General features: G+C 51.5%; 4 protein-coding genes and 2 long non-coding RNA genes across 14 annotated transcripts in view; 5 read left to right on the top strand and 1 right to left on the bottom strand.

Moving 5' to 3' along the window:
* LOC105614928 (polycystin family receptor for egg jelly-like) overlaps window positions 1–6,487 on the top strand; it is an 8,246-nt gene extending 1,759 nt beyond the window's left edge. The window contains exon 1 of the mRNA XM_042247413.1: window positions 1–6,487. This exon is cut by the window's left edge and continues 1,759 nt beyond it. Within this exon, the coding sequence (XP_042103347.1) occupies window positions 1–5,531 (5,531 nt within the window). The 3' untranslated portion in view covers window positions 5,532–6,487.
* Window positions 6,488–14,872: 8,385 nt separating this feature from the next.
* On the top strand, window positions 14,873–22,847 carry LOC106991011 (polycystin family receptor for egg jelly-like). The gene has a single exon (XM_042247411.1). The coding sequence runs from the start codon at window positions 14,873–14,875 to the stop codon at window positions 21,908–21,910; it is 7,038 nt and encodes a 2,345-aa protein (XP_042103345.1). The 3' UTR covers window positions 21,911–22,847.
* A 7,731-nt stretch (window positions 22,848–30,578) lies between these two features.
* CDPF1 (cysteine rich DPF motif domain containing 1) lies at window positions 30,579–39,125 on the top strand. 7 transcript variants are annotated; one of them, XM_004007051.5, is made up of 4 exons: window positions 30,579–30,630; window positions 35,497–35,609; window positions 36,482–36,593; window positions 38,559–39,125. In XM_004007051.5, exons 2-4 carry the CDS (start codon window positions 35,497–35,499, stop codon window positions 38,703–38,705), a joined length of 372 nt encoding a protein of 123 aa, XP_004007100.1. In that variant the 5' UTR covers window positions 30,579–30,630; the 3' UTR covers window positions 38,706–39,125. The 7 variants fall into 7 exon arrangements, with proteins under 7 accessions (XP_004007100.1, XP_042103817.1, XP_012031174.1 ...); XM_042247883.2 differs by having other exon boundaries at window positions 30,624–30,889; window positions 36,445–36,593; XM_012175784.5 differs by having other exon boundaries at window positions 30,624–31,093.
* A 170-nt stretch (window positions 39,126–39,295) lies between these two features.
* On the bottom strand, window positions 39,296–110,108 carry PPARA (peroxisome proliferator activated receptor alpha). Of its 3 annotated transcripts, none has more exons than XM_027968213.2 (8): window positions 109,976–110,108; window positions 108,838–108,984; window positions 67,798–68,047; window positions 60,510–60,670; window positions 58,717–58,855; window positions 57,374–57,576; window positions 50,583–51,030; window positions 39,296–46,477 (listed from the first exon to the last, which is right to left on the bottom strand). In XM_027968213.2, exons 3-8 carry the CDS (start codon window positions 68,009–68,011, stop codon window positions 46,230–46,232), a joined length of 1,413 nt encoding a protein of 470 aa, XP_027824014.2. In that variant the 5' UTR covers window positions 68,012–68,047; window positions 108,838–108,984; window positions 109,976–110,108; the 3' UTR covers window positions 39,296–46,229. The 3 variants fall into 3 exon arrangements, with proteins under 3 accessions (XP_027824014.2, XP_042103814.1, XP_042103815.1); XM_042247880.1 differs by having other exon boundaries at window positions 39,296–46,352; XM_042247881.2 differs by having other exon boundaries at window positions 39,296–46,352; window positions 109,480–109,999.
* LOC114114095 (uncharacterized) lies at window positions 58,769–83,754 on the top strand. The gene is made up of 3 exons (XR_003588953.3): window positions 58,769–58,872; window positions 67,183–77,098; window positions 79,371–83,754. It is a non-coding gene; the product is annotated as an uncharacterized LOC114114095 (long non-coding RNA).
* LOC121819246 (uncharacterized) lies at window positions 109,175–122,567 on the top strand. The gene is made up of 2 exons (XR_006059507.2): window positions 109,175–109,701; window positions 121,339–122,567. It is a non-coding gene; the product is annotated as an uncharacterized LOC121819246 (long non-coding RNA).
* The last annotated feature ends 13,255 nt before the right edge of the window (window positions 122,568–135,822 follow it).

Genomic DNA, 135,822 nt, shown 5'->3' with positions numbered 1-135,822 from the left:
GCGTGCTTCAAGGAGAGCCGGTAGCAAGCATCTCATGTATTGAAAATTGTGACCAGGTTCTGGTTTTATCAGAGAGATTCTCGTTGTCTCTGGATTGCACAGGTTGTACAGCAGGCCGAGATGTCTATCGGTGGTCCATTCTGACGTCTTCAGGTCAGGAGGTGCCATTTGACTGGACGGGGCAAACTTCAACAGGACGGCATGGTGCTTATGTGTCTATAAAAGCTTTTGCTTTCTGGAGTTTCAAGGAAGATAAGTTTTGGATTTCTCTAAATGCAGCAACTTGGAGTGGAGTCACATTGGTCTTAAGGTATCCTTTCATTATTCACCATGTCCCTATAACCATAGACTGCAAAATTGTTCCAGAAAAAGGAATTTCCTTCATTACTCAGTTTGTTGTCATTTGTACTCATTTCAAGCATAAGAACATTGTTCTTACATATAAAATAATAGTTCCTGATGTACATGGTTTTGGTGAAATCAGTTCTTTGAAAGAGAATAACTTTGGATCCATCCTGTATTTGGGGAAGAATTCCACATTGCCCCCTTCCTTTCTCCCTGTTGGTGTGTTGGACAGTCATTATGCCTTGAAAATAATTGCTCAGGCATATAATACCTCTCTGGGAGCTTTTTCCCAGGTGAACTTGTATGCCACTGTGCGGCCTCCCACTGACGTAAAGTCATCAACAACTGTGCTGGAGGAGTTATCCAACTTCACCACGGGACCAAATTCCTCCCTGTCCACTTTGCTTCAACAGCAGGATTTTCTAAATGCAAGTTATTTAATATACGTAGTAGCTTCTGTCATGAATAGCATGAAAACTGACACAAGTCTTCAAGCTGACAAAATTAAACTCCGAGAACACCTTTTCAATCAGACACTCATTCTTCCTATAAACACTTTGGTGAATATTAGCCAAGTGGTTATGGCTGTTACTAAATTAACAGAAAAAACCTCTGAGATCAGCGCATTCTCTCAGAAACTGGCCATAGTGAGGGCTTGGCAAGCAAGCCAAGCCCTCCAAGATAGTCATCAGAGAGATAAGAGCATTTCTTCTGAGCAAATAGAAAGTGTGTGCACTGGAATATTAACAACCTTGTCTAACATCCTGAAACTGCTGGTTCATTATGAAGTGTTCGAGGAGCCTTTCCACGTGGTTGAATCTCTAGCAGACACGGTACTGGCTGTGAAGGTGCCAGAGAATGAGACCACTGCCTTGAGGACCTCCAACTTTAAAATGCATGTCAAGAAAACCGAAAAGTGGAATGTTACCAAGTTCTTCAGCACCCAGAAGCACTGTCAGAATTGTTTTTATCCCACCCTAAATGTGAACAGCGTTGCTAGTCTGCCTGCCAACGCTCCCATCTCCACGATGTTCTGTGAATTTGCGGATGACCCTTTCCCTTGGCTAAATCATGGGGAAAACATTTTGACCCAGGTGGTTGGATTCCGAATGACAGGAGTCGAGGTCACGGGTGACGTGATTGAGATGCCACCTGATGCAGTGGAAGTGTACCTCATCAGGAAAAACCTGAGCTTTGGAACTTTCAATCTCACGGTGGGACCCAGCTCAGAGCCTTATGCAGCGGATGAGTCATTGGCAAAGACGACAGGGGCGTTCAGCTTTGTTGTGGACAGTGCAGAAGGGAGGGACGTGTTGATCCACATCCTGACAGACGTGTCCGTCTTGTTCACGGTGTCTGTGTATGCGGGCCGTGAGATCACACCCAAGTCTTTTATGACCAGCTACCTGGTGCCCCATAAAATCCCTCCAATTGCCAATGAGAGTGACCTGTTTGACCCGGAGTGTCCGGTGAAGGAGGCCCGAGTGGTCTGCCTCCCGGCGGCCCTGGTGCAGGTCATAGCTCAGCGAACCAGTTCCTCTGAGTGCACCATCGCTGTGGTTCTACAGGCACCTCGTTTCGTCATAAACCCCAATAACAAGTTGGTGAGAATTTCTGTTTTCAGCACTGAATGTTTGGACATGCTTGGGATCCAGAGCGACTGGAGAGAAGACACCTGCGTTGTGGGAGAGAAGACCACTTGGCAAAGAGTGCACTGTATGTGCAAGAACCCACGGCGGGCCAAACGGCAGCTGGATATAATCAAACAGGCCAACCTCCGCCTGCGTACCCACTATTTGACCGCCAACGTGATCGTGGTCCCTAACCCTGTGGATTTACGAGTGGAGGCCGTCAAGAACGTCACCCAAAACCCTGTGACTCTCTTCACGGTACTTCTCATTATGTTGTTGTACTTGATCCTTGCGTTCTGGGCCTTGCACAGAGATGAAACGGACCAGTATCTTAGGGAGCATGTGATAGTTCTCCTTGACAACGACCCGGATGATAATGTGTGTTACCTAGTCACTGTTTTTACAGGAAGCCGCTGTGGTTCTGGCACCAGGGCCAATGTCTTTATCCAGCTGCATGGAACCGAAGGTAGCAGCGATGTGCACTGTTTAAGCCATCCACAATTTACAACTCTCTACCGAGGAAGCATCTGCACTTTCCTCCTAGCGACGCAAAAGGACTTGGGCGACATCCATTCCCTCCGTGTGTGGCACAACAATGAGGGCAGGTCCCCTGAATGGTATTTAAGTAGAATCAAAGTGGAGAATCTGTTCACCAGACACATCTGGCTCTTCATGTGCCGAGAATGGCTTTCTATTGACACATCTCTGGATCGAACCTTTCACGTTACCCCCCCAGATAAGCCTCTCAAGAAAATGGACTTTTTCCTCATAGATTTTAGTTACAAGCTGGGGAGAAGCCACTTGTGGTTCTCCGTTTTTTCTGGTGTCATTTCTACACCGTTCAACAGGCTCCAGAGGCTGTCCTGTTGCTTAGCCATGTTGCTGTCCACGCTTCTGTGTAATATTATGTTCTTCAATCTAGAGAAGGAGAATGAAGGAGAGACACAAGAGCGGAGGTTCACCGAGTTGATTTTGATCGGATTGAAAAGTGCCTTTATTACCCTCCCTGTGCAGCTAGTGATCATATCTTTGTTCATCTATTCCCAGAGGAGACCTCGGGTGACTCTAAGTGAGGTCACTCCTCGGAAACATCCTTTGCAACGGCCAGCAAGTGAGCACTGGGAAGAACGATTGGGAAACTGGCATGCCTATGAAACTGCCAAGGCAAGCTCCCAGGAGCCTGTGTCTAAGAGACATCGTGCAAAGCCCAAGGCTTCTGTCAACGTCACCTCTAAAAGACAGCCCCCGGCCAAGCAAGCAGAAAGCAAGGTCTCTCTCATCAAAAGCAAGGTCTCCCGTACCCAAAGCAAGGTCTCCCGTACCCAAAGCAAAGTCTCCAGAACTCAAAGCAAGGTCTCCAGAGCTCAAAGCAAGGTTTCCGGAAAACAACACCAGGTCTCCCACACTCAGGAAAAAAATATAAACACTAATAACCCAAATATTGAAGATGATACAAATGTTTCTGAGGAGAAGCAGCCTTCCCAGACCAGGATTGTCCTGCCTCGATGGTGTGTTTGCATAGCCTGGGTATTGGTTTTTCTCATCTGCAGTATATCCTCCTTCTTCATCATATTTTATGGACTCAGTTACAGCTACGAAAAGTCAATAGCATGGCTGTTTGCATCATTTTGTGCATTCTTTCTGTCAGTCTTTCTAGTGCAAATGTCTAAAATTATATTTATCTCAGCCTATAGAACAAGTAAGGCCAAATACGGTAAAAACCTTCCGTGGATCGGCAACTACCGCTTCACTGAGATCAAGCTGCATAACACCTGGAAGGATCCAGAAAAAATGCAAAGGACCCATGCAAATGTCATGGAGCTCCGAAACTCGAGAATGTACCAGCCTCTCACTCAAGACGAAATCACGATATTCAAAAGAAAGAAGAGGGTCAAGCGAAGAGCTTTCCTGTTCCTTATTTACATCCTCACTCACTTCATCTTTCTGGCTCTCTTGCTGAGCCTAGTCGCCGTCCTGCGCCCCACTGACAGCTTTTACTATAATCAGTTTATTCGGGACCAGTTCTCTGTGGATCTGGCAGGCGTGGCCAGGCTGGAAGACATCTATCAGTGGCTGAACAGGGTGCTGTTGCCTCTGCTCCACAATGACCCGAATCCCACATTTTTCCCTGACAGCTCCTCTAAAATCCTTGGCCTGCCTCTGATGAGGCAGCTGAGGGCACAACCTGGAGAGATAACATGTCTGCCGGCCAAGAAATTTGTGGCGGGCAGCCTCAAAGGAGAGATTCGCTGTCACCCCGAATATGGCATTGACCCAGAAGACACAAAAAACTACTCTGGGTCATGGAATAGAGTTAGTAAGCGGGACACTGACCAGACGGCCGGAGGGTTTACTTACAGGCCTCCAGAGAAGAGGTGGGCGTACTCTTCCTATGGGCTGCTGCACACCTATGGCTCAGGAGGATACGCCTTCTATTTTTTTCCAGCAGAGCAGCAGTTTAATTCCACACTGAGGCTCAGCAAGCTCCAGAAAGGCCACTGGCTGGATGAGAAGACCTGGTCTGTGATAGTGGAACTGACCACCTTCAATGCAGACATCAGTCTCCTCTGCAGCGTCTCGGTCATCTTCGAGGTCTCTCAGTTAGGTGTTGTGAACACGAGCCTGCATGCGCACTCCTTCTTGCTCGCTCATTTCAACAGAAAATACTCAGCCGACTCAGCAGAAAACTACCTGTACTTGGCCATCTTCATTTTCTTCCTTGCCTACACTGTTGACGAGGTTTATGTAATCACACAAGAAAGGACTGCCTACGTGCAAAGTGTATATAATTTGCTCAACTTTGCTCTAAAATGCATCTTTACCTTGTGGATCGTGCTCTTTTTCAGGAAGCACTTCTTGGCCATCAGTGTAGTTCGGGCTTACCTGTCAAATCCCGAGGATTTCATTCCCTTTCACGCAGTGGCTCAAGTGGATTACACCATGAGGGTGATTCTGGGTTTCCTGGTGTTTCTGACGATCCTGAAGACGCTCCAGTATTCCAGGGTCTTTTACGATGTGCGTCTGGCTCAGAGGGCCATCCAGATTGCCCTTCCTGGCATCTGCCACATGGCATTGGTGGTGTCCGTGTATTTCTTTGTCTTCATGGCATTCGGGTACTTGGTGTTCGGGCAGCATGAGTGGAACTACAGTGACATGATCCACGCCACCCAGACCATATTTTCCTACTGTGTCTCAGCTTTTGAGAACACGGAATTTTTCAATAACCGGGTTCTCGGGGTCCTCTTCCTCTCATGTTTCTTGCTGGTGATGATATGCATATTGATCAACTTATTTCGTGCTGTGATTCTGTCTGCCTACGAGGAAATGAAGCAGCCCGTGTATGAGGAGCCCTCAGAAGAGGCGGAAGCCATGACTTATCTGTGTCACCGGCTGAGATCTGCTTTTTGCTGCCTGTGCTTCAAACCCAGGGCAGAAGACGAACCCAGGTTCTTCATCAACATGGTGTACGGGCAGCCGGAGAAGAAGAGCCGCCGCTACCTGGGGCTGAAGACCAGAAACATCAATGGGAAGAAAATGGTTTACCTCGTCGTGTGATCCATGGCAGTGTCGAGGCCCACAGGCAGGTTTCTCCAAAGGCCCGGTTTCTGGGGTCGAGGGGCGTTTCGCGGCTCAGTGTGTTTCCCACCCGTATTGTTCACAGTGCACCCCACGTCTGGACGCGTCTGCAGTGGGGGCCTCCAGGCTTGGGACTTGAAAGGAGGGTCAAGGGCAGTGTGGCCTCTGCGGAGAGAGGAGGGCGACCATCTGTGAGTCCCGGTTCATTTCCCTTTTTCTTCGAAGTTGCTGTCTTTGGGACCAACTGCAGTTTAGAGGGTTAGAGACCTATATTTGGGGGACGGAGCTGAAAGGGCCCCCAACCTCATCTCAGCTTGTCAGAAGCAGCAGGTGAATGCTCCTGCTGTCCCAGTCCCTCTCCCCCCGAGGCTGGGAGGCCAGGGCTAGTGGTTGAGGGCAGAGCCCAGGTCCCTCGGCCCTGCTGGCCCTTCCCTTTGCTGATGGGGCTGCAGAGCCTCCCCGCCTCCTTACTCCCACCACACACACTCCAGCTGGGCAGGGCTGGAGGGGCCTCGTGAGGGGTCCCAGGAGTGGCCCTTGTGCCTGGAAATGGAGGGATGTGGACCAGGGCGCAGCAAATTGAAGCTTCCCATCTGCTCTTAAGGCCACTGCAAGTTATGGATGTATCATATAGTAACGTTTCTGACCATGAGACATGACTTTTGTTAAACAAAGGGATGTGTGTAACACACACACACACACACACACACACGCTGTGGTGTTTACACTGGAAAGCAGTAATATTCCATGTACTGTTTTGGCATATATACTTGTAAGATTGGGGCTTTTGGTTATTGTTGGCCTGGTGGATTATTTAGAATACATTGTTTAAGAAAATAGGCTAACAGCTCTTGTATTTCCACCCCAAAGCATGTTTCTTTACGTAGATGCCACTTTAAGCTTGATCAGAATTAAACGTGCGATTTCTTCCCTGAGGCCTGCAGTGATTTCTGTGACGGGGGTGGGTACAGAAATGGTGCCTGCTCTGCAAATCCAGTGCCAGCAAAGGGGGACCACCTGCAGGTGGTGATGGTACCTACCAGGTGTTTGTCACTCGCTTGACACAGTGACGGTTCCCAGCTGCACTGGAACTGTCGTCACACCGCGCACCTTTGCAGGGACAGGCACGTGCGCGTGTAGGAGCCTTCCATCCCTTTGTCCCTGGGACGGTGGTGATCTTGATTGCCGGCTTAGATAACGAAGAGGCTTTGTACCTTGCCCCAAACCACGCAAACTGTTATGGTCAGAAGCTCAGTTCTGGCTTTTCTAATCCCTGGTGGGAATTGGCGGGTGTGGCGAGGTTCTGGCCCACTGGTTCTTAGTGGAGTGCATGCTCCAGGAGTACTGTTCTTGTTGTTCAGTCGGTCAGTTGCGTCTGATGCTTTGCGCGCCCATGGACGACAGCACACCAGGCTTCCCTGTCCTTTACCATCTCCCAGAGCTTGTTCAAACTCATGTCATTGACTTGGTGATGCCATCTAACCATCTCATCCTCTGTCATCTCCTTCTCCTGTCCTCAGTCTTTCCCAGCATCGGGGTCTTGCTAATGAGTCACCTCTTCCCATCACATGGTCAAACTACTGAGCTTCAGCTTCAGTGACAGTCCTTCCAATGAATATTCAGGACTGATCTTCATTAGGATAGACTGGTTGGATCTCCTTGCAGTCCAAAGGACTCTCAACAGTCTTCTCCAGCACCACAGTCCAAAAGCATCAATTTTTGGCACTCAACCTTCTTTATGGTCCAACTCTCACATCCATACATGATGACTGGAAAAACCATAGCTTTGACTAGATGGACCTTTATCACCAAAGTCTCTGCTTTTCAATATGCTATCTAGGTTTTTCATAGCTTTTCTTCCAAGGAGCAAGCATCTTTTACTTTCATGGCTGCAGTCACCATCTGCAGTGATTTTGGAGCCCAAGAAAATAAAGTCTGTCACTGCTTCCATTGTTTCCCTGTCTACTGCCATGAAATGATGGTCCAAAATGATGCTCCACCTCATGTTCCTGGGTAGCACCTCTCATTATCTCCCAACATCAATCCCTAATTTCCTATGACTATAGCCTTGCCCAGTAACTGTCTGTAGGGGACTGCTGCTGGGGTCCGCGTGTGGGTGCCTGAAGGAGAACAAGTGTGAAGGGAGGGAAGGGGTCCCCCCACATCACCCCTTCCTGCTCCTGTGGTTGTGACCCTTCACCTTTAGGTCACCCTCTGACTTCCTGAACCATCCTGCCATCCACAAGTGCCCACACAGATGGCACCCAGCAGGAGGGCCCAATGCCAAGGTGTCCAGGGGACCTTCCTGCAGCTGGCCCCCTGGGAGGTGACACCTGGTCCCCCAGCACAGAGCCAAGAGTACCATGAAGTCCCCTGTGTCCCCCCCTCAAAGCCCTGACTCGGGACTGCATCACAGACCCTGTCACCTCCTGTCAAGTCCCGCCTCTATTTGTGAGCCCAGAGGTCTGCAGAGACCCATGTGCCCTGTGGCCCCAGGAGGGCACCGCTGCCCCCTGGGGACGGGGAGGGTGCTGGGAGCCCTCCAGGGCAACGTCTGGGGGAAGAGCCCTGCTGGGAGCTGGGCAGCAGGTCTGTCCAGGCAGCACGGATGGTGCTCAGGCAGCCTGGGGAAGCCTGGCACTGCCGTCTGTGTGCTGGGCGGCCTTGGCCTCCCAGAGCCCGGCTGCCCTCCTCTGAGTGATGAAGGGCTCAATGCCTCAGGGCATGCATCCAGCAGATGGACTGGGCACATCCAAGTGAGGGCCACCCTGAGCCAGGCCCAGGAGCAGCCTTCACTCCCAGTACATGGTGGTCCCTCCCTGGGCCTCAGTCTTTACTCCTGGGAGGGGATGCGCTGGAGGAGGGCCCTCTGAGTCAGAGAAGCTGAGGCCCTGGGGCCTGCAAGCCAGGCTGTCCAGGGTGAGTCCAGGGTAGCGGCCAGCCAATGAGCCCCAGCACAGAGGGAGGGGCCAGGCCTGCGGGAAGCACTTGGCAGCCCACCCAGCTCTGTGCCCTTGGCTGCGGCTCCCTCTGGTGGACGTGGTACACAAGAGAAGGCCTGGCCAGCAGGCCCCAATGCCAGGTCAGGGAGCCAGCCTGCTGAAATAAAACTTCTATTGTATATAAGAAGCTAAACTTCTTAGGACGATCTGTGGTCTCTGAGCGGCCAGGACACGCCCCATATTTCTTGGGGCCTGGCTGCCCCGGAGAGTCCACCTGTCCCTTCCGTGTGCCCAGGGCCCGCACTCATCTCTTGGGGACCTCGCCCCCTCTGGTCCCCAGGAAGGTCGGATGGCGCTGCCAGCCGCGCTCCAGGCAACCCCGGGGATGCGGGTCGGCGGGCGCTCTGCCCAGAATGGCCTCCGGGTACCTGACAGTCGCGCAGCGGTGTGGGGGCCGCCACGGTGCACGCGTGTGCACATCCGTGGTGGGGGCCTCTGTGCTTCGCCTCCACCTTCCGCGTGGGGGCGGGGTGTCGAGCCTCGGGGGCGGGGCGGTCCCCCCCACTACTTGCTTCCGACACACCCGCCGCGCCAGGAGGGTTACCCTATAGGCCCGGGAAACCCAGGGCCACCCCAGGCTGGCGGCTTTGATGTGAGCCCCCACCTACCCGATCAGACAGGAGCCAGGGGCAGCAGGGGCGGAGAGCGGGCTTGCGGGTTTGGTGGGACGAGTGAGTCCCTCTCCATGGGGACCCTCTGAGAGGTGACTGCAGAGTCCCCTGGGAGGCAGAGGAGCCCTGGGGCAGCGGTCCCTTTGGACAAGTGGGATCAGGGGCCGTACTGTAAGGGCCCCAAGCCTGGGTGCCTCTGTCCTGGGTGTGGCCTGGACAGTTGCACAGGGCCTCACACTTAGAAGGACCCCGTGCTCGCTTTAAAGCTCTGCTGTGGTCATCTCGACACTCGTGACCATCTTTGAACAAGGTGCCTACATTTTGGTTTTGCACGGGGCCCTGAAAATCATGCAGTCGGTCCTCTGACAGCCCACGCATCAGCACGTGCATCTTCTCTGAATTCCCCACAGCTCACCACCTCCACGGCCACTAACCCCAAACTGAGTCAGGACCAGCTCACTCACGTACCCAGTGTTCTTGCAGCAGGCAGGCCTGTGCCTTTGGTTTCCCTGCACCCCGCCTAAGAGGCCCCCATCCTTTCAATCCTGTCCACCTACAATCTATCTCCCTCACAGCAGGACGATGCTTCCAACCTGGAAATCAGATCAGGCCCTTCCCTGCTCAAAACCCTCAAACACTCCCCAACCCACTTGAGATAAACTCCAAATACACGGCCACGGTCTCGGAGGCCCCGCTTGCTCTGGTCACTGGCCTCTCTCCAATGACAGCTTCTGCCACTTCCTCTCCTCTCTGCTTCCTCAAGCCCCACTGCTAACCTCCTCTCTCCTTCCTGCCTCCCTGCATCTGTGCTTACAGCTCCCTGTCCTAGTCATGTCCTTCCCTAGCTCGTTGTGAGGCCTGCTCCCTCATTTCATGCTGAACTGCTGGCTCAGAGGGCACCTCCTCGAAGAGGCCTTCCTTGATTCCCCATCTCATCCTCATTTTTATCTCTTTAACTGCCTTAGTTTTCATCTTATCAGTTATCACACTCAAAATCCCACATAGTGTATCATGCTTGGGTTAATTTTGATTGTCACTCACTCCTATTATAATGGAAGCTCCATGGGAACTAGGCTTAGTGATGAAGCCTAGAAAAGTGCCTCGTATATAGTAGGTGCTCGAGAACGCTGTGTGAAATGACTAATGTTAAATTAATTAATTGGGAATGAAAAGCAAAAAATCAGAGATCAGAAGGCATAATCAGAGATAATAAGAAACAAATAATTAGATGACAGATCTAAACCAAACATATCAGTCATTATATGAAGTGCTGAGAGTAATCACTTTAACTGTAAACGGTCTTTGGTTGCTTTTTCAGTTGCTAGGTCCAGTTTATTATTTGCCAAGACATGGAGTGCACCTTGCCAGGCTCCTCTGTCGTCCACCATCTCCCAGAGTTTGCTCAAATTCATATTCATTGAGTTGGTGAAACTATCTTACCATCTCATCCTCTGCCTGCCCTTCTCCTTTTGCCTTCAATCTTTCCCAGCATCAGGGCTTCTTCCAATGAGTTGGCTCTTCTCATCAGGTTCCAAGTAGTGGAGCTTCAGGATCAGTCCTTCGAAAGAACATTGAGTTGATGGTGTAAATAACTCAATTAAAAGCCAGGGATTGACTGAGTGGATAAAAGAGTAACATTCTATGATATGTTGCCTGTAAAAGACCACTATAAATGGGAAGACATAAGTTGAAAGTAAATGAATGAAAAGGCAGGTTTTAGGTTGTTTTAGAAAAAGCAGAGGAACCAGAGATCAAATTGCCAACATCCGCTGGATCATGGAAAAAGCAAGAGAGTTCCAGAAAAACATCTATTTCTGCTTTATTGACTATGCCAAAGCCTTTGACTGTGTGGATCACAATAAACTGTGGAAAATTCTGAAAGAGATGGGAACACCAGACCACCTGACCTGCCTCTTGAAAAACCTGTATGCAGGTCAGGAAGCAACAGTTAGAACTGGACATGGAACAACAGACTGGTTCCAAATAGGAAACAGAGTACGTCAAGGCTGTATATTGTCACCCTGCTTATTTAACTTATATGCAGAGTACATAATGAGAAACTCTGGGCTGGAAGAAGCACAAGCTGGAATCAAGATTGCCAGGAGAAATATCAATAAATTCAGATATGCAGATGACACCACCCTTATGGCAGAAAGTGAAGAAGAACCAAAGAGCCTCTTGATGAAGGTGAAAGAAGAGAGTGAAAAAGTTGGCTTAAAGCTCAACATTCAGAAAACGAAGATCATGGCATCTCATGGCAAGTAGATGGGGAAACAGTAGAAACAATCGCTGACTTTTTGGAGGCTCCAAAATCACTGCATATTCAAAAGCAGAGACATTACTTTGCCAACAAAGATCAGTCTAGTCAAGGCTATGGTTTTTCCAATAGTCATGTATGGATGTGAGAGTTGGACTATAGAGAAAGCTGAGCGCTGACTAATTGGTGCTTTTGAACTATGATGTTGGAGAAGACTCTTGAGAATCCCCTGGACTGCAAGGAGATCAAACTAGTCCATCCTAAAGGAGGTCAGTCCTGGGTGTACATTGGAAGGACTGATGTTAAAGCTGAAACTCCAATACTTTGGCCACCTGAGGCAAAGAGCTGACTCATTGGCAAAGACCCTGATGCTGGGAGGGATTGGCGGCAGGAGAAGGGGACCACAGAGGATGAGACAGTTGGATGGCATCACCGACTCAATGGACATGGGTTTGAGTAGACTCCGGCAGATGCTGATGGACAGGGAGGCCTGGTGTGCAGGTGTTCATGGGGTCGCAAAGAGTCACACAGTACTGAGAGACTGAACTGAACTGAACTGAACTGAACTGAGCTGAAATGAATGGGAAAAAAAATGCCACTGCTGGGAGCCAGCGTGAGGAATCCCACCCGTGACAAGGTCATGTGGCAGAGGTCTGATGGGCAAGGCGAGTCAAGCCTCAGGTTTTCCCCCTGGTATTTCCAGAGCATGTACCCCCAAAATAAGAATCTGCCTGCCTTGTACTTTTCCACTCTTCTGACACACTCTGGAAAAAGTTAACTCAGGGCTTTAGTCTTCTGCATTTGAAAGGGTGTTTCAATCCAAAAACCCCTCTGATGACTTTCTAGCCTGCCTGCAGGACTCTTACAACTGTGCATGTGATTGTTTGTGGCCTCCCGCGGGAGGCATAGGAAGCTTAAAACTAGGAATGTAGGGGCTTCCGAGGAGTCAAAATCATTAGAATAGGACTGATTAAAGGTTTCATTTGTTGAGCTAATACTTGCTGCCAAATTTTCATATCTTTTATTTGTAGATATAGTTGGTATATAGAAAAACAGATAGTAGACCTGGTATTAGCAACATTAGATCTTTAAGTACTTTCTTTGTTATAACCCATTGCACCTTTAGGAATGTAACTTTATTTAGTATTTGAGGGTGATGCAGAGTAAAGAAAAATCACTTCTAGGGAAACGGAGTTTTCTGGTGGATAGACCATTATCCAGGAAGAGAGCCATAAAAATGTTAACAGGCCTCTTGGCCAGAAGATAACGTAAACCACCTGAGACCTTTTGTATACGGGAAGATATGCGAAAAGAAAGCCTGGTCTCAATGAGGGTCAGGACTGCTGCCCCTGCATAACTCTGCATATTCCATTATTTCTTTATGTACAACTTGGGGTATATAAGCTGATTTTGAAATTAAGTCTTGAGTCTTGCACCGATGCTGGGCTCCCCATGTCGTTCTTTTCTACCCCTTTTCGGCTGAATTCCCATCTGGAGCGGGGAGGCTCACCACGTCTACTTACTTCCCCTGGCTTCTAAGACCCACGCGAAAGTGAGCCTAAGGCGGGGCACCCTTCGATATTCAAGTGGGCGCCGGTGGCCTAACGTAGATGGTGCAAACCTCGTCTCGAGTTTCATTGGTTTTCCCCGTAAACCAAGTTATTCAGCATCTTTTTCTCCACCTAAATTTCCTACTATACTATTTCATCCTAATCTAATCTTGTATTTCTAAACAACAAAGTTTTCCTCACCTATCCGTCTCCCCTTCGAATCACCCTGGATCCACTGGGGCTGGACCCCGGCATGCCACATAGACAATAAGCTTGAGAAGGCCAGTGTTGCAATCTTATTATCCTTCATTCCATTGCCTTTACCTATGTATCAGTTCAGTTCAGTTGCTCAGTCGCTCTGTCGTGTCCGACTCTTTGCGACCCTGTGAATCGCAGCACACCAGGCCTCCCTGACCATCACCAACTCCTGGAGTTCACTCAGACTCACATCCATTGAGTCAGTGATGCCATCCAGCCATCTCATCCTCTGTCGTCCCCTTCTCCTCCTGCCCCCAATCCCTCCCAGCATTAGAGTCTTTTCCAATGAGTCAACTCTTTGCATGAGGTGGCCAGAGGACTGGAGTTTCAGCTTTAGCATCACTCCTTCCAAAGAAATCCCAGGGCTGATCTCCTTCAGAATGGACTGGTTGGATCTCCTTGCAGTCCAAGGGACCCTCAAGAGTCTTCTTCAACACCACAGTTCAAAAGCATCAATTCTTCAGTGCTCAGCCTTCTTCACAGTCCAACTCTCACATCCATACATGACTACTGGAAAAACCATAGCCTTCACTAGACCGACCATAGTTGGCAAAGTAATGTCTCTGCTTTTGAACATGCTATCTAGGTTGGTCAAAACTTTTCTTCCAAGGAGTAAGCCTCTTTTAATTTCATGGCTGCAGTCACCATCTGCAGTGATTTTGGAGCCCCCCAAAATAAAGTCTGACACTGTTTCCACCGTTTCCCCATCCATTTCCCATGAAGTGATGGGACCGGATGCCATGATCTTCGTTTTCTGAATGTTGAGCTTTAAGCCAACTTTTTCACTCTCCTCTTTCATTTTCATTGAGAGGATTTTAGTTCCTCTTCACTTTCTGCCATAAAGGTGGTGTCATCTGCATATCTGAGGTTATTGTATATTGTGATCTAATTGACATATAATATGGCTGTTTTTTTTTAACCAGGCAAAAGAGAATTCAAATCAAAGGTTGTCACAAAAGATAAACACATTTCATAATGACAATAACGGCAATTCAACAGACAGACAAACCACAATTGTGTGTCTACCTAATAAATAGACCTCCAAAATATAGGAAAAATAAGTTAACAGAATTAGAGAATGAAATAGACAATTCCACGGTTACAGGAGGAGAGATTATCATCTTTTCTCAGCAATTGCTAGAACTAGAAAAAACTGCAGAAAAGATATAGATCTAAGGAGCACCACCCTCTTGACTTGACTCCCAGAGGACAGAGCCCCAACAACAGCAGAATACACATTCTTTTCACGTGACATGGAACGCACAATGGACTCAAGACAGACCACACGGTAGACTTACACAAGCTCAACTCGTTCAGAAAGGTAAAGGATCGCACGGAACATTCTGTGACCACAACAAACGGAATTACAAATCAATAACTGCGAGGATTTTTACAGAAACTCTAAGACTCTGTAAGTGAAAGTGTAACTTGAATTCAGAAGTCAGACCCAAACAGGGGCGATGAAACGACTGATTTCCTGGGCCGCAGGAACCCCACTGACCACGCAGACCCCAGGCCACAGTGGCCCCCGAACCACGCCCGCCGTGACCCCGGCCCGCGCCCCGGCCGCCCCGCGCCCTGCACGCCGTGTCCGTTGGCCCTCCGCCCTGCGCCTCCGACGCAGCTCGCACCGGGCGCGGCCATGGGGCCCGGGCCGGCTCTCCTGCTCCTGGGCCTGGGCCTGGGCCTGGGCTGTGGGCCCGGCCGCTGGCCTCCGCCCCCGGCTCCCGCGCAGGCGCCCGGCTCGCCGGCCCGAGGCCTCCCCGTCCCGACGCCCGCCTCGGCCGGGCCTGCCCCGTCCGACACCCGGGCCCTCGTCCAGGCGCGGCGCCCGGAGGCCGCGCTCCGCTCGGTCACGGCCCCCCGGGCCCCCGGGGAGCGGGGCGCAGGCTTTGGCGGCCTTGGAGCCGGCCGCGCCCGCGTCAGCCTCCGGGCCCGCGCGGCCCCGGGCGGCGGCATCTTCCTGAGCGGCCGCCGCGGCCTCTGCCTGCCGGCCGGGCGGCCCCCGAGCCTCGCGCCGCGCTGCCTCCGCGCGCACGTCCAGGTGCGCGCCCGCCGCGCCGCCGCTAACGCCGCGCCCGCGCCCGCGCCCGCGCCGGTGGACCTGCAGCTGTCCGCGCCCGGCGGCCGGCTCTCCCTGCGCTGGCTGTCCCGCCTGCCGCGCTCGCTCGGGCCTCTGGAGTGGACCTTCCGCCTCGGGCTGCTCGGGCCCGCGGCCGCCCAGAGCCGCGCGTTGCCCCGACGGGCTCTGCCCCGCGGCCGGCGCTCCTACCCGGGATTCGTGGCGCGAACCGAGTGTCCCACGGACGGGCCCACCCCGGTCTTCTTAGAAGCTGTCGGCCCGAACAGCTCAGAACCCACTGAGTCCTCCGTGTCCTGTCAGGTAGCCAAAAACGAGACTTGTAAATTGGACCGCGTGCGGATAAATAGGAACGACGATAAACCGGTGCGACTGACCAGGGACATGGGAGACACCTTCAATGTAACAATCATCCTCTTCTGTCCAGTCCCAGAGTACTATCTGCGGAGGTGGTATATCTATCCTGTGCCTTATGTAGGGGCCGTGCCTGACTGGACTAAACCTATCCGAAAGCCACCGGTCACAGCACGTAGAGGTACAACAGTGTTGACTATACTCCCATATTCTTTCACTTGGGGGGTGTATCTGTTTAATTTCTCGGTGGTTGTCACAACGCGGGAACCTGGGATTCCAAGGCAGACGGACTCAGACAGAATCTATGTCGTCATTTTTAGACGTCCCCTGAATGCTGTTATTTCAGGGCCTTCCAACATCACAATCAATTTCACAGATGGGGTGACTCTCAATGGAAATAAGTCTTCTGATCCAGAGGAAACAGACCCTCTAGAGAAAGAGAGGCTTAAGTTTCTCTGGTACTGTACCACGAACCCAAAAGACTATGATGGACAGAAAATAACAGTGATAAGCAAGGAAGTGTGTCTCCCGGAGCAGGTTGACCTCAAGTGGACATGGGCCTCTGGTCCTATTCTCACCCTTTCTCCAGAAACACTTCAAGGTGGCCGTGTATATTTTTTCAGACTGGTGATCCAGAAGACCGGCAGGTCAGCATTTGCTGATGCAACGCTGCGCGTGCTTCAAGGAGAGCCGGTAGCAAGCATCTCATGTATTGAAAATTGTGACCAGGTTCTGGTTTTATCAGAGAGATTCTCGTTGTCTCTGGATTGCACAGGTTGTACAGCAGGCCGAGATGTCTATCGGTGGTCCATTCTGACGTCTTCAGGTCAGGAGGTGCCATTTGACTGGACGGGGCAAACTTCAACAGGACGGCATGGTGCTTATGTGTCTATAAAAGCTTTTGCTTTCTGGAGTTTCAAGGAAGATAAGTTTTGGATTTCTCTAAATGCAGCAACTTGGAGTGGAGTCACATTGGTCTTAAGGTATCCTTTCATTATTCGCCATGTCCTTATAACCACAGACTGCAAAATTGTTCCAGAAAAAGGAATTTCCTTCATTACTCAGTTTGTTGTTATTTGTACTCATTTCAAGCATAAGAACATTGTTCTTACATATAAAATAATAGTTCCTGATGTACATGGTTTTGGTGAAATCAGTTCTTTGAAAGAGAATAACTTTGGATCCATCATGTATTTGGGGAAGAATTCCACATCGCCCCCTTCCTTTCTCCCTGTTGGTGTGTTGGACAGTCATTATGCCTTGAAAATAATTGCCCAGGCATATAATACCTCTCTGGGAGCTTTTTCCCAGGTGAACTTGTATGCCACTGTGCGGCCTCCCACTGACGTAAAGTCATCAACAACTGTGCTGGAGGAGTTATCCAACTTCACCACGGGACCAAATTCCTCCCTGTCCACTTTGCTTCAACAGCAGGATTTTCTAAATGCAAGTTATTTAATATACGTAGTAGCTTCTGTCATGAACAGCATGAAAACTGACACAAGTCTTCAAGCTGACAAAATTAAACTCCGAGAACACCTTTTCAATCAGACACTCATTCTTCCTATAAACACTTTGGTGAATATTAGCCAGGTGGTCATGACTATTACTAAATTAACAGAAAAAACCTCTGAGATCAGCGCATTCTCTCAGAAACTGGCCACAGTGAGGACTTGGCAAGCAAGCCAAGCCCTCCAAGATAGTCATCAGAGAGATAAGAGCATTTCTTCTGAGCAAATAGAAAGTGTGTGCACTGGAATATTAACAACCTTGTCTAACATCCTGAAACTGCTGGTTCATTATGAAGTGTTCGAGGAGCCTTTCCACGTGGTTGAATCTCTAGCAGACACGGTACTGGCTGTGAAGGTGCCAGAGAATGAGACCACTGCCTTGAGGACCTCCAACTTTAAAATGCATGTCAAGAAAACCGAAAAGTGGAATGTTACCAAGTTCTTCAGCACCCAGAAGCACTGTCAGAATTGTTTTTATCCCACCCTAAATGTGAACAGCTTTGCTAGTCTGCCTGCCAACGCTCCCATCTCCACGATGTTCTGTGAATTTGCGGATGACCCTTTCCCTTGGCTAAATTATGGGGAAAACATTTTGACCCAGGTGGTTGGATTCCGAATGACAGGAGTCGAGGTCACGGGTGACGTGATTGAGATGCCACCTGATGCAGTGGAAGTGTACCTCATCAGGAAAAACCTGAGCTTTGGAACTTTCAATCTCACGGTGGGACCCAGCTCAGAGCCTTATGCAGTGGATGAGTCATTGGCAAAGACGACAGGGGCGTTCAGCTTTGTTGTGGACAGTGCAGCAGGGAGGGCCGTGTTGATCCACATCCTGACAGACGTGTCCGTCTTGTTCACGGTGTCTGTGTATGCGGGCCGTGAGATCACACCCAACTCTTTTATGACCAGCTACCTGGTGTCCCATAAAATCCCTCCAATTGCCAACGAGAGTGACCTGTTTGACCCGGAGTGTCCAGTGAAGGAGGCCCGAGTGGTCTGCCTCCCGGCGGCCCTGGTGCAGGTCATAGCTCAGCGAACCAGTTCCTCTGAGTGCACCGTCACTGTGGTTCTACAGGCACCTCGTTTCGTCCTAAACCCCAATAACAAGTTGGTGAGAATTTCTGTTTTCAGCATCATGTGCTTGAATATGTTTGGGATCCAGAGCGACTGGAGAGAAGACACCTGCGTTGTGGGAGAGAAGACCACTTGGCAAAGAGTGCACTGTATGTGCAAGAACCCACGGCGGGCCAAACGGCAGCTGGATATAATCAAACAGGCCAACCTCCGCCTGCGTACCCACTATTTGACGGCCAAGGTGATCGTGGTCCCTAACCCTGTGGATTTACAACTGGAGGTCATCAAGAACGTCACCCAAAACCCTGTGACTCTCTTCACGGTACTTCTCATTATGTTGTTGTACTTGATCCTTGCGTTCTGGGCCTTGCACAGAGATGAAACGGACCAGTATCTTAGGGAGCATGTGATAGTTCTCCTTGATAACGATCCTTATGATAATGTGTGTTATCTAGTCACTGTTTTTACAGGAAGCCGTTGTGGTTCTGGCACCAGGGCCAATGTCTTTATCCAGCTGCATGGAACCGAAGGTAGCAGCGATGTGCACTGTTTAAGCCATCCACAATTTACAACTCTCTACCGAGGAAGCATCTGCACTTTCCTCCTAGCGACGCAAAAGGACTTGGGCGACATCCATTCCCTCCGCGTGTGGCACAACAATGAGGGCAGGTCCCCTGAATGGTATTTAAGTAGAATCAAAGTGGAGAATCTGTTCACCAGACACATCTGGCTCTTCATGTGCCGAGAATGGCTTTCTATCGAATCCTCTTTGGACCGAACCTTTCATGTTACCCCCCCAGATAAGCCTCTCAAGAAAATGGACTTTTTCCTCATAGATTTAAATTATAATCTAGGGAAAAACCACTTGTGGTTCTCCGTTTTTTCTGGTGTCATTTCTACACCGTTCAACAGGCTCCAGAGGCTGTCCTGTTGCTTAGCCATGTTGCTGTCCACGCTTCTGTGTAATATTATGTTCTTTAGTCTAGAGAAGGAGATCGAAGCAGAGCCACAAGAGCAGAGGTACATCAGGTCGATGGTGATCGGATTGCAAAGTGCCTTTATTACGCTCCCTGTACAACTAGTGATCACATATTTGTTCATCTATTCCCAGAGGAGACCTCTTGTATCTCTAGATGAGGTCACTCCTCGGAAGCATCCTTTGAAGCCAGCTGCAAATGAACACTGGGAAGAACGGCTGGGAAAGTGGCACGTTTACGAAATTGACAAGGCACGCTCCCAGCAGCCTGAGAAGTCTAATATACATCCTGCAAAACACAAGTCTTCTGTCAAGGTCACCTCTAAAGGACAGCCCCCGCCCAAGCAAGCAGAAAGCAAGGTCTCTGGCTCCCCAAGGAAGATATCAGGCACCAAAAGCAAGGTCTCCAGTCCCCAAAGAGATGTCTCCAGCTCACAAAGAAAGGTCTCCAGCACCCCAAGAAAGGTTGCCGACACCCCAAGAAAAGCCCCCAGCACCCAGAGAAAAATCTCTAAAGGCCAGGAAAATAATAAAAACACCAACAACCCAAATGTTGAAGACAATCAAAGCATTTCTTCCGAGGATCTGCCTCCCCAGCCAGGTTCGCGAGCCCTCAAAGAGAAGCCCAGGATGGTCCTGCCTCCGTGCTGCGTTAGTGTGGCCTGGCTCTTGGTTTTCCTTACGTGTGCAGTATCCTCCTTCTTCATCATATTTTATGGACTGACTTACGGCCTCGAAAAGTCAACAGCATGGCTGTTTGCATCGTTCTGTGCATTCTCTCTGTCAGTCTTCCTGGTGCAGCCATCGAAAGTCATACTTATGTCAAGCTACAGAACAAGTACATCCAAGTATTCAAAGAACCTTTCATGGATCAGCAACTATCACTTCACTGAGATCAAGTTGCAAAACCTCTGGAAGGACCCAGAAGAAATGGACAGACGCCACCAGTTTGTCATGGAGCTCCGAAACTCAAGGATGTACCAGCCTCTCACCCAAGATGAAATCATGATATTCAAAAGAAAGAAGAGGGTCAAGCGAAGAGCTTTCCTGTTCCTTATTTACATCCTCACTCACTTCATCTTTCTGGCTCTCTTGCTGAGCCTAGTCGCCGTCCTGCGCCCCACTGACAGCTTTTACTATAATCAGTTTATTCGGGACCAGTTCTCTGTGGATCTGGCAGGCGTGGCCAGGCTGGAAGACATCTATCAGTGGCTGAACAGGGTGCTGTTGCCTCTGCTCCACAATGACCCGAATCCCACATTTTTCCCTGACAGCTCCTCTAAAATCCTTGGCCTGCCTCTGATGAGGCAGGTGAGGGCACAACCTGGAGAGATAACATGTCTGCCGGCCAAGAAATTTGTGGCGGGCAGCCTCAAAGGAGAGATTCGCTGTCACCCCGAATATGGCATTGACCCAGAAGACACAAAAAACTACTCTGGGTCATGGAATAGAGTTAGTAAGCGGGACACTGACCAGACGGCCGGAGGGTTTACTTACAGGCCTCCAGAGAAGAGGTGGGCATACTCTTCCTATGGGCTGCTGCACACCTATGGCTCAGGAGGATACGCCTTCTATTTTTTTCCAGCAGAGCAGCAGTTTAATTCCACACTGAGGCTCAGCGAGCTCCAGAAAGGCCACTGGCTAGATGAGAAGACCTGGTCTGTGATAGTGGAACTGACCACCTTCAATCCAGACATCAGTCTCCTCTGCAGCGTCTCGGTCATCTTCGAGGTCTCTCAGTTAGGTGTTGTGAACACAAGCCTGCATGCGCACTCCTTCTCACTCACTCATTTCAACAGAAAATACTCAGAAGAAATCTACTTGTATGTGGCCATCTACCTTTTCTTTCTTGCCTATATTGTCGACGAAGTCAACATCATCACAGATCAATGGACTGCCTATGTGAAAAGTGTATTTAATTGGCTCAGCTTTACTCTTAAATTCTTCCTTATCTTGTGGATCATGCTCTTTTTCAGGAAGCACTTCTTGGCCATCGGTGTAGTTCAGACTTACCTGTCAAATCCGGAGGATTTCATTCCCTTTCATGCAGTGGCTCAAGTGGATTACACCATGAGGGTGATTCTGGGTTTCCTGGTGTTTCTGACGATCCTGAAGACGCTCCGGTATTCCAGGGTCTTTTACGATGTGCGTCTGGCTCAGAGGGCCATCCAGATTGCCCTTCCTGGCATCTGCCACATGGCATTGGTGGTGTCCATGTATTTCTTTGTCTTCATGGCATTCGGGTACTTGGTGTTCGGGCAGCATGAGTGGAACTACAGTGACATGATCCACGCCACCCAGACCATATTTTCCTACTGTGTCTCAGCTTTTGAGAACACGGAATTTTTCAATAACCGGGTTCTCGGGGTCCTCTTCCTCTCATGTTTCTTGCTGGTGATGATATGCATATTGATCAACTTATTTCGTGCTGTGATTCTGTCTGCCTACGAGGAAATGAAGCAGCCTGTGTATGAGGAGCCCTCAGAAGAGGCGGAAGCCATGACTTATCTGTGTCACCGGCTGAGATCTGCTTTTTGCTGCCTGTGCTTCAAACCCAGGGCGGAAGACGAGCCCAGGTTCTTCATCAACATGGTGTACGGGCAGCCGGAGAAGAAGAGCCGCCGCTACCTGGGGCTGAAGACCAGAAACATCAATGGGAAGAAAATGGTTTACCTCGTCGTGTGATCCATGGCAGTGTCGAGGCCCACAGGCAGGTTTCTCCAAAGGCCCGGTTTCTGGGGTCGAGGGGCGTTTCGCGGCTCAGTGTGTTTCCCACCCGTATTGTTCACAGTGCACCCCACGTCTGGACGCGTCTGCAGTGGGGGCCTCCAGGCTTGGGACTTGAAAGGAGGGTCAAGGGCAGTGTGGCCTCTGCGGAGAGAGGAGGGCGACCATCTGTGAGTCCCAGTTCATTTCCCTTTTTCTTCAAAGTTGCTGTCTTTGGCACCGACTGCAGTTTAGAGGGTTAGAGACCTATATTTGGGGGACGGAGCTGAAAGGACCCCCAACCTCATCTCAGCTTGTCAGAAGCAGCAGGTGAATGCTCCTGCTGTCCCGGTCCCTCTCCCCCCGAGGCTGGGAGGCCAGGGCTAGTGGTTGAGGGCAGAGCCCAGGTCCCTCGGCCCTGCTGGCCCTTCCCTTTGCTGATGGGGCTGCAGAGCCTCCCCGCCTCCTTACTCCCACCACACACACTCCAGCTGGGCAGGGCTGGAGGGGCCTCGTGAGGGGTCCCAGGAGTGGCCCTTGTGCCTGGAAATGGAGGCATGTGGACCAGGGTGCAGCAATCTGAAGCTTCCCATCTGCTCTTAAGGCCACTGCAAGTTATAGATGTACAATTTAGTAACATGTTTCTGTCTATGAAACATGTCTTTTCTGAAACAACAAGTTACGTGTTTATGCTGAGTGGTTCACACTGAAAGGTTGTAAATATTCCATGTAACGTATGTTACCATATATACTTCTAGGATGTGGGCTTTTGGTTATTGTTGGCCTGGTGGATTGTTTATAACACATTAGTTAAGGAATGATATAGCAGCTCCTGTATTTTCACCCTAAAGCATGTTCCTTTACGTAGATGCCACTTTAAGCTTGATGTGAATTAAATGTATGATTTTTTTCTTGAGGCCTGTGGTGATTTCTGTGATAGGGGTGGGTACACAGATGGCGCCTGCCCTCCACAACCAGTGCCAGCACAGGGGAACAACCCACAGGTGGTGGCTGCTTTTTCCCAGGTGTTTGTCACTCATCACCCCTGGAGAACGGAATGGCTACCCACTCCAGTATTCGGGCCTGGGGAATTCCATGGACAGGAGCCTGGCAGGCTACAGACCACAGGGTCACACAGAGTTGCATACAACTGACAAACACTTTCAATTTCACTTGGCACCCTGGAGGTGCTGATCTGCACTGCGTGCCCGTGGCACCTCATACCTTGGCAGGTCTGGGTGCATGCACAGCTATAGGCCTTCCATCCCTTCCTCCCCATTGTGGGGGCACTCTTTTTCATCAGGTAAGTAAATGAAGAAGCTTTGTGACTTGCCCAAGGCTACCCAAGAGTGAAGAGTCAGAAGCACAGTTCTGGGTTTTCTATCTGCCCTGGTGGGAAGTCCCAGGTGTGCCCAGGTTCTGATCCGCTGTTCCAAGTGAACTTCATGTTCATGGTTAGCACCTCCCATTAGCGCACGACTTATTAACTGGTTGAGAGAGTAGAAAAGTGGGGCTAACGCTTTAGACTGGGTTCCGGTCAGGTGCACTCGCCCATGGGACACAGAATTGCAGACTGCAAGCCCTGACAATGTGCGGGAACTGTGGGCCAGGCCCCCTTAGAGGCTGGGAAGACCCACGGCAGATCAGGCAGTCTCAGGTGCTCTTTGGGAGAGGGTGGGGAGTGCCCAGACATTCTTCCCAAATTAGGCATCAGCTCAAGTCTCCAGCCCTTCTGATGGTGTGGGAGGTCCAGGGTCACACTATTTGGGCTCCCTTCCCTGGAAATAAGCCCCCAGGTCGGCACTGCATCTCATGATTCAGAGGTGTGACAGAGTCAGAAAGGGACCACCCAAGTGGGCAGTCCAGGAACAAGGCTGGGGATGGGAAGCCATCTGAGACAGGACCAGGGACAGCAGCTGAATGCCCCCGGGAGACATGACTCTCCACTTGTGGCTTCAGTGAGAAGTCTAGCAGATTCGCAGGGCTGTTCCCATGTGTACTGGGAACAAAGGGAGTGCCAGGGGCCTTCCAGTGTCAGAGAGCAATGACATGTATTCTTACAGTTTAGAAATCTCAGAGATGCCTATTATAACATTGTCAGCGTGGGAATTAATAAAGGGAAACCTCACTAAAATGGAGTCGGGAGGCCAGATGCGGGGTCTCATGCATACCCCACTCCGGTCAACACAGATCTCAACTGGAAAAGAGGTAGTGGCAGGAAGTGATGCAGGAGGAAGAAAGATTTTCTCCTTGCCTGGCAACTACGTAGCCAATGAGAGGCTGTCACAGCTTAGCCAGTGAAAAGCTATCATAACAGCCCCTCTCAGCTACCCCTTCTCTATTAAAGACTTCTCTTTTCTTTGTTCTACCAGACTTACTTGTCCCAAACTGCAATTCATTGCTGCTCCTGAATGAATCCATTTTTTTCTGGTAAAAATAACGGGCTGTTTTATTGTTTTAGGTTAACATCAGGAAAACAAAGTAATGAGAAAACTATAAATTCAGGTTTCTTTAGAAGGTCATTTTTCTGGAACATTGCATCAATTTCTAAAGGAGTCTTTTAAGATGCCTTTATTCTTACCACGTTTCCAGGCACAGGGCAGGCATTTTTTAGAACAAGTTGGAAACAGTTATTCATGCCTCCAGAGTGTGCATTGCCCAGGAAAACAAGATAGATGTTCTTGGATTTGTTTTTCACTCAGAGGAGTGGAACAAGCTTTGTATGCAGAGAGGTGGCACCGTCTGAAGCTACATGTCCTTCATCTACCTCAAAGTGTTGTGTTAATTAAGAAGACTTGTATTTGTAAAGCCTGCTTCTGTGTGTATATTATACTCCAGTTCAGTTCAGTCGCTCAGTTGTGTCCAACTCTTTGCGACCCCATGAACCGCAGCACACCAGACCTCCCTGTCCAACACCAACTCCCGGAGTTTACCCAAACCCATATCCATTGAGTCAGCGATGCCATCCAACCATCTTATCCTCTGTCATCCCCTTCTCCTGCCCTCAATCTTTCCCAGCATCTGGGTCTTTTCAAATGAGTCAGCTCTTCGCACCAGGTGGCCAAAGTTTTGGAGTTTCAGCTTCAGCATCAGTCCTTCCAATGAATATTCAGGACTGATTTCCTTTAGGATGGACTGGATGGATCTCCTTGCAGTCCAAGGGACTCTCAAGAGTCTTCTCCAACACCACAGTTCAAAAGCATCAATTCTTCTGTGCTCAGCTTTCTTTAGAGTCCAACTCTCACATCCATACATGACCACTGGAAAAACCATAACCTTGACTAGATGGACCTTTGTTGACAAAGTTATGTCTCTGCTTTTCAATATGCTGTCTAGGTTGGTCATAACTTTCCTTCCAAGGAGTAAGCGTCTTTTAATTTCATGGCTGCAATCACCATCTGCAGCGATTTTGGAGCCCAGAAAAATAAAGTCAGCCACTGTTTCCACTGTTTCCCCAACTATTTGCCATGAAATGATGGGACCAGACACCATGATCTTAGTTTTCTGAATGTTGAGCTTCAAGCCAACTTTTTCACTCTCTTCTTTCACCTTCATCAAGAGGCTCTTTAGTTCTTCTTCAATTTCTGCCATAACGGTGGTGTCATCTGCACATCTGAGGTTATTGATTCCAGCCTGTGCTTCCTCCAGCCCAGCGTTTCTCATCATGTACTCTGCTGAACTCCCCAGGTCGGTAGGTGCCCAATATGCTACTGGAGGTCAGTGGAGAAATAACTCCAGAAAGAATGAAGGGATGCAGCCAAAGCAAGAACAACACCCAGCTGTGGATGGGACTGTCGATAGAAGCAAGGTCCGATGCTGTAAAGAGCAATGTTGCATAGCAACCTGAAATGTTAGGTCCATGAATCAAGGCAAACAAGCGACGACAAGAGTGAACATCGACATTCTAGGAATCAGCGAACCAAGATGGACCGGAATGGGTGAATTTAACTCAGAGATGACCATTATATCTACTATTGTGGGCAGGAATCCCTTAGAAGAAATGGAATAACCAGCATGGTCAACAAGAGTCTGAAATGCAGTACTCGGATGCAGTCTCAAAAACGACAGAATGATCTCTGTTCATTTCCGAGGCAAACCATTCAATATCACGGTAATCCAAGTCTATGCCCTGACCAGTAACGCTGAAGAAGCTGAAGTTGAACAGTTCTGTGAAGACCTACAAGACCTTATAGAACTAACACCCCCCAAAAGATGTCTTTTTGATACTCTTAAATATTTACTTAAAAACTATACAACAGTTAAAGGCATTTTGTCTCTTGGCCATAAATTCAGTTCTCTAAATGCATCCTCCCTCCACCACCCTACAGAGGGCCAGCCTTTCCTTTGAGCCAGAAGAAACCTCTAGTGTCTTGCATTGTGGAAGACTTCACCTGGGTGCTGGATACACTGTTGTATTTACTTTGTGAGATTTCACCTTGCTGCACACTTAGGAAGTACGTATTTTTCTGTATGTATGTTATACTCTTAAGAGTTTACTTAAAAAACTAAAGCCTGCTTCTGACATTTCGTTCAGCACTAAAAGCAAAATTGCTTATCTTTGGAGCTTAATTTTACTGGAAGAAATGGAGAAAGGAATGAGCAAGGCTGTACTTAAGTGAGATGAAGTGCATAAAGAATGAATCCTCCAGAACACCCCCTTTTGTTGCTACTAGCAGTGCTTTGCTTTAGATTCTAATCTGCAATTTCTTATTTTTCAATTTTCAAATCTTTCTCAGTCTTCACTTAACTAAAAATGTATAATATCAATAGTATTTACAATGTTCTGCCTTTTCCCGGAATGTCATAGAATTGGAATCATACACTATGTAACCTTTACATATTGGATTCTTTCACTTAGTTATATGCCCTTACATGTCCTCCATGTCTTATCATGGCTTGATAGCTCATTTCTTTTTAGTGCTGAATAAAATTCCTTTGTCCATAGTTTATTTATCCATCGACCTACTGAAGGACATGTTGGTTGCTTCCAAGTTTAGGCAATTATGAATATGAATAAAGCTATAATAAACATCTGTGTGCAGGTTTTTATATGGACCTAAGTTCAATTCCTTTGTTGAATACCAAGGAGCACAACTGATGGATGATATGGTAAGAGTATGTTTATTTTTGTAAGAAACTGCAGAACTGACTTCCAAAGTGGCAGCACCATTCTGCGTCCCTGCCAGCCATGAATGAGTTCCTGCTCTCTACATCCACAGCAGCATATGGTGTTGTCAGTGTTCCAGATTTTGGCGATTCTAATAGCTGTGCAGTGGTATCTTATTACTGTTTTCATTTGCATTTCCCTGATGATATAGGATGTGGGACATCTTTTCATATGCTTACTTGCCATTGTGTATCTTCTTTGGTGAGGCATCTAGTTAAAGTCTTTGGCCCATCCTTCACTGGGTTGTTTTTACTGTTGAGCTTTAATAAGAGTTCTTTGTATATTTTGGATAATAGTCCTTTATCATTTATGTCTTTTGCAAATACTTTCTCTTATTCTATGGCTTGCCTTTTTAGTTTTTTAATTGGAGGCTAATTGCTTTACAATGTCATATTGGTTTCTGCCATACAACATAAGTATACATAAGTCCCCTCCCTACTGAACCTGCCTCCCACCCTCCAACCCCCCCACCCCTCTAGGTTGTCAGAGCACACTGGGTTGAGCTCCCTGTCCTATATAGCAGCTTCCCACTCACTGTTTTATATATGGTAGCGTATATCTTTCAGTGGTGCTCTCTCAGTTCCTCCCGCCCCTCCTTCCCCCACTGGGTCCTCAAGTCTATTCTCTGTGTCTGCATCTCTCCTCCAGCCTTGCAAATAGGTTCATCAGTACCGTTTTTCTAGATTCCATGTATATACATTAATATACAATATTTTTCTTTTTCTGACTTACTTCACTCTGTGTAACAGGCTCTAAGTTCACCCACCTCACTAGAACTGAGTCAAATTCATTCCTTTTTATACCTGAGTAATATTCCATTGTATACATGTACCACTTCTTTACCCACTCCTCTGTTGATGGACATCTAGGTTGCTTCAATGTCCTAGCTGTTGTAAATGGTGCTTCAGTGAATGTTAGGGCATGTGTGTCCTTTTGAAATATGGTTTTCTCAGGGTGCATACATGGCTTGTCTTTTCATTCTCTTGATTTAATGCCTATTTCACATGCAGTTTCTTTTGGGAAACGATTTTTTTTTTAAAGCTTTATTAGATATTTTAAATCCTTTTGGATTTTTTGTAAACTTTTTCATTTATCAGTAACTGTTGTTGTTCAGTCTGACATTTTGCAACCCCACGGACTGCAGCACACCAGGCCTCCCTGTCCTTCACTATCTTCTGGAGATTGCTCAAACTCATGACCATTGAGTCAATGATGCCACCCAATCATCTAATTCTCTGTTGCCCTCTTCTCCTCCCGCCTTCAATTTTTCCCAGCATCAGGGTCTTTTCCAGTGAGTTAGTTCTTCACATCAGGTGGCCAAAGTATTGGCGCTCTAGCTTCAGCATCAGTCCTTCCAATGAATATTCAGGGTTGATTTCCTTTAGGATTGAATGGTTTGATGTCCTTGCTGTCCAAGGGACTCTCAATAGTCTTCTCCAGCACCACAGTTTGAACGCATCAATTCTTTGGTGCTCAGCCTCCAGCTATCACATCCATACATGATTGTGGAAAAACCATAGCTTTGACTATACGGACCTTTGTTAGCAAACTGATGTCTCTGCTGTTTAATACACTAAGTTTGTCATAGCTTTTCTTCCAAGGAGCAAGCATCTTTTAATTTCATGGCTGTAGTCACCATCTGCAGTGATTTTGGAGCCCGAGAAAATAAAGTGTGTCACTGTTTCCATTGTTTTGCCATGAAGTGATGGGACCAGATGCCATGATCTTAGTTTCTTGAATGTTGAGTTTTAAGCCAGGTTTTTACTCTCCTTTCACTTTCCTCAAGAGGCTTTTTAGTTCCTCTTCACTTTCTGCCGTAAGGGTGGTGTCATCTGCATAGCTGAGGTTATTGATATTTCTCCCGGCAATCTTGATTCCGCCCTGTGCTTCATCCAGCCTGGCATTTCGCATGATGTACTCTGTATATAAGTTAAATAAGCAGGGTGACAATATACAGCCTTGACGTACTCGTTTCCTAATTTGGAACCAGTCCATTGTCCTATGTGATGCTTCTTCATGGGCATACAGTTTTCTCAGGAGGCAAATAAGGTAGTCTGGTATTCCCATCTCTTGAAGAATTTCCCACAGTTTGTTGTGGTTCACAGTCAAAGGTTTTAACGTAGTTAATGAAGCAGAAGTAGATGTTTCTCTGGAATTCCCTTGCTTTTTCTACGATCCAATGGATGTTGGCAATTTGATCTCTGGTTCTTCTGCCTTTTCTAAATCCAGGTTGAACATCTGGAAATTCTCTGTTCATGTACTGTTGTACTTCAAGCCTAGCTTGAAGGATTTTAAGCATTACTTGCTAGCATGTGAAATGAGTACAATCAATAACTGTGGACAGCTCAAATCAAAATTAACATTATTTTCTGCCTAAGACCACATGACTTGCTCTTTGAATATTATTGCACTTAACTTTCAGTGCAGCTAGGAACTTGTCCACACTAATGGCTTTGACAGCATTCATGGGATAAGCTGTCATATATCTGAGAGTGGATTTAGGTCAAATTGGAAATGCTTCAAGATGGTCTATCTATGGCCAGACTCAGAAATAAAAACCAACAGTATATAATCGTTGAATTGACCCCAAAAATGCCATTGCTGTAAGCACACGTCGAGGTCATGTTCTAGTAGTATAACAAAAGTGATTGCTAATTCCTGAGACTCAGGACAGGAGCATTCTTTGGGTTAATTCAAAGATTATATAGCATTGGTTTTCATTTTTGAATCTGCCCAGATGATGAAGGGCACTGCAGGCCACTTAGGTCACTTCAAGGCTTTGGAGGAGCACAGTGGCAAGTCCCAGGCGCACACAGCTTTTAAGGACAGCAGGAAGGGACAGGACCGATTTTGAACCCCTTTTATCTGTTGTCTCAGAGGACACACTAACCACTGCGGGCAGGGCTCGCCCAGAACCCGGGCTTCCGTCCTAGTGAGGAGACAGGTAACGGGAGAACTAAGATCAGCGTATTTCTCTCGGAAGCACAGGGTGAGCGAAACTGCCTGGGGCTACAAACCTCAGGGGATGGGCGGTCTGTGGGGCTGCACACTGGCAGCACTGAGGCTCGAGAAGGAAGCTGAGAGACTCCGCGCAGCCAGGACGTCAAAGGTGAACGAGTCAAAGCGCGCCAAGGGCTGCCCAGCCCCTGTCAGACAGCAGATCTTGGGTGAAGCGAAAATGAAAGGCATTCAGTCGTGTCTCTTTGCGACCCCAAGGACTGTAGCCCCGCCAGGCTCCTCTGTCCATGGGGATTCTCTAGGCAAGAATACCGGAGTGGGTTGCCATGGCCTCCTCCAGGGCAATCTTCCCAACCCAGGGATCGAACCCGGGTCTCCCACATCTCCGGCGGAGTCGTCACCTTCTGAGTCACAGCGGAAGCCAAGCTGAAGGCGAAGAGGAAGTCCGCCACGGAGCCCCGCCCCGCCGCGCAGCCCCGCCCCCGCCGCGCAGGCGCCCAGGGCGGACGGCGGCCGAGGGTCAGGGCCGCGCACGCGCCCAGGCCTGGGCCTCGCCGCCGCGGAGGCAGCGGAGGTGAGTGGCGCGGCCTGGCGGCCTGGCGGGCCCTGAGGGAACGCGTGCGGCCGCGCGCCGGTCGCCTCCCGGCGTCTCCCGTGCCCTGGCCGGGCCTGGGTTCCTCCGCGGAGAACTCGGGGGTTCTGAAGGCAGAGGCAGGCGCCGTGGGGCCAGGCCGCGGAACTTGCGCCCGGCTCGTTCGCGCGCTGCGCGGCGCTGCGGGCCCGGGAGCCGTCCGAGGGCCGGTCGGCTGACTGGGCAGAACCGAGGGGGAAAAGTCAGTGGACTTGACGGCAGGGCGGCAGAAAGAGAGGGACCCCAGAGGTCCCGAGACCCGCGGGGACACCACCCGAGCTCACCGTACTTGCGGTTGAGATGTCCGTGGGAGGCGAGAGAGAAGGGGGCTGAGGAAGAAATCCATGAAGTGACAGTGGTTAAGGATTTTCCTAAACTACAGGTCAAACGGCTTAATGCAGGATAAGTAGGTTGAAAAGGGGGGAGGGGCGGGGAAGTAGATATATATTCAAACCGCTGGAAGCCGAAGGTGAAGAGAGAAACTTCAGGGCAGCCGGAGGGAAGGCCCCTAGCTGGAGACGCGAGGGAGGCCCTCCAGGCGGCAGGAAGGCCAGGAACGAGGCCGGGAGGTGGGCGAGCGCAGGGGACGCGTGAGGGAAGCCGAAACCAGCGCAGCCTGCTGTATGGACGGTGGACGGCGGAGTCTTTGGGAAAAGATAATTCCTGAGTTAAAGAGGCCTCACGTGCCCAGGAAGGTTTGAAACAGCACTCGGAGCCTTGAATTTTGTAAAATCCTGTTGAATTCTCTCATGCTTATAATTTATGCGTCTCCTGAAGTGATGGTGCCCTGTTTCTTCCTGTATTGTTACTCTCCTGAGTTGCGCTCACTGGTTTTCGAATGCTGAACCAGGTTTGCATTCCTGGATGGAATCCAGTCTGCCCTGATGCTCTCAGCTTCTTATGTATTATTGGATTCAGTTTGCTAATATTTTGCTGAAGAATTTGGTTGTGAAGGATATTGCTCTGTTTTGTTATTCGGTGGCTTCAGTTCAGTTCAGTCGCTCAGTCGTGTCCTACTCGACCCCATGAATTGCAGCACGCCAGGCCTCCCTGTCCATTACCAACTCCCGGAGTCACTTAGTTGTGTCCAATTCTTTGTGACCCCATGGATTGCAGCACGCCGGGCTTCCCTGACCTTCACTATCTCTGGGAGCTTGCGCAAACTCATGTATTTTTGAGTTGGTGGTGCCATCCAACCATTTCATCTTCTGTCACCCCCTTCTCCTCCTGCCCTCAATCTTTCCCAGCATCAGGGTCTTTTCCAGGGAGTTGGCTCTTCACATCATGTGGCTAAAGTATTGGATCTTCAGCTTCAGCATCAGTCCTTCCAATGGACATTCAAGGTTGATTTCCTTTTGGATGGACTGGTTTCATCCTGCAGTCCACGGGATTCTCAAGAGCCTTCTCCAGCACCACAGTTTGAACACATCAATTCTTCGGCGCTTAGCCTTCTTTATGGTCCATCTCTCACATCCCTACATGACTACTGGAAAGACCATAGCTTTGACTATACGGACCTTTGTCAGCAAAGTGACGTCTCTGCTTTTTAATACACTGTCTAGGTTTGTCATAGCTTTGTAGTTTCCCTATAATCAGTTCAGTTCAGTCTCTGAGTTGTGTCTGACTCTTTGTAACCCTGTGGACTGCCACACACCAGGCTTCCCAGTCCATCAGCAACTCCTGGAACTTGCTCAAGCTCATGTCCATTGAGTCGGTGATGCCGTCCAACCATCTCATCTTCAGTTGTCCCCTTCTCCTGTCTTCAGTCTTTCCCAGCATCAGGGTCTTTTCAAAGGAGTCAGTTCTCATCAGGTGGCCAAAATATTGGAGTTTCAGCCTCAGCATCACTCCTTCCAATGAATATTCAGGACTGATTTCCTTTAGGATGGACTGGTTGGATCCCCTTTCAGTCCCAGGGACTCTCAAGAGTCTTCTCCAACACCATAGTGCAGAAGCATCAATTCTTCAGTGCTCAGTGTTCTTATAGTCGAACTCTCACATCCATAGCTTTGACTAGATAGACCTTTGTCAACAAAGTAATGTCTCTGCTTTTTAATATGCTGTCTAGATTGGTCATAACTTTTCTTCCCAGGAGCAAGTGTCTTTTAATTTAATGGCTGCAATCACCTTCTGCAGTGATTATGGAGCCCAAGAAAATAAAGGCTGTCAATGTTTCCATTGTTTCCCCATCTATTTGCTATGAAGTGATAGGACCTTAATTTTTTGAATGTTGAGTTTTAAGCCAGTTTTTCACTCTCCTCTTTCACTTTCATCAAGAGGCTCTTCAGTTCCTCTTCACTCTCTGCCATAAGGGTGGTATCATCTGTGTATCTGAGGTTATTGATATTGGTCCCGACAATCTTGATTCCACCTGTGCTTCATCTACCCCGCATTTCGCCTGATATACTCTGCATATAAGTTAAGTGTATGCAATATACAGCCTTGACGTACTCCTTTCCCAATTTGGAACTAGTCCGTTGTTCCCTGTCCGGTTCTAATTGTTGGCTTCTTGACCTGTATATAGATTTCTCAGGAGGCAGGTGAGATGGTGTGGTATTCCCATCTCTTGAAGAATTTTCCACAGTTTGTTGTGATCCACACAGTCAAAGGCTTTGGCATAATCAATAAGGCAGAAGTAGATATTTTTCTGGAATTCTCTTGCTTTTTCTGTGATCCAGCGGATGTTAGCAGTTTGATCTCTGGTTCTTCTGCCTTTTCTAAATCCAGCTTGAACATCTGGAAGTTCATAGTTCATGTACTGTTGAAGTCTGGTTTGGAGAATTTTGAACATTTCTTTAGTAGTGTGTGAGATGAGTGCAGTTGTGCAGTAATTTGAATATTCTTTGGCATCACCCATCTTTGGGATTGGAGTGAAAACTGACCTTTTCCAATCCTATGACCACTGCTGAGTTTTCCAAATTTCTTGGCATATTTAGTGCAGCAGTTTCACAGCATCATCTTTTAGGATTTGAAATAGCTCAGCTGGAATTCCATCACCTCCACTAGCTTTGTTCGTAGTGGTGCTTCCTAAGGCCCGCTTCGAATTACAGAATGTCTGGCTCTAGGTGGGTGATCACACCATCGTGCTTATCTGGGTCATGAAGATCTTTTTTGTACAGTTCTTCTGTGTAATCTCTTCTTAATATCTTCTGCTTCTGTTAGGTCCACCATTTCTGTCCTTTATTGAGCCCATCTGTGCATGAAACGTTCCCTTGGTATCTCTGATTTTTTGAAGAGATCTCTGGTCTTTCCAGTTGATGCTGTTGGGTATCAGTTAATCAGGTATCAGCTAATAGTCTAGTCCAGTTAATGGTATCAGGGTACTCCTGGCAGTTTTGGTGGTTCATGTGATACTGGCCTCAGAATTTCTTTGGCAGTCTTCCTCTCTCTGCTTTCCTTTTCCTGTGATCCGTGCATCTGCGTCTGGCTGCACCGGGTCTTTGCTGCGCGCGGACCTTCTGGGCTGCTCTCTGCTGGTGGCGTGTGGGCTCCCCGTTGCGGCAGTCTGCTCGCTGCAGAGTGCGGGCTCTGGTGCGTGGGCTTCAGCACTCGCGGCTCCCGTGCTCTCTGGTGCGTGGGCTCAGTTGCTCCTCCACATGGGGGTCTTCCCGGTATCAGGGACCCATCCTCTGTGTCCTGCATTGGTGGGTGGCTTCCATACTACTGAGCCACCAGGAAAGCCGCCCTGCTCTGTAATTCTGCACGTTTCTGTAGGTTGTTGTTACTTCTGTAAATGCTTGACACTTTGCTGGTAAAGCCATCTGGGCATGAAGTTTTGCTGGTGCTCTGTTTCATCTTAAAGTAAAATTTAAAATTATAGATTCACTTTTCTTAATAAATATAAGTCTTTTCAGGTTCTCCATTTTGAGTCACTTTTGATAATTGGTGGTTTGTTTTTTTTTTCCCCAAGAAATGTGTCTATTTCATCTAAACCGTCGAGTTCATTTGGTGAAAATGTCACTGCATTCCCTTACCCTCTTAATGTCTGTGGTCTTGGTGACGTCCCCTGTTTTGTTCCTCGTTATGGTAATTTGTATCATTTTCTGTCTTTCTTGATCAGTCTACCTAGAGGTTATCAACTTTACTGATGTTTTGAAGTAACCAGCTTTGGTTTTATTGATTTTTTTTCCTATTGTTTGTCCATTTTCTATTTCTTTGATTTCTATTCTTTATTATTTCCTTTTTTCTGTGTAGTTTGTGCTTAATTTGCCTTTTCCTAGCTTCTTAAGGTAGAAAGTTAGATGACTTATTTTAAACCTTCATTTCCAGTTTAGGCATTTAAAGCTGTGAATTTCTCTAAAATCAGCTTAAACAGCATTGTGTATATTTTGATATTTTAGTTTTCATTTAGTTCAGGCTATTTTCTAATTTCTCTTGGGATTTTTTCTGTGAATCATGATTTATGCAGAAATATATCATTTAATTTCCAAATATTTGGAGATTTTCCATGTATCTCTTTGTTACTGACTTTAATTGACTTATTTAGGGGTTAGAGAAGGTACTTTATGATTTCAGGCTTTTAAAGTTTGAGGCTCATTTTTTGGCCTAGCCTGTAGTCTTATCTTGGTGGTTACCTTATGCACACTTGACAAGAATGTGTGGCCTTGAGCAGGCCTTGTGGTCGTCCTGAGCTGATGGACACCTGACAAGTGTGTGTGGCCGTGGGCAGGCCTTGTGGGCGACTGAACTGGAGACTCTTCGTCTGTGCGGTGCCCGTCTCCCCGTGGGCAAGAAGCAGGCAGTGGGGACTTTGAGATGTGGGTGCTGCTTGGTTCTGTGGGTGATGTACCCCATCTCTTGGCCTTGCAGATGGCGTGTGAGACAGAGCGAAACCCCCTGGGTGTGTTCAAGTGCCAGCTCTGTGCCTTAACAGCTCCGTACAGCTACCAGGGGCAGCAGCCCCCTGACAGCCAGTCTGTCGTGTGAGTACCAGGGTCCCAGCCCAGGAGCCTTCCCAGAGCTCGCTGGCCTGAATCTGACACAGAGCTTGGGTGTTGCGTCTGGGCCCACCCTGCCCAGGCTCTGGGTGCTTGAAGTGTGACCCACACCTGAAGGGTTCAAGGGCCATCTGGCTCTTTTGGAACCTCCCAGTCCCTCCCTCTGTGTTCGGCCCAGGGTCCAGCCTCGGGTGGACTTTGCTGCCTGTGGCTCCTGTTCTGGTAGGAGTGAGCCCTGAGGGCCAGCATCTGCCCAGGGAAGGCCTGCAGTGGAGCCAGTGGGTCCCAGGCCTTGATTCTTGACCTTCAGCTTGTCCTTCATCAGGCGCCACCTGGTGAGGATCTGACCAGTCCATTACGTGGGACGGGTGCTGGGGGCCAGGCCTCTTCCCTCCGGCTGTGGGGATCCTGGGGGTGTCGCCTCAGGACTCTCTTGGTCTCCTTTCTGATGCACTGGAGGCCAGCAGGGCACCCACCAGCAGCCTCCACGTGCTCCCTGCGCAGAAGCCGTTTGGGAGTGGGCGTCATTGTGGGGGTGGGGAGAGGACTCGTGCCTGCCCCCAGCCCCATGCTGTTGAGTCAGGCGGGGTCTGGGGTGGAGTTGCCGCAGCCCTTCTCTGGGCGGAGGAGGAGCGGCGCTCTCTCGGCGACTGTTGCGGAGCCTGGAGCAGGTCTTGTTTCAGTCCCGGGCTGGCCCCTTTGTTCCACTCTGCTACTACTTGGAGGCAGTGGGGGCCCAGCCCCAGCCCCTCCCGCGATGAGCGCCCACAGCGGGCGGCCGCCAGGGAGGTCTGTGCAGCTGCCCGGTTCCTGTCAGCAGAGGCTGGGCCTTTCCGCCCCCACTTCCTGTCCTGCAGCCTCCTGGAGGAGAGCTACGTGATGAGGGACCCCTTCACCCCCGACAAGGGCAGATTCCTGATCGTCGGCTCGAGGTGCAGCATGTGCGGCAGGCTGGTGTGTGTGGGCCCGGTGGGTAAGCCGCGTGTGCCTGGGGCCCTTCTCTCTTTACCCCGTGGCTGGGACCTCACGTGAGTGGTCTCGGGAGAGGTGACCTTTGTGCCTTTCCTGGGGCAGTGTGAGCGGCAGCCTTTCCTGGCCTTGGTGTCCCTGGGCCCCTCACGGTCACTTGGCGGGGGCAGCTGCTCTGCCTCATCATGGGTGGGTCCCTGCAGCCAACAGAGGGCTTGGGGACAGGCAGGCTGGGGTCAGTTTGAGGGTCTCAGTGGGCGTTGAGGAGAGATTCTTGGAGGCTCTGCACCGCCCCCCCAACCCCTTAGCCCCTAATCGCCTCCCCTCCCCCACCAAGTGCAGCTGGCATTGTGCTCTTCCCTCCGTGGGACTGTAGCCTTCTTTCTAATTGTCCTCCAGGGCCCCTCCAGAGGAAGGGGCGTTTTTTTCTGGAGCATTTGTTGTGTGCTAGACCCTGTGCTTGGGACGTGTGTTGCCAGCAATGCCTTCTTTATTCCTATCCCAGCCCTAGTTAGGCAGAGCAGTGCTGCACCCATTTTACAGGTGAGGAGACTGAGATTTGGAGAGGTGGAGTTTGCCCAGTTCACTGGGCCAGCTGAGCCTGTTGTGTGAAAACCCGAGGACGGATGGAAGTGCAGCTGTGTAGACCCTTACCCCAAGTGACTCTGCAGCCCAAGCATCCCTGAGTATTCTGGCTGGGGGCTGAGGGCCAGCAGCGGAGCGGCAGGGGGGCTGTGTCACAGAGCAGATTGGGACAGCCAGTCTCCATCCATCAGAAGTCAAGGTGATGAGACTGGCAGGTGGGAGGAAGCCTCAGCTCAGGCAAAGGCCCAGAGGGAGCCGCTCCACTGTGGGGCCATGTGAGGAGACGGGCAGCTGGCGCCGCGGAGGCCCTGTGTGGACGGGACGCAGCGGGAGTCGGGAGTGGGGCCAGGCGGGGGAAGCCAGGACTGCCGCCCTGGGAGTTCGGGCCGCACTTGGTGACAGAGGGGATGGGCCCCCGTGTGGCGTCAGATCTCCACAGTTGTCTTGGTTGAGGCAGAGCCTAAGTTCCTGGAAGGAAGGGACCCCGATACACGGGACAGATGAGACAAACAGCCCGGCCCAGTGGCGCTGGCTGGGGGGGCACAGCTGTGGTCCTCAGCGCAGGACCTGTTGGGTCCCCTGCATAAGTCGCAGCTCCCACCATCACATCTACATCCCCGTTGGTGGGAAGGGACAGGAGCGCACACGCCTGTTCCTTCAGAGAGCTTGACCAGGAGGTGGCACACAGCTGTGGTGACGCCGCTGAGCAGACTCAGCCACGTGGCCACACCTGGCTGCAGGGCAGCTGGGAGGCAGGCCCGGGCCCTGCGCCGGACGGAAATCAGTGCAGCGTTAGTGGGTGCCACGCTCGCCACTGTACGTGGTGGAGCAGTTCTGACCTCCTGCCCAGACCAGCCACTCAGCGGTGGCCTCCGGCTCTGTGGGCCATCCCTCCCATCCCCGGCTGCTCCTAGCACCGGTGTCACCGAGCCCGTCTCACCGCCGTGATAGCCAGGAGAGGGAGGGACCTCGGGTTTCCAGCCCGCTGGGCCGGGCTTGTGCTCAGCCTTGGCCCGCAGTGGAGCCCTGCCCTGCAGAAGCCGGGCTGCACCGTCTCCTGGCCGCCTTCACGGGTCTCACCCAACCAGTCCCACGGCCTGCGGGCTCCGGCCCTGGCTCTTTTGCCCCCACTGCCCTCTCAGAAGCCCACCGGCTCTTCTCTTAGATGAGGACCACCCTCCTGGAGGTGGGCAGCCAGGCCCCTGCGCCCCACTCTCCCTCTCGCTGTCTGGCTCTGGCCACACCCCCCAGCTCCTCTCTGATGTGTGTATCTGGGGGCCTTGCCTCACCCCGCTGCCCTGCCTGCAGTGAAGGGCTGCCCTCTGGGAGATGTTGCACTGGGCTTCTTGTGGCACTCAGCACTCCCCTCCCTTCTTTCAGGAATGCAGTTTATTCTACTCGAAGAGATTTTGCCTCCCCTGTGTCCAGGACAACGTGGATGCTTTCCCTCAGGAAATTCAGCAAGACTTGGAGAAAAGGAAAGTCCCCTCCACGAGGCCTGCCAGCCAGCGCAGTTCTCAACCATGAGTGCAGTCTGGTACCAGGGCCGCAGCGGTGCCCACCCAGGGCTCGTGGCCACGCGGGCTTCCATGGCCCAAGTCAGAGACGGGGCCGAGATGGAGCCGCTGTGCCGGCCTTCTCTCTGGGCCGTGGGAGCCATGTCTGGAGCCCAGGGGGCTGGGGTCTGCCTGCAGCAACACCAGGGTCAGGTGCCGGCCGAGACGGCGCCCACAGGCAGACCCCAGACGCCCGCGCTCAGGGACCGCAGCCTCACAGCCCCCACCTTAGCAGCTGGTGAGACGCTGACGTGGGCTCGCCGTGTGGCCCCAGTCCTTAGTGGGTAGAACTGCTCCGTCCGATTGTATAATTTCTGCAGGGCCAGCGCACATTGCCTGGGGGTGATAGAGACATGTCTGATGAGGGGACGAATAAAGAGCTTTCACTGACGATGTTGGTGCTGGGTCTTGTCTTCTGGGCCGCACTGTCCCAGGTCCACTCTGTTACTGGACCCTCACAGGTGGAGACAACCTCAGGCTTGGGTTCAGGCAGACCTATAGTTGGTACTGGTTTTTCCAGCCAGGGAGTTCATCTCACAGCATCACTCAAAACTCCCCAAATAATCTTTAAAAATAGTTTATTTTTTAAAACCATTAAGGCAATACTGTACCCTGAAATTAACTCTTTACATTCATCAGTCTTACAGTAGGACATTCCAAACATGTAAGTTCCCATCAGTTCAGGATAGAAATTAACATACATGATCAGTTCAGTCTCCTTAAGGGAAAATGAATACGATCCAATTTTTTTTTTTTAATTAACGTTATTTTATAGCCATTTTCTAATTGCCTGGCACGACCACCAGGAAAGTGACCAAGGAGATCCCACTTGCTGTCCTCTGCATACCCCGGCTTCCCTGACCCCAGGTGCCCCACCGATCACACCCAGGGGGCTGAGCCACAGAGGTCATTTGGAGCCTACCCAGAAAAGCTCTGCTTTGGAATTGCTCCTGTTCAGTATGAAATACAAGGGGTCTGTCAGCCCCTTAACGCTTTGAGAACATTAAGGCACCAAGAACAGTAACGGACCAACACACACTAAGGAGTCACGCTCAGTCCTGGCTTTGGAAGCTGCGTGGCTCTGCCGCATGTCTGGCAAAGGCTTCCTCTGTGCCTGTGTGCCCCAGGCACAGACACGCATCAGGAAGAAGCCCACCCAGGTTTGGAACAAGTCGCCCGGGAGATTCACGGGGTCTGTGGCTTCCACTGGAGGCTGCCAGAGGAGCAGCCAGTGAGAGTCCCTGTCTCAGCATCTCTCAGATTGCAGAGCTCTTTGGTAACAGCCCCCAGGTAGTAATTCCCTGAAGAGCAGACAGCTGCTTACTCCATAGGAGAAGCTCCGCGTCTCCGGTGGGACCGACCCTGCTTGCGTGAAGTTGGCTTCTAACCTGGGTCTGCCTTGCTGATCGACAGACAGGCGTGCCTGTGCTGCTCAGATGCGAACTGATGAAGAGAACAGATTTACAGGGAGATAAATTCCAGATGGTTCAGGAGAGAAGGAGAGTTCAGACGTGTGTGCGTGCGTGCGTGGTGTCCGGGGAGGGGCGGGCCTGCGTGCGCATGCAGCTGTAGTTCTGTTGTGACATTTCAGCTTTTTTTGTGTGTTTCCAGCAGGTCCAAGAGCCAAGCTACTAAACAGTATACATCAGTTCACACTGATCTCAAAAGAATCCCAATGTTTGTTGTCAGATCCATGATTGTAGGTTAGTAAAATATTATGATTAAAAAAAAAAAAACCACAACCTCAAATCACAGTATTTAAGATATAGCTATTAACATAGTTCCTTTTACCATACAATGTAGAGGAAAAAAAGTGATTCTCGAATACAAATACTGTAACTGTAGGGCAGTGAGTGGTGTCCATCTCATGTGAGGTACGTTGTTTTTTAGGCCTGATGAAAGGACCAGACCATCTGTGCCTTTAAAAAGAAACTTCCCCAAACAGAATGATTTTTCCTGGAAAAGATCAGCTACTCGTCTCCAGGGCCTCTCTGCCCGTGGCCCCCACCTTCCGTCCCAGGAGGCAGGGCTGGTGGTGGGGTCTGGTCTGCACTCCGGCTGGCATGACGCTGTGCTGGCCACACCGCTGGGGGTGGCAGTGGTGGGGGAGGCAAGAGAGGAGGCGGCGGCTATGCTGCCTTCTCTGGGGGAAACAGGGAAGCTGTTCACATTTGACCCAAACTAGCAAACACATTTTCAAATGAAAAAACCTGACCCAGGTCTCAGTTTGCTGTTTTGCGATGTAAAAAAATTGCTATTTCTTCGCCTTTTTTTTTTTTTTTCCCAAATAATGCATTTAACAGCCACAGGGCCCCCGAGGTCCTCGGTGTTATGAGTTGCTCAGTCGAGATGTGACCTTGGCGTGGATGCAGTGTGGTCCGTCCTGTGCAGAGGATTCCAGAAGCATGTGGCTCCGTGTCTTCCAGCTGAACCACATCACGTGGCCCCCTCTTCCCCAGGGGGTTATACTTTTCCTGCCTCGCTGAAATTCTGAGAAGCAGACAGTCTAGATCTGAGGAGTCTGGGTGCCTCAAGCCAGGAAAAGGCGTGTGTTAGTGAGCCTCAGGCAGGGGGCTCTGTTCTAAGCGGGAGTAAAGCAGGAACCTGCCCCACCCCACACAGACAGCATCATGGAAAGCGTCACGTAACTCTTCAGATGAATTTGAAGACGCGTGGTCTTTTTTTTTTTTTCCCTTAGAGCACTCCCAGTACCACAGTTTAGTTCGCTGGCAGTTCCCGGAGAAGCAGGAGGGCCTCCTGTATTCCCAGTCAGACCAAGTTGCTGCCCTTGTTTTCACTCTGGTGCGCGTCCCTGGCTGAAGGTTGAGAACCATTTTCCTAATTGTGCTAAAAAATGGGGCCTAAAAAGAGATGTAAATCTCAGCTAACACTCAGACCTCAACCTTTGGAGCCTAATGTTGGATCTTCCTGGAGAGAAGTTCCCCAGAGGAAAGCGTGCCCCGGTAAAGTCAGCCGTGGGAAGGGGGAGCATGCGCAGGCGGCGGCGCGCAGTCGGCAGCACTCAGGCCGGCTGGTCGGCATTCCCCGCCACGGCCCTTGGTCCGCTCCTCCCAGCGGGGCTGTCTGCAGAGCCTCCCTGCTGCACCCGGGCTGTGCCGTCTAGAGAGCTAAGGCAGGAGTCCCCTTAGCTACCACTCCAGGCAGAGATTTCGTTGCCGAGAATCTGTCATCCCAGGGGAGCCCCATAAGCCCACTTGGACCAAGACTTAAGAACAAATACAGATACAGTCCAGTGCCTGCAGCAACAGCGCTGTGAAAACCCTCCCTGGACACCTCTTGATAGTTAAGCCCTCAGTTGGTGGCGTCTAGGGACAGTACGGTCCCCTTGCCTCTCTTGAATCGACACGGCTGCTGTGAGCTTCAGCAGCAAGCGACCCCTCCAGGGACATGTGCAGCCGGGGGTCAGGCTCAGCCACAGGGGCCACTCTGACGCACCCTCGCCCACCTCAGATGCAGGGGCCGGGAGAGCGGAAGCAAGCCACCCCCGGGGCCCAATCCACACGTCCAGGCAGTCCTTCCGAGCCCGCTGTTTCCACTCGAAGGTGGGATGACACAGCCCGACCCCCTGGAGGGTCTGAGGCCTGGAGGTGACGCCAGAGCCCGCACTGACGGCGCAGGTGGGGAGCCGGGAGCACCTGCACGTCTCCCTCGCAGCATCCGCGTTTTGGAAGCCGCGCGGGTTGAAGAGGCACTTGCTGGTTCTCCAGGGTCCCTGGAAGCCCCTACTGAAGGCCAGGCCAGTGGCCAAGTTGGTCTTAGCTGGAAGCACCTGACTCCCTAGTGAAACAATGGACTTATATTTAAACAGGACTTTTTAAGACATTCCAGAGACGAGTGTGGTCATTGGGTCAAGACAAAAAAAGCCCTCTGTCGTGCATCTGGCCGTGAGCCGTCAAAATGTGCCTGGTGTCACAGTGGCTGGAAAGGAGCCAGGCACAGAGGGGCTCAGGTGCGACTCGGGGTGGAGGCCGCGGGGAGCCGCGCTGACGAAGGCTTGCACAGAGACGCCTCTCTCTGCCCTCGCCTGCCAGAATCTCCCTGTGAGCAGGCTCCTCCTCGGCCAGCAGGTGAAGCTGCAGAGGAGGGAGGCCCTGCGTGGGCCGGTCACCTGGGCCCTCGGCAGCGAAGGCACAGAGTCCTAACCCCTGGACCACCGGGGAATTTCCAAGGCTCCCTTTAAACGATGAAATTTCCTTTAAAAATCCACATAGGCTTCCGTGTCTCAGGGTGCACACAGCAGCGGTGGGTACACAGTCTCTGAGCCCTGATCACAGACGGTCTGACTAGGGATGCGCTGAAGGCCCCAGTGCTCCGTGGATCTTAGATTTAACAGAGGCACGTGACAGCCCTATTGACGTGGCTGTCCAGCTGCAGATTTGCGGAAACAGTAGCTGCTCAATTAATAGCTTTCTCATCATCCATCATCTAACCAAGGGCCCTACCTGTGCCTGGAGCTTCTGTTCAGATCGTAGGCTGCCGTGTTCTATGCTCTTCAAGTGGAAGGAAGGGCTTGCTTTACCAGGGCCAGCTCTCAGGCATTCTGGAATTCTTTGCCTTTGATTCACAGTCACTGTTGACACCTATGCGTATATCCTCTTTGGGAAGATGCTTTGAGCCCCTCTTCCCAGAGAGCTGTGTAGAGGTCACAGGGTTCCCGGGGGCCAGGCAGGCAGTGGGCAGGGCTGTCGCCAAACTGCTCCTCTGACACTGAACGTCAGGGAGGCGGCGTCCAGGCGTGCAGCCCTCAGACTTCTCGCAGTGTGGCAGGGGCAGAAGTGAGCCCGTGGGACCCCCAACCGGAAATGCCCAGGAGGCAGAGAGGAGCGCCACTGGGGGGCAGCCAGGCGGCCTAGAGGAGCCCCATGGTCCACCTGTCCAGACAAAGGTCCCCAGTAGTCTGCGGCCTCTGGGGAGTTTGGCACTTGGTGGTAAGTGAGGGAATGAAGAACCAGGTTTAAACGATGGCTTAAGAGCGGATCAAGGTGGTAAAAGGGGTCTCGCCATGACCTGCATCCAGGACCGAGGGCAGCTGGCTCTACACTTGTTGTCTGAAGTTTCTGGAACCCGCTTCCACTGGACCTTATACTGATGTCTGCTAAAATATCACAAGCAAGAAGCGTGCTCCTTCCATAGCTCCTGTTTGAAACACTACCATATACTAAACTGGTGAATAATTCATCCATAATTTGACTATCAGTGCTTGGAGAAATCTTTGATAGTGTGACCCCAGATACTCTGAGTGGCAATGAGTGGCTCTGTTATTTCAAGTGAATTTCTTCTTATTAGCAAGTGAACAATGTCAGGTTGCTTTAAGGCCAAGGTCCTCTGTGGCTTCACCATGGGCTTCCCTGGTGGTCTGGCCGGACCCCAAGAGGACCAGATGCTCGCTGACACCGTGGATGCAGAGCCTGGGCCGGCAGTCAGCTTGTTCAATGGCAAGCATGAGCTAGGAGCTGTTTCAGATAGATCCTAAGAGAATCTAAACAGGACCAACAAGTCTTCCGAAAGCCTGAGTCTTGGGCCTCACTTTCCAAAGCCGTGTCTGTGTGAGTAGACCTGTCCCGAAACACTAGAGCGAGAGGCGGCACGCACAGGATCCAACCCAAGACCCCAGACCTCGCACGAGCCGGGCCTCCAGGCTCGCCAGCCCAGGGAGTGCCCATCTTAGGGAATAGCGGGGACACGGGCGCACCTGTGACTCAGGTTACCTCCTTTCTGACTTAGGGTGCCCCCTGACTGGCGTCAGTTCTAAAGCGGAAATGCTGCCATTCGCCTCCAGCAGGCCCTTTGATTGCATCTTTAAAAAAAAGATAAAGGCATCACCGAGCGTGTAATATGTACAAAGCCGTCCTAATCGTGAGGCTGGCTTTTTTTACGCTGAAGTCTCAGTTTTCTGTATCATAATGCTGATCGTGGAGACTTTCAAACTCAGTCCTAGCCATTCTTTAACGGCAGGTAATAAAGACCTTACAGAACCAAATGTCCCAAAGACAGAGGGGAGGGGCGTCAAGGGTCAAAAAGGCTGCCGGCCCAGGAGGCGTCCAGGGGCTGAACCAGCCAGGGGGTGGGGAGGCACTCTGACAGCTCTCTGACGGGACAGTTAATCCAAGTGGTGGACAGGACCATGTGCTCTAGACAAAACCCATAATCCACACTGCCTCCAGACTGGACTGAGGTTGAGAACTTGACCTTTAAGGCTGAATCGGACATTTTAGATTTTGGTAAAGCCACCTTATATATGTAGCTGGAAAAGGAAACAACTCTTGAAATCCTTTCGAAAACCACCAGCCTGTTGTGAATCCTGAGACCAAATGAAACCATTTCATCCCCCCACCCTGGCCCGCCCTGGCCCGCCCTGGCCCATTCTCCAGGCGAGACCCCCGGCCCCACCCCCACGCTATACAGTCACAGGAACTTTGTCCTCTCCACCCCAGGGAGCAGCTGCCACCAATAGGGGTTAAAAGGAACAAAGCTGCATATTTAGAACAGCAACACAGAAAAAGACCAAGGAGCTGCCTTGACAGAGGGGGCTTGGAGCAAGATTCACAAATAACTTGTCAGTTTGCCCATGGAGACGCGACCCTGGCCCCCAAACAGCTCGGCTCGGTGGATTCAGATTTGATAGGGAATCGAGCCGAGAGGAATGAGAAGTGGCCTACACTTCAGTCCCTCTTGTTCCTGCTGACCACAGGTGCTAGCTTAAAACAGGGAGGGGATCGAGTCCAGAGGGGCCTTGAGACATGGCTTTCTGGAATCTTCTACACACACCTGGGAACAGACTTTCCCACATACTACTCACAACCACAAAAACAGCAAACTGAAACGAAACACCCGGTGCATTTCGATAAGCTTATTGAAATCACTCTCTGACATTCTAAATCCTGTGATTCAAAAAGAGCACGCTGTCTTTCTTCGAATTCAGGAAACAGAACCGAAGTCTTCCAAATAAATATTTCGCTGCTTTTAAAATACTTAACCTTTGGAGACATCTATGTTTACAGGATTATAAAAATTAAAAAAGTGCTGATTAGTTTTCAAAATTAAAAAAGAGCACAACAGTCAAAAGGGGGTAAAAAGGGAAGAGAGACCACGTATTTTGAGGTTAATTCACTGGTAAATTCCTAACACGATATAAAGAGATCTGCATTGATTCACATCAGGCACATTAAAAATCAGACCGCTCAACACCATTCCCCTCATTTCCCAAGTCCTGACTAGTAGCTGCTTCTCACCAGCATTTCAAGACTGCACTGCTCTCAGAAGTGGTTACAAAAAAGAAACGTGGAGTAGCCTTCCGGTTACCTAGGCAGTAAACCTCCCGTTGTTCCAAGGTTTCCATGGGGGACATTTGTGCAAAGCTGCGTTGCTCCCGTCTCTCCTCTGTAGCGCCGCCGCCTCTGAAAACCCGCGAGAAGCCCCTCCCCGCGCGCGCGCCCGGGAGAAGCCCCTCCCCCCGCGCGCGCGCCCGGGGCCGTCAGTACATGTCCCTGTAGATCTCCTGCAGCAGCGGGTGCAGGGCGGCGTCCGACTCCGTCTTCTTGATCACCTGCACCAGCTGTGCGTGCTCCGTGACCAGCTGCCGCAGGTCTGCCATCTTCTGCAGGAGTTTGGGGAAGAGGAAGGCGTCGTCAGGATGGTTGTTCTGGAGATGGAGTTTGAGCACGTGCACAATCCCCTCCTGCATTTTCTCAATGTGTCCTACGTTTAGGAGGCCGGGCCGATCTACCCTCAGGAGAGAGGAGAGAGGGTGAGTGGGGTAACCAGCACGGAATGCTGAGAACAGTCTTCCAGTCTGAGAAACCAGACATCCTGACTGGACTCTGCCTTTCTTACCCAAAGCTCAGCCGCCTTTACACACGGGCCACTTGCCTAGAAGACAGAGCTACATTTTCCCCAAATCGCTGGGCCTGGGACAGACAGGAGAAATAATCGTTCCTAAATATTTCTTTTCTTTTTTTAAGTGTATTTTATTTATTTGGTTGCACCAGGTCGTGGCTGCAGCTCACGGGATCTTCCATCTTCACTGGGGCATGTGGGATCTAGTTCCCTGATCAGGGCTCGATCCTGGGCCCTCTCCACTGGCCTCGAGGAGCCTTAGCTGCTGAACCACAAAGGAAGTCCCTCTCAGAACTTCTATGACCTTAAAACCACAGCTACCTTACAGGGTGGCTGCTTCATTTAGAGTTTATCTGATGACCACCTGTCGGGGAAAACTCCCAAAACATTAGGAATAGAAGCTACACATACAACCTGCTGCTGCCGCTGCTGCTAGGTCGCTTCAGTCATGTCCGACTCTGTGCAGCCCCACAGACGGCAGCCCGCCAGGCTCCCCCGTCCCTGGGATCCTCCAGGCAAGAACACTGGAGTGGGCTGCCGTTTCCTTCTCCAGTGCATGGAAGTGAACCTACTTGTGTCTAATATGGAAAATGATATCCTTCTTCCTACATCTTCTTAGGTACTCCGTTTCAACAGTATTTAAGCAGTGTGGTTATGTCCGACACAGGTTTAATGTGGTATAAAGCACCGCTACAGGTACCGTCTAACATGTGTGGGTATGTGCACCCAGTCGCTCAGTCGCGTCCAACTCTGTGACCCCATGGACTGTAGCCCACCAGGCTCCTCTGTCCATGGGATTTCCCAGGCAAGAATACTGGCGTGGGCTACCATTTCCTTCCCCAGGGCGTGTTCCTGACCTACGGCTTGAACCCGTGTCTTATGTTTCTTGCATTGGCAGGCAAATTCTTTACCACTGTGCCATCTGGGAAGCCCACCTTCTAATATGAATCAGACGGAAAGTAGGCGGAGCCAGAAAGGAATGAGGGGATGGATACAGGCTGGAGAGGGGCTGAGGACACCTGGAGAGGGGACATGTGAGGCTTGCACCAAGAAAAGTGAGGTGGACACTAGGTGGCCTCCCCAGGTGGCTCAGACATGGACACCAGGCACCTGGGGCAGCTCAGACCATGCATCCTGCCCTTGACCCAGAAAGATCAGCCCTCACCATGTGTATTCAACAGGCGGCGCTCTCTTTAGAGTCCCACACATCACTAGGGTTTCAGAAGTGTTGCTCACAATGTGGACTTGTCGTTCTTTGGGGGGGGGGGATTGTAAAATAAATATTAGGTTTTTAAAGAGAGAAGTTTTAAAAAAGTAATAAGTGAGTCCCACTTCATAATTGTAGCCCCATCATACAGATTTCATGTATGTCTCACCAGATATTTTTCTGATCTGATTATAATTTCTTTTATAAAACTGTGGTCACACTGCTTATATAGACAGTCATGCATCACTTTCCCCACCACACTGCTTCTTGAGCGTGCAAAGGACAGTGGCGGATTACGCACGGCTGCCTTGCCACTCTGCTTTTTACCTCCACCTAACTGTGCTCAGCTGGATGGCCAGAGGGACAGACCTCGCGGAGCTGGGCCACCCTCACCCAGCTCCGTGTCTGGACTTGGGGCTGCTGCGGCCAGCCTCAGTTCCACGAGCGAGGGACTCACGGGGCACTACAGCTTCAGGCAGCAGTGGCCCCGTGGCTCTCTCTCATGGCTGGGTTGGGTCAGCTAAGTTTACAGTAGAGGGCTGACCTTCTTAGACCCAGGACGGCTATTTAAAGGAACATGAGGCTGAGCCAAAATTCTGCAGAGCCAGCTCCCCGCAAAGAGGCCCAGGTTTTCCTTCACTGGAATCCGTTTCCTCTGGCAAAGCATGCTGTGCAGTCATGCCTGTTAGCTAGCTACTGATGCTTTTCATTATGAAATCGCACAAGTATACCAACACAGACAGCAAGTGCACTGACGACCGTGGGGCACTTTATAGAATACTGTCTGCAAGACGGATACAAAATGATAAGAACAGTTATAACACGGTCGTCCCACAGTATCTGTGTGGATTGTTCCAGGACCCCTTGAGAGTCCCTTGGACTGCAAGGAGATCCAACCAGTCCATCCTAAAGGAGATGGGTGTTCATTGGAAGGACTGATGCTGAGGCTGAAACTCTAGTACTTTGGCCACCTGAGGCAAAGAGCTGACTCATTTGAAAAGACCCTGATGCTGGGAAAGATTCAAGGCGGGAGGAGAAGGGGACAACAGAGGATGAGATGGTTGGATGGCATCACCGACTCAATGCACATGAGTTTGAGCAAGCTCTGGGAGTTGGTGATGGACAGGGAGGCCTGGCATGCTGCAGTTCATGGGGTCACAAAGAGTCGGACATGACTGAGAGACCAAACTGAACTGAACTGCAACACCCAAATCCATGAAAGCTCAAACCCCTTACATAAAACGGCACATAACCCGTGCACATCCTCCCAAACATATTGCATCACCTCTAGACCACCTGTAATGCCTCAGGCAGTGTAAACAGTATGTGAACAGTTGCCAGTGTGTGGCAAATTGAAGTTTTGTTTTTTGGAACCTTCTGGAATTTTTTTTTCTGCATGTTGACTCTGCAGGTGCAGAACTGACGAGAATGGAGGGCTGACTGAATATGATGGTGTTATTATAACATATACATTGTAATATTACTATGACTATATCTGATATATAATAGTGGATATGATAATAATGAAAGTGAAAGTCACTTAGTCGTGTCCGACTCCTTACGACCCCATGGACTCTACAGTCCATGGCCGGGATACTGGAGTGGGTGGCCTTTCCCTTCTCCAGGGGATCTTCCCAACCCAGGGATAAAACCCAGGTCTCCCACATTGCAGGCAGATTCTTTACCAGCTGAGCCACAAGGGAAGCCCATGATAATAAGAGATATCACTAAATATTAATTATTAATGATCCCTAATATATTTTGCTGTTGCTTAGTCACTCAGTCATGCCCAACTCTTCGCAACCCCGTGGACTGTAGCCCGCCAGGCTCCTCTGTCCATGGGATTTCCCAGGCAAGAGTACTGGAGTGGGTTGCCATTTCCTTCTCCAGGGAATCTTCCCAACCCAGGGATCGAACCTGCATCTCCTGCATTGACAAATGGATTCTTTACAGCTGAGCCACCAGGAGAATGCCCCCTAATATACTTTATTACTGGAGTGGGCTGCCATTCCCCCCTCCAGGGGATCTTCCTGACCCAGGGATCAAGCCCAGGTCTCCTGCACTGCTGGCGGATTCCTTATTGTCTGAGCCACCAGGGAAGCCTGACATACCGCACCCTGTTACAGACCAACTATCATTCACGCAGTTACAGGTGGGACATGTCACTGTGGCACAACTGTGTCGCCGTCTTGTCACTCAGCCACTCAGTCGTGCCCAGCTCTTCTGGGACCCCATGAGCTGTAGCCCAAGAGGCTCTGCTGGGTTGCCATTTCCTTCTCTGTGGGACCTTCCTGACCCATGGATTGAACCCACATCTCCGGTTTTGTAGGCGGATAATGTGTTTTATATAAAGTAACATGAAGACACTGCCATATATAAAATAATCAAGAGAGACCTCCTGTGCAGCACAGGGGACTCTTATCCTGTAACCACCTAAATGGGAAAGTAATCTGAAAAAGAACAGATGTATGTGTATGGGTATCTGAATCACTTCGCCTCACACCTGAAACTAACAAGACTATAAGCCAACTATACTCCAGTGTAAAATAAGAATTGTTAAAAAGTTAAAGCTCTGAGACAGGAAAAATTACCTTTGCTACAATATGATCCAACATGGATCTCATTCTCACTGAATCCTGGTTAGTGTCACTGTGGGCGCTCGGACACCCTCCCCACCTGCCCCCAGCGGTGGCTCCGTGCCACGCACGTCGGATTCACCGCTGCTGGGTTCTCAAGACGGGAGGCCGTAAGTGCCCTGGCACCGACGCAAAATCAGCGACTTACCTCCGCAGCAAATGATAGCAGCCACAAAGAGGGAAATATCACTGTCGTCCAGCTCCAGTGCATTGAACTTCATTGCAAAGTCGAACTTGGGCTCCATGATATCACAGAAGGGTTTTCTTAGGCTTTTAAGGAACTCACGGGTTATGAAGCCATTCCCATAGGCTACCAACATCCCGTCTTTGTTCATCACAGAAGACAGCATCGCAAATATGGCTTCGTAAACTCCATACTTCAGCAGGGTGACTTGGTCGTTCAAGTCCAAGCTTGCAAACCCCGGGATGGACTTGGCGAACTCCGTGAGCTCGGTGACGGTCTCCACGGACGTGCACTGGCAGCAGTGGAAGATGCGGACCTCCGCCTCCTTGTTCTGGATGCCGTTGGCCACCAGCTTGGCCACCAGGGTCTTCTCGGCCATGCACAGCGTCTCCATGTCGTGGATGACGAAGGGCTGGAAACCAAGACACTGGAATAAGTTGGACGACTGGTGACAAGCTGTCTTCTTAATTATCATGAAACTGATGGGTAGCCCCTGAAGTTCAGCCGCCTGAGAAGCAACGTACGTGCAGGACACAGTCCCCGCCCTTAGACAGCCTCAGAATCGGCTGAGGGTGAAAAGACGTTCAGTAGCGGACAATATACATCAGAAAGACAGTCATCATCATCGCCTGGAACTGGGGGGGACTTCATTGCTAAGGAGGTGAAGGACCTCCCTGGTGGTCCAGTGGTTAGGATTCCGTGATTCCACAGCTTTGGGCCCGGGTTCAGTCCCTGGTCAGGGAACTAAGATCCTGCATGCCTTGCAGCACGGCCAACAGCAACAAAGTAGAGTACTGATTTTGGCAATAAAGCTCACAGGAAAGAGAATATTAGCAAACCACTCTAAATATTTGATCATTTTCTCTGGATTCCCAAATACTACTGCAATAGCCAATCATCAGAATAATTCTTTTTTTTTTTCTATAAACAATGATGGTGGTGGTTTAGTTGCTAAGTTGTGTCCGACTCTTGCGACCCCATGGACTGTAGCCCGCCAGGCTCCTCTGTCCATGGGATTCTCAAGGCAATAATACTGGAGTGGGTAGTCATTTCCTTCTCCAGGGGATCTTCCCACCCAGGAATCGAACCTGAGTCTCCTACATTGCAGGCAGATTCTTTACCGACTATGCTACAAGGGAAGCCCTGAGCTACAAGGGCTTCGAGCCCTGAGCTATAAACAATAATGGTTCATTTATTTCAGAGACTCTAAAAAAAACAAATCCTAGTATTTATTTTGGCAAAGTCATATTTAAATCAATGAAAAGTGATAAAACAAATGAAATGATCATAGTCACTGATCATTGGGGAATATGTTCTATTTTAACAATGAACTTTTGGTAAGTTGGGATTTCCTGGTGGTTCAGACAGTAAAGAATCTCCGTGCAATGCAGGAAACCCAGGTTTGATTCCTGGGTCAGGAAGATGCCCTGGAGAGGGAAATGGCAACCTACTCCAGTATTCTGGCCTGTAAAATCCCACAGATGGAGGAACTTGGCGGGCTACAGTCCATAGGATTGCAAAAAGTTGGACACGACTGAGCAACTTCACTTTCACTTGGTAAATTATTCATTACGTGCATGCGTGCTAAGTTGCTTCAGCCGTATCCGACTCTTTGCGACCCCATGGACCATAGCCCCGCCAGGCTCCTCTTGTCCATGGGATTCTCCAGGCAAGAATACTGGAGTGGGTTGCCATGCCCTCCTCCAGGGAAATTATTCATACAGTAATTCTTAATTTTTCCATTTTATGGACGTTAGAGATAACCATCCTTATCCAACACTATTGAATGAATAAATTTCGCATGTAAATACATGTAACTCAGAAAGTTGGCATCTGTGTTGAAGTAAATGGACAAGCACTGTTAAACCCTTGCTCTCTGGGGATAAACCGGAAAGCCTCACAGGACCCCCTTTCCTGGTGCAGGAGACTGAAATCTCCCCACCACTGCTCCACATTCTGAGACAGTCTCCACAATCTCCAAATGCTTGTGGCAGCTCCCTAAACGTGGCCTCACCATGTGCATCTAAACCCACCCGTCCTATCATTTTATAAAGATCTAGTGGGCTTCCCTGGTGGCTCAGATGGTAAGGAAACTGCCTTGAATGCAAGACATCCAGGTTCGATCCCTGGGCCGGGAAGATCCCCTGGAAAAGGGAATGGCAACCCACTCCACTGTTCTTGCCTGGAAAATCCCATGGGCAGAGGAGTCTGGCTGGCTACAGTCCAAGGGGTTACAAAGAGTCGGACACGACAGCGACTAGCACAGTGGAGGACAGACGAGATGGTGGGCTGTGGATTCGGAGCCAGTGTGCGCAGAAGAGATGGTGTATCTGGTGGGGCTCGGGAAAACGGGCACAGATAAACCCTGCAGCTGAAATGCAGCCAGATCTTTCTGCGGACAGGAGAAACGGCAGCCTGCGGGGGAGCTCGCTGACTCTTCCATAGGCCGGTGATGAACCAGGCTGAGGTGTTATGTTCAGTCCCCGCTGGACAAACGCTGAGTGGACGAGCAGCCCAGTGATTTTAAGAACCACTCTGCAAGTGGGCAGATCACATCACTGACAGAGCCTCCGGGCCCCACGGCATGACGTGTGCCCTTTCTGGGCTCACGAGCATCGGGATGAGCCACCTGCAGGGCACCTGTGGGGTGTACCTGGCACAGAGGCGGAGGTGCCGGGGTAATCTGACGCACTCTTTGAAATGTCTAAACAGAATTAGAATTCGCAAGATAATCTTGGACCAAAAAAAAAAAAAAAAAGATCTGATTTCGCATCTGAGGCAAGGAAGTATTTTTTAAATTATCTGTGAAGGGCTGCAAACATCCTGAATACAACACTTAAAGCCAAATTTCTAGCAATCTCAGGTTTGATGGAGAAAGACGAGAACTATCTTTTCCCAAGACTTTACAAGCAGGCCAGGCTGGCCACTTTGGGAGGGAAGTTTGGGGGCAGTTTCTCTGAAGTTAGAGCTCAGATTTAAAGTGGACTAGAAAAATATTTTCAAAGAATACCTGGCAGTGTTTCCTCAACTGCAGAAAATACAATATAAGTCCACCTTGACTTTATGCAGATCACTGACTTTTTAAAAGCACATTCAGCAGAAATAAAAATGTTCAATGAATTTTTTAAAATGTGAGTTTTGTTGTTAAAAAAAACAACAACTGGAAAAACACTGAGCTAAATGAAGTTAGGTCTTGCCAGCGTCTTTAACATAATGAGTGTACACCGTCTATCTTTTAAGAATGGGGTTAGGGACTTCCCTGGTGGTCCAGTGGTTAAGGCCTTGCAATGCAGGGGACGCCAGTTCAATCCCTGGTCAGGAAACTAAGATCCCACATCCCACGCCACTGAGCCCAAACTAGAGAGTCTGTTACCCACAGCGAAAGATCTCACATCTCAGCTAAGACCTGATGCAGCCAAATAAATATTTTTTAAAACAGAAATCACCTGCTAAAAAATTTATTAAGAAAAAAAAAAAGAACTGTTTGACTGCAGAATGCCTATTATTATTGGTAGGACATTCCATAGGACTAGCACAGACTGGCTACATAATTTTCAGGGCCCAGTGCAACATGCCAGTCACTTACTCAGAAGCGATTAAGGCTTTCAAGACGGTGACGGAGAGCATGAAACACCAGCGCAGGGCCCGCTAAGCGGGGGCGGTGTGTGGCAGGACACACACCCAGGACGCCAGCCCTGGACTAGTTTACGTGAAACATTCTCTCACAAGTGAAGACTTCGATCGTAACGAGTATTTCATTTTTATAAAATTATCAGTTGGGTTTTAGAAGGCAGGCCTCATTAACAGGCAAAATTAGAAACCATTTGGATTCAAAACAAGTGCAAACGCTTAAAATCATGTTTATTACAGCCGAAGAGAAGTTGTAGAGCAAGACCCTTGACAGTTTGCCAGACTTTATTGAGAAACATTCTCCGTTAGGCTATTTTAGAAGTCCTGGAAGCTTTCATTTACCTTTGGAATGTGCCTTTCTACTCAAGCTTGAATATGAATATATCTGATGTTCCAAGTGGTCGTTTCAAATCGATGCAGCACATCATAAAACGTTTAAACAGTACGAGGCAGAAAGCTGCCCACTTTCCCCTCAGAACTGTGCGTGCGTGCATGCTAAGTCCCTTCAGTCATGTCCGACTCTTCGCGATCCCATGGACTGTACCCTGCCAGGCTCCTCTGTCCAAGGAACTCTCCAGGCTAGAATCCTGGAGCGGGTTGCCATGCCCTCCTCCAGGAGACCTTCCTGACCCAGGGGTCAAGCCCTTGTCTTGTTAGGTCTCCTGAACGGGCGGGTGGCTCCCACTAGTGCCCCCTGGGTAGCTCCCCCCCAGATCACTCTGGGCCAAGTCCAGAAGGCTCCCCTCACGGATACTTTTTTTTTTTTTTTTGGCCACCTGAAGTGTTCTAAGAGTGTTAATGATATTCCTTATAAGAGTTCATTTCTGAAACACATTCAAAGAGCATTTTCTGTGAAAACTTAGGCAGCACCATCTTTTAGGAGAAATTTAATTGTGAGTTATTTGGTAGAATTGCTTTGGATGACATTATCTAATAAGCTCTTGATGAGGTTTTACTGCACATTTCTCAATATAAAACAGTATGTTTTTCAGCCTACTGACAACTGAACTTATAGGTATAATATTTCAACGTAGCACAGCAGGACGGACCCCAGGGTGTGGTGGGAGGGGGTGTCAGTCCAAGATCCACCATGCCTGGGCAGCTCTGCCTCTGTCTGAGCACAGATGGAGTAGCAGAGACCGTGGCCCCGAGCTGGATGCTCCAAGCTCTGGCGTGCCCTGGGCAGGCCAGGGAGACAGGGGAAGGACCACGTCTCCATGTATGCGGGGCATGGGGCGGGAAGTGAGCCCACCTGGGAGCAAACAGGGTCATCAAAGGCAGTCACTGTTCCCTGGACACTCCCTTTCAAACTGGTACCCGTGATGCTGCAGTTTGGAGGTGGGTGCAGAAGCAAGCAACGGACCCTTAGCCATATCCTGCACTCCATTGTTCCCATCCAGTGAGACCTAATCCTAGACTACTTGTCTACTATTTATTTCCTTAAGGCCGAAACACAGATTCCTCTCCCCAAGTCACTGTGTGACAGTCCTCAACTGTCCAGGTTCCCACTGGCCTTGGGTGACGGGCTCCTCCTCGGAGTGCATGGACCTCAGTGGGATACGGGAAAGATACTCTGCGGAAACCAAGTTAGTATTAAAGAAGAGTGCTTGGCTCAGAGTAAAGATGACTTTTAAGTTTGCTTTACATTCTGGAAACCCAAGGGAGAAGTAGAAGATCTCAGCAACACATCAAAAGATTCAAAGAGATAAAAAATTTGGACTACAAGATCAAACCAGTCAATCCGAAAGGAAATCAACCCTGACTATTCACTGGAAGGACTTGATGCTGAGGCTGAAGTTATAATACTTTGGCCACCTGATGGGAAGAGCTGACTCACTGGCAAAGACCCTGATGCTGGGAAAGATCGAAGGCAAGAGGAGAAGGGGACGACAGAGGATGAGATGGTTAGATGGTGTCACCGACTCAATGGACATGAGTGAGCAAACTCTGGGAGATGGTGAAGGACAGGGAAGCCTGGTGTGCTGCAGTCCGTGGGGTCGCAAAGAGCCGGACATGATTTAGCAACTGAACAACAACAACTTGGGGCTATACCAATCACTTCCAGGGTAGAAATTCAAAGGTGAAAGGTTACTTTGCTTTCACCCCCGTGATGTGGGAAGGATTGAGTCTGTGCTGGCCCAGCATGGGTGCAGCTTTACCAACTTAACGAGAGTTCACTCAAACCCTTCTAAAGTACCTCAGCCTATTTCACTGGAGAAATCACCAAAGAATGAAAAGACTCAGTAGAAAAGACGGTGGGTGTCTTCATGAAAGTAAGCAGCTTGTGAAATCCTTTATTTTCCTGTGACTGAAAGTTCCAGCTTGTAATTCCCAATAGGGATGGCTTCAAGCTACTCATTAGTACAAATTAAACCTGTTGCACCACGCTCATAGGGAAGAGGCAGAACGTCCTGATTTGCCAACCTCGGGCCATGCCCCGCTCTGAAGGCCACTCTGAGATCAGTCCTGTAACGGAGACAGAGGCTGGGCTCGCTGTGGGGTGGGGACCGGGTGGGGACCGGGTGGGGACCGGGTGGCGCTAGGCTGGGCAGGCAGGTGTCCCACAAGGGGCATTCTCAGTTGCTCCCAAGAAGGCCCAGAACTGTCCAGAAGACAGTGAAAGTACAGTTACTGACAACTAAAGGGCCCCTTCTAAGCCCGGAGATGTCATTTGCTTCTCACCAGAGAAAAAGAAGATGAGGGGTGGGCAGGAAGGGGGCACACTGGAGAGGACAGAGTATTTTTTTAGGAGCAAGGATATAAGGGCACATTTTGAGTCAGAAGGGAATGGTTTCATTTTCTGAGATTTTAAAAAAAATCACTGATACAGCTCTAGAATCTGGTAAACTATTAAACAGAGGTTTTGGGCACATTAATTACACAGTCATTATACTAACTTGGTTGCTGGGAGCTTTGAGGTGGATCAAATGGATGGGAATTGCTGTCAGGCTGAGTTTCATAGTCTCTGAACGAAAATGTTTCCATTGCATTGTCTGTCGTTGGCCTTGGGGATAAATATTTTCTCAACATTCAGAACATACCTCCTCCACCCTCTGCTACGACTCTAGCTGACGGGTTGCCCAGGGAGCCTGTCAGACCGTAACAAACAGAGCAGAGCCACCCACCGGATTGTTGTTGGTCTTCCCGGCAAGGATGACCCGGGCCTTGACCTTGTTCATGTTGAAGTTCTTCAAGTAGGCCTCATAAATCCTCTTGGCCAGAGACTTGAGATCTGCGGTTTCGGAATCTTCTAGGTCATGTTCACACGTAAGGATTTCTGCCTTCAATTTTGCTTTTTCAGATCTTGGCATTCGTCCAAAACGAATCGCTGGGGGTCAGAGGGGAGACACGGAATCATGGAAAACAGAGAAACGAAGGGCATAATGGGGAGTGATGACTAACAGCTGCAGGGAAAGTTCACACTATGGGTCAAACTGTAGGCGAACATTAGCAGGAAGTTAGAACACACTTCACGACTCAGCTTTCTCCCTGTGGAGCGGTGAGCATACTACTCACACCCCATATATCCTAGACTTTTAAAACCAAAAGGTTAAAGTAAAAATTAGCACCATCACTCACTTCATCAACAGGACTGGCTCAAGGTCACTTCATGTTATTGAGTATATAATTGACCCTTTCAATCGAGATGAAAGTGAGCCTTAGAAGGAGCTAACTATTACCTTTTTCTTTCTCAGAAGGTAGACACGCAACTCTTATGGACATTATTTTAAACTTCCTTTCATGTAGTAATTGGCATGTTTTAAAATAAAAGTAGGGGGCCTTCCCTGGCGGCCCAGTGGTTAGGACTCCACGCTTCCAATGCAGGGGGCGTGGGTTTGATCCCTGGTTGGGAAAGGATCCCACATAACACACGGCTTGGCCAAAAATGATAGTAATAATTAAAATAAGAGTATGACTGAATATAATTAAGCTTATAATATGGTGAAATGTTTGAAATGGCACACACTTCATATATATGATCTGAACATTATCACTGTGATTTCCAATTGGTTGCAAAATCTTATATCCAAGTTTCACCATTTGGAGTCTCTAACCATAATTCCAAGGGCTCTACTGGATTTCTGCGCTTTGAGACGTCCTTTTTAGGCTCTCGTGTTACAAAATGGCCTGAGTGTTAAATGCTGCAGCACGTTCATTCAAAGTACAGCACGTTCCGAGCCCACAAGGGAGGCAGATGGAGGCATGAAAAGTGAAAGTGAAAGTGAAGTCGCTCAGTCGTGTCCGACTCTTTGCGACCCCGTGGACAGTAGCCCACCAGGCTCTTCCGTCCATGGGATTCTCCAGGCAAGAATACTGGAGTGGGTTGCCATTTCCTTCTCCAGGGGATCTTCCCGACCCAGGGATCGAACCCACGTCTCCCACACTGCAGACGCTTTAACCTCTGAGCCACCGGGGATGCCCAGATGGAGCCATGGGTGGGTAAAATTCGAGAGCCAACCTTACCTACCGTTATGGGACATCCCAACGGAAAGGCACTTGTGGAAGCGACAGTACTGGCACTTATTCCGGTTCTTTTTCTGGATCTTGCAGCTCCGGTCGCATCTGTCATACACCAGCTTCAGCCGAATCGTTCTCCTAAAGAAGCCCTGTGGATCAACACACGGTTGGTTAAAGAATAGGACCACTGATGAATCAATGTCCTCCTTTATTCACGCTTCTTCTTGTTCACTTATTGTCTCTTTTAAGATGAACTGAATGCAGAGAAACGGTTCATCTAAAAAGTCTGATGTCGGCACTTCCCTGGTGGCCCCGTGGTTAAGACTGCCCTCCCAGTGCAGGGGGCACAGGTCTGATCCCTGGCTGGGGAACTAGATCCCATGTGCAGCACAGCCCAGGCAAATAAATAAATAAAGTTTATTTTTAAAAAAAGTCTAATATAATTGAAGCAGGTTTACATGGAAAAGTAAGAAAATGAGGCAAAATTCAAAGTAATACCAATACATCCTCACCTGGGAAGACACACAATCTCCCAAAGAGTGACTCCACCCAGCTAAGATTTCTACAGATGTGACTTTCTCTTCTTAGACAGCAGGTCCATTTGGGTGATGAAAATGTTCTAAGCATTTTTTGTGGGAGAACATAAACTCTCTAAAAGATAAAGATTATATAATAAAGGGAAGCTAGCTGGTTATAAATGGAGAAGGCAATGGCAACCCACTCCAGTACTCTTGCCTGGAAAATCCCACGGATGGAGGAGCCTGGTGGGCTGCAGTCCATGGGGTTGCTAGGAGTCCGACACGATTGAGCGACTTCACTTTCACTTTTCACTTTCATGCATTGGAGAAGGAAATGGCAGCCCATTCCAGTGTTCTTGCCTGGGGAATCCCAGGGACGGGGGAGCCTGGTGGGCTGCTGTCTATGGGCTTGCACAGAGTCGGACACGACTGAAGCGACTTAGCAGCAGCAGCTGGTTGTAAATAACTTTCTTGCTTTATAAAAGCATCTTAAACTTTATCCAGTGAGAAACAACTTAAAAAAAAAACCCCAAAGTAAACAAAGGTGACTCAATCATGGCCCAGCGGAAAGACAGCTTTGCGGGGAGCAAGGCACTCGCTATGGAGCCCGCAGTTCGGGTGGACGGGCCCCTGGCACAAAGGACACACTGGGGCGTGCCGCAGCGGCCGGGGAGGACTCGGCCCGGGGTCTGGCCGTTGGCCGGCACGTGCTGTAGGCTCTGACGGGGCTGATGCTTGTGAGGACCACTGCCCCCCACGGCCTTCTGAGGACGATGGAGAGAGAAGGTGCGCAGAAGCCCTCTGACCTTGCATCCCCGTGAAGGGAGCAGCCTTAACGTGGTTCATTCTCCTTCAAACAGCACACTTGCTATATCACGTATAAAGAGCAGTCCAGCAATATGCCACAGGCTTTCCAAAGAGAGAAATGAACGTGTTAATGGGGTCGGTTTCTGATCAACAGCGTTAACGTGCTTGTACTAAGTCACTTCCGTCGTGTCTGACTCTGTGCCACCCCATGGACTGTAGCCCGCCAGGCTCTTCTTGTCCATGGGATTCTCCAGGCAACAATACTGGAGTGGGTTGCCACTCCCTTCTCCAGGGGATCTTCCCCACCCAGGGATTTAGCCCGAGTCTCTGCACTGCAGGCGGATTCTTTACCACTGAGCCACCAGGGACGCCCTTCAGCAGATCTTTCTTACTAACAACAAACATTTGTGTGTAAGATGAAGGGAAGCACACGTGGTCCCTGAAAGGTCACTTTTCTCCGCACCTAGGGTCCCCGTACCTTGCAGCCCTCACACGCGTGGACGCCGTAGTGGTAGCCAGAGGCTTTGTCCCCGCAGATCCTACACTCGATGTTCAGGGCGATGCTGGATGACTCCTCGGCGCTGCCAGGGACCGCGGGGTAGGAGGCAGATGAGGGGCTCGAGGCTGGGGACAGGGTGTCTAGGAAAAGAAGGGGAGGGCTTATGAACTTCCACGCTCTTACCATCCAACATCCAGACCAGCTTTCTGAGGATCTGATCCCCACCTAACCACCCCCCGCCCTCAACTCCCCCCACCCCACCGCCGCCCCGGGCTTTCACTGGGGAGGCGTCAGCTGGTGGGTAGGGCTCCGTTCCTCTGTCAGCCCTGGCCCAGCCCTCCTACAGCGACCAGGGCTGGGACATCTGGAAGCTCCCCTAGCCAGGGACCCCCCAACTAAAAAAAAACAACTATACGCTTTAACCCATAAAAATCAAAACAAAATGGACCAAATCATGGCCGCATGGAAAAGGCCACTTCCTAAGCAGCCTATACACACGAATGCTCACAGCAGCTTTGTTCTTCGTTGCCAAAGACTGAAGTGTCCCACACAGAACTTGTTGCGCTTTTTTTTTTTTGCATCCTCCCTTCCAGCCCTTTTATACTTGTTAACTCAGTAAATTGCACCAGAAAGACAATAAAAATCCATGTGGGCAACCCAAAAGCACAACTCAAGAAAAAAAGAAGTTGGTCTTTCTTAAAATTAAAAACTCCTGCTCTGCAAAAGACTCTGTTAAGAAAATGAAAAGACAAGCCACAGACTGGGAGAAGCGATTTGCAAAACACATATGCAATAATAGAACTGCATCCAAACTGCATGAACGAGTCTTACAACTCGACAGTAATGAAACTAAAAAACTCAATTAAAAACAGGCAAAGGATCCAAATAGATATCTGGCTGAAGAAGACACACAGATAGCAAGCAAGAACATGAGAACATGCTCCCCATCAACGGTCACTGAGAGCCTGAATTAAAATGAGACGTCACTGTGCAGCTATCGGAACGGCTAAAACCCAAAAAACTGACACCATCAAATGATGGGGAGCAGGTGGAGGAAAAGAAGCTCTCATTCTAGGGAAGCAGAATGGTGCAGCCACTTCGAAAGACAGTTTGGCGGTTTCCTATGAAGCAAAACAGTCTTAAAGAGTTACACTGCTGGATGTCGACACGTGGTGCTGGAGGAGACTCTCGAGAGCCCCTTGAACAGCAAGGAGATCCAACCGTCCATCCTAAAGGAAATCAGCCCTGAATACTCATCAAAAGGACTGACGCTGAAGCGGAAGCTCCAACACTTTGGCCACCTGATGCGAAGAGCCGACTCATTGGAAAAGACCCTGATGCTGGGAAAGACTGAAGGCAGGAGAAGGGGACGATAGAGGATGAGATGGTTGGATGGCATCACCGACGTGATGGATATGCGTTTGAGTAAGCTCCGGGACTTGGCGATGGACAGGGAGGCCTGGTGTGCTGCCGTCCATGGGGTCGTGAAGAGTTGGACCAGACTTGGCGACTGAACGGCAATACCAGTATTGACAAAAGTGATTTGAAAATGTGTGTCCACACAAACACCTACATGTGAGTGTTTCAGCAGCTTTATTCTTTTCAAACGTGTTTCTGAAGCATCGTTGCGTTAGTGCTGTGTTTAGTTGCTGCCGTACAGAACAGTGACTCAGCCACACACGCGTGTTCTGTTTCATATGGCTCGTCACAGGACACTGAACACGGCTCCCTGCGCTGTACAGTAGGGCCGCGTTGTTTCTCCACCCCGTATATGCCAGCTTGCCTCTGCTGATTCCAGCTCCCGACTCGACCCTCCCTCCCACTCCCCCCCCCTCGGGAACCCCAAGTCTGCTGTCTGTCTCTGTGTGTCTCTGTTTTGTAAATGTGCTCATTTCTTGATAAGTTTTAGATTCCACACACAGCTGATGTCATAAGCTGTTGGTTTCTCTCTTTACGACTCAGTGTGATAATCTCCAGTTGCACCCATGTTGCTCCAAATGGCTGAGAAAAATGGAAAGTCACTTCTTTTCTTTTCACGGCTGAGTGACATTCCGTCGAGCCTACACATGCACCATGTCTTCTTTATCCACTCCTCTGTCGATGGGCGTTTAGGAGGTTTCCGCGTCTTGGCTATTGTGGACAGCGCTTTAGTGCCAAGAGGCCCCTCAATAGGTGAGGTCAGTTCCGAAAGGCTACATATGCGGCTCTTAATGTCTGACATTTGGGGAAAGGCAGAGCTATCGGTGGTGAAAAGATCAGCAGCTGGAGTGGGGTTAGGGAGGCAGGGCTGAATGGGTGAAGCACAGTGGCTTTTTCGAGGTGGTGAAACTATTCATAAGAAATTGTAATGGTGAATACACGACCTAATTTATTCGTCAAAATCCACAGAGTTTTACGTTCAGAGTGAACCTTAATGTGTGCAAATACACGAAAATAATTGAGGAGGCCCAGGGGCCCCAGGATGGCACACAGAATGCAATTATCCACCCTTTCTCGCTTGGAGAATCCTATGGGCTGAGGAGCCTGGTGGGCTGCAGTTCTCGGGGCACAAGGAGTTGGACACGACTGAGTGACTTTACTTACTTACTTGTATCACAAGTGTGGGAAGCATTTGTAGGAACGCTGATGAAGATGCTCGCCTGCATGACCTTGGAAATGCATGGAGTCTGTGAGTCCAGAGGAAAAGGGAACTGCCCCTGGTCACTGTCCTGAGCCGATAAGGTGGTTTCCCACAGGGCCCTGGGGGAGCAGTTCTGAGGTCGCCACTCTTGCTGGTCTATCACTCGGTCGTGTCCGAATCTTTGTGACCCCATGGACGGCAGCACGCCAGGCCCCCGTGTCCATCGCCAATTCCCGGAGCTGGCCCAAACTCATGTCCATCGAGTCGGTGATGCCACCCAACCATCTCATCCTCTGTCGTCCCCTTCTTCTCCTGCCTTCAATCTTTCCCAGCATCAGGGTCTTTTCCAGTGAGTCAGTTCTTTGAATCGGGTGGCCAAAGTATTGAAGTTTCAGCTTCAGCATCAATCCTTCTAATAAATTGTCAGGACTGATTTCCTTTAGGATGGACTGGTTGGGTCTCCCTGCAGTCCAAGGGACTCTCAAGAGTCTTCTCCAATACCACAGTTCAAAAGCATCCATTCTTCAGTGCTCAGTCTTTCTTTATCGTCCAGCTCTCACATCCGTACATGACTACTGGAAGAAAACCATAACTTTGACGTAGGCAAAGTAATGTCTCTACTTTTAAATATGCTATCTAGTTTTGTCATAGCTTTTCTTCTAAGGAGCAAGCATGTTTTAATTTCATGGCTGCAATCACCATCTGCAGTGATATTGGAGCCCAAGAAAATAAAGTCTGTCACTGTTTCCATTGTTTCCCATCTATTTCCCATGAAGTGATGGGACCAGATGCTATGCTCTTAGTTTTTTGAATGTTGAGTTTTAAGCCAGCTTTTTTACTCTCCTCTTTCACTTTCATCGAGAGGCTCTTTAGTTCTTCTTTGCTTTCTACCATAAGGGTGGTATCATCTGCGTATCTGAGATTATTGATATTTCTCCTGGCAGTCTTGATTCCAGCTTGTGCTTCATCCAGCCCGGCATTTCACATGATATACTCCGCATATAAGTTAAGTAAGCAGGATGACAATATACAGCCTTGACATACTCTTTTTCCTATCTGGAACCAGTCTGTTGTTCCATGTCCAGTTCTAACTGCTGCTTCCTGATCTGCATGCAGCTTTCTCAGGAGGAAGGTAAGGTGGTCTGGTATTCCCATTTCTTCCAGAATTTTCCAGAGTTTGTTGTGATCCACACAGTCAGAGGCTTCAGCATAGTCAGTGAAGCAGAAGTAGAAGGCACTACACCGGAAATGAAAGACTAAATCTAAATGTTCACTTGATGGTGGATGGATGGTGGATGGTGGATGGATGGATGGATGGTGGATGGATGGTGGATGATGGATGGATGGATGGTGGATGGCTGGCGGATGGATGGATGGATGGTGGATGGATGGTGGATGGTGGATGGATAGTGGATGGATGGTGGATGGCGGATGGATGGATAGTGGACGGATGGATGGATGGTGGATGGATGGATGGATGTTGTATGGATGGTGGATACTGTTGGAGCGTGAGCTCACAGGTAAGAAGAGGCTAGAGTGGTCCATGAGGTGGTGGATTAGAGGTACAGACATTTGTTTGAATTTATATTACCTTAACATAGAGACAGACAGCTGTATATAGAAATACAGACATGTGTACATATGTGGGTATGTATGTACACATATATGTCTGCTCCATCAGCTGAGAGAGCCTAAAAGGAAAGATACTCCAGGGAATTTCCTGGTGGTCCAGTGGTTAGGGCCCCAGGCTTTTACTGCCAAGGGCTCAGGTTCAATCTTTGGTTGGGAAAACTAAGATCTGGCAAGCCGTGGGGTGTGGCCAAAAAAAAAAAGGAAGATAAAGAAAAGATACTCCAAGAGCAACCTCAAATGCTTGGAGGGAACAGTATGGAGTATCTCAGAATCCTTAGGACCCTGGGTAAAACACTCGAAAGGGTTTTGCCTCAGAACTGGGGCAAATTACCTCTAGCATCAGCACTGCTCTGGTCCCATCTAACAAAGCTTAACCACAGGGCCTGAAAGGATCAACATCTTGCACATTAAAACTTAACTGCCTCCCAGAACAGGACTTAAGAATATTTATGTAAATACAAAATATCCATCATCAACAAAATCCACAATGTATGGTATCTAAAAATAAACTGTAAAAAAAAAAAAAAAACCATGCAAAGAAGCAGAAGAACATGACCCATTCCTGTTTACCCAAGAGAAGTGGAAGCACTGTTCACACAGAGATGTGTACGTGAACCTTCCCAGCAGCTGTAACAGCCAGGACCTGGAGACAACCGGATGTTTATCGACAACATGGATAAACAAACCATGGCAAACCCAGACAGGAAATCTTAAAAGATGAACTGTTGATACATGCTGTCAATGCAGATGAATCTAAAGATAATCTGGCTGAGTGAAAGGAGTTAGACTAAAAAGAGAACACGCTGTATGATTCAATTTATATAAAATTCTAGGAAATACAATCTGACTGATGAGAGAAAGCAGAGCGGCGGTTACTCTGGGAGAGGGAGGTGTGGTGGGAGAGGGATTACAAAGCGGCACAAGTGAACGTCGGGTGGCGGGGCTGCCATTTGATTGTGCTGATGGCTGCACAAGTCTCCGTGTGTGTGTGTCACTGTTTGGATATGTGACGTTTTTATGTCAATAAAGCTAGCTAAGAAAAATTGGGGGCAGGGCGGGAAATACACACTGGCAGAGCAAACAGTCTCACCCGTCCGGTCTCCTAGGTGTAAAGCTGACCGTGAACAGGTTTTATAGAGGGCCCTCCCGTATGTGCAATTTACATAACTTAGAAATATCACCAAGGGAGCCGTTAGAGACAGGATGAAAAGTCGGATTCACAAATAAGAAGTCATTCTCTCTCTCAGATGTAACGATAGCAATGAAAAACCCAACAAGGAGACAAAGACTTTACGGATTATGAGATGATTCTAAATGATCAAAAGGTTTAATTAACCATGATAAAGAGAACTGGAGGGAAGTAAGAATGGATGACCACACACCCACCTCCTTAGCGGCCAGTGGCCGAGAGTCAAGGACGTGTGTCTGGTCTCTTTCTGTAAGCGCCCCTCTCTTCCTTTCTGCCACGGTGCACACGCTGTCACAAACACCACCGCAGCGCAGACCCCTGTGCGTGAGGTGAAGCCACGTCCACCCCAGCAGGCTCGCGGGTCGCGCACTCTCAACCACACTCTCCATGACACGGGTTATCTGTGAAAACGGCTGCCAGCCAACCTCCAGCCTCCCTCTCCCGCCATCACTGAAGGTCAGCGCACAGTCTCGGAAACCACCTTTCTGGGGTGGGGCCATGGGAGAGGACGGTGGGGGAGCGAGCCCTGGACACAAGGGGAGCCGTGGGGTGGAAGGAACAGAGGCCTCCACCAGAGGCTGCCGGGAGAGCCTTCTCGGTTCTCCCAAGGGAGCCAGGATAACCCACGGTCGGAGGGGAAAACCGCACACACACCTCCTGGCCGGTTCAATCCTGACTCCTCCAGTCCCAGCCCCAAGAAGGACAGTGAGGTCAAGCCCACCTCCAAAGGAGCCTCCTTTAAATCAAGGGTGCAGTTTACACCACATTATCCCAGGGTGCCTTTTTTGCAGGGGTGGGGGCATGCTGCAAGGCTTGAAGAATCTTAGTTCTCCAACCAGGGACTGAACCCGTGTCCCCTGCAGTGGAGGCGTTGGAACCCTAGCCACTGGACTGCCAGAGAAGTCTCCGGGGCGGCTCACCTGTTGCCCTGAGAGACGGATAGGGCCGTGGCTTCCTCTTCCCAGTAAGGCTACCAGACTAGACCCCACATTTTACTGCTTTCTGTCTGCCTTGCCTGACGCCTGATGGAGCCCTTTTTTTTTTTTTTACCATAACCATCTTAAAATTCCTTTTTTTAACAGTTTTTTTTTTTTTTTTTACTGAAGCATAGTTCATACGCCACGTATTAATTTCTGCTGTTCAGCAAAGTGATTCAGTTGTACACATATACAGATATACATTCTTTTTCAAAATATTCCTTTCCATTACAGCTTATCATATGCAAAAGACCCTGATGCTGGGAAAGACTGAAGGCGAAAGGAGAAGAGGGTGGCAGAGAATGAGATAGTTAGATCATCAACTCAATGGACGTGGATTTGAGCAAACTCTGGAAGAGAGTGAAGGACAGAGGAGCCAGGTGTGGTGTAGCCCGTGGGGTCGCCAAGAGTCAGACACACCTGAGCGCCTGGACAACAATGACAAATTTAATATAGTTCACGCGGTGCAGCAGGGCTTTGCTGCTCATCCATCCCACACATGGGAGTTTACAAAAGAGTCAGGAGATGGTTCACGTCCATTTCCAGACAAGACAGTGATTTTTATTACAGTAGGAGTCTCTGCTTTAAAGAAACATAAACTCACACCATTAAAAAAAAAAAAAAAAAAGCAGCTGCCAGCTGAATTTCAAGCATTATGTGACTCGTGTCCAGCTTTTATAAAGAGGACACACTGAGATGCCGCAAAAGTCCGGGGGCACAGAATGTCACGCTCTCACGGCTGAAGATTTCAAGGCAGAAAGACGTGACTTCTCCTCCAGGTGAAGTGAACACTGTTCTCTGCGGAAAAAACATTTCTGAGTAAAGCTTTCCAGGAAGGGGTACGCTTACCTGTAATAACGGAGCCATCTGATCCTGGACCACTTCCTAAGTACTGGTATTCTGTAAAACTGAAGCTCCCGGAACTGTCCTCCCCAATAGACTGAGAAATCTCTTGAATGGTTCCCATCTCTTGTAGGAAGTCTGCCGAGAGCGGGCTTTCCAGGTCATCAGCCTCCAGTGGGGAGAGGGGACCGATGGGGCTCTCTGTGTCCACCATCTCCATCGGGAGGAGCTGGTCCCACTGCCCAGCTCCGATCTCCTGGGAGGAGAGAGAGGCCGTCGGTGAAAACACTGGGAGACTGGAGGGCCACTGGCTCCCCTTGAGTGGAAGCATCACTGGCCAGTGGAGACACACCTGAACTCATAATCGAAAGAGTGACATTGTCGGCCATTCTTCCGCTTGACTCTTGATAAGCTCAGTAACAAAAGGAACATATTTTTTATTATTATTACTTTTTTATTTTGGTCAAGCGGCTTGCAGAATCTCAGTTCCCTGACCAGGGACTGAACCCAGGTCCTTGGCAGTGACAGAACCAAATCCTAACCACTGGACCCCCAGGGAACTCCCCTCAAAATGAAAAATCTCTAAACAAGAGCTCATCTCAGGAACCAGAGCTGACGCGGCCGGGAATCCCTCTGTGTTGCTGTGCCCTCTGTGTATCGGAGGAAGACGGAAATAGCAGCGACACACGCTTAGTCCCTGCTGCCCCAGGGCAGCCCCTCTGGTGGGGACATGTCTGGACTATCTGATGGGCACACAAGGATGCGGGAGGGGGATGGGGAGGGCACGGCTCCACACGGCTGGCCAGGGAGGGCCTCGCTTAAAAGGGTGCAGACCCCGGCAGGAACACAGCAGAGCTGTGCAGACATCTTGGAGAGAATGTTCCAGTGAAAGGAGCGGCAAGTGTGCAGCCCCCAGGATGGATGCCTGCGGGAGTACTTGCAGGCACAAGCGGGTCAGTGTGGCTCGGCGGGGGTCCCGGGGGAGTGGGAGGGGCAGGCAGCTGGCGGGCACACTGGGCACGACTTGTTCTCTGTGCACGTGGGGCGCGCCATGCAGGTAGGTGTTCCTAAAGTGACTACTGTGTAACGAACACATCCGGTGTTACAAAAATCTAAACGGGTCAGTCCCCGATAGTGCTAGGCTGTTTCAACTCACACACGGGAGAACGCTCTCTAGGTGGGCACTTTCAGACTGCAGCGTGCCCCCCCAGATTCCTGTGCGGGAGTCCTGATGCCGGTGCGTGCTTGCTCAGTCGTGTCTGACTTTTTGCGACCCCATGGACTGTAGCCCGCCAGGCTCCTCTGTCCATGGGACTCTCCAGGCAAGAATACTGGAGTGGGTAGCCATGCCCTCCTCCAGGGACCTTCCCAGCCCAGGGATGGAACCCATGTCTCCTGTGTCTCCTGGACTGGTAGGTGGATTCTCTACCACTGAGCCACCTGCGAAGCCCTCAGGCCCTAGCATGGGGCTGCATTTGGACATAGTAAAGGGGTGATTACATTAAGATGAGTCTTCAGAGGGGGCCTGATCCAATCTGGCTGCTGGAAATCTGCACACACAGAGACACGGGGCGGGGGGTGGGGGGCGGTGCACACTCAGTGGGGGGCAGCCTGTGAGCACACAGCGGACGGCGGCCCTGTGGCCTGAGCAGAGGGGCCTTGAGAGGAACCAAAGCCGCCCACACTTCGATCTGGGCCTGTGGGCCTCCCAGACGGTGAGAAGCAAACACCGTCGGGGGCCGCAGCCCGTGGCCCACCCTGAGGGCAGCTGGGGCACAGGCCCAAGGTCAAAGCACAGGCCCTCCCCGCGCTGGCTGGGTTCACGCTGCTGCCCAGACCTCTGAAACCACTTCCTGCGACCTTCAGACCAGGGCCCGGCCTCCTGCACAGCGTGGGCCCTGGTGACACACCTTCCCCCCCTCGCCCTGGTTACCGGCCCCCATACCCCCGAGACCAGTGGCACCAGGTCATCGCCCCAATTAGAACCCCAGCGTCGGCCCTGGGCCCCCGCCTGAACCACCCTCCCCCGCCCCCCGCCTTCCCGAGGCCCCGTCCAAGTTCACCCCCCAGCCCAGCCTGGTCTCTCCTCGCCAACAAGGCCGAGGCGACATTCAGCTTCTGAAATGGTCTCAGGGAGGCCCACACGCACGTTGAGGACAGGACCCGAGGGGTGCGTGCCACCAGTCCTGGCTGGGGCTCAGCGGGCGGGGGACTGTGGTCCCTCCATGACCTCGGAAGGCTGGGCTCTTGGGACCAAGGAAGGAAAGAAAGAAAGAAAGAAAGAAAGAAAGGGAAGTCACTCAGTCGTGTCCAACTCCTTGCGACCCCATGGACTGTAGCCTACCAGGGTCCTCTGTCCATGGGATTTCCCAGGCAAGAGTACTGGAGTGGGTTGCCATTTCCTTCTCCAGGGGATCTCCCCAATCCAGGGATCAAACCTGGGTCTCCCATGTTGTGGGCAGACACTTTACCCTCTGAGCCACCACGACCTCAGAAGGCTGGGCTCTTGGGACCAAGGGAGAGGATGCTGCCCAAAGCAGAGCTGTGGGAGGTGCTCCGGCCGGAGCATGTCCCACCTCAGCCCGGCTGCGAGTCAACCGCAGCGTCAAGCGCAGAGACGAAGGCACGGTCTGCTTCCTTTAGAAATGAAGAATGGGGCCAGTCCACATGCTTTTGTAAGGGTCACATCTCATGCCAGGATTCTGACAATAAATGACCACAGTCAGCGATAATGCCACAGCGAAAAAGAAAAGGGAGCATTAAACTTCCGTAAGACTGAGAAGATGTTATCATCTTTTAGGGTACATCAGACTGTGATCTGTGCTTTTTTTATTATGTTTTATTCTGCATCATAACTGTATTTCTTCAAATGGCAAGTGAGATAAAGGGATTCCTTAAGATATTTTCCGGGAGGTCCCTGGTGGTCCAGTGATTATGACTTCACCCTCCAATACAGGGGGTGCAGGTTCCATCCCTGGTTGGGGAGCTAAAATCCCACAAGTCTTGTGGCCAAAAAACCCAAACATAAAACAGAAGCAATACTACAAGTTCAATAAAGACTTAAAAAATGGTCCCCATCTAAAATAGATTTTTTTTTTAAAAAAGGTGTTTTCCACCATGACCAAAAGGTTCCAAAGTGCAGTCATTAACTTACTACCTCTACCATAAAGCTCAACTTCAAAACTATACGAAAGCCAGGAAGAGACCATGTTATCAACGAGGCCGTGACCACGTCTCCTATGCTGTCATATTCTAAGCGCTGCAAGGAAAACACACGTGGAGGCAGCCTTGTATTCCCGCAGACATCCTATCTTTCAACCAGCAGCGCCCAGATCCGAGGAACTCAACTCTGACTACAAACGATGTCAGTCTCCCTGGCATTCCAACAGGGCATTGCAGTGCTCTGCCATCTTACCATTTTACCTGTCAGTTGCTTTCCAAGGGTACCTGAGATTTATGGAGAGAAACGTCAGTGTTTCTGTTAACAAAGAGCTAAAGGATGTGAGAGTTGGACTATATAAGGAAAGCTGAGCGCCGAAGAATGGATGCTTTTGAACTGTGGTGTTGGAGAAGACTCTTGAGAGTCTCTTGGACTACAAGGAGATCCAACCAGTCCATCCTAAAGGAGATCAGTCCTGAGTGTTCATTGGAAAGACTGATGCTGAAGCTGAAATTTCAATACTTTGGCCACCTGGTATGAAGCACTGACTCATTGGAAAAGACCTTGATGCTGGGAAAGATTGAAGGTGGGAGGAGAAGGGACGACAGAAGATGAGATGGTTGGATGGCATCACCGACTCAATGGACATGATTTTGAGCGAGCTCCGGGAGTTGGTGATGGACAGGGAGGCCTGGCGTGCTGCAGTCCATGGAGTCACAAAGAGTCACACATGACTGAGCGACTGAACTGAACTGAAACGAGATCCTTGGGGAGTGAGGCAACACCATGACCTCTGGCCAGAGGACTGGCTGCCACACATCACTGGATGCACTGGCCCTGCCTGCTTCCAGCCTAAGCAGATAAGGGACACTGCCCTTTGGACATTTCCGCAGGTAAAGTCGAGGCCGCATGGCACACGCCCTACCCCACGGGCCCGCGGTTCCTGGCAGCCTCTGCACACACTGTCTCCACACTAGTCACCTCTGCTCCAGGATCAGGAAAATCACGGCAATTCCCTGCCTCTGGAGCCCACAGAATGCAGCCACCGCCTGGTCCGCCAAGACGGGCAGCTAGGTGCCAGTTACCGTGCCCTGGCCCAGGGTCCTAGGTCCTCCGGGGCTTTGGGAGAGAGAAAAAGACACCACCAATGATGTCTCAGCAGCTTCCAGGGTAGCCGAAAGGCAAGACATCAGGAAATGGTGCAAATGGAAGTCAAACAGGCCTCAGTTTCCAGGCAGGGAAAAGCGAAGGATGGAGTGGCGGGTGCTGAGGACGGGTGATAAAGCCGAGTTCCAGCAGAGACATGGGGGATGCATACGCCGTCTCCCTTCCTGGACAATCCATTCTGAGACTCGCTGGCTTCTAAAGGCATTTTTTTCCTCCCCTTTCTCATCCAACGTAAGTGTTAGAACTGTATCCCATATATGGGAAACTCAAATGTAAACTGCTAAAATTCTACTTTTAGTAGAACACTGATCCGTCAAAATATTGATGATCCGGTGGTTATGACTCAGCCTTGCAGGGGGTGTGGGTTTGATCCCTGGTCAGGGAACAATTATATAACCCCACATGCTGAGCAGTGCAGTGAAAAAAGATTCAAAACAAAACCGAATGAAAAAAAGAGAAATTAACAGAGTGAATCATAACCGTGAAACTAAGCCTGAGAGGTGAGACGAACACACAGGAGTCTAGGCACCGCTGCTGTTTGCTGCTGTTCAGCCGCTAAGTCGCGTCCAGCTCTTTGCGTCACGGTGAACACAGTGAACAACAGAGTCCAAGTGGGCAGGAAAAGGCAGGCTTCACACGGGGAGGTGGGCGGTGGGGGTGGTGCACCTTTATCCTGAGGACGGGGACCGTGCCCGCGGCCTGGGCAGCCGACTGGCACACATCTCCGACCGCTCAGGAAAGGTGTGGACAGAGCGCCGGTCTGACTCTACCAGAGAAGCAGCAAAGAGAGAATCTGGAGAATGTTCAGGACATTCAGTCACATACCAGTGCTTTGCAGAGCGTCAGGAAGCCTCATTATCTGATTGGAATGACAAAGCGGGGACTCACTCGGCTGTTGTCTCCCGAGGGTGTTGCTGTGTCTCAACCATCTTTGTCCCCTTAGGTTACTTTTTTAAGGAGTTTTTTTTTTTTTAGTATTTATTTATTTAATTAATTTATTTGGCTTTCCAAGGCCTTAGTGGTGGCATGTGGGATCCAGTTCCCTGACTAGGAATTGAGCCCAGGCCCCATGCATGGGGAGCCTGGAGTCTTAGGCACTGCACCACCAGGGGAGCACCCCGCTACACACACATTATTAGCAGAGCTCCTTGGACCTAGAAGGCCTTTTGTAAACGTTCTCTGAAATAAAGTACTAAATAAAAGTTCACCATCTAAACATATTTCTTTTTTTTTTTTTTTTTACTACTTAAAAAACTCTAAACATATTTCTATGCTGTGACATCTGACACTCAAGAAAAAGAGCAAGTGGAATTAGGCTGGAGTTCTCTCACTCAGAACTCACGTTCGCCTCAGGAGGGTCCAGTGAAATAGCTGAGCAAACGTCAGTCTTCTCTTTACCTCGCTCTGTTCAGTTCTTACCGTACTGTAAGGCCCTGGGGGAGGGTCCCTTCTCAGGCCTGGTGATGCCGCCTCCGAGCAATCTGCTGACAGCTGTCTTCACTCAGGTAAGTTTGACTAGACTTCATTGAGTGATTGAAGGTAAAAGAGGGGATTTTTGTCAAAAGAGTCCCATTTGCGGGGCAGACAAGCAGCTTTCAGACAAGGAATTTTTCCACTTTTCATCAACTCTAATTTACTAGCTTGTCAGCTTCTTTATATTTTCCCGTACACTTCATGGAGATTACACAACTATTGTGACTTCTGGCTTAACTTGTTGGTTTAGGGCTGGAAACAACATTTCAAAATAAACAAAATAATGCTAAAAAGCCCTCTGCACCTTCACCTTGCACCTGAAGTTCACTGCAATAGATTAATCATTAGTGCCTGTATAATGATTGACAAGGTAAGTATAGAAAAGGCCTAGGAAACACATTTAAAACAGAAAAGTACCAGAGTATAATAGAAAGAAAACAAAGGACTGTGCATTTTAATGAATTAAATCAAACATACTAGGAGAGTCTGCACAATAGGTTTGACTAGAGCTTTCTAGATCTTTTCCAACAGTGCTTAAGGCGTGAAATTTTGTAATCAAGAGTCTGGCAGGCAGAAATGGGAGACAAAAGGATAGTTGTGAGCCTCTACACCTCTGTCTTTAAAGGTGCAAAGAGAATGTTCCCGATCATTTCCAAGACATCTCCCCCCAGATTTATACAAAGGTCACAGTCTATCATGTTGGTGTTCCAGCACTTCAAACCCACTCCTTCCCATATTCCTGAAAATGGAGTTATCGTTCTTAAATATAATCTTACTTTTGTGGATGGTGATACCAAAATAATCACAGGCAAGTGGCAACTTTGGACACGCGTTGGTGTCAGCTGCAATGGAATGTGAGTGAGCTGAGAACCAAAGTCAATGGATGCAGCCGCTATGGAAAACAGTATGGAGTCCCTCAAAACACCAAAAATAGAATTGCTACGTGATCCAGCAATCCCACTCCTGGAGGGATAGCCAGACAAAACTGCAACGCAAAAGGATACATGCATCCCTGTGTTCTCAGCAGCACTATTTACAACAGCAGAGACGTGGAGACAACCTACCCGTCCATGGACAGACAAATGGATAAAGGAGTGGCAAAGACAGACAGAGGAATACTGCTTAGCCACGAAAAAGAGTAAGACAAAGCCGGCGGCAGCAGCACGGACGGACGTAGAGATCACCATGCTAAGTGAAGCAGGTCACAGAGAGAGACAAACGCCACATGACGTTGCTCATATGCGGAGTCTAGGACACGACACAGCGGAGCCTACTTGGGAGACAGAAGCAGACTCACACAGAGAGAGACAGATTTCTGGTTGCCAAGGGGGACGGGGGTTGGAGATGGATGGTCTGGGAGTTGGAGGTTAGCAGATGAAAACTATTACCCGTAGAAGGGATGGACAACAAGGCCTTGCTGCGTAGTACAGGGAACTATACGCAATTCCCCGTGACAAGCCGTGATGGAAAAGAACGGGACAGAGTGTGCATCGAAGGCACAGCGGCGTCGCTCAGGCGTGTCTGACTCTGTGCGACCCCGTGGACTGCAGCCCGCCAGGCTTCTCTGTCCATGGGATTTTCCAGGCAAGAATACTGGAGTGGATTGCCATTTCCCTCTTCAGGGGATCTTCCCGACCCAGGGACTGAACCCGGGTCTCCCGCATTGTAGGCAGACGCTTTATCGTCTGAGCCACCAGGGAAGTCCTGAAAAAGTATGTGTGTGTATATATATACACATAGCTTATATATACATACAAGGCTACTACGTAGCGCAGTCAGTAAAGAATCTGCCTGCAATGCAGGAGAGCTGAGTTTGATTCCTAGGTTGGGAAGATCCCCTGGAGAAGGGAATGGCAACACACTCCAGTATGCTTGCCTGGGAAATCCCATGGAGAGAGGAGCCTGGCGGGCTACGGTCCATGGGGTCAGAGTTGGACCCGACTGAGCAACTAAACCATCACCGTATGTGTGTACATACACATATAACTGAAGCACTTTGCAGCAGAAATGAACACAGCACTGTAAATCAACTCAACTTCAATTAAGAAATAAATGTAAGAAGTTGTGAGCAAAAGTCCACGGCAATGTAACTCATATTTATGACACAAACGCTTTGACCCAGTGAAGCAGCGGGGAGGACGCTGAGCTTCTGCCGCTCAGACGACAGACAAGCAGTGGAGGATGAAGGGCCTTGAAGGTCACAAAACCGAACGGTGACACCCCAGGCAGGGAGGGCCTGGTGGGTGTGGGAGGAACGTCCCACGGACGCCAGGACGTGAGTCAAGCTGGGGCTCACTGCTGGGATGGGAGCCGTGTTTCGTGAGCTTGGTGGACCATGTGCGTTCCCCTGAGCTGGTGACCATACTTCTCCTGGAGACATCTTGGGGGACCCACAGCTCCAGGGCAGGGGTGTGGGAGCCGAGACGGGGCAGGGAGGGGTGCAGGGGGCACACCTGGAACCAGGCCCTCCGGAACAGTCACTGCAGCGCTTCCTCTATGGGCCCACACTGGGGCAGGGGAGGCAGCGCTGCCCACTGGCAGAGGGGCCAGAGGCTCAGAGCGGGGCACGCCTTGTGCAGCCGGGACGCGAGGAGAGAAGCGATCAAGTGACGGCAGAGGCAGTGTGACGAGGCCATCTGGGGACACCCTGAGGGTCAGGGAGCCTCCACCAAGGAGGGGATGTCCACGCGGAATCTTAGAAGGTGGCCATAAAGAAGTGCAGCAGAAGAAAGGGGCGAGGAGGTGTTTCTAAGAAAAGGGCACAGCCCGTGTGCAGAGATGACTTGAAATATCACTGAGTAGCTGAGAAGGTCAGGATCACCCACGTTGAGGGGCTGGACCCGTGACCCGTGGCCGCACAGCAAGCAACCCCACAGCCCAGCAGCTTGAATGCCGTCCACTGTGTTAGCTCACAGTCCTGTGGGTCGGCAACTCGGGCTGGGCTGGCGGGGCCTTCCTTGGTCAGCGGGTCACCGTGGCTGTGGGGTCAGTGGGGACGGATGCTGGGTGCAGGCTGGGCCCTTCTCACCACGTGGCCTCTATCCTAGGAGGCCAGCCCAGGGCTCCTGCAAGTGCCTTCGTCTTCCAAGAGGGAGTGTGGGAGCTTGGCGACCTCACTCACAAATACTGCATCACTTCGGCCAATTTCTGCAGGTCAAAGCGAGTCAGAGGTGAGCTGAGATCCAAGTGGTGGGGAAATGAGCCCGGCCTCCGGGAGGGAGCCCCAGAACCTGGGACCCTTTTTGGTGCGGCGTGGGTTGGGGGTGGGGGCCTGCACAGGGGGAGAGGCTGCAGGGCAGTCCAGGTACGTCACCGCCCACGGCTCAGGACTCCGCCTGTGGCCTCCACCCTGCAAGCAGGAAGCAGCCACGGGGGGAGACGGCAGGACGGTGACAGGGAGGAGCTGCACTGGGCTTGTTCTGGCAGCAGGTGGAATCCAGAGTTAGAGGAAAGCAGGCAAGGTGAGAGGCAGCAGGACTCCTCCAGAGTATGTGGTGACTGCTCCCGGTAAGAGGACACGCCCTGGGGGCTGATCTGGGGAGGTGGGAGGGCAGGGGACGAAGACCTAACATGGCCAGCGGGCAGGGGTGGGGCAGGGAACTCGGACGGAGCCTGGGCTACACCTCTCCAGCTCAGGTAACTGGGAGACAAGGTGCCGCCATGAAACCGGGAGCGTGAAAAGAGCCAGTTCCCAGAGCGGAGAGTCGTGGAGAGGGAGGGTGGTGAATTCAGGGGCGGGCTGTGGTGGCGGTGTCTGCGGGACGCGCAGGCTCAGCCTCTGTCAATGCCTCCTCTTCTGGAAAGTTCTGAGGATGTTACCAGTGTTCGCCTCCTACAGCTCTTAGTAGCAGGAGCATCAGCCGGGCAGATGAAGCCCCATCCTGCTCTGGGTGACCTTGGATACCTGAAACGCAGTCTCAACAGCTGTGATGGGGTTACTAGCATCCACACGCTGGCTGGCCCGAGTGTGTGTGGATCGACTGTCCCTCCTCCTTCCTCAGGGCCCCCGCCCTACCCCCACTTTTATCCCTTAATCACGCCCTTCCTCCTGCCTGGCTGGACCTTAAAGAAGGCTGAGTGCCGAAGAATTGATGCTTTTGAACTGTGGAGCTGGAGAAGGCTCTTGAGAGTCCCTTGGACGGCAAGGAGATCAAACCAGTCCATCCTAAAGGAGATCAGTCCTGAATATTCATTGGAGGGACTGATGCTAAAGCTGAAACTCCAGTACTTTGGCCTCCTGATGTGAAGCGCTGACTCATTGGAAAGGACCCTGATGCTGGGAAAGACTGAAGGCAGGAGGAGAAGGGGACGACAGAGGATGAGATGGTTGGATGGCATCACCGACCCGATGGGCATGACTTTGAGCAAACTCTGGGAGCTGGTGAAGGACAGGGGAGCCTGGTGTGCTGCAGTCCATGGATTTTCAAAGAGACAGACACGCCTGAACGACTGAACCACAACAAAGGCAAGAGCAAGGTGATGGAGACGCACAGCTCACAATACCCCTTGGCTGGGCTGAGCTGAGCACCAGCAGGAAGGGGAAACGAGGCAACATCTGCATTAGATTCTACAAGTACCAAGAAGAATGTCGGAGACCTATGAGGCCTTCACGTTGCTGAAACAAAATGAGACAGTAGGAAGCAGATTACTCAAGGCCGACTGATGGTGTCAGCCCATGAATGTATTTCCACTGCCTGCCCTGCGGTGCTGAGAGCCTAGATAAAGGTTTTATGGGAAAGAGAAAAGTCCCTTTATCTTTAACTTCTCCAAGCCAACTCAATGAAATCTAAGTTCATTCTAAACCAAGAGAAATCAAGTAGAAAGACAATTACTTTTGGTAGTTGTATATCTTGGAGGCTAATTTTGGCTTTATGATTTCAGAAACTTGATAACAGATGTGTCCATGTTTTCTTTTTTAAAAAACCGTTAAAAAAATCAAAGTATAGTTAATTCCCAGTGTTCTGTTAGTTTCAGGTGTGCAGCAAGGCGGTTCAGTTATACACATATATACATATATAGGGCTTCCCTGGTGGCGCAGAGGGTAAAGCGTCTGCCTGCGATGCGGGAGACCTGGGTTCGATCCCTGGGTTGGGAAGATCCCCTGGAGAAGGAAATGGCAACCCACTCCAGTATTCCTGCCTGCAGAGTCCCATGGATGGAGGAGCCTGGTGGGCTACAGTCCACGGGGTCACAAAGAGTCGGACACGACTGAGCAGCTTCACTTTCACACACATATGCATGTCCTTTCCCAGATTCTTTTCTGTCACAGGTTGTTACGAGATACCGCATGTAGCTGCCCACGCTGGACAGCAGGTCACGGCTGTCTATCTTTCATACATAGTAGCGTGCGTCTGTCGTGCGTGCATGCTCAGTCGCTTCAAGCATGTCCGACTCTTTCTGACCCCATGAACTCTAGCCCGCCAGGCTCCTCTGTCCACGGAATTCTCCAGGCAAGAATACTGGAGTGGGTGGCCATCTTCTCCTCCAGGGGATCTTCCCGACCCAGGCGTCAAACCCACCTCTGTCGGTGTCTCCTGCATTGCAGGCGAATTCTTTACCTACTAAGCCACCTGGGAAGCCCGCATATCTGTTAATCCCTGCTAATTTATCCCTTCCCAGGACCACCCCCTCGGGAAACCATAAATTTGTTCTCTAGGTCTGTGAGTCTGTTTCTGATTCATTAGTAAATTCACTGATATCGCTTTTTAAGATTCCACAGGTGATACCATACAATCCAAGTCCTTGTCTGACTCGCTTGCCTTAATGTGATCCTCTCTAGGTCCAATCTGTTGCTGCAAATGGCAGAGATGTGGCTGTGTCCAAACCGCTCTCCTTTAACTCCCGCTTCGGTTCTGGATGAGGTCAGAGGCATCGCATTCAACACTGGGCCGCAGCAGGCAAGGTCTGAGCATCCTCCCATTTTTCCGGTCTGACACGGAACCGGAGAGGGTCAGACACGGGGACTCAGAGTAAAGCAGGCCTCCCTCTAGTGACAACGTTCGGAGAGATGCGAGATACCAGAAGTTTCTGGGGAGACAAGCTCCCTCCAGTAATGCTCTGAATGCCCAGAGCCAGCTTGGCCTGCAGAACCATCTGGGAATTCAGCATCAGCCCTTCCATAAACGCACTCAGAGGAGCACCTTCATGGACAAGGTCCCACTTTCTGGGAGGTGAGAACCACTTTTTGGACATTTTCAAAAACTGCGCTAAGCTACAGGACGAGCCGGTGCGTCCAGCGTTCAGAGAGGCCTGCCCACCGTCTCTCTCGCCCGACTGAACGGTGATGCGTGCTCACTCTCAGGGTCTTTCGCTCTGCAGCGAATGAGACGACAGTAAGGAAAAAGCCAAAATCTGGGATAGTAATACAGTGTTGTCACTGGGTTCATCCTCCTCCATGAGGATAAAGAGATTGGGGAAAAAGTCCTCTTCGTCTCTCCCCAGTTCTATTTGGACAACTGACACACAATATTACAATTTTATTTCTACAGTCGCCAAGGGATGGTTTCTCTTCAGCTTCACGGGTCTGAGAGCGGCTGCGATAGGCATACGGGGGAGACCACTGACTAGGGCAGCACTCCCACTCCTGAGCTCCAAGTAATCGCGGGGTATGGTGGAAGGCAAAACATGCAGACCAGCAAGCTCCCAGGAAAGCAGACACAAGCTGCACTGAGCACTGAAGACGGAGAGCTTCAGGGGGAAACCCAATTACCACACTCAACAATTAAACGGGAGCTTAGCTTTGCAGAAGTTCAAATTGTTTTTATTTCTTCATTGTTTTTATTTTTTGTGATTTCTTTTTTTATGGTGCCATTCAGCCTGTGGAATCTTAGCTCCCTGACCAGGGACCAAACCTGTTCCCCAGCAGTGGAAGTGTGGAGTCTTAACCATAAACCACCAGGGAAGTCCCAAAACCACTTTTTAAAAAATTTATTTGTTTTTAATTGGGGGATAATTGCTTTACAGTATTGTGCTGGTATCTGCCATCCATCAACACGAGTCAGCCACAGGTACGCATACGTCCCCTCCCTCTTGAGTCTCCCACCCTCTAGGTTGTCACAGAGCAGGTTTGAGCTGCCTGCACCATAGAGCGATTTCCGTCTGGTAATGTACACGTCCCCATGCCGCCCCCTCAGTCCGTCGCGCCCGCTCCTTCCCCACTGGGTCCACAAGTCTGTTCTTCATGTCTGCATTCCCACTGCCGCCCTGTAAACAGGTGCATCAGCACCATCTTCCTAGATTCCATACACATGCCTTCATATACGATATCTGCAGGAGTTCTTTTTCTTAAATTCAGACTTTAATCTTAGCCCAGAGATCAGGAAATGTGAGTTCTGGAGTCACCAGAACTGCCACAGCTGCGCAGGGGTTGTGTAACTCTGGAGCTGACTTACAAAGTCCCTAAGGGTAGGGGGATAAAGGCCGTCATCTCCCAGAAAGCAAAGAGAAAAGGCAGATAGAAATGGGAGAAGACAGAGGAGAAAGTCAGAGGAGCAGTCCAGGGGTGAGACTTATCCAAGCAGAGATGTCCCAGACGGAGGGAGGCGGGGAGTCGGGGCAAAGGAAACGATCCATGAGAACTGCCCTCAGAACTGAAGGCTGTGCGTTCCCAGGTCCCCAGGACAGGGGGTGAATGCAGGCCCCCATCAAGGCAGAGCACGGGGAAATTCTGGAACACACTGGGACAAGAGAGGCCACCAGACCCTGCATAGGAATGAACTCCACCCCCACAGCACATCTGTACGTCCAGCAAAGTTAGCCGAGATACCCAACTAACACAATGGGCTATATACTTGTTGTTTTAGTCTCGAAGTTGCGTCCGACTCTTTGTGACCCCATGGATTATAGCCCACTAAGCTCCTGTCCATAGGATTTCTCAGGGAAAAATCCTGGAGTGGGTTACCATTTCCTTCTCCAGGGGATCTTCCCGACCCAGGGATTGAACCCGGGTCTCTTGCATCTCCTGCCCTGGCAGGCAGACTGTTTACCACTGAGCCACCAGGGAAGCCCGGGCTCTCTGGCACTGCACTGCAACAGGGTTATAACACTTTCACACAAGTAATACCTAAAAACAAACAGATACAAAAACCAAGGAAAACACTTTGAACCTGGCAGTACAGTACCTTGAAAAGTATAGTAGTGACTGCAGAGTGAAACTCAAAGGCGCTTGCTCCTTGGAAGGGAAGCTATGCCAAACCTGGACAGCACGTGAGAAAGCAGAGACATCACTTTGCCAACAAAGGTCTGTCTAGTCAAAGCTATGTTTTTTCCAGTGGTCATGTATGGATGTGAGAGTTGGACCATAAAGAAGGCTGAGCACCAAAGAATTGATGCTTTTGAACTGTGGTGTTGGAGAAGACTCTTGAGAGTCCCTTGGACTGCCAGAAGGTCAAACCTGTCCATCTTAAAGGAAATCAGTCCCGAATATTCATTGGAAGGACTGATGCTGAAGCTGAGGCTCAAATACTTTGGCCCCCTGATGCAAAGAGCTGACTCATTGGAAAAGACCCTGATGCTGGAAAAGACTGAGGGCAGGAGGAGAAGGGGACGACAGAGGATGAGATGGTTGGATGGCATCACCGACTCAGTGGGTATGAGTTTGAGCGAGCTCTGGGGGATAGTGAGGGACAGGGGAGCCTGACTGCTGCAGTCCACGGGGTCGCAGAGGCGGACACGACTAAGCGACTGCGCGATAACAGCAGGGCAACAGCTGGCATCCTGGGGCTCGCGGCAGTACCAGCTGCATCACCGCTGCTTTTACATGTTTCTGGACATCCGCGGCTTGAAACAGAGACAGCGTACGACCGTACTCACAAGCACAACCACGTGTAGAGGATCCACGCACACAGCAATGTGTGCCAGATACCTGAACCAGCGGACACGGCTGGACACATAAACACACATTCAAATGTTTGAAAGTTTGCAGCTTGAAGACTCATGTGTGGGCGCCTTGACTCCCTGCTTCAGAATGCTTTTGCATTTCTCAGCAGCAGCACTGGAAGCAGAAGGCGACAGGACGGCGCGCTTACAGCGGGGAGAGGGGGGACGCCCACTCGCAGCTCAGCGTCCAGGTGAGGGGCCACCGGGTGGGGAAGCAGGAAAGTGCTGGTGTGACCTTTCAGCGCGGTGACTGCGCCTCTCTCCGGGACTCCAGGGCCTCTCCCGCCCCTGATAACCTGGTGCTTATCTCGTCTCACAGGCAACGATGGGGGAATGTGTTTTTTAAGTGGAGTTATGAAATTCAACTCGAGCACCTCTTCTAGCCATCTAACTGCCGTGAAGTGTTGAAAGCTGCTCGCGTCCCATCTGCTGTGGGTCTATAGGCTCTTATGCGTCAGCCTGACGTCGTCACTGGCCACCATGCAGGCACAGCACTGCTCTAAGTTAGAGATTCTGTTGCCGTGGATGACGGAGGCTAAGGCTCCTTGAATCTTCATAACGTGCCAAGCACGCGTTAACTCGTTCCATCCTTGCAACAACCCCATGAGGAAGGTCCTGTGAATATGCTTACTTTAGAGGTAAGGCAACTGCAGTACAGAGAGGCTACAGCCCTGGGCCCAGGGTCTCAGCACAAGTGGAGGCGGGGTTTGGACCTTGAGGGCCAGCCTCCAGTTTCGGCTCCTAACCCCCAGCACTACTATCCTTGGTAGAGTTCGTGGTGTACCATCTCCCAGGGCTCATGTTTCACAGCCTTCTGGTCAGCTACTATGATTTTTGAGGTTTGTCATCTAGTTTCTGAATTACCCACAAGCTGTTTTTCCTTCCCAGTTTAGTCCATGTTAAGAGCAGACTCTCTGTTGCAGGAATGTTATTCTTAACTAGACTGTCTGGTAAAGTTTAGAGCTGAGAAAAAAACCCAGCATCATTTCAGTTTGTTTATTAAGTGGAGATTGGAGATTTAAAGTCGTGGCAAAATGAAACCCAGATGATTAATGGAATGCCCAGTTCTCATGCGCTGTTTGCATATTAAGTGGAGAACTGTCTACTCGACTTTGCCAATGGCGTCACTTTTGCAAGTGTCTTTAAGTTGGGCCGCGTGAGTCTTAGCTGATGACTTTAGGGCCAAGCCTACAGTTTTAATACCAATTATGAATGAATCATTTTTTTGATTTTAAACACCGGTCTTACTGATGTATAACTGGCATACAATAAACTGTACATATTCATTTTTTTCAATTTGTATTATATATATATATTTTAAAGTAATTATTGTTCTGTGTCGAGTCTTAGTTGCTGCCCTCGGGCTCTAAGGCACTCATTAGTCAAAGCACACAGGCTTAGTTACCCTACAGTGCGTGGGACCTTAGATTCCTGACCAGGGAATCGAATCCGTGTCCCCTGCATTAGAAGGCGGATGTGTAACCACTAGACCACCAGGGCAGTCCCTGTATGTGTATCAAGTATACACTTTGAGAAGTTTTGATATCTGCACACACCTGTGAAACCACCACCGCTATCAGGATAGTAAAAACATCCGTTGCCCCCAGAGTTTCTTCCTCCCCATCTGTAACCTCTCTCTCTCTCAGCCCTCTGGACCCCCAGCCTGCTGATCTGCTCTCTCTCCCCTCTGGATCCCCAGCCTGCTGATCTGCTTTCTCTCTCTCTCCCCTCTGGACCCCCAGCCTGCTGATCTGCTTTCTCTCTCTCTCCCCTCTGGACCCCCAGCCTGCTGATCTGCTCTCTCTCCCCTCTGGACCCCCAGCCTGCTGATCTGCTTTCTCTCTCTCCCCTCTGGACCCCCAGCCTACTGATCTGTTTTCTCTCTCTCCCCTCCGGACCCCCAGCCTACTGATCTGCTTTCTGTCACTACACATTGTCTGCATTTCCTCGAGTTCTATATAAACAGGCTCGTTTGGTGTACACTCCTGTCTGTTTCCTTTCACTCAGCGTACTTCTCTGAGATCCATTCATGTTGTTGTACACATCCAGAGTTCACTCCTCTTCGCTGCAAAGTAATATTCCATCCACCTGTGGATGGACATTTGGACTGTTTCCAAGGTTGAGTTATTACAAACAAAGCAGCTACCAACATCCATGTATCAGTCTCTATATGGACAGGTGCTTTTCTTCCTCTTGGCTAAATACCTGGGTGTGTGATTGCTGGATCAAATGGTAGGTGTTTAACTTTTTAAGAGATTACCAAACTGGTTTCCAAAGTGTTTGCATAGTTTTTCATCTCTACTAGCAGTGTATGACGGAGAAGGCAACGGCACCCCACCCAGTACTCTTGCCTGGAAAATCCCATGGGTGGAGGAGCCTGGTGGGCTGCAGTCCATGAGGTCACAAAGAGCTGGTCACGACTGAGCGACTTCACTTTCACTTTTCACTTTCATGCATTGGAGAAGGAAATGGCAACCCACTCCAGTGTTCTTGCCTGGAGAATCCCAGGGACAGGGGAGCCTGGTGGGCTGCCGTCTATGGGGTCACACAGAGTTGGACACAACTGCAGCAACTTAGCAGCAGCAGCAGCAGCAGCAGTGTATGAGAGGTCCAGTTCCTCCATGACATGGCCAACATTTGGTGTGGTCACTCTTTCGAATTTCAGCTCTTCTAATGGGTCTGTAGCAGCACCTTGTCACCTCTGTGAAAGCTGTGAAACCCGAGCACAGGGATTGCAGGCAATTTGCATTGCCCTGGCAACTGATGACGTGGGGCACCCTTCCCAAGCTTATTGGCTGCCATGCATCTTCTTTGGCGATGTGTCAGTTCAGATCTCTCGCCCATTTAAAAACTGGGTTATTTCCTTACTGAGTGAATTTCCTAAGTGTCTCCCTGTTTTCTGGTTACGAGTCCTTTATCAGCTTATGCTTTACAGAAATTTATTCTCAGTCTGTAGCTTGCATTTTCATTTTCCCAGCACTGACTTTTGAAGAGCAAAAGTTCATTTTGATTAAGTCCAACTCAGCAGTTTTTCTCCTTTTGTGGATTGTGCTATCGGTGTCATAACTATGAAACTGTTGTCCTCCTGGTGGGCTTCCATCTATGGGGTCACACAGAGCTGGACACGATGGAAGCAACTTAGCAGCAGCAGCAACCCTAGGTCACACAGGTATTCTTAATTCTCGCTTTCTTTAGATTTTACACTTAGATCTATGATCCGTTTTGAGTTCATTTTTGTATATGGTGTGAGGAATGGATCAAAGTTCATTTTGGGCACATGGATAAACAGTTTTGAAAAGACTGTCCTTTCTCTGCTGAACTGCGATTGTACCTTTGTAAAAAACACTGATTTCTCTTAGTAACAAACATGGAATTTCATCAAAAGCTTCTTCTACATCTATTGAAATGATCACGTAGTCTTTTTCCATTCTGTTAATTTGGTGAATTATGATAATTTTTGATTGTTAAACCATCCTTACATTCCTGGGCTGAATCCATTTGGCTATGATATAACATTTTTTTTATACATCATAGATTCAATGTCCTAAACTATAAATTAGAATTTTTGTATCTATGTCCAGAAGGGATTTTGGTATTTAGTTTTCTTTACTAGTAATGCTTTTGCCTAGTTTTGGTATCAGATAAATGCTAGCCTCATAGAATGAATTGGAATGTACTCCCACTTCTTCAGTTTTGGGGAAGATATTGTATAGAATGGTATTATTTATTCTTTAGATATTTGGTAGAATCTACCAGTGAAGCCATTTAAGCCTGAGGTTTCTTTGTGGAAAGATTTTTTAAACTACAAATTTATTTATTTAATAGATGTAGGGCTAGATAGATGATTGATTGATTCTCGAGTTTAGTTTTGGAAATATGCACATGTCAAGTAACTTGCCTTTTTGTCTGAACTGCCAGATTTATTGGCATAAAGTTCATAATGGTTTCTTTCTATCCTTTGATAGCTGTCGGGCCTGTAGCGGTGTCACCCCTCTCACTGCAGATATTAGTAGCTTGCATCTTTTCTTCTTTTTCTGAATAAAACAGGCTAGAAGTTTATCAATATTATTTATCTTTTCACAAGAACCAGCTTTGTATTACTATTTCATTGGTCTTCTCAGTTATGTTTGGCTTTCTATTCACTGATTTCTCCCTGATCTTTATTATGTCCTTTTTTGTACTTACATCGGGTTTAATTTGCTCTTCTTTTTTCTATTCTTAAGGAGTTCTTTCTTCTTTTCCAGTAAGGTGCTTAGTGTTATAAATTTGCATCTAAGTACTGCTATAGCAGAGTCCACAAATTTCAACATGTTGTTTTTAATTTTCATTCATTTCAAAATACTTTCTAATTTCTTCTTTGATTTCTTTTTTGATACATGGCTTATTTGGAAGCATGCTATGTAATTTCCAAATATTTCACTCACGTTTTTGTTAGTGACTTCTAATTCAATTCCGTTATGTCAGAGAATCTGCTTCATATGACTTAAACCTTTTAAAGTTTACTGTGATGTGTTTTATGGCCCAGAATACACTGTGTCTGGTACATGTTCTGTGTACACCTGAAAGGGATGCACAGCCTGCTGTTGTTTGGTAGGTTGTTCAATATAGAAACGTCAGATCAAACTGACAATATTGTTCAAGTCTTCCATATCCTTGTTGATATTCCCTATATCTGGTAAATTATCTGACTGTAATTTTATATTTGTCTGTTTCTCCTTGCAGTTCTCTCAGTTTTTGCTTCATGTATTTTAAAGTTCTGTTCTTAGATACATGAACGTAAGGAAAACTGTAAATCTTCCCAAAGAACTGACCCCGTTATTTCTTCCAGTGTTCTTTTTCTGCCCCCACTTTTCCCTAGGGTCTCCAATTATGCATACATTAGGCTGCTGTTGTTCACCAGCATAGCGGCGGCTCTTTCCATTTTTTAAAGTCATAATAACTATTTTACTGCTTAATCTAACATACATACACATCAGTATATATCAGTTCTGGGTAAGTTTCAACTCATTGATCCCCACCCCTCCCCCCATTATGGATCCTCTTTTCTGGTTTTTTAGCTTATCTAGTAATCCTTGATTAGATGTCAGACACTGTAATTTACTTTTTACCTTACTCAGTACTGAGTAATTCTGTATTCCTATAAAGATCCTTGAGCTTTTCTTCTGGGATGTAGTTAAATTACTTGGAAAAGATCCTTTTGTATATTAATTTTGAGAATCGCCAGGCAGGACCATAGCAGCATGTAATCCAGTGCAAATATCCCCCTACTGGGGCAAGATCTTTCTGAGTGCTCTGTCCAATTCCTCTTGAAGTGTGAGGTTTTCCAGACTGGCAAGTGGAAACAGGCACTGTTCCCAGACCCATTAGCGTGCCAGGCACTGTTCCTGGCCCAGCTTGACTGCTGGGCACTGACCCTTCCAGTCCTCCCAGATGGCACCTTCACTGGCCTCAAGCAGCTTCACTCACACGCCTGCACCAGGCAGCACGTAGCAGGCTCGGAGCTTTCTCCTCTGGTGCTCTGCCCTAGGAAACTAGGCCCTTTGGTCTCTGCAGACTCTCAGCTCCATCTCCTCTGCTTAAAGACCCTGCCAAGCTCTGCCTGGCGCCTCCTTCTGGCGCCGCAGCCTGGAAACTCACTCGCATCACACCTCTCACCCTGTTTGTTTTCAGCGCCGTTCACTGCCTGGCGTCCAATGTAGGGAAACATTGTTTCATACATCTGTCTGGATTTCTGGTTGTCTCTGGCAGGAGAGTAAATCAGCTCCGTTCCATCTTAGACAATGGAGCCAATCATTTTCACACAGACAGAATAAGTTGGTCACAAGGTCACAATCACTTTCTCTCAATCTTTTTAATGTGAAATGTGAAACGGTTAACATAAAGTTATATGACCCATCAATTGCACTCTTGGGTGTGCCAGTGACATGAAAACTCACGTTCACAAAGAAACCTGAAGACATACAGAGGCACAAGTATCAAAAGGAAAAAACAAATTGGATGTTGAATTCTTTTTAAAAAGTGCGCTATAAACATTATCATCAAGAAAGTGAAGACAACTCACAAAATGGGACAAAAACGTGAAAATCAAATATCTGACTCAAGACTTCTATCCAGAAGATACAAAGTACTCTCACAGCTCAACAACAAAAAGGAAGATACCCAATTAAAAAATGGGCAAAGGATTTAAGTAGACATTTCTCCAAAGGAGATATACAAATGGCCAACAGGTGCATGAAAAGATGCTCAGTGTCTTTGGTTAGGGAAAAGCAAATCAAAACCACAGTGAGATACCACTTCACATCCACTAGAATGACTAGAATACAAAAAACAGACAATGACAAGTACTGGGGAAGATGTGGGGGAACTGGAGCCCTCACACATTGCCACCGAGATTCTAACATGATGGAGCCCTTTGGAAAACAGTTTATCAGCTCCTCAGAGGGTCAGACATAGAGCCGCCACATGGCACAGCAATCCCGCTTCTAGAGAAAACGGAAAGGTACGCCTCCACAAACGCCGGTTCACGCAGCGCCCACAGCAGCGCTGTTCATCACAGCCAGGAAGTGATCTCCACGAACGCCGGTTCACGCAGCGCCCACAGCAGCGCTGTTCATCACAGCCAGGAAGTGGGGCCACTCACACGTCCACCGACTGATTGCTGGGTAAAGAAAGCGCTCCGGGCCGGCACGTGGGTGCGCTGCCTCTCCAGGTGCGCCCGGCTCCTTGCGAACCCACCGACTGCAGTCCGCCAGGCTCCTCTGTCCGTGGGATTCCCCAGGCAAGAACACTGGAGTGGGCTGCCATGCCCTCCTCCAGGGCATCTTCCAGACCCAGGGGTCAAACTCACATCTCCTGCACTGGCAGGTAGGTTCTTTACCACTACCGCCACCTGGGAAGTCCCAAAATGCACTGTATCTATACAATATTCTTGGTGACAAAAAGAAATGAAGTATTGATTTGTGACACGACATGGAGGACCCTTGAAAACATTGTACTGAGTGAAAGAAGCCAGGCACAAGAGACCGTGTACTGGGTAAATCCATTGATATGCAACTGTCCACGATAGGCCAACTGTAGAGACAAAGCAGACGAGCGGTTGTTGAGGGCTCGGGGTGGGGTGTGCAGGGAATGAGGCACGATTGTTAGTGGGTATGTGGTTTCTTCCGGGGGTGATGAAGATGTTCTAAAATTAGATTGTGGCAATGGTTGCACAACCCCATAAGTATAATGGAAACCATGGGATTGTATACTTTAAACCATTGTTTAAACATACCAGTTACATACTAGTGTATGGTATGTAAACGACATCTCAATGGAGCTATTCAAAACCTGCGGAGCAACTTTATTCATAATAGCTCATAACTGAAAAGACTCCATATGTCTTCTGATGGTGAATGGTTCCAAAAACTTGGTCTATCTGTTCCACATAATACGACTCAGCAAAAAAAGGAATGAACTATTAACATATCCAATAACCTGTATGAATCTCCTGAGAGTTACGCTGTGTGAAAAAGCTAGCACCGAAAGGTTGCATGCCACTTCTGTTCGTTGTTCAGTCGTTAAGTCCCGTCTGACTTTCTGTGACCCCACAGATTGCAGACCTCCCAGGGCTTGCTCAAACTCACGTCCATTGAGCCGGTGATGCCATCCAACCATCTCATCCTCTGTCACCGCCCCCTCCTCCTCCTGCCCTCAATCTTTCCCAGCATCAGGGTCTTTTCCAATGAATAGGCTCTTTGCCTTAGGTGGTCAAAATATTGGAGCTTCAGCTTCAGCATCAGTCCTTCCAATGAATATTCAGGGTTGATCTCCTTTAGGATGGACTGGTTGGATCTTGCTATCGAAGGGATTCTCAAGAGTCTTCTCCAGCACCACATTTCGAAAGCATCAATTCTTCAGCGCTCAACCTTCTATTGGACTCATTATGTTCCACTCTCAAAAGGATACATTGATAGAAATGGAGAACAGACCACCAGGGTAAGGAAGAGGCTGGGGTTTGAGAGATCGGTGTGGGTCTGAAGATGGGAATGTTCTGGACACATGACTATATCCTGGCTGTGAAGCGGCACTGTGGTCTTATAAGGTGTTTCCACGGGGAACACAGTGTGAACAGTACAGAGATCTCTGAATTATTTCCTACAACTGCATGTGAATCTACAATTATGTCAAATTTCAAAGATTTTTTTCATTTTAAAAAAGTACTAAGAGGAAGATAAATTAGGAGTGATATTTTCAGAACAGGTGAGCTCAGACTCACAGTTCTGATCTGCAGCTTGGTTAGTAAACATGGTAATAAAAGTAATAGACGGTAGAACCTGTCCTCTTTTGTTTGCTTGCTTTTTTGGTTTTTTCACTTGGAAGTAATTTCACTTACAGAAAAATTGCGCGTGCACGCAGACTAGTATTGAGAACATTGTGAACTCTGTGCCCTTTATCATATTTACTAATGATTAACATTCTACCCACTTGCTCTGTCTTTGTAGGTAGGTAGCCATACAGCGTGTGTGTGCGTGTGTGTGTGTATTTGAAGCATGACTCTATCTCCCTCAATAACGAAGTACCTATTTTCTAAGAATCAGGATATTCTCTTATACACTAGAGTACGTTTATCTACAGGACACTTATCAATTTCAGCCAACTGAATAGAGATACAAGGCTTTATGATTCAAGGTCAAATTTTCATCAGCTGACCCAATAATGTCCTTGACATTATTGCCAACAGTACAGGGTCTAGCGAGGGGGTCACCTATGGCATTTCGTTGTCATTTCTCTCTTAATGTGAAATACTTCCACTGCTATTGTCTTTTCATGAAAGTGACTTTTTAAAGGCTCACCATTTCTACTACTGTTTTTAAATAGAACGTAGACATTGCTTTAAGGGAATGGCAACCCACTCCAGTATTCTTGCCTGAAGAATTTCATGGACAGAGGAGACTGGCGGGCTACCATCCATGGGGTTGCAGAGAGTCAGGCGCGACTGAGTGAGTAACAGGCACACAGTAGCTCGCGTTTCGGTAGGTACCTGGGGAGAAGAGCCAGCGCTTCTGGAGAGCCTCTGCCTTGAGATGCCGCAGGTGCCCTTCCAGAGCTGGGTGCTTCAGCTGCCTCGCAGCCTCTCTAGCGACTTTTGTCTGTTTGCCAGCTGGACAATGTTTCCCAGGCCTTCCTATTTGGAACTAGAGGTTCCCAGAGCCACATAGCTTCCATTCTTATTCATCACGACAAATAAAAGAAAACTGAAAACAATTATTCTGTAAATTCCCAAACAAGAAGAGGTTGACCTAACGCTGATTTTCAGCAGCTCTGTAATTCCAACATTTAGCGAATGTTGGTGACAAGCAACCAAGGGCCCTCTTCCGGAGCAGGCTGTAGATCAATTGCTTTTCTAAAGAAACCAGGGTGAATGCGACTTAAAGTGACAAGGAGCCGAAAGGAACAGAAGCAACCTGTGTAACGGGGAAAAGTGAGTCTACTGCTATCAGGTGAGACTCTGCGTGAAAATAAGAGAGCCGGGAACTCTACGAAGGGTTCATTCACAACAGCCCGCGCCGGGGCTTGTGAGAAGGAGATGGTCCTGTATCTGCGGTAACTGGCTATTCGCATCCACTGCACCGAATCTGGGAGGGGAGCGGGGACTGACACGCAGGAGGCTCTGCTCGGCCACGCTGCCGGGGAGAGTAGGTCTGGGGGCGGGAACAGCTGTCCACATGCCTCTTAAGCAGCATGCCCTGACGTGACCTTGGTCTTTGAGGGCTGACAGAGCCCCAGCCTAGAGGCTTTTGGACAGTCTGGTTTGCTTGTTCCTTGTTTGTTTTGATAGATTGTTCCTTGCCTCTATCCTGCCTCCGCCCAGCCCACAGCAGCACACCCCTCCCCGACTTGGACTTCGGCCACACCCTCCTAACTGGCCAGCTAGCCAGCTCCCCTCTCCAGGGGTCACCAGCGACGCTGCCAGTTGCATCCTGAGGTCCCGCCCTGATGGCCCCACCCCTGCTTTACGCATCCCTCTGAGGTGCATGGGTTCCAAATACCTGGACTTACAGGTAAGGAAGGAAATGACAGCCCACTCCAGTATTCTTGCCTGGGAAGCCCCCCACACAGAGGAGCCTCCGGGCTACAGTTCGTGGGGCTGCAAAGAGTCGGACACAACTGAGCATCTGAGCATGAGGAGACCCAGGGAAAGCATCACCCAGGGCCACACGGCCGCTCAACTGTCAGCGTCTCTGCTCCACGCGGGACCGCATCCACGCCGCCCGGCAGCCCGAGCTGCTCTCTGCCGGGTCCTCAGTGAGCCCCAAGAGCCTCATGGCTGGCCTGCTGGTTCTGTCCCCAGACCCAGACGACAGCCAGAGGGAGCCTGGACCAGCTGAAGAGCGGTGTGTGGCAGCCCCTGACTCAGACCCTGCCCCAGGGGCGCTGCGTTCACAGAGCACACAGCCAGAGGCCTCGCAGCGGCCCCAGGGCCCTCCAGGGGACCTGCTGCCACCTCCCTGCAGGCGCCACGTGTCCGGCGCCACGTGTCCCCCCTCCGCGTGCTCCCCTGGCGAGCCTGGCCCCGGCTGCCCTTGGCCCCGGGACACTACCCACCCCTGCAATCTGTGGAGCCTCTCACCTTCCAGTCCTTTCTCAGACATCATTTTCTCGGTGAGGCCACTTGGCCATCCTTCCAGTGCCCTGGCCCTTCCCTGCATGCACGCTTGCCCACCTGCCCACACACAGCATCTCTGAACACACCAAGCCAAGCTCAGATGTGTCCACTGGGCTGATTGTACATCTCTCCCCACCAGAGAGCCAGCTCTCCAAGAAAAGAGATTTGTGGATTTTTGCTCCTTTATGTATCCCTCAACCAGTGCTTAAGAATGATGCCTAGCACAGAGAAGGAGCTTAATAAACATTTGCAGAAGTTTTACCCTGAACTGATCCAGTGTCTCTTCATTCCCCTTTGCAACCCTGTGTTCCAAAATAAACTATTCAGGGCCTTGCCAGACCCACCTCCTAATTTCTAGCCTCTATACTTTACCCTATTCCTCTGCCTGGAATGCCTCCCATTCCCATACATGTCAGGGGAAGCTCAAATACAATTTCTCCCTGAAACTTTCCTGGATTCATCAGATGGAAGGACCCCAACCTTCACATCACAGGAATTGATTGAAATAGATTGATGTCTGTAGTTTGGCCACCTGATGTGCAGAACTGACTCACTGGAAAAGACCCTGATGCTGGGAAAGACTGAAGGCAGGAGAAGGGGAAGACAGAGGATGAGATGGTTGGATGGCATCACCAACTCGATGGATATGAGTTTGAGTAAGCCCTGAGAGTTGGTGATGGACAAGGAGTCCTGGCATGCTGCAGTCCATGGGGTTGAAAAGAGTCAGACATGACTGAGCGACTGAACTGATTGATGTCTAAATGCCCAGCTGATCTGGGACTCCTTAAGGCAGTGTTCACAGCCCAAAAGGCAGGTGTTCAATAAATACAGATGGATTCAACCTAACATCAGTGCTACACTCTGGACATTGATCCCTTTCTTACAAAAACACCTCATATCATTTCAAGCAATGAACCAGCGAAAGGAGTTTACGTGGGGAACACAACCAAGGGTCAAAGGGCTGAGGCCGGGCATGGAGCAGGTGCTCTTCTGAAGAAACAGGGATTTATGCAACTTCAAGTGACAAGAAAGGTAAGAGAACAGAGCGATCCATTTAAGGGGAAAAAAAGATGGCAAAGTTCCTGAAGAAGACGTTCTGGGGAACAGTGCATGGGGGGTGTCAGGGCCAATTACGGTCTGTAACCAGTTTCCAGAGTCCACACCATTCAGCTGAGCGCAGTCGAGATGCCCACGTGAACTTGGTGGTGAACTTACAGGTCACTAAAGGAAACCAGCCCTGATTTTGGTACATGAGGCCTTTCCAGAGAGAACTGACCCCTTCCCAAAACACTGTACAGCCATCTGTTTATTTGGGCTACATTTAGTGTCAACACTCGGGTTCGATGCCTGGGTCGGGAAGATCCCCTGGAGAGGGAAATGGCGACCTGCTCCAGTGTTCTTGCCTGGAGAGTCCCATGGACAGAGGAGCCTGGTGGGCTGCAGTCCTTGGGGTCCCAAAGAGTCGGACACAACAGAGCGACTAAGCACGCACCCATGTTAATGTCAGCAGTGGGGTCAATTATCTGAGTAGAGGTCTTGTATACCTGCTTCCTTAATAGGTTTATTCTTAGGTACATGACATATGCAGTCTAATTTAATTCTTAATAGACTGGATTCTATTAGAGAGCTTTTTTCCAATTCTTTGAACTGAAGTACAGTTGATTTATAATGCTGACTTCATTTCTGCTGCACAGCACAAGATTCCGTTATGCACAGACATACATCCTGTTTTTAGCATTCTTTTCCATCCTGGTTATCATAAAACATTGAATATAGGTCTCTGTGCTGTATAGTAGGACCTCCTTGTTTCTCTATCTGATATAGAAACGCTTAGATCTGTTAACCCCAGTGTTCCACGCCACCTCTCCCCCAAGCCCCTCCCTTCTTGGCAACCACCAGTGTGTTCTATTTAGCGTAGTTCAAAGTTTACAGGAAAACTTAGAAGAAAGTACAGAAAGTTCCCTGTTCTCCCATTAGTAACATCTTGGTAGCGTCATTACCACTGATGAGCCAATGTCAGTGCGCTGATTAAAGTCCACAGTTTACACTGCTGAGCCAATGTCAGTGCGCTGATTAAAGTCCACAGTTTACACTGCTGAGCCAATGTCAGTGCGCTGATTAAAGCCCACAGTTTACACCAGGGTGCGCTCTTGCTGTTGTACGCTCTGCGGTACAAACATATAAGGATATAAATAAGCTATGGTTTTTCCAGTGGTCACGTACGGATGTGAGACAATAAAGAAGGCTGAGTGTCGAAGCATTAATGCTTTTGAACTGTGGTGCTGAAGACACTTGAGAGTCCCTTGGACTGCAAGGAGATCCAACCAGCCAATCCTAAAGGAAATCAACCCTGAATATTCATTGGAAGGGCTGATGCTGAGGCTGAAGCTCCAGTATTTTGGCCACCTGGTGTGAAGAACTGACTCATTTGAAAAGACCCTGATGCTGGGAAACATTGAGGGCGGGAGGAGAAGGGGATGACAGAGGATGAGAGGGATGGTGGAATCACTGACTCAGGGGACATAAGTCTGAGCAAACTCTGGGAGATAGTGAAGGACAGGGAAGCCTGGCGTGCTGCAGTCCATGGGGAGGGGTTGGATACAACTGAGCAACTGAAAAATAGCAAGTGCCTATTACAGTGTCATACAGGGTAGCTTCACTGACCTAAAAGGCCTCTGCGCTCTGACACATCCTTTCCTCCACCCAACCCTGGGCAACCACTGATCTTCTAACTGTCTCCATAGTTTTGCCTTTTCCAGAATGTCACAGAGTTGGAATCATGTAGTCTGTAGACTTCAGTTTGGGTCCTTCAGGTATATGATATTTTCGGTGACAGCGTCAGTGATATCACTTGCCAAAATGTCTTACAAAGAGGCGGTACCAGTTTGCAGTCCCATCAGCAGCATGAGTTCCTGCCAGACCACATCCTCAGACTTGACACTTGGCCAGTCTTCTTAATGTAGCCATTCTGGCTGGGGTTTAATATCTCTCTACTACTGACAGCAGGCTTCCCTGCTGGCTTGGACAGTAAAGAATCTGCCTGCAAAGCAGGAGACCCAGGTTTGATCCCTGGGTTGGGAAGAACCTCTGGAGAAGAGAATGGCAACTCACTCCAGTAATCTTGTCCAGAGAATTCCACGGACAGAGGAGCCTGGTGGGCTACAGTCCACGGGATGGCAAAGAGTCGGTCACAACTGATAGACTAACACTTCACTACTAATAGCAATATCTGCTGCTATTAATTTACATTTTCCTAATGACTAATGATGTTGAACACCTTTTCATGTGCTTACTTGCCATCTAATACCTTTTGCTGAAGAATCTGTTCAAATATTTTGCCCATTTTCGCTTTCATTCTTAACTGGCTTGCTTGTTGTCTTCTTACTGAATTGTGAGAGTTCTTTACAGACACAAGCTCTTTGTCAGGCACATGTTCTGCAAATATTTTCTCCAAGTCTGGAGCTTGTCTTTTACTTTCTTAAATGCCTTTTGATGAGAAAAAGATTATACTTTTTAAAATTTTATTTATTTATTTATGGTTGTGGTGGGTCTCCATTGCTGCGTTTTTTTCTCTCGTTGTAGCAAGCTGTGGGTGCTTCTTATTATGGTGGGTGGGTTTCTCACTGCAGCGGCTTCTCTTGTTGTGGAGCACAGCCTCAGTAGTTGTGGCACACGGGCTTACTTGTTCCACAGCCTGTGGGATCTTCCCAGACTGGGGATCGAACCTATGTCTCTTGGATTGGCAAGTGGACTCTTTACCTCAGCTTCAGTACCAGTCCTTCCAATGAATATTCAGGAAGGTTGGTTGATTTCCTTTAGGATGGACTGGTTTGAGCCGCAAGGGAAACCCAAAAGTTTATAATTTTGATGGAAGTCTAATTTATTAGATTTCTTCAATAGCTTGTATTTTTTCATTATGATCTTTACCAACCCGGAATCACTAAGATGGACTCTGTTTCTTCTAGAAGCTTCCGTAGTTCTCGCTCTTTAGCTTAGGTCAATGGCCCACTTCCAGTTCTTCCTTTTTAATATGACGTGATATGGGGGCTGGGATTTGTTCTCTTGCATGTGGCTAGCCAATCGTTCCAGCATGAATTGTTGAAAAAAAGCGTCTTCTCCCATGGAAACAGTCCGTCACCCTGTTCACAATCAGCTGGCCACGCAGTCGGGTCTATTTCTGAACTTGCTGTTCTGTGCCGTTCCTCTGTTTTTCTGTTTTCATATCGATACTATACTGTCTTGAGACTGTGGCTCTATCATTCTTGAAACCAGATAGTCCAAGTGCTTCCTCTCCATTCTTCTTTTCCAACGTTGTTTTAGCCACTCCAGGTCCATTGCGTTTCCATATAATGTTAGAATCAGTTTGTCAGCTTCTACAAACAGGCATGCTGAGATCTGACTTTGATCACTGAATCTGTAGATCATTTGGGAAGAACTGCCGTCTTAATGATACTGAGCCTGATAACGCGAGAGCATGCTGTGACTCGCCATTTATTCAGGTTTTTCAAAATTCCTCTCAGCCACGTTTGGTAGATTTCATTGTTCAGATCTTAGGCATTTTATCCAGAAGCATTTCATGCTTGTTGATGTTTGATTACTTAAAAAAAATGCCCAGGTTATTTTTAAAAATTAATTAATTTTTGGTTGTGCTGGGTCTTCATTGCTGCGAGGGCTTTCTCCAGTTGCTCCAAAGTGTCGGAGCCTCAGCTTCAGTACCAGTCCTTCCAGTGACTATTCAGGAAGGTTGGTTGATTTCCTTTAGGATGGACTGGTTTGATCTCCTTGCTGTCCAAGGGACTCTCAAGGGTCTTCTCTAGCACCACAGTTTGAAAGCATCAGTTCTTCGGTGCTCAGCCTTCTTTATGGTCCAACTCTCACATCCATACACGACTACTGGAAAACCATAGCTTTGACTAGACAGACCTTTGTCAGCAAAGTGATGTCTCATTTTAATGCGCTGTCTGGGTTTGTCACAGCTCTCCTTCCAAGGAGCAAGTGTCTTCGAATTTCATGGCTGCGGTCACGGTCTGCAGTGATTTCGGAGCCCAGAAAAATCCTCCTTTCTAAGTTTGAATCTGGGTCCAACATTTTATCCTTTGTACTTTCAATGTCGTGAACTATCTTAGAGAGTTCTATTAATGTGATGGGGGAAAGGGCTAGGCTCACTTCCTGTGTGGTACTTTCAACCATTTTCAGCAAGCATGTGGATAAGTCACTTTTACTAAGCTCCTCTGTCCACATCTCCACTTTTGAGCCTGTAAAAAGCAGAGAACCTTCTCTGGCTGAAATGAGGCAGAAGAGGAGGTGGGAGAGGTTCAGGGCATGAGAAGGACTACACCCACACAGCAGGTTTGGAAAACCATACGGGGCCATGAGCCAAGGAATGTGGGCACCTCTGGTTGACAACCAGGAAGAAAACAGGCATGGAGGATGTTCAGAACGCACCGAACTGTCCATCCAAAAAGGATGGATTTTATTGCATGTAAATTATACCTCAGTAAACTAGACTTTAAAAAGACCTGAAACCCACCTCCACTGTCTGGATTTTAGGGACAGGTGGCTCAGTGGTAAAGAATCTGCCTGCCAATTCAGAAGACACATGAGACAGAGGTTCAATCCCTGGGTCAGGGAGATCCTCTGGAAGAGGAAATGGCAGCCCACTCCAGTGTTCTTGCCTGGGAAATCCCATGGACAGAGGAGCCTGGCGGGCTACAATCCATGGGGTCTCGAAGAGTCGGACGCAACTGAGCGACTCAGCAATACAAAGAGGCGAGTCTGGTGTTAGAAGCTGACCCGACACACATCCCGCCCTTGGAGCAGGGCAACCACGGAGGCTCTCCAGCATCTCCAGAGGCCAGCCCTGCTCCCACCTGCCGTGACCGAGCTCCTGACCTCCTGGGCAGGGTACAGCCTCTCTCCCCACCACCTCAGCCACGGAGCAAGAAGCCAGGAGGCACAGACCTCACCCATCTATGGTCCTAGGAAAGGGGCTTGCGTATGTCTAAGGAACAGTTTGCCTCATTCGCTTCTGTGGCAGCAAACAACGGCGGGCTGATGACACGCCCGATCCCTCACGCCCGGCTCCTCCAGGAAGCAACTACCCCGCTCACACGATGAGGACCGAATCACTGCTCGGCAGGGTTCTCCACGCCTCATGCCTAGCCATCGGCGACAGAGGCAGCAGACCCCGCAAGTCAAGTGTTGTGCTTCCTGGAGACAGGTCACTAGGTGTGGGGTGGGAGTCTCTATGCCTCTAAGGTTTAAATCTGGCTGACCTGAGCGGGGCAGAAGGATTTCAGCTGAACACGTGATGCCAAGAGAAATAAGAAGGTAACCATCAGAAGAGCTGAGACGGGTGCAACAAGGGCTCGGGTCCCTCGCGTTCACGCGTTTCCTTTCTCCCAACTCAGCTCCTGTAGTTCAGGAGTCCCCAAGCCCTGGCCACGGCCACGCGCCGCCCTGTGGCTTGTTAGGAAGTGAGCCCCACAGGAGGCGGCGAGCAGTGGGCAAGCAAGTGAAGCCTTCATCTGTATTTACAGCTGCTTCCCACGCCCCCCCCTCCCGACCCCGCCACCGTCTAGCTGCAGGAGAACAAGCCCAGGGCTCCCGCTGACTTTGTACTACGGTGAGTTCTGTAATTATCTCATGACACATCACAGTGTAATAAAAACAGAAATGAAGTACACAATAAACGGAATGTGCTCGAATTGTCCCCAAACCATCCCCCAGCCCCACCCTGGTCTGTGGAAAAGCTGTCTTCCACGAACCCAGAAACTGTCTTCTAACTTGCCCTGCGTCAGAAAGGCTGGGGGCTGCTGCTCCAGTTGAAAGGACGTGTTAAAGACAAATATTACTCGAGGCGCGTGTGCAGACCCCTATTAAATCGTTGCTGTCCCCCCCGGCCCCCCGGAGGCTCGGAGAAGTCCAGCCTCGCCCATCAGGTCTCCTGGGCTGGCTGTCCCCACGCAGCACCGCCTTGCTTGGGTACCTGCCTGAATCCTGAGCCCAGGGGTCCCGCTTGCCATGGGACGCGGCGCTTCCTGACGGCAGGGAACACGGGCTGCCCTTTTCCGCTGCTGCGCCCAGCGCTGGGAACACTGCCTGGCCCGTAGCAGGGGCTCAGGAAAGGTGTGTTGAATAAACAGATGAGCTCAGGAATGAACGGCTGAAGTACTCGATAAACAGCTGCAGACGTGAAGGTAGAACATGTCCAACCAGAGAGATGCAAACCGCAGTGGGGTGTCTGAGCGGCAAAATGCCTGCCTCTCTCTCAGGTAGGAATCAAGGAAGGCTTCTGGAAGGAGGCGGTATCTGATTAGGCCTGGAAGGAATCTCAAACGGAGGGGCAGCCGAGCCAGAGCTCACGCAGATTGTCCTGCAGCCCCTGCTGGTGCACATTCCGGTGATTAGAGCGCGAGGCATCTGTGGTTTCCTGCCCCAGAGGGTCTGCGACTCAGCTGGGGAGGGCGGCTTGCACTAAAAGGCCACGATGAACACATGACGGGCGAGCACGCAGGCAAACGTGCCGGACGCTGCGCCAGACAGACCTGCCCCGGGCAGGCAGGCCTGGAAGGCTTCCCTAAGAGTGATTTTCACTGAGATCTCTGGGGTAGAGGTAGGGAAAAAGGAAGGGTGAGCAGCAGGGTGAGCGAGCTTCTCTGGCACAGACGAGGAGCTGGCCACAGAGGAAGCACGTGGGCCTCTGGGCGTCAAGGCCCTGCCCTCCAGTCACCACCAGAGCCAACAAACAAGGACAAGTAAGTCCATGTCACAGCTAGAGAGTTCATAACAAGCCAGGAAACAATGAAGCCCCAACAACAAGGTCCTGTTGTGTAGCCCAATGCCCTATGATAAACCATAATGGGAAAGAACCGGAAAATGAATATACACGTGTGTATGTGTGTAACAATCTTACGTCCTATACAGCAGAAATTAACACAACACTCTAAATAACCACACTTGGAAAAGCCATAGCTTTGAGTGTATGGACCTTCATTGGAAAAGAGATGTCTCTGCTTTTTAATACGCTCCTTAGGTCTGTCATAGCTAACCCCGAATGAATTCATTGGAAGGGCTGATGCTAAAGCTCTAATACTCTGGACGCCCAATGTGAAGAGCAGACTCACTGGAAAGGCCCTGATGCTGGGAAAGGCTGAGGGCAGGAGGAGAGGCAGGCAGAGGATGGGAGGGCTGGATGGCATCACCGACTCAGTGGACTTGGGCGTGAACAAACTCTAGGAGTTGGTGAAGGACGGGGAAGCCTGGCGTGCTCCAGTCCATGGGGTCACAGAGAGTTGGACGTGACTTTGGAGACTGAACAACAACAAATTCTTGAATAAAGTAAAATTTTTTGGAAAGCCTTCTTGGGAATTCCCTGGTGGCCCAGGGGTTAGGACTCCACTTTCGCTGCAGGGGGTCCAGGTTTGATCCCTGGACAGGGAACTACGATCTTGGACCCCACAAGCTTCAAGGAGTGGCCGAAAGTAACGATAATGAAAATAAAAGGCATTCTTCCTCCGCGCCAGGCAACAGGCTTGCGCTCAGAGCACAAGCATCCCCCACCTGTAGACTAGGGGAACGGGGGACGGGCGATGCCGGGGGACGGGCAATGCCGGCGGCCGGCCAAGAGCCTCCAGGGCCGCAGTGGGAGACCACTTACTGGACTAGGGGAAGACCAAGGCCAGGGAGGGGAAACACGGGGGGCTCAGAGCCGACACTCTGAGTCTGAGTCTCAGGGAGGCAGGCTGGCGAGCGTGGGGGCCCTGTCACAACAGCGATGGCAAAGTGCCGCTCTGCTGAGCCTCCGCTGCCGTAGTTCAGTCTAACTTCATGTCTACGAAGATGAGGGCTTCCCGGGTGGCTGAGCGCTAAAGAACCCGCCTGCCAGTGCAGGAGCTGTGGGTTCAATCCCTGGGTCGGGAAGATCCCCTGGCGGAGGGCACGGCAACCCACTCCAGTATTCTTGGCTGGGAAATCCCATGGACAGCAGAGGCTGGTGGGCTACAAAGAGTGTGGCCTGGGGTCTGAAAAGAGCGGGACATGACTGGGCGCACACGCGCGCGCACACACACACACACACACACACACACACACAATACAAAGATGAAGACGTCAGCTGGATGGAGGTGCTGATACCTTCTTCGGCTGGAATACCATCTTCTCATCTCTTAAAGTGGCCCCTTTCCTAAATTTTATTTACTAGCTTTTGTCTCTCAGAGGTCTCGTTCTCAAAGAGGCCACACCAGATCTGACATCGCAAGTGGCCATGGGGCTTTCTGAAACGTCTTCTAGAAAACGCCCTCTCCCGCTATGAAAGCCCACGCTTGAACTCATCCGCTCCGCACAGAGTTGCTGAGCCCTTCTTCGGTTTGTGCCCTTTCACCAGTCCGTGAACCAGTCATGGGTTTATCTGCTTTTCTGGCTACTTTTTTTTTTCCCTTCTAGAATTTTCTTTCTCTTAAGTCCCGTGCCTCCCTTAGTACTAAAGATCATCAGCCGTCCTTGAATGTGGTTAAATATTCACTTTCACTTAGACTTCTGACCTAGACACTGAAAGCTAACTTTGCTGCCTTCCTCTAAGTAAAGAGAAAGCAGTAGGAAAAAAGTCGATAATTTTTGGTTTCCAGAGTGAAAGAAAATACCCTTTTTTTTTTTTATATTGATAACCTGCTAAGTAGGCTTGTTTAAAAGATTTGTTTTCCTGAAATATGGACTGACAGTGCTGTGTTCTGCTAGATACCAACATCCACACACAAAGCTAGACTTGGAAAGACTCAGTCCCGCTCTTCCCGGAGCCCTTCCTCTCGCCACCGGCCACTGTCACCGTCGGCCAGGATGGGGGCCTTCCTCTTTCCATCCAACACACCAGCACTGGAGGGGTCTTCCTGCCCCTGCGCTGTTTCCAGGCTGCTTGGGTGGATGCTGGCAGAGCCCCCCACCACTGGAGAGCCAGCGTCTAGACCCGCCCTCCCTCTCCCCTCCCCAGGGATGCGGGCACCCTGCCCTTTCCTCCTTCCCCAGGTCCAGGACCTTCTGTCTCTGGCTCAGACATCAGTATTTCTACCCTCTCGACCTTCTGGCATGGCTTGTCCAACACATTCTTGGAACCCTGTTTGGGCTGTTTGTTTTCTTCTCTCAAGCAACGTTTGCGTGTGGACACTCTGATGCCTTTCTCCGCACGCCTCTTCTTTTTTGAAGCCTTTGTGGTCGAATGTCTCCCCCCACAAGCTCCTGCCGTGGCTTTTTGCACAGCTGAACTTTGTGAGTTTTTTTCAACCGCCCTTCTCTGTTGGGACCCCCGCCTGAAGGTGGCGGATGAGCTTTACTTTCATGGCTTGAGAAGCACCGCACTGGAATGCCTTTCTTCCTGGAAACAGCTCTTGAGAAGTGAGAATTTGAAGGAAAGGAGAGAGAAAGAAAGAGGCTCTTTCCTGAACCTACGTGTGCTCTGGACCGATAGCTGTGAACAGTCAGGGGGACCTTGCTGGGATGGGGCTGGAGTCCCTTTGCCTAGAGGTGGGGATAGATTCTGCAACAGGTTTCAAGGTGGAGAAGAACAGGTGATCATAATATTCAAGCAAGATATACCCCCAAAAGTCCTAAAGTCCAAGGATATTGTTAACACATCCAATACTGCCTTTTTGTTTGGACTATAAATAACTTCAGTACAGCAAGAGATGCTTCTATTTAAACCAAATTTCAAATTGCTCGGAACCATTTTCCTTTTGTACATCACTCCTGTTAATCCCGTCCCCAATACACAGATAAAGAAAATCGGAAATAAAGTGAGTGGATAGAGAATAAAATAAGACAATAATCCACTTATCAAACTGACCCATAACATGAGCCAAAATGAGATTACCAATTAGAATTTATCAAATTGATTCACAGTCCTTGACAGAGGGGACATACATTCTTCATGCTGGCAGCCTAACGTCAACTTCTCCAAGGAGGAACATTGCCTGAAAATGCTTCTGAAATTTTTTCGGTTAAAAAAAATCCCATTAACATACAGGTAATAGAAGAAAACTTGATTTCAGATCATCAAGATCTGATTGTCACTTGAGTCCTCTGTTTTACTAGCCACATTGCTGCACTGTAAATATGCCCTTAAATACATGTCAGGCTAACAGTTTCTTAGAACATTTCCGAAAGAGACATGGCCACGTGTCAACCTCTAGATGACTTGGTCTGTTTTACTAGAACTTGGCAACTTGTCACCTCGGTGTGGTTATCACATAACCACAGATGTATGCAGTTGCAAATGGCCTCAGGGAACTTGGTGCCCCACTTGCTCTTAAAACTTGGGGGAGGGGGTAAGGAACCACGGTATACTGTTTACTTAACTGTATTAATATCTCCAACCTTTCCTGTGAAGCTTCATAACCTTTGAGACAATTCATTCTGCCTTTGATTTTCAAACTCCTCCTTGTGGCCCCATGGACTACACACTCCCAGCCTCCACTGCCCATGGAATTTTCCAGGCAAGAATACTGGAGTGGGTTGCCATTGCCTCCACCAAGAGATCTTCTCCATCTAGGGATCAAACCCCCATCTCTTGTGTCTCCTGCCTTGGCAGGTGGATTCTTAACCACTGTGCCACCTGGGAAGCTCCACAAATCTCTTTAAATAAAGCAAAGTAAAAGCAGTCAGGTGGGAACTATATTCAATCTCCTGTGATAAACTATGATGGAAAAGAATACGAAAGAACATATATATGTATATATAACTGAGTCGCTCTGCTGTGCAGCAGAAATTAACACAACCCTGTAAATGAACTCTACTGCAACAAAAATTTTTAAAAAATTAAAAGCCAAGCGACGAGTGTGGCATCTGAATACAGAAGACAAACCTCTGCAGTGCTTTCTCTAATTTCTCCTGTGTGTATCTTATCTTCACAGTTGGAGAGCCAACAGGACCCTTGCCCTGTTAAATAACAGCACACGTTCCAACTCACAAAGATTTAGAACACAACTCTTTCCTTCTGAGTCAATTGTTTGGAATTAGAACGCATGATCTTGCAGAAAGAGCAATTTATTTAATCATCTGCTTAGGCCTCCTTGTAGAAACTCTATTTCATGCTTAATATACCCCAAATCTGGGCTTCCCAGGTAGCACTAGTGGTAAAGAGCCCTTCTGCCAATGCAGGGGATGCAAGAGACGGGGGTTCAATCCCTGGGTCGGGAGGATCCCCTGGAGGAGGAAATGGCACCCCACTCCAGTATTCTTGCAGAATACCAAGGACAGATGAGCCTGGAGAGCTGCAGCCCACAGAGTCGCAAAGAGCCAGACACGACTGAAGCAACTTGGCACACATACCCCAGATCTAGTGATAATTATAAAGAGAGTAATCTGAACGGCGGCTGCCACCTTTAAACACCTATGTGTGGGAGCCACGTGTCCCGCACGCCTGTCTAGTGCAGATGGAAGGAGGGGTTCTGGCCATCTGGGTGTGAGGGGAGCTGCAAAATGCCAAGGGGAAGTCCTCCAGCAGGGGTGGGTAGGCTCCTGCTGGACTTCTAAGTCCCCCCGACTAGTTCCCACCCACATCTGAGCACTGTAAAAGAAATCGGCAGATACTCGCTGAATTCAATTCTGTTCATGTTTTGGTGGTTCAGGGCCCAGGCACAGTCGCCCGTCGGCATCCTCAAGGATGGTCCCAGGCCCCTCGGGGGCACCAAAACCTGCCCACCGTGCTCAGGTCCCCTAAAAGGTTTAGCGTTTGCATACAACCTACACACATCCTTCACAGACTTTAAACCACCTGGAGATTACGTGCAATACTCAATGCCACCTGCATGCAATGTAAATAGTTGCAGATACAATGTATAGCTATTGGCCGGTGGCAAGTTCAAGTCTTGGTTTTTGGAACTTTCTGGAACTTTTTTCCCCTCGAATATTTTCCATCCATGGTTGGTTGAATCTGGGGATACAGAATCTGTGGACGTCGAGGTCCTACTCGGGATACAGGGCGAGCCGGGCAAAAGTGCCTGACACACTGTCTGGCTCATCGACTTAGACTCAGTGGAAGAAGACGCCATTCAGCCTCCATTTCCAGAGACCCTCCAAGGATGAGGACCAACTGTTTTCAGGGTCTGCGGATACCAGAGGAAAGACAAATGGAGAATACATCACCATCAAAACCTGAGCACGTGGACGTCCCTGGTGACCCAGTGGTTAAGACTCCATGCCCCCAGTGCAGGGGGCCCAGGTTTGACCCCTGGTTGGGCAACTACTGAGCCCACGTGCCGTAACTGCTGAAGCCAACACACTTAAGAGTGTGCTTCACCAAAGCCCCCGGAAGGAGAAGCCCCCTCGCTCTGCAGCTAGAGAAAAGCCTTCACAGCAACTAAGACCCAGCTCAGCCAGGGATGAATATATAAATAGACAAACATTTTAAAAAAGAATAAGAAAAGGAAAGGAAAAATTGTTTTAATAAAAGTGTATATGCAAGGTGGGGGATGTGCTTCTTTCCAAAAGCCTTTGAAAAATCATCCAACGGGCAGAGCCAAAATAACACAGGCACCAGATCCGGGCAGGCAGCACAGGCGTGCTCCCTCAGACCCCGACTGGGCGAGACCGGCTTCTTACATGCCCCCGAGAATCTTTACCCGCACCTCTCTGCCACCAAGTTTGAGCCTCCTAACCCTTCAAAGAGGTGGAGCGGAGCGGAAAGCCATTTTGTGATGAAAAATCAGCATCTAGAGAGGGGGGCAGAGGTCCCCTGGCCCAGCGGGCGGCCCCGAAGGGACAAAAATCAAACCTCGCAATGACCTAACACCTCCTCCGCTCCGTCAGACTGCTTCTCTGATGTGACCGCAAAACAAACACGGCTCAGCTACCAAAATCACTATATACGAGGTCGGACCTCCTAAGGAGTAAACGCTCCATCTTTTGAGGTGCATAAACCCCTCCCCGATACTGCGACAAGAAGATGCCAGTTAGATGTTCCAGAAGCAAAGAATGAACACCGCTCCAAACAGCAAGCCAACCAGACTGGGTGAGGTCTCTTCCCCATCGGACAGGTCACTGCATGCGAGTGGGAGAAATACGGGGAAGTAAAAACAAGTTCTGTCAAATCTGGCCCACCGGGACATCAAGGGCTTTCCCTGTTTGGTTCTTAACCTTAACACTATCTTCACGCCAAGTCGGAAATTAAAATTCTTTGCCTGATTTTCCCCAACCACATGGCCTTAGAGGCGAGCTGGCCTGTTCTATGTAACTACTAAGGCAGAAGTAACAGACAGCACACGTCTATCCTACAAACAGAAACTATGGCATTACTTGAAGTGTCTATGAAGTCTATACCAAGCCACGAAAACCAGGAACAAAAACAGAGGCCCTCAAATTCCCAAAAAGCCACATCCTCTAACTGCAATGGAACAAAATTAGTACAGACATTCACCCCCAACGCCGGTCCCTTGGAAGTTAAGACATTCTGCCGTTAAGGATATATTCATTCACACAAGACTAAAAGAGGAAATAGAGAAATGTGGCATGTTTAAAATATGTTTACAGTAAGCAAAGAAATGTTTTAATAGAAGTTTTTAAAGATGATTACTTAATCCTTATAAAAACAGATGCTCACAGACAACACATCAAAAAAAAAAAGCACTGGTTAACAATCATTTATAACATATCATATAACATATGATTTGATTTATTATATCATATATAATTATAACCACAAGGTATATGGAAAAAATAGATTCCCTTTCTGCACCCCAGTTTCATCTTCTTTCAGCTCCTTTTTTATATTCTGGTATAAAAATCAGCTTCGTGAGTAGATTCACAGCAGCCTTCCCCAATACTAAACACAATATCCCAGGGCAGCTAAAAACTCAGTAAACATTTATAGAATATATGAATTTTAAAATGTACATCTATTAAAGAATCAGCTTAATAATTATTCTAAGCATGATGAAATATATGATATAGACACAAACATTTATTCACATGAAAAGATTTTCCATAACCCAATGCTTAATAAAGCAGCTTCTAAAATAGTTTCTATAGAAGAAACACATTTTTTTTTTCTTCCCTCTCTCATGCTCTCTCCCACATACACACACTATGTTTAAAAATCTGGGTACAAGTTGGACAAACATGAGCTAGTAACAACAATTACTTTATGACTATGAAATAACTTTCACACGTCCAAGATGTGAGAAGAGGGAAAACATTGCTTTCTGTGGTCAATTAATTTGCTGTTATTTCCAAGTTGTGTAGAAGTTTGTCAGGCTCCCTGCCTGGTCCCTCGGTAACCAGTGAACCACTCAACCTGAACCATCTCCTCCAGGGTATCACCGTCCTGGCTGATGGCAGTTCTAGACCTGGCCTACCAGCTTGGCAAGCATCTGCTTGATATTCAAATTGGAATTAAAACAGCTAAGAGGTGGCACGACTCCTGACTTGTCAGCGTCTGTAACTCAAGTGTCTGTTAAGTGAAAACATTTCTCACAGTCATATTATCTAGTTTTAAATTACATGGAACCAGCCTGCCATAAAGAAAGTTCCTAAAGAACACTGACACGATCAAGTTTTTAGAACTTAAAAGAACTTACCCACATTTATCTTACTTTCAAAGAAATGAAAATAGACCTAACTATGGCATCAGCAAGGTAGTAATTAACCCTCAAATTGCTAGTCTGTAGAGCAATGGAAGTAAAGACTTCAATATTTCAGTCTGGAAAAAAATGAGTAAATCAAACCTTCTATTTACCTGTGATGACAACGTCTTCGTTCCGGGCTGCTCCGGCCACAGACTGTTACTTCCCAGAGGAGGCAGGGCCCTCCTCCTCCGGCCTTGGCGGCAAGAAGGTAAAGGAGGAAACGATCTGTGCTCTGGTTCTCCCCAACTCTCCACCACCTTGAAAGAGGAAAGTCACCGTGACCCCGCGTCTTCAACCGCTACGGTGTGGCAGGGTCGTCCCAGGAGAGCCCAGCCCCGCCTCCCCGCCCCACGCACCCCTTCCCAAGCAGCCTGGGGGAGGAGGGGACTCCGGAGTTTGGGGAGGGGCGGCAGGGACTAGGGGTGGGCCGGCGGCCGCGAACGGCCCAGGGCGCTCCGCGAAATCCAAGGCAGTATCCAAGCCCGGACTTTTCTTAGAAAGAATCTTGACGTTTGCGAAGCAGCCACCGGCCTTTAAACTTCAAAAGGCAGGAGAGCACGGGTGTGCCGTGGTTCCCGGTTAGACTGCGGAGCGCGTAGGGGCAGAACCAGCCCTCCGGACTTCCGCCAGGACGGCCGCGCGCAGCCGGGGACCCGGGGAGTCCCGCGGAGGCTGCCCTGGGCTCGGCCCGTCCGGGTCTCCCGATGGCGCTTAGGCGCAAGGTGGGGGCAGTTCCTCAAAGCTGAACTAACCCGCGCTTGTCTCTCCCATCCGAGCTCAGCCGCCCGGCGCACGAGGGTCAGTCTGCCGGACCTCGGGCCACCTGGCCTAGGGGACCCTCGGAGGTCTCGGAAACGCCCCCAGTCGGGGACAACCAAACTCGACCATGCAGAAAGAAGGGCGAGCCTGATGCCCCCGCCTGGCGGGCCTTCTCTCCGGAGTGGGGGACAACCTGAGCACCTAGTGTCTCTGAGGTACCGGACCTCGACCCCTGCCCAGGCCCCAGTCCCAACCGACAGCTGCGGACGCCGGGGCTCCAGGCAGGCCCCGGGCGCTCGGAGGGAGGCCGACCAAGGGGAGGCCCCCTGGGCCCCGGGATCCCCAGCACTAGCCAGCAGCGAGCGCCCTCACCCCGCGCCCTGGGGCCCCGCGCATGCGCCACCCGGCCCCTCCCCGTCCGCCGCCGCTCTCGGGGGAGAGCCCGGCCCCCGGACCCCCGCGCGCGCCCGCCCGCCCGCCGCCTGGCACCTGGGGCCGCGCGGTCCGCCGCCTGCCGGTCCGCCGGGCGAGCACGCCGAGGGAGGCGGCGCCGGGCAGGGCGCTAGCGGCCGCCTCCGCCCCTGCCGCCCGCTGCCCCCACCGTGGGGCCGTCGCGTCCCCTGCCCCTGCCCGGCGCCGCCTCCCGACTCCCGTGCCAGCCGCGCCCCCGCGGCACGCGCCGCCCCTCCGCCCCCCGCCCCAGGCCGGGCCGCTCGCGCAGGGGGGGCCCCTCCAGGAAGCCCCGCCCCCGGCCCCACCCCGCGCGGGGACACAGCCCCCGGACGGCGGGGCCCGATTGGCTGCCCGCGGGGGCGGGGGTGGGACCGCTCTCGGCGGGGGGGCGCCCACCTCCTGTCCCGCGGCAGCGGCGTTAGCGGGGAAACTGAGGCAGGGGCGGGGGTGCGCGGAGGTTCAAGGTCACCCGCGTGGGCGCAGCGCGCGTGAGAGCACGCGGCGTGTGGCTGGACCTGGGCGCGCGTCCGGCCCCGCTCACTGGGGGAGGGCCGAAGTCTAGGAGGGGCGGCGCGAGACTGCCGGCCGGGTGGGGGTTCCCGCCCGCGGCCCGGGCCACGCTGGCGAGGCCCCGCCTTCCCTCCGGGAGCCCAGCTCTGCCCGGGCCGCTCGAGGAGCTTGGTCTAGACCCGGGACCGAGGCGCGGGGTGCCCTCGAGTCTGGGGAGAGCGCAGGGCCAAGGACAGGCGGGAAAAGACCTTGTCCCGGGGACCCCGGATTGCAGAGGCGGGGGAACGAGAACGCTGGCTGGGAGGGCGCGTCAACAGGTGGCGGAGGTGCCGGGGGCGGCGGGCGGGGGACGAAGACGAGCGAAGGGCACCGGGCCCAGGTGCCCGGAGGCGCTGTCGACTCTGACCAGCCGCCCCTCACCGCCCCCGGCCCCGGCCCCGGCCCCCGGCTGTCCGATGAGCCTACCCTCCCCCAGTGAATGGGGGGAGAGGGGCTGACTCTGTGCCTAGCCGAGGAGCTGGGCTTCTGCCAGCGCAGGAGGGGAGGTCGCGGCCTGGGAGCCAACGGCGAGCAGCAAGAGCTGCAAAGCGGCTTTGTTTGCGCGGTGACGCCAGAGCTCCCCGCGCCCGAAGGCACAAAGCCCCAGGTGCCAGCGCATCGGGACGCCCCTCCTTTGGGAACGAAATGTATGCTATGTCGGCCCTGCTCCTTGCCCTCCCGCGACTCCGTCCACTGTTCTATTTGTGGCGGCGAGCGCCCAGAAGGACCTACTGGGGCGGGAAACAGCTCCAAGCAAATTCCCTCATGACGCACAGACGCTGGAGACCCGGCGGAGGTGGCCCCTTATACGGATGTCTTAGGCTCACCCTTGTGGATTGGCTGCATACCTGTGGCGACCTTTGCCCCACCCAGCAGACACCCTCAATACCTTCGCACTAACACACACTGGACAAGCCCAGCTTTTATTGCGCATGCTATATAGCGATGGGCAGTTTTTGTATTATGTTTCAGAGTTTACCAAGTGATCCGTGTACATTACATCCTGGATATCTCACAGGCTGAGCAGGCAACAGTATTGTTTATGTACGGAGCTAGAGGGCCCATAACTGCGCTCCTGTCCTTACGAGGGCATCCAAGCTCGGAGATGTCACCTGACACACCACAGATCAAGAACCGAAGAGTTGGAATGGCAGGGTGTCTGCTTCTCTCCCCAGACACACCCGTGATTGTCTGCTGTAGACCCAGTTAAACCAGGCAGCTGGAGAGACCTGGTAAAAACTGTTTTGAATAAGGGCGAAGGAAGCTGCCTAGAGGTCAACAGAGTCGTATGTACACCCACAGACATACAGAAATGATCTTCTTGGGGCTTCCAAGATTTTAGGGAGAGAAAGCTTGTTTTCCACGCATGTAATGTAATCAAAGCTATCACATTTGAACAAATGCTCTCAGCCAGTCCCTTGCCTCCCCTTCCTCAGGAAAAAGTATAAGGATGCTCAGGATTTTTCTCATGGGAGTAGTCATGCGAGTTTCCATACACACAGCCCCCAGGGGACCATAGGTTCCTGTTTACCTTGAACAGACTTCTGTTAGCCATGGAAAGCCCGTCACAGCCAGAATAGGAGATACTGTCACAAAGGACATCCCTCTCCCAGCCCCAGCTCCTGGAAGTCTCTCCCTCCCGCCTCCACCCCCCAACTGCTGTGTTGATGACAAAGCTTGGGCAACACAACAACACAAACAGCCTTCTACACTGGGACAGAGCAGCACCTTGCAGCTTGAGGGACACTTTAGTGCTCCTAAGTACGCCTCTGAGCATTGCCTCAGCTCCTCTTTGCAGCCTTGGTGAATACCAGGAGCAGTGGGGGTTGTGTGTGTCTTCGTTCATTGCTTCCATTTAATTGGTGCTGATGCTCTTTCAGATCCTGTTTCACATTTTCTAGTCTTGGAGACGTTTGGAGAAATAATTATTCTTGTGCCCACTTTACAATAGGGGGACTGAGGCACACACACATCCCCCACCAGGTCATACTGACCAGTTGCAGAGCCCAGGATAGGAAGCCTGTCTGTGGTGCCCACACCTGAATGGACCTAATCCCACAAGGGCAGACAGGGTTTCCCATGGCCTCAGGGGAGAAATCAGGAAGCTGGGGACGTTCAGAGGACAGGAAGGGAGTAGCTGGCGGAGGCTCCCATCACCAGATACTAGGTGGCATGTTAGACCCTGGATGTGTAAGCAGGTGAGGTCACCACCTGTGTTCAGAAACTGGCCCTGACCCCTGCAGGGGTGAGGCGTCTACCATGGGTTGGGTCCAGGCCCCAGACAGCAGTCTATCTCTTTGCTGTGCAGTCGAGCTAAGCCCTTTTCCGGGAACTGTCCAAGCCTCTGCGGGTCACTTGCTTGCCCGTTGCTGATGTGCAAAGCCTCCCAGTGAGATGGAGTTTGTGCTTCTGGGGTGTCATCAACCAGGACAGTGGCCTCTGATCTCCTGGACGCGTGACCTCTGGTGAGATGGTGGAAGTCAGCAGGGGCAAGGGACACTGGCTGAGAAAGGACGAGTTCACTGTTGGCCGGTTCGGAGGTGCCCTGTGGTCCAGACTGGACCTCAGCGGGGACCAACCCTGAGTGTGTGCATGGCTGCTCTCCTAGTAGTGATGGCGAAACCTCAGGGGTCCAGGTAACCAAGTCTTGTCACCTGAAGGCTGGAACTCACAAAGGTCCCAAAGAACAGCTGGGTTCATCTCATTCTGCAGACGTGGAGACAAAGGGAGTGGACAGCCCTTGGCCGAGGGCTATGAGAATGACCGAGAACCTGGCTCTCCAAGTCCAAACCCACTCTACCATGGGTGCAGAAGAGGGCACCAGCCTCGAGTAACCCCAGGGTGCAGCTGCCTGGCCCCCAAGTCCGTGCTCTCCTGGCCCGACCCCCTGGCTGTCTCTGGCAGGCCCAGGAGCCAACTGTGAAGGACCAGTCTGGTCCCAGCGCTTCAGCGGGGCCACAGTGCACGCACAAGCTTGTGGCTGGAGAAAGAGGCCGTGTTCAAGGGGAGAGTGGACAGGGCACCAGACAGGCGGAGGTGGGCAGTAACCTGTGACCTGGTGGGGAGTGGGAGGCCAGCTTGACTCCATCACACCAGTAACAAGTTGCAAATGATACATGTTAACCAGTTGTTATCATGGAAGTGGCGGTGGGGTGGGTACAGCGCTGCACCCGCTTGAGGTCGGCAGGGTCTGGAACCTTCTGCAGGTCCAACAACTGCGTCCATCATAAACGCCAGGCCCTTTGATTACTCACCTGTCCCCAGCCGAAGTCCCCAGACTGGCTTTCCCGTAGTCTCCACCGGGGCGTGGGTCTCTGTCTCCAGTCTCTGTCTCTGTTGTTCCTGAGAACCCTCGCAGCCGTGCTCCCCCAGCCCCCACCATCCCTCCCTAGGGTCAGATTCCCTCCTCACCATCACGAACAACTCTGCCCCAGGTGGCTTAAGCTTCTTGGGACGGGCTGGCTCACAGATGTCGTTTGCTGGGTTCTGAGCTTGGGCTTGGAGCTTCAGAACCTAAGTGATCCAGAAGGAGAGAGTCTCACAGTGAAGAATGGTGGATGGATGCTGCAGGATGTATAAAGCATCACCTATATAGAGCACAGTACATCGTGTACCTCATCATACGTGTAAAGCACAGTCAAGTATGATGTATTCAGAGAGCCGAGTGCCGAAGAATTGATGCTTCTGAATTGTGGTATTGAAGAAGACCCTTGAGAGTCCCTTGGACTGCAAGGAGATCCAACCAGTCCAACCTAAAGGAAGTCAGTCCTGAATATTCATTGGAAGGACTGATGCTGAAGCTGAAGCGCCAATACTCTGGCCACCTGATGTGAAGAACTAACTCACTGGAAAAGACCCTGATGCTGGGAAAAATTGAAGGCGGGAGGAGAAGGGGACGACAGAGGATGAGATGGTTGGATGGCCTCACCAACTCAATGGACATAAATTTGAGTCAACTCCGGGAGCTGGTGATGGACAGGGAGGCCTGGCGTGCTGCAGTCCACGGGGTCGCAGAGAGTCGGACACGACTGAGCGAATGAACTGAACTGACAGATGCTATGCCATGAGCGTGTGCTCAGTCGTGTCAAACTCTTTGCAACGCTAAGGACTGTAGCTCGCCAGACTCCTCTATCCATGGGATTTCCCAGGCGAGAATACTGGAGTGGGATACCATTTCCTTCTCCAGGGGATCTTCCTGACGCAGGGATCAAACTCACAGCTCCTGCACTGGCAGGCAGATTCTTTACCACTGAGCCACCTGAGCGGCCCAATGTATGGATGAATTTGGTCAGTAAAGGACATTCTGCCCTGCTGGAGTTCTCAGTTATCTGACCTGGGGAGGGGGGTCCTGAGTGTGAAACGCACTGTTGTAGGTGGGCAAGGTCTGGGGGGAGGAGATGCAGAGATAAAACAGGTGAGGTGACCCACAAATGCAAAATAGATTCACATATATGTGGGGATCATCGCCTCTCTCTGGGGCACCCCCAATTCCCTCATGAAGTTAACAGACAGAACCTGAGATGTGGAATCAAACAGACCTGGATTCAAAACCTTGCTCTGCCTTTTACTCATAGCATAATCCTAGACAAATGGCTTGAACTCCTATCTGAACTTTTTCCTCGAGAAAATGGGGTGGCAATGCCAAGCTCCAGGGGTCCTGGGGTGAGAATTAGGAAGGAGGGTAGAGGAAGTACAGGGACAGGGCCTGATGGGTGGGTCACATTTGGGACCTGGCGACCGCCTGCCTGAGGGCTCTGCCACGGGCCGCCTCCAGGAAGCCTGCTTGGCGCCCATCCCACCTGCAAAGCCACCCTCTTCCCCGTGTTGGCACCACCCCCCAACGGCGCTTGCCTACTTCAGCACTGTCTTTACTGCGCCTCTCTCCTTCCCGCCTCGCCACTCAGAACGGCCGACACGATTGAGTCCTTGAAACTTCCTGACACCAGGCGAAGCACCTGTTCCTTGTTCCCTCTCGCGACCCTCAGATCTATGCTGGTGCCCATCTTTAGGGCTTTCTGGGGGCCTCAGCCGTAAAGAATGCTCCTGCCATGCAAGAGATGCAAGAGATTCTAGTTTGATCCCTAGGTTGGGAAGACCCCCTGGAGAAGGAAATGGTAACCCATTCCAGTATCCTTGCCTGGAAAGTCCCATGGACAGAGGAGCCGGGTGGGCTACAGTCCCTGGGGTCGCGAAGAGCTGGATGTGACTGAACAGGCACCCACATTTCACAGAAGAGTTCTGCCAGCCGGTCAAGGCAGCGTAACCTCCAGCCTGAGTGGCCTGCAGGTTCCCAGCCCGGCTGCCAGCTGCCCTCACCCAGGTCTTCAGCCCTGAGTGCACAGGGCCTGGAACCCACCCCCACCAGCCCCCATAACATGCCAAGGAGCAGCCAGCATCTCCAGGCCTCGGTGTTCACTAACATGACCAAGTAGCTCTTGGGCCACAGTCCCCTGAGGGGACAGCCCATGTTTAACAAAATGTTCCCAGTCTGTGGCAAAATGGACAAAAGAGCTTTTGGCGAGTTTTCTGTAAAGCTAGTTGATCTAAAGAAGTGTCCTCTTTGTCCCTGGGTGTGTCCTTGGCACTTCTCCGTTTTTTTTTTGTTTTTTGTTTTTTGTTTTTTTTGTCAAAAATGCCTTTTCTTACTAAAAAGATGCTGATAATAACTGATAATAGCTGTGTTTTGACTCCGCGGCCCCACGGCCATCCCCCAAACCGGGTAAAATGTGGGTCTGTGAGCCCCAGGTCCACGCCAGCTGGGCCCAGCAAGCTCTGTTTGCTGATAAACGCGCAGCGCGCCGCGCAGGCCCCCTGGCCCCGTCCTCTGGCCTGGCTCTCTCCTGCAGACTGCCTTCTGATGCTTACTTTCCCGTCAACACTTCGGCTTATGTTGAGACTTGCAGCCGGGAATATAAAATCCTACACGAGGGCCTGATTTTGATCTCTGGCGAAGTGTGGGTAGTGGCCTCAGGAGCCTGCCAGCGTCACACCCACTTGGGGCCCCAGCTGGCCTGTCACCTGCTACCCTCTGGTGGGGGCCAGGCCTGGGGAAGAGTCCTTCCTCTGCCTGGGAGCCTGAGGTGTGCAGGGCCCGACTTTCATGGGAGGCAGCAGGGAAACTGAAATCTACACTCTGGAACACTCTAGAAGGTGCCGGGGGCCTGCCGCAGATAACGTGGGACCAGCATCCTGGCCGACGGGGCCCTTCGGTGGCTGGCGGGAGAGACACGGGACTGTAGACCCCTCATTTCTTTTCTCTAAGTTGAAGCACGTTAGATTAAACCAACTTTCCGGCAAGTGTTAGTGCTGAGTTTAATTTCAAAATGGTCCCTCCCTGCAGGGAGATCTAGGGATCGCTAAGGACATGCTAAGGACTGAGATGGCCCCTTCCAAGAGTGATGCCAGTTTCACCACCCAGGGATCCCAGCCCTGACTTCCTCCAGGAAAGCAAGGCGGGCTGTACCCCCTTGTTCCTGACTCCCCGCCTCCAGCTTAAAACGGAGAAGAATCCCTTGGTTAGACACCTCTGATCTTGACTTCTGTCCTTACATGTGTCTCCCCCGACCCCAAGGTCGAGGCCTGGCCTTTCCAGATTGGCAAAGGCCCTCAGGGCAAGACAGCTGCAGCGCCATCGCCCCGTTCCTGCTCCCCGCGCCCCCAGACTTAGCCTCTGGTGGTTCTCTGCTACCTCGGCCACACTTAGAGGCCTGTAACATAATTTTTAAATAACTCCTTTATCCAAAATGTTTACTTGCTTCTGGAGAGAGTTAGTGCAAAGAATCTGGTCCGCCATTACTAGACACAGAAGCTTAAAGCACTGTTTCAATCCTTGATGAAATTTGCTTATCTTCTGGTTCATCTGTTAAACAGCTTGAAGACTGGGCCTTGGGCCACTCGTGTTCCCAGCTCACCTGGCACAGGGGAGGCGGTAACTATTAGGGGATTTTTGAGCATGTCCCTGAAGGGTGCTATTGGTCCAAAGGAAAGCTGGTGGGTAACTTCAGGTGCCTGGAGTTCCCTCCTGGCTCCGTTGCCTGGAGAGGGCGTTGGCGAGGTCACCCACCTCTCTGAGCCTTATACCTGGGAACCGCAGGCCTGGGCATGGTGCCTGTCAGCCGGCTCACGTGTACTCACTGTTTCCACTGTGCCTAGCCCTCCCCTCCCGGGCTCTGTGACCTTGGGCAGCCGCGACCGCCCTGCGTCTGTTCCCCGACCGTAAACTGAGAGGCCGGGCTGGCTGATCTCAGACGTCCCCTGCCAGCTTGAGGCTCTGAGTCGTGCTCAGGGGGTGTGACCGTGACATACCCCAGGAGCCAGCTGCCAGGGCCCACGAGGGAGGCGATTTTTCCTGCCTCACTGGGGGAAAGGCGGACACATGACTCTTCCAGCTGATCTCTTGCGTGAATTGAGATCAGCGACTCGTGCTCTGGGCTTTGGAAAGGCGTTTGGGACCAGCCTCCCTGGTCTGCGGCCTGGGGGATATCGGCTTCTTCTCCGGGCTGGAACCTTCCAGGCCAAGGCTGGGCCACTGAAAGTCCCGCAGCCCTGCTCGTGCAGACGTCCAGCAGGCAGACTGTGCCGAGTCCCGTCCCAAGGCCGCACCAGGGAGGGGACGCGCCCCAGGCTTCTGCTTCCTCTTCCGGGGACTTCTCCTCTGCTGCCTGCTGCTTCAGTCTAAAAATACGCTCTGCCTTCTTGTTAGAACCCAGTAGGAGTGATAGATCCTGTCAACGAGAGGAAGAAGCTATGGGATGGGACACACTTTGGGAAATTCTCAGGACGGCAGGAACCTGGGCTGGCTGCCCCGTGCATCCTCCACTCACGCTAGGGAGACAGGAGGCCACTGCCCAGAGGGACCCAGGGCTCCCCACCCCATCGCTCCTGCCCCACTTTGGAAGGGAGCCCCAGAAGCCGGCTGGGGCAGGGCCGCTCGGCGGGACCAGAGGTCCACCTGGAAGTTTCTGGACCGGGGGGCCCCTTCAGGGCAGGATCCCATGGAATCCTTGCTGAGTCTCCTGGGGCCGGGGCCAGGCCCCGAAAGGCAGGCTCAGGCAACCATGGTGGTGAGCGCTAATCCCAGCTCTGCTGGGTGAACTTGGCCAGCTGCCTCACCTCTCAGCTCCTCAGTTTCCTTGTGCGGGGGATTTAAGGCTGCCCTTGGAGGGTCACTGTCAAGGTCGGACTAATGAAGGGCGGCCCCTGACTCCGCCCCCAACTCTGCTGGCCCCGCCCTTTCCTCCTGGCCCTCAAGTCTCACTCCCCTTACCCTCCAGCACCAGGCTCCGCCCTGCCTGCACAGCCGCTCCCCAGCCCATATTCCTGCCCTGCTGCAGCCGGACAGGCCTGGGCAGAGCCCTTAGGCCTGATACTTGGGGTCAGCCAAGGTCACACTCCCACCTCTTTCTCTAGCCTCTCTGCTTGCAATCCACCACGTCCCATGTGCTTCTGCTTCTGCAGGGCATCTCCTTTTCCTTCTGTTTGTCCTGGCACCACCTCTTCCAGGAAGACCTCCCAGATCTCCCCTCTCTGGCCTGTGTTCCTCTGCTGAGCTCTCTTAGCCCCATCGCCTCTGCCGATCTCTCTGTGTTATACTAGTCTCTTTGCTTCTTGGGGGTTAGGATTTTATCTGAGATTACTAATAATAAACATGACAGAAATGATTAACTTTTTTTAAAAGTTCCTTTTAAAAAAGAATTTACATCGTGCATGTTCAGATTTAACAATGCCCAGCTACTTTGTGCAGAAAAATTTCACTAGTGATTGCTTTTTTTCATACCACAGTTATTTTACAGTGAAGTTTATCACATGTCTTATCATTTTGCTTGTTTTTATTATGACACACATGATATTCCTTATGTTTAAATAAATGACTTCCTTTTAACATAGTAGTTTTTAACTGTGATAAAATATACATCGCATGGGCTTCCCAGGTGGCGCAACCCACTCCAGTATTCTTACCTGGGAAATCCCATGGACAGAGGAGCTTGGCAGTCCATGGGGTTGCAAAAGAGTCAGACATGACTTAGCAACTGAACAAAAAAATGCATAACATAGGGATTTCCCCGGTGGTCCAGGGGCTAAGACTCAGAGCTCCCAACGCAGGGGGCCCGGGTTCAATCCCTGGTCAGAAAATTAGATCCCACATGCCGCAATGAAGACCCAGCACAGCCAAAGAAATAAATATTAAAAAATACACGCGTGACACACAGTGTTCCATTTTTAGGCACATGGTTCACGGGCATTAAGGACGTTCACCCTGTAGGCTCCCATCACCAGCATCCAGAACTTTCTCATCTTTCAGAACTGAGACTTTGGTCATCCCACGCACCGATGGCTCCCCACTTCTCATTCCGGATTTTTAGCTGCTGTGAAGGAGATTTGGGGAACATTTAGTGAAATCAGAATGAGGTCTGTCCCACAGATAGTGTTGACTTCCTGATTCTAATCAGTGTACGGTGGTTGTGTAAGATAGTGATTCTTAAACATTTTGGTTTTATGATTCCTTCATCCTCTTAAAAGCTATTGAGAACCCCCAAAACATTTTGTCTCTGAGGGCTATATTTGTCAATATTTCTGGTGTTAGAAAATACAACTGAAAAAAACTTTTAAGTATTTATTAATTCATATAAAATGATAATAAGCTCTTCGTATCTTAACATATAGAATACTTTTGTGAAAATGATTATAATTTTGAAAGCCTTAACCCCAAATTTTGAAGACCATTTTTTCAAATCTTCTTAATGTCTGGTTTAATAGAAGGTGTAGCTAGATTCTCAAGTTGTTTTCTTTGTCTCTTGGGATGATTCCTAGTTTCGAAAAATTTAAGTATAGTTGACTTATAATGCTGTGTTAGTTTCTGTTGTACAGCAAGATGATTCAGCTATATGTATATACGTGCATATTCCGTTCATTCTTTTCCCTTACGGTTCATCACAAGGTATTGGATACAGTGCCCTGCGCTCTACAGCAGGACTGTGCTGCTTCTCCGTGTCTGCTTCTGCAAGCGGTCTCTCGCAATCTGTGATTTTCGTCGCCCTCGGTGAAGAAAATCTAGCAGGTGGAAGAAGGAGTGTAATTTAATAGTCCTTGTGGATATTCTTTGCCACTGCCCCCAGAATTCAACAAACGTATGCTTCCCTTTCTCTCCTCTTTTTGATGTAACGCTTTTCTCAGTATAATTCACATGCCATAAAATTAACGCTCCTAAAGGCTCATGGTTTTAGTGCCGCTTGGCTCCCGGATCTTCCAGGACGAGAGGGCATTTGAAGGAGTGTGCTCAGCCCAGGGGAAATCAGGCCCTCCCCACCACACATACACCTGAAGGAAGACAGCACGAAGGGGTGCTGCCAGGAAGACAGGGGCGTCTGGGAGCCTCCTCCAGGCCCACAGACAGGCTGTCTCTGAGTCTTTCTCCCCTCCTGCGGGAGGCCACACGGGACAAGGAGTTTCAGCAGCTTTGACCCTGATCATGGAAGAGAAAGCCTCCCCATTCCTGGCATGGTAGGGCTGATTTTGGGTCTACTGGGAGGGGGATAGACAAAGCCTCTAAGAAAGTGGGGAAGAATTCATGAACTACCGTTAAGTGAGACTAGAGAAGCCCGTGGAGGTCAAGAGCCCAGCCATCGTACAAGCGTCTTGTGGACGCTGAAACAAGTGACCACAAGAGAAATGGCTGAAAAACCACCAGTGGGACTTCCAGGAGGCCTAGTGGTTAAGGTTCCGTGCTCCCAGTGCAGGGGGCCTGGGTTCGATCCCTAGTCAGGGAGCTAGAGCCCGCACACTGCCACGAAGGTCTGGCGCAGCCAAATCGAAATAAATGAGTAAAGCAACTCAAGTCTCTTTTCTTGCAGGTCCTGAAGTCAGTGTCTCATGTGGGTCTCATGGTACTCAGGACAGGTGTGGGCAGGGCTCAGCTTCCCCTGGAGGCTCCAAGAGAGAATCCATCTCCTGGCCTTTGCCGGCTTCCAGAGGCGCCCACGTGCCTTGACCCATGGACCCTTTTCCCACGTCCAAGCCAGCAGCTCCGCGTCTCCTGGTCTCCCTCTGACTCCGACCTCCACCTTCCTCTCCTGACCCTTGTGATGACGTTGGACCTTCGGGGGAAATCGAGGACCATCTCCCCATCTCAAGATTCTTAACTAATCCCGTCTGCACAGTCCCTTTTGCCGTAGAAGGCAGCATATCGGGACTTCCCTGGTGGTCCAGTGACTAAGACTCTGCACTCTTGGTGCAGGGGGCCCAGATTGGAGCCCCTGGCCAGGGAAGCAGAGCCCACATGCCTCAACTGAGGGTTCGCATCCTGTGACTGAAGCTCCCTCGTGCGGCAACTAAGACACGGAGCAGCCGGATACGTGAACAAAAAAAAACATTTAAGAGACCAGAGGAAGGCGTTCACAGGTTCCGGGTATCAGGACGTGACCATCCTAGAGGGGCGTTACTGTGTCCCCATAGGGCTCGACCGCGTGGCCACTGGAGCAGACAGGCTCCGGGGCCTCGGACAAGTCATTTCACCTCTGCACGCTTCAGTTTCCACATCTGCAGAGAGAAGACAGTGATGGTCCTACCCCGTCAGGCCCACTGCTGTTTCCACAAGCCCTTCTGGCAATGCAGAGGGCTGTGGGTAGTGGCCATGTTTCCAGAACCTTCCTTGGCCATGGCCCAGGTAACTGAGGAAGGGATGCTCACTGAGCTCACCATCCATCTGTCCATCGCCCCCCTCCAAGGGCAGTTCCAGTGGCAACCCCCCAAACACACTCTAAAGCCCCCCAGACACGCCCTGGGAGGGGCCAGGAGGGCAGGGAGGTGGTGGTGGCAGCCGCCACGGCCACACACGGCTTTTTCCTGCATTTAACCGGATTACAGGACTTGAGCTTCCTTCCGTGTTAGGTCCTCCCAAGCCCCTGGGAAGTTGCGGGCGCTGAGCCTACACTTGTTGGATCGTGAGTCACCCATTGGCCGAGGGGTGGAGAAGAGATGGAATCAGAATTTCGGCCCTGGCCCCCTCAAAGCCTCCATTTTTCTGTGAACAGATAGTGCAGAGGGTACTTATTTCAGAACAATAAAGGGGTCGTGACCTTGACAGCGAATCCCTCCCCTTGGCCCGGGGGGAGCACAGCCAGCTCCCAGCCTGAGGTGAGAGTCCTCCCCCTCAGCCCCTCCCCCGAGCCCCTCCCAGGACCCACCCTTGGAAGTCAGGAGCAGCACAGAGCTGCACAGAGCGAGGGAATCCGACCTTGAGCTGAGCATGTTCTGCCCACAGGGGGAGCGCCGGGAGCCCCCCAAGCCCAGGACACCTCCTCCTCACCACCCAGCAAAGGAGAAAGGTGAGGCTGTGCCCACCCCCAGGCTCTGCACAGCTGAGTCACTGGAGGCGTGGAGTCACCCGCCTGCCATCTTGAGCTCACACACATGTGCAAGACCAAGTGCACGTGTGTGTGCTTGTGTATGGGTGTGCGCACTGGCAGGTTTGCAGTTATGTCTGTGTGTGTGTACACGTGTAGCTGTGCACCTTTGCGTGCCACCTGAGAGGGTACATGAACGTGTGTGCACACCTGTGCACAAACGTGAGTACACGCTCGTGCGTGTATGTGTGTGCATCTGGGTGCACAGGTCTCTGTGTGCATGCTTGCCTATGAGCGTGTGTGCCTGCACGGGTGAGCATGGGCATGTCTGTGTGCTCACATCTGTGTACGAGTGTGCATCCACTTCTGCGTGTGGGGCCTGTTTTTGTGTGTTCGTGTCTCTGTGTGCACACACATGTGAGTGTTGCATTTTCTCCCTTGGGCGATTCAGACGGCTGTGGAGATTTAACATAGCGATGAAGGTGGACACCAAGACAGGTCCAGGGGAAGGTGCAGGCCCGGCCCCGCCCGACACCTACATGCCGTGGGCTCAGCAAAGCCAGGGGCGTGGGCAGCATGCTTCCAGGATCCAGGACCGAACTGACAGCACCTTTGACCAGCTGCGTTGCTTATTTCTCAACCTCTCCCACTTGAGGGCATCTTGCCATGTATTTTGGTTTCAAGCACGATCCGAGGGCCAGCTCCCGCCCATCCTGGGGGAACATCGTCTTCCTTGGCACGTGCCCACCTGCTCCAGGCCGGCCTCTGGGGACCCCTCCCTAGGCTCTGGGGGGCTGCTATTTAAGACCCCCACCGCCGTAGGAACAGGGTTGGTCTCTCAGTCATTGGCTTCATGGGGAACAAAGGCGGAATTGTGACAGCTGTGGGAAAGGGCAGCAGTTTTGCGGCACAAAGAATTAATTTTTTCTTTCCCTGATCTGAGCCCTATCAGGGGCCCACGGGCTGCCTGGGAATTCGGAAGCAGCTTCTGGGAGAAGGCTGGGCAGGCAATGTGGGTGGCTGGCCGCTCAGGGTGCCTGCTGGCCCCTCAGTGCCTCCAGGATGTCTATTCCACCCCTGGAGCCCCGCCCATGGCCCACCGGTCTGCTGGGGACACACTTGGGCTCTCCTGCTCCTCTCCGACGCCGCAGCCCCTCCAGCCCTCCTCAGCCTGGCTCACACCCGAAATGTGTCCCCCGCTGCTCCCGGCTCTGCCCAGGCAGTCCTCCCCCTCCTCCTCCCAGTGGATCACCTCCCACCCCATCCCCATCCCACCCGCATCCCATCCTGCTGTCTGGCTCCACGGACCCCACAGGAGGTAATGATTCCCGGTCTGTCTCCAACTGGTCTGCCCCCCAGGTGCCTTGCAGGAACCTCCGAATTGCCTTGAAGTCTGACCCCCTCCATGGTCCCCGTCTTTACCGATGGGGCTACCGGACAGCCAGTCTGCCTAAGCCAGCTGTCGGGGCTGGGCTGCACACCACATGGTCCACCGCCCCTCCAACCCATCACTCTCTCCAGCCAAGGCTCCTGAGAGCTCTCTCCTATCTCCCCCTTCATCCCCCACTTTCCTCACCCACTCACCCACTAAAACCATCGAAGCCTCCCTGTGGCCTTTGAGGACCCAAGGGTGCCCCAGGCCCTTTGCAGCCCACCCACCCACTTCTTGCCTGCAGGTTCTGTTCCCTCTAGGGGCTCCCTCCCCTGTGAACAGCACGCTTCCCTCCCCAGCCCTGCGCCCACCCCTTCCCTTGTCGGGGTGTCCTTGCCTCCTCATCCCGAAGACTTGGGTTAGTGGTCACGTTATCTCCCCCAGGAAGCCTTCCTGACCCCCGCGCTGGGGAGCGCATGCCTCCCACAGCCCTTGCCCTTGATTCACCCTTGATGGTGGAGCCCCCTTCGTGAGGGGAGTGGGCTGGGATATGGAGACAGATATGGGATATGCAGCCCGAGTGAGAGGCTGTGTAGGTGGGGGATGTCGCCTTTGCACCCACAGACCTGTACCCGACCTCCCTGATCAAGGCGTGACCTCAGGGATGGTCTGTGAGACAGGGCCCCGTGCCCCCAGTAGGAGCAGGGGTGTGTGTGTGAGTGATGGGAGTGTCGGCAGGGCCAGCAGACGCTTCCAGCCCCAGCTCTGTGACCTTGGGTTGACCTTGCCCTGCTTCTGTCTCCTGCCTGCAAACTGGGGACCATGGAAGGGTCTGAGATTAGAGCCAGAACTGCAGGGAGGCCTGGGGCCCTGAGCACCCACGGAGCTCAGTTGGGCGGTCAGAAGCCCAGCCCAAGGAGGGGTTCCAGGGACAGCGGGAATGTGGAGTCAGGAGATATGGCGGCCACCTGGCGGTCTGCCCTTGGGAAGGTCGCCAGCCTCCCGAGCAGACCGCCCTTCAGAGGCCCCACGGATAGCCTGAGTCCTACCCGTGCTCCCAGGCCCTGGGTCGTGGCCGGGCTGCCCAACTGCCTTGGGAGCTGACCTGGGCTGACTGGCTCTCGGCCGAGCCGTGCCTCTGCATTTAGCACCGGAGCCGAGTCGTACAAAGTGGGGTGTGGGAGCGGGCACCTCCTGTCCTCTGCCTGCACTGATGGAGGAGCCGGGGGGCACCTCTCCACCACCAGGGCCCCTCCGGTTGCTGACCACCAGCCCCAGGCCTGGCCAAGAGCCCTTCCAGCTCTGACAGGCTCTGGCAGGAGTCTTCTCATTTTTTAATATGATTTTTATTTATTCATTGCTGGCTGTGCTGGGTCTTCATTGCTGGGCAGCCCTTTCTCTAGTTGCAGGGGCTCCTCTAGCTGGGGATCACGGGCGCTGGGGCGAGTGGGCTTCAGCGGCTGCGGCTCCTGGGCTCGGAAGTCGTGGGGCGCGGGCTTAGTCGCTCTGCAGCACGTGGGACCTTCCCAGATCACAAATCGAACCCGTGTCTCCGGCATCGGCTGGCAGATTCATTACCACTGAGCCACCAGGGAAGCCCTGGTCAGGAGTCTTGGGGCTGGCGCCAGCTCAGGGTGAGAAAACGGCCGTCAGGGATATGTGGGTGGCTGGGGGCAGCCGGCCTGGACTGGCTACCTCGCTCCCAGTCCTCAGCACTGAGTGAATGAGTGGCTCTGCGGGAGACTGGAGGCCGTGCCGCAGGGAGGACCCCGTGAGGGGTGAGCAGGTGGGCGCCCCTGGGCCTCTGCCCAGCCTGGTTTGCGTATCAAGGCTGAACCTTCTGCTGCCCACCCTGCCCCCCTCACCAGACAGGGCACTCACTCAGTCGTGGCCTGGAGGGTGGCTGTGCCACGCTGCCCCTGGGTCCCTCGGGGACCCTGGTGAAGGTGCCCATCTGCAGCGAACTGCTCGCCCTGGCTGAGAGCAGGCTGGGCTACGGGCCCAGGGCCCAGGTCACGAAGGGCAGCTCAGGCTGTGGGTGAGACAGGCCGCCAGGCCCCCATGGGCTGCAGGACTCTTGGTTCCTGGCCTGAAGAATGGGCGGACATGAGCAGTGCCCACCTGGTGGCTGCCAGAGGTGCCCTGGGGGTCCCGTGGAGCCCTGAGTGGCCAGAGAGAAGCAGGACAATCAGCACCGTGCCTCCCCTGCCCTCCCGGAGGTTATGGCCAGGACCACGCTGGCCTGGCCTCCAGGGCGCTGCTCCCTGGCCCCTGGCCACCGCGCTGGGCTGAGCGCTCTGACAGGCTCAGGGGCACAGACGGGAAGTTCCCATTTCCTCCGCAGGTCAAGGTCACTCACTGCAAGGGCCCTCACGAAGCCCATGTCCTCCCGGCACTGATCTCAGTGTCGGTCCCAGGAGCAGCAGCTCGGCTCTGCCCGCCAAGCCACTGCCACCCCCGACCCCGCGGAGCCGGCTCCACCCCGGCCAGGGAGCACACACAGCCGGGCTCGCTGAGCCGTGACTCACTGCTGGGGAAGGGGGGGCAGCTTCCCATGGCGCAGGGGTGGGGCGGGCAAGGCCTGGGCTTCTCCGCCTTTGCAGTGGAGCCAGCTGGAGGAGCGGGGCACGTGGAGGAAAGCAGTCCGCAGAAACAGGGGCCGAGCCCCGGGGATGCCCTTTGAACCAGCCCTGCCTGGCGCTGGTCCAGTTCTTGGATTTTTCCTTACATAAGGCAGTAAGTCCGTCTCTAGGCCTAAGCTGGTTTGGCGTGGGTTTCTTTCACCTGCAACTAAATCTTCCGGATTAATTCTGAGACTGACTCTAGAAAGGACCTGCCCTTTTGGACATGAGGGGCCCCGGCTTCCACAGGGAGTCCGTGGCCCTTCCATCCCAGCAGCATATCACACGGCAACTCCCACAGGCCCCCACAGCACACAGCACACATACACAGCAAGGCCCCTACGCATGGACCTCCCGGCTGTGAACGTGCGTCTGTGCACACACTCGCGTCCTGCGTGAGGGAAACGGCAGCTTGCCCTCCGTCTCCCGTTGCTCACAGCCCTGCAGCTCCGCCGCCTCCCACCTCCTCTCCCTGCTCTGGTCAGGAGCTCCTTTCGCCTGCTCACGTGACGCCAGTCCCTGTGTGCCAGCTGTAGTGCTGGGCTACCGTACTTTTCAGGGTACTGTGCTATGAGATTAAAAGCTTCTTTAATTTTGTTTTTCTGTCTAATTCGTGTGAAAAGTATTATAAACCTATTACAGTAGAGTATTCTGAGTAGAGTATTCTGGAGTACGAATGGGCAGCTCACTCCAGTGTTCTTGCCGGGATGACCCCATGGACAGAGGAGCCTGGCGGGCTACAGCTCATGGGATCTCAAAGAGTCGGACACGACTGAGTGACTGAGCGTGCTCACACACGGCACAGTCCTGTACACCTGCTCGTGTTAGTGGGGTAGCTAAGCTAACTTTGTTGGACTTTCAAGCCAGCTGGACTCAGAACGGAACTTGTTTGTATATGGGAGATTACTGCACAGTCAGAGTGTGAACGAGGGGGCTTCTCATTCCTGTCCCTACTTCGTAGCTGGCAAACTCCTATTCATCCTACAAAACCCCACTCAGGACTTATCTGAACCAGGAAGCTCTCTGTGAACTCTCCCTCCGCCGACCCACCTCTGCTCTGTGGCCCTCCCTCCTTCCCTGTGCCTCCAAGGCCCTCAGCATTGTCCCTTTAATCCTCAAGTACAGCCAGTGCCTGTTCCGAGCCTGTCTCCCAGCTGGAAAGGACTGAATGAAGGATAATTTGGAGGGCTGTACCCCCAGGTGGGTCCCTCAAGGTGACGCACACTCCGTTCTGGCTGATCTGCAGCTGGAGCTGCACTGGACCCCGAACCTCTCCCCCTCCACCGTCAGCTATCCGCAGCTGTTCGAGGATGCCTGGTTCAGGTGCGGAGGCTGCCAGGAAGGTTCCCTGGAGGGGAAAGAGGCTGGACTCCCGCCTCCAGGACTGGCTGGTGGAGGCAAGGCTGGGCATGCTGGGGTTTGTGCAAGCCTGCCTGGGCCTGGGGTGCTCCTGAATGGGTGTGTTCCGGGCCCTGGGGGGCTCGGGCAGGCTTCTCACTGAGATGGATGGAAAAAAGTAACACCTACAGGAGGGTCAAATGACAAGACGGTGCCAGGCATCCACGGCTGGTGATTAACAGAAGCTGGGGTGGGGGCCATGACGGAGGCCCAGGGGAGGCGATGGGGCCAAGCGGCAGCAAGAGGGGCATCCCAGGCCGAGGCCCACCGTGAGAAGGGCTGTGCTGTGCGCTCTGGGGGGCAGTGGCCTCATGTGGCTGGAGGCAGGCTGGCAGGGGAGGGTTGCTCCTGCCGGAAGTGAGCCTTCCAGAGCAGGGGGAGATCAAGACAAGGCTGTGAACCAGGCAGGGAAGGACTGGGCAATGTCTGGCCCCAGCAGTTTGCTCTCTCTGGGCGGCTGGTCCTATGCTGGGTTTGACAGTGGCCTGACCTTCGCCTGTTCAAGACCAACTTGTTCAGGCCAGTGAGGCTGCACAGCCTATAGCCTCCCAGACAAGGCTGCCCATTAAGCACCAATCTCGACTGAAACGGCCAAGCCCACTGGGCCTGGCCCGACTCCCAGCCTGCTCCCTTGGGGCCAGGCCAGCAGCTGCCCACGTCCTCTGCCAAAGGGGCAATCTCACTCGCTGGGCCGCCTGTCTCTCACTGGGTTGTGGGTCAGCCAGATTAAAGAGCCTGCGGCTTCCAGGCCCACATGTACCTGGCTCCTATCAGCTGCCAGGGGTGGCGCCTGCCCACAGCCCAGGGGTGGTACCTGCCCACTTGTCAGCGCTGTTTCCATGCTCCCTGCCCACCTGGCCAGGAGTCTGTCCTGTGAGCCCAGAGCTTTAGGCGGGGAAACTCCCTGTGGCTGAGTGATGCCCCCAGGTCTCTCCTGGGGGTGGGACTCCCTGAGGATCCAGGAGGGTGGTGACTGCCCCAGGGCCACTGAGCAGGGACCATGCTGATAAAACAGTGTTGACAGTCCACCATCCCTGTGACTGGGCTCACAGGGTGCAGAGGGGGTTGAGGAAGGCCCCTGTCCTTAGGGGACATGCCGTGTGACCCCGAACATGTGTGACGCACAGGGATGGGACACCTGACTCAGCTCCTGTGGTGGGATCAGACGAGACCACCACTCCCCACCCCACCAAGCAAGTGGTGGGCAGCAAGGCTTTCATCTTGGGCCTTCTGTAGCCTAACCCCTGCTACACGTGACCGCGTGGCCTCGGCCATGCAGCCTTCTGCGGCCTGGCACAGGCGGCACCCTCCACTTTAGAGGGCTGCCCTGCTGGGGACCCCCCGCTTGCAGATGCTGGCCCATAGCAGGTGGCCGGGGCAGAGGGGAAGGGGTGCCGTGGTTCTTCTCTGTTTTGCAGATGGGGAAACTGAGGCTCAGAGAAGCAGAAGTGTGGGCTCCCGTGACAAAGCTGGGGTCAAGGGCAGACAGACGCCGGGTCGGACCCCAGCCCAGGGCTTGGACACAAGCACAGCTGTCCTCCCGGTGGCTGGAAGGGGGGCTGCCCCCCACCTCCCCACGGCCAATGGAGCAAGACATTCACCCGGGGGGTGTGAGGGGAGAAGAGGCCTGGCCTTCTGCGGGGGCGGCTGGCCTGAGGCAGAACCCATCTGCCTTTCTCCTCCCTTGGTCTGGACCCTGCAGGCTGCCCGGGATAGGAAGCGGGTGTTGGGGGCTTGGGGGGCAAGCGTCTGCAGGACCACCCCCCTTCCCCAGCCAGACCTGCGCTATTTGTCGGATTCGGGACGCCACCTGGTGGACACCTCAGGCCTCGCCCATCCCACGTCGTCATCTGGTCGCTAAGTCGTGTCTGAATCTTTGGGACCCTGTGGACTGTGGCCTGCCAGGCTCCTCTGTCCATATGATTCTCCAGGACAGAATACTAGAGTGGGTAGCCATTCCCTTCTCCAGGGGATCTTCCCAACCCAGGGATCGAACCCAGGTCTCCCGCATTGCAGGCAGATTCTTTACCACCAGATTCTGAGCCACCCGGGAAGCCCCCAAGCTCCTCTGTCCGTAGGATTCTCCAGGCAGTACTGGAGTAGGTTGCCATGCCCTCCTCCAGGGGATCTTCCTGACCCAGGGATCGAACCAAGCTCCTGCGCTGCAGGCGGATTCTTGACGGACTGAGCTAGGAGGGAAACCCATCCCACATAGCTGAAAAAACAGCGGGGACCTTCAAGCTCATGCTTCCTCATGCAAGAACTGACTTGCTGGAAAAGACCCTGATGCTAGGAAAGACTTGAGGGCAGGAGGAGAAGGGGGCGACAAAGGATGACATGGTGGATGGCGTCACCGACTCAGTGGACATGCGTTTGAGTTAACTCCAGGAGATGCTGATGGACAAGGAAGCCTGGTGTGCTGCAGTCCACGGGGTTGAAAGGGTCGGACACGACTGACTGAACAACAGACCTCATGCACGTGGGGGAACAGGGGCTCACGGGGGCCGGGAGCTCTGTGGGCCCCTCAGGGAGGCAGGGCTCCGGACACAGGTCCAGTGGTCACGGCTCTCCGGTTGTGCTCAGGGCTACGTATGTACAAAAGTCGCTCAGTCATGTCTCTTTGTGACTCCATGGACTGTAACCTGCCGGGCTTCTCTGTCCATGGGATTCTCGGGGCCAGAGTACTGGAATGGGTAAACGTTCCCTTCTCTGGGGGATCTTCGCAAACCAGGGATCAAACCCACATTGCAGGCAGATTCTTTACCAACTGAGCCACCGGGGAAGCCCTAGTTGTGCTCAGGGCTAAAGTGGCTTTATACACATAGGGACCCAGGCCCATGATGGCAGAGACTTAAGTCACGGTTGGGCTTGTGCAACCCCTGCCAGGGGTCAAGTCTGTCTGCCCTGGTCAAGTGAGAACCCTCCCTGCTGTGGTTATCACCGTTCTCAGGCCCCATTGCTGGCTGAGATCTTGGGGGAACATCCCCTAGCTCGGTGCCACACCCCCTAGCTCGTGGCCACACCCATAGCTCGGTGCCACACCCCCTAGCTCGTGGCTGTGGGTGGATGGGACTGGCTTGGCCAGACCCTGAGGCTCACCAGGCGTGGTCCCCTGCCTGCCTAGCTCCTCAGTGGCTGCCCGGACTCCATCAGGACCAGGTCCCTCCCTGAGAACAGAGCACTACGATCATTAGTTCCTGTCCTGCCTTGGCGACCCTTCTCAGGGCTCACTGCCCAGCTCAATCCTGTTCTGGGACCCCGTGGGCCTAGGGTCCTTGGGGACCCTCCTCTGCCCCCAGCCCCGGCCCTCATTGTTCCTGCAGGAGCAGAGTATGAGGAGCGCTCCCTGACCCTGAGCGCCCAGGAAGCCCAGGAGTCTCTCTCAGGTGCCCCTGGGCAGGGTGTGTAGAGCCGGTGGGGCACAGGGGCTGGGCTGGCCGCTCAGGCCTGACTTCCTGCAGGGCAGACCTCCAGCCCATGTGGTCCCCAAGGTCAGTCCCTGGAGCATGTCCAAAACCTCATGCTCCGGGTCCTAACAGGCTTCCGGTTCGGGTTGGGCCTGGCTCTTCTGTTTGAGTAGCTGTTCGCCCGTCAAGCTGGAGAGGCCTGGGCCTCCCTCCCGCCCGCCGTCTCTGCCCTGGTCAAGCCGCTGGTCCCTTTGGTGTCGCCTCCCGATGTGTCTCACAGCTGCCACTCCAGTGCTCTCCTAGTCACCACCACGGGCTGGGCACAGCTGCTTCAGCCTGAGCCCAGGGGCCACCACTGCTCAGAGCTCTTCCTCCAGGGGGTCCTCTCCCCTCAGCGAGGGACCTCTGGCAAATGCAGAGCTACCAGGCCACGCTCCTGTCCCGTGGGACAGCTGCTGGTGTGGCTCGACCAGTGAGGCCGCTGTGGTCAGGCCTGTCTGGGAAATGGTGAGGTAAACCAAGTCCGAGAGGTCTGTCTCCTCTCTGCAGGCCTTGTCAGAGCCTTTCATGGGCTCACCTCAGTGCAACTCCAAGAGAGGAGACTGCGAGCAGCAGCTCTGAGCTCAAGAGCATCTCAAGGCCTTTACAAGGGACAGCCAGCCCCCCCTCTCTCAGCCTGGGTCCTTAGGGCCCCAGGGGCCGCCCGCCTGCCCCCTGCCTTTCCTGCCAGTCTCCCTCATGGCACAGGGCTCCACTCCACCAGACTCTGTGCTCACTCCAACTTGTTTGTCCTTTCAGGGGGCATTTATTACACACCCACTGTGCACCTCCAGGCGGGCTTCCCCGGAGGCTCAGTGGTAGAGAACCCGCCTGCAATACAGGAGACGCAGGTTCGATCCCTGTGTCGGGAAGATGCCCTGGAGAAGGAAATGGCAACCCACTCCAGGACTCTTGGCCTGGAGAATCCCATGGACAGAGAGCCCAGCAAGGGCTACAAGGGGTTGCAAGGAGCTGGACGTGACCGAGAGACTAGACACAACGTGCACCCGGCACTAGACCAGGTGCTGGGGATAATGCAGGGACAAGATGACACAGGTCCCTGGAGCTCAGCCTCGTGGGGCGGGGGTCGGCCCACACGCAGCTAGATAAGGAGCACGGTAGGGGCAGGTAGAGCTTAGAGCTTCAGGGAGCGGCCCAGGGACGTCAGCTGGGTCTGGCAGTCCTCCCATGGACATGAACAGTTTCACGGAACACCAACACCCCCGGGCTGGTCCCGGACACAGACAGCAGCGGAGACCTCGTCCAGGCCACAGAAATGTTCGGACCTCCCAGTTCCCAGCTGCGGGAGTGACCGCTGCTTCCGGGGTGAATGACAGTCCCCGCCCTCTCCTGTCGCGGCCACACCCCTTCCCGAGACCAGCCAATTGGAAGCGAGCTGGCCTCCCCAGGCCCCGCCCAGCAACCCCGGCACCTGGTGAGAAGCCGCGTGACTGCCTTGTGGCCGAGACCACCGAACCTCTTGGTCCACCGCGGGGAAGCCCCGATTTGCTTTGACAGCTCAGTGGAGACAAGAAAAATGAGTAGTGGGGAGAGAAAACGGAGACACGGGGGCGAGTGTGGGCGCTGTTGGCCCGGGTGGGTGCCGGGGAAGGCCTGGGGTGTCTGGGGGAGGGAGGCTGTGGGGCGCCCCATGCCCCGAGCAGCGCTGGACACTCACCGCCTCATCTCGCGGGGTCTGCCTGCTCCGCCCACCTGGCCGGTGTTTGTGGCCCAGGGACCCCCCAGTACCTGCAAGGGCCGCTCTGCTTGTCGTCAGTTTGGGTGAGGAGATGGCTTCAGAGAGGGCCTGGGTCACACAGCTGGGGTGTGGCTGAGACGGTGAGGGCTCGGCCCCTCTGCGGGGTGGTCTCCTGAACCTGTGTTCCTTCTGCCACACCCTGGGCCCCCTCCCTGGCAGCATGGGCTGCTGGGCTGAATGCCTATGGGCCAGAGGGCTGGCAGAGGGCTGGCTGGCTCCTTGGTGCCAGGCACTGCCTGCCCCTGGGGTACCTCCATCTGCGGGTGACCACAGACCCCGGGAGGGTGCCTCCCCCATACCCAGTCCCACCAGGGCTCCTGCGGGCCTCTGCCCCAGCCTCAGTCCCAAACACTGGGTGGTGGGCCATCAGCCTGGACCCTCAGGTGCTGGGTCCCTGGGCCACTGGTAACCCCCAACAGACTTCCTCACTCCTGGAACGATCCTGCCCCCACCTGCCTCCACACTCCGGGGGGCTGTGCCTGCCCCGACCTGCGGGGAAGCCTCCTTTGGGTGCCTCTTCCTCCTGCAAGGACCCCCACCCCCTAGACTGGCTCCTCCACCATTCTTCCTCCTCCACGCCTGCCCTTCAGGGGGCGCCTGTCCTCCACCCCCCAGCCCCACACCCTGAACTCCCCCAGCCCCATACCCTGAACCCCCCCATAGAGATGCCTTCACGCACCCCTTTCCTCCCTGTCCTCAGTCCCCTCATCCTGCCTCTCTGTCCCCCCCCAGGCCTTCACCTCTCTCCACCAGCTGCCACCTGGGCCCCGATGCCTTCAGGCCACAGGCCAGCTGCTCGGGCCTCCCTGCGGTGCGTGGGGAATGAAACGTCCACACGAGCTGGGGCCGTGGACTTCTCCGCTGCCCCAGGAGAGGTGTGGGAGAGGGAGTGCTGGGGGAGGCCCCATGATGTGGGGGCAGGGAGGGGAGGAGGGGAAGGAGGGGGGTCAAGGAGGGGGCAAAGTCCTCTCCAGGATGGGCTACCCTTTGTGTTGGCTCCCCAGAGACCTCAGTGGTCAGCACGCCTTGCTCACCACGCTGCGCTGCCCTGCCCGCCTGGGGCTTGGCTGTGGAATTGACACCCAGGATTTGGGAAGAAGGCAGAGCGCTGGGGTCCAGGCCCACCAGGAACAGGCCCCACCACCTTTAACCCCGGGTCAAGCCCGCAGGGAGAGGGCGTCACTTCCTTCTGAGGGGCCAGGTGTCCGGTGTGTAGGCGGCCACTTTGCTCTTGTTAAAGTGGACCTGTGTGTGTGAGGCAGATGGCAGAGGACCTTGGGCGGGCCCTGGGCCAGGTCTGCTTCCCTGGCCACAGGGAAGGGAGTCCAGAACTCCAGCCGCCCCTTCTCTGCAGCCCCATCCCCTCACCAAGGGCAGAAGGACACCCCGGGGGGCAGGACAGCTGCAGGCCCCCCTGGGGTGCACAGGCCTGGTTGCGACTCCAGCTCTGTCCTGGCCTCCTGTGTGGCCTGGGGACGGTCACTGAGTTTCTCTCAGCATCAGTGTCCACACCCATGACATGGGCTCAGGACTGCAGCCCCCTGCCTAAGGACCAGAGACATTGCCCCGGCACATGGTGTTCCCAGTGGGGGCTGACTCGGGAGTATTTACACCAGTGGCTGGAGCCTTCCACTCCCTTCCCTGGGAGAGTGACCCCTGCCATGGAGACCTGGTCGCCACGGAGATGCGCAGGAGCTGGGGCTGTCTTTGCAGCAGACAACCTAAGAGGTCCTGGGTCCTTGAGGCCAGAGGCACTTGGTGCTGTCAGGGCAGATGAACTTGGGCCACCAAGCAGGAAGCCAGGTAGAAGGCAGCCTTGGGTTCAAGAACCGCTGAGACTGTGGTGGGATTGGAGGCCCTTGAGCAGACCAGACCTGAAGGCCCTCTCCTCCTGGCCCATCTCAGACCTCCAGATGTCCAGGCTCTAACATGTAACTGTAGCTGGTGCCAACCTCTCCTCTTCTAGAGAGACTAGCTGAGCTCAGCCCCTTACCCAACTGACGCGGGGACTCCCCTAGGCCCCCAGCCCCCCGAAAGCCCACCCTGGACCCTCAGACCCTGCCTGATCCGGAAGGTACAACACGGCAGAAACCCATCTCTGCTAAATGACACGGATGGGTGTGAAGTCTCTCCAGGCCACCCTGGTCCTACAGCAAGAGCCAGACCCTGCCCTCCCCTCTCAGCCTGGCGTCTGCGGCCTCCACGTCAGGCCCCTCTGCCGGGGCCGCCCCCATCGTGGGGTCTCCATCCTCCTAGGCACAGGGACTGCCTCCCTTCCTGCATTAAGTGTGGCCTCAGGCCCGCAGGCAGTGCCTGGAGACAGGTGGCAGATGTAGCAGGCAGCCCTACCCCTCACTGGGGTGCTGCGGGTGAGGAGGGGGCACCGATGGGGGGCAG

Source organism: Ovis aries, chromosome 3 (assembly GCF_016772045.2).
Source record: "Ovis aries strain OAR_USU_Benz2616 breed Rambouillet chromosome 3, ARS-UI_Ramb_v3.0, whole genome shotgun sequence".
Classification (NCBI taxonomy): domain Eukaryota; kingdom Metazoa; phylum Chordata; class Mammalia; order Artiodactyla; family Bovidae; genus Ovis; species Ovis aries.
This window is presented reverse-complemented; position numbering and strand designations above follow the sequence as displayed.

What these genes read in the sequence shown, in the direction of transcription:
- LOC106991011 (XM_042247411.1), top strand. Translation starts at nt 14,873, where the DNA reads ATGGGGCCCGGGCCGGCTCTCCTGCTCCTGGGCCTGGGCCTGGGCCTG.
- CDPF1 (XM_060413627.1), top strand. Translation starts at nt 31,311, where the DNA reads ATGGACGGTGGACGGCGGAGTCTTTGGGAAAAGATAATTCCTGAGTTA. An exon ending in GGCCTCACGTGCCCAGGAAG is followed by an intron (nt 31,383 to 35,496) that starts GTTTGAAACAGC and finishes TTGGCCTTGCAG; the next exon opens with ATGGCGTGTGAGACAGAGCG. An exon ending in CCTGACAGCCAGTCTGTCGT is followed by an intron (nt 35,610 to 36,444) that starts GTGAGTACCAGG and finishes TCCTGTCAGCAG; the next exon opens with AGGCTGGGCCTTTCCGCCCC.
- PPARA (XM_042247880.1), bottom strand. Translation starts at nt 68,011, where the DNA reads ATGGAGATGGTGGACACAGAGAGCCCCATCGGTCCCCTCTCCCCACTG. An exon ending in CGTTGGGATGTCCCATAACG is followed by an intron (nt 57,577 to 58,716) that starts GTAGGTAAGGTT and finishes TCTGACCCCCAG; the next exon opens with CGATTCGTTTTGGACGAATG. An exon ending in GGAAGACCAACAACAATCCG is followed by an intron (nt 51,031 to 57,373) that starts GTGGGTGGCTCT and finishes CTTGGTTTCCAG; the next exon opens with CCCTTCGTCATCCACGACAT.